This window comes from Pochonia chlamydosporia, chromosome 2, assembly GCF_001653235.2.
Source record: "Pochonia chlamydosporia 170 chromosome 2, whole genome shotgun sequence".
In the NCBI taxonomy this organism is placed as follows: domain Eukaryota; kingdom Fungi; phylum Ascomycota; class Sordariomycetes; order Hypocreales; family Clavicipitaceae; genus Pochonia; species Pochonia chlamydosporia.
The window spans coordinates 2,988,817-3,124,013 of NC_035791.1; the positions used below are offsets into that span (position 1 = coordinate 2,988,817).

Genomic DNA, 135,197 nt, shown 5'->3' on the forward strand with positions numbered 1-135,197 from the left:
AAATAGAGAGCCTAGTTGAAAGCCATGTCCTGGCCTAGTTGAACCCCGTGTTTGACAGCCAGCTGATATGAACAGGGGCTGGGGTTGGGGGACTCGACCAACCAGCCCGCCTCACCAGAGCACACAGACCAGCGGCCGTCCTCCAGTCTCCTGTGAGGTTGAGACTGAAGCTAGTCAGTCCAGTCCAGATGTCCTTACCCAGCTCGCCCACACCAGACTGCTCAAGTGGACGACCACATTGCTCGTCATTGCCTCCATGCGTCGGGTGCTCCATCCGTCAGCCATTTGATCCATCACCGTGTCTCTTCCTACTCTTTCATCTTGTCGACCTCAGGCGCATGTCATTTCTGCGCGCGCGCGGGTTGACAGCTGCCGTTTTCCGTCTTTGTCCATTTACCTCCCTGTTGGACACTTTGGACAACTTGATCTCGAATTTGTTGGGCGTTGCCTTGCCGCGGCGCAATGCGAGCTGAGCTCTCCAGTCCCCCATTGCACGCCATTCAGTTCCGACTTGTCTAGGCAGACCCTTGGCGCCTGGTAGCTCGATCCATGTCCACTGGAGCCGTCCATCCCTTCAAAGCACTACCTAGGTAGTTGACCACACCAGACCAGACCACTTGGGACTCGTCAAGGCGTCACCTCCACCGACAACCGGGGCGACCAGACGGCATCTGCATCTTTGGTTCTTCATCTCGTTCTACCTTTGTTGCACTGCGTTTTTGTTCGCCCTCCTAGCCTCTACTTTATTTCTTTCATTCTTCCTACTCTGCCGTACTTGTTTGTATTTTCCTTTCTCTTTATTATGCTGTAAGTCACCTCGCATTTCGTCGCTTTGTTGTGCTGGCTGGCTGGCTGTCCACCCTGTGCGGGACGCGTCGTTCCTAACATGGAGAGCTATCAGGCAAGCCCCTCTTCATACAAGTATCTACACTTTCACGTCCTTTGATCCAACTCCCAACGTTCGACTCGGCTGCACACCGCTCGAATATCTGCGATTTAATTAGCCATACCACCCGATCGGTCCTTCCCGCCTTGTTTCAAGTGCGAGATATTGAAAAGCGAATTCCAGCCGTCGTATCCTCTTCCTCCTTTCTGCTTGAACCACCAACTCTTCCTCCAATATCGAACGGCGAAGCTGTAAGCGGGCTCGGGACCAACCATCCCTCTCGTCGGAAAGACCGAAGCAGTCATGGTATCGGACGAACATTACGATTTGTGCCTGCCTATCTTGCAGGACACCACCTTGGAAGATGAGGACAAGACAGATAGACTGGAGGAGCTCCTAAAAAAGGAGACCAACCTGACAGGCTCCTCCCTGGACAATGTTATTCTCGATGCAATGTGGAGGTTTCGAGAAGGGGGAGGCTCGTCAGCTTCTCCTCCGCCTATACGATCGTCCATCTTGCGACGACCGTCTCCAGCGTCATGGCGTGGTTCTCCGACACCATTGTCCGGCTCTCCAAGACTTGCCGTGAGCCCCCTTGCTCCTCCGGGCTTCATTCCTTCGACTTTCCAAAGAGCCAAGTCGTCCACCGCGTCTCCCTTCTCGTCACCCCGAGCATCCCCACGTCTGGCCCTGGCGACGCCAGTTGTCATCCCCCACAGTCCGAACCTGAACGCGTACGAATTCGCGAGCGACTCGACCCCGGCAACCGAGATTCTGGGAGATTACCAGTCCGAGAATGTGGAATGGTTGGTGAACGACGACACTGCAAGCGTGTCATCTTCCGTGGGCACATCTAGCATCCTGAATGCCGCCGCCCCCGAGTTTTCGTCCATGTCGTCACAACAGCTTGATATGTCTCCCTACGATATGCTACGATCGATATTGGGCCAAACCAGAACGGACGAGGAAATCGAGGCAGCGCTGGCTTCGCACGGCTACGATTTGAGTGCCACAATTGCATCCATTATGGAAAGCCAGAGTCAAGACGGCGGCATGCCCCCCAACAGCTTGGATGAACCTAAGAGTGTTTTGATTGGCAAATCGATTTCCTCGGATGGTCGCCCAGTAACGCCGAACAACCAATCCAAAGCTGGTGTAATTTGCAAGTTTTACATGTCCACGGGCCAGTGCCTACGAGCCGACTGTCGATTCAGTCACGACTTGAGCAACCACCTTTGCAAGTAAGTAGATTTCCTAAGATGTGACATGGTACGCTCTAACTGTAGTTACAGATACTGGATTATGGGCAATTGTCTCGCTGGCGACACTTGCGTATTTTCTCATGACCCCTCAAGGTTTATGAACAAACTATCTCTGGATGAGCCTGGGAGTGCAGGGCGAGGGCAGGGTAACATTTCTCTTCAAGATTTAAATACCTTTCCTGCACTGCAGCAAGGAAGTTCAGAGAACTTGAACAATTTTGGTGGCGCTGGTGCCAGCCTGATAGCCGCTGGCTTAAATCCCCCTCAGGGGCCAAGAAACTTCCACGGCTCTGAGAGTCCGCGTCTGCGCTCGAGACCTGGTAGTCGGCACCAGGCCAAGGATATGACTTCCCCAGCTCCAGCTATTGATGACAACGAGGCTTTCCCATCTCTCGGCTCCGCGTCGGCGAAACAGGGCAAGAAGCATCATGGTAAACGAGGCGGCCATGGACACCATAAGGACATTATTCCAAGCTCCCTGGCGGATATTGTCAAAATGACCCCTTCGCCCACTCCAGGATCACCACGACTTGAGTCTAGGAGGCTCGGCAACGGCAACTCTGCTGCCAACAGGCATGGTGAAAATAGTGCGGCAGCCCAGGCCATAACGAGTCCGAAGCACATCCCGTGGTTAGAGACCGGGGATAGGGCAAATAAGGCGTATCTCAAGGCTCGCCAGGAGGCCATCAAGCACGGTGGCCTCCGCAATAAATTTCTGCAGAGGTAGGGCTCACCGGTCAAGACAAAATAATATGCTGCTGTAGCAGGATTCTAACTTGAACGACAGTGCGGCTCAAGCTTGGAATCGAAATGATGCCAGAGCAGCCAAGGCTCTTAGCCTCCGTGGCCAAAGCGAAAACGACCTAATGCGAAAAGCACATAGAGAGGCAGCACGGGAACTTTACGAACATCGCAATAAAAACATGAGCAACGCAGCTGAAATTTACGTAGATCTCCACGGGCTTCACCCAGAGGAAGCGGTAGAGTACTTAGAGAAGATCCTCATGGATAATAGCAAAGAATCGCGGCCCGTGTACGCCATCACTGGCACGGGGCATCACAGCAAGAACGGTAAAGACAAGGTTGGCAGGGCGATCCGCAATTTCCTCAACGAATGGCGGTACGCATATCGCGAGTTCTCTGTTCCGGGCGATAGAAACAGCATGGGTGGCATTCTTGGCATTGACGCTCGTAGCTGGGACAAGACCCTTGCGAGGGAAGGGGCATCGGGGCCGGACGAGAAGGAAGAGGTTGATATCCTGAGTCAAGGTGTAGAGATTGGCGATGGCAAAGTCCGGCTGTTGGTGAGAGACCCTCCAAAGGGACCTAGTGGTCGGCGGTGACGAAATGGAGCCAAAGCACGTAAAAGACAAAATCTACAAACCAATGGACATGTGGCCGATGTAGGGCCGTTATCTTGCTCTGCGGCCTGACGTGAATGTGCAATGTTTTTCTTGGGTTATATCCAGTTCCACTTGGCTGTTCTATTATATTAGAGATTAGTTGGCAACTCTTACACAGCAGACTGCGACCGGCACTCCTGTTTCAGCTTTTCATCCTCATTATGATGCGGCGGAATGGCATTGTAAAATAGAGCCAACAATACGGACGCAGCAGCCGGACCAAACCACCATATCCATTGATCTAACACGCACGATTAGCATACCATACCAAAACCAGAGGCTATTAGAAAAGGAGGTGCTCCTACAAGACATGTCCTTCCTCACTATCCCAGCAGCAAAACATCTCGCAGGATTCATCTGCGCGCCTCCATAGCCCTCCGCAATACCACTACTCGCAAACGTCAAAAGACCGAGCGAAGCACCAACTAACAAGGGCCCGAGCCTTGGTCCAAAGAACACGGCCTGTCGGGGGTCGAGGCCCACTCCGTACGCCAGATAGAGAATGGCAAAGGAGGCGAATGTTTCGTTGAGGAAGACTTGTCCGGGGGTGGTTATGGCGGGCGAGAAGAAGCAGCCTCCGCCGTGGATGCTATCACGGTAAGTGTATGAAGGGAGAAGCGGATGGGAAGGACATACGCGGCCGCTTTTTCTTGGCCCCAAACACCGGTTAGGACGCCGCCTGCTAATGATGCCCCTAGCGTTTGTGCGCAAAGATACAAAACACCTAGTTTGTTAGTTGGGGGTGTTTTAAGTGTGTGAGAGAATGTTTGACGAGGGATGGGAATACCTCTTGACACGGGACATATACCGGCTAGCACGGCGGAAAAGGTAATCATGGGATTCATGTGTCCTCCTGAGGCGGGACTAGTGGCGTAGATGAAGATGGAGAGGAGGACGACGTTGGATATTCCGATGTAGGCGCCTAGTTGGGGGGTGTTGTAGCTGAATAGCGTGGCGGCTGTGAGGAGAGAGACGTATACGAGGCATGAAGTGGCGACTGCTTCGACGACCTGGACGTGTTAGATTAGATAGTACAGAGGACTGAGGAAGATTTACGGCAGCTTTCCAGATAGAAGGGTTGGTCCACCCGCCGAGGAAGTATTCCCGGTCTTTGTACCATGGTATGGTGCGGCGGACAGTTGGGCGGACGAGCGGCGCGAAGGAGCCGTCGAAGGAGGCGACGCTCATGCCTTTGTCGATGGGGGGCTTTTCGTGGATGCCATCTTGGGTTTGGGGGGGGATTGTTGAGGCGGGAGGCTGTGATTTACTCATTGTGGGAGGGGATTGATGCCATTTTGAGGCGGGATGGGAGATGGGAGTTGGGATATAAGTGAGGTTTTGAGGTGTGGAGGCTGGAGCTTGATGTGGATGAGTCGGAAGTATGTGCCGGATTTGAGATCCCTTGATGACGGACATGGATGGGTGGACATGGAGGATATTAGTGGGGCTTAGTAACGCTGTGTAAGCGCGTGTAAGCCGGACTGGACGGGGAGGTGGTGTTATTCTTGATTGGTGTGGGTATTGGCGAGATAGGGTTTGTAAGTTGTTGATGAGCGGGAGTGGTTAATTTGATGATGTTTTGATGTTCGTTGATCAATGCGATGGGCGATGGTATGGATTTTTGTGTTGGTTGATGCTGCTGTGGTGTGACTTGGCCGGTCATTTGCGTCCATGTCGCTATCCGTCAATGGCTGTATTTATTTATTCCTTATTTGGGTGATTTCCACTTGAAATTCTAGAATGGGTATCAGATGAAAGAAGCCAGCTATCTACGCACTGCCACGATCTGTAATGCAAGCCCACGACCTGATTTGACCTCAGATATTTACTGGCATCAGGTAAAACCACCTTCAAACAGACGCTTTATTTAGCTGCATTATTTGAGCTCTCTTTGCCATATTCTTATCACGGGTCATTGTTGAAAAGAACAGATACTACACTGGAGAAGAATGACGGAAATGGCAGGGCTGGGGAAAGCTGTAGCTTTTATGTCCAAGACTAGGTCAGTATTGGGTTCACTTTGCCTTTGCTGTATTTGGTTTGTTAAAGCGTATAGTTTGATTGGTATATACACCTAGGTCTTCTTGTAGCTAGGCTAGGCTGCAAACTTGATATGGTCCAGAAATGGACGTCTGGTGTCTGGTGACTGGACTTGTCTAGGCAGGAAATATACCAAGTAATATGTTTTACATTTGTGGGAGTAAGGGTTCCATGCACAACCTCACAATGGACAAGCCCTACCATCTAATGTAGTCTTAGTTGTGACGGACTTGAAAATGCAGGCCCCATTTCCGCTCCATCGAAAACAGAATGGCAATGTGCTTCAATTAATTGACTGTGGACAAAAGGAGTGCCACGCTAGGAAGCGTGATCAAGCTACTCACCTCGGTACCAACATCATCCATGGTGGTCTACCAGCATGTCCGCATCACACCCTAACATTTGTTACCAGCCCGACCTTCTCTCCTGAGTGACTAGAGGATTCGAGACACCTGGCGAGATGAACTGATACCAAGGTGAAGGAAGCACAAATACGTCTCACTCAGCTTCCCCAGTCAATTACCCGTGTTCATCTCAAACTTTCCGCTCTGCCCAGCTTGTAATAACGCCTTCAATCGTCGGCTCATATTCCTTCAACATGACGTTGTCCCCATCAAGAAACGTGTTGGCCTGTACAAAGACAAGTGAAGGTGGCTTATTCGCAAGGACAGTCTCTCGCCAGTCGATGTACTCCCCTTCCACAGCTGATAACTTCTCGTAATACGTTCGACAGCCTTCAACGTCTGCTGTGCATCGAAACATATGCAAGTGTAAAAGCATCTTTTCCAAGGCGGGCTTCCCATGTGTCTGAATCTTAGAACGATCCACGCGAACTGTCAGACTATGTTTGGGCTTATTGTGCGTGATGGTCATGACGCCGCCACCGTCAAGAAGCAGGCACTTTAGCATGGCAAAGTGAGCCTATCTCATGGTCAGCACGTTAATCTCAACGTGGATGCACATGGTACCACTAATACTTACCCGACTGTGTGCCTGGCCCCATTTCTGGAGGTATATGTGTTAGAATACTATTGTCTTTCTTGATTGGAATATAACTTACTGCACTTTGCACATTATAGTTGGAGAGACCACGCAAACCGTCAACTCCCAACTGAAGATACAAATTATACGTCACTACCCGGCCACGTCAGTACTATTCTTTCTCCTAGACGGGGACCTACTAACAGTCAGTGGCACAAATGTCGGACGTTTCCGTGAAGCCAAGCATTTCAAGAAGCTCCGGGTCATCCATTAAATACGCTCCAACGAGTTCGGCTCTACACTCGTCAACCGTAGTTGCCAGGTCCCCAAACTGACCAGTCCAAGTCTGACCAGGCTTGTACCAGCTTGATATGGGATTTCCGGTGAGAGGGTTAACAGGGGGATTCTTAACATCAAAGTTGAAAGTTCCGTCAACACTTTCAACCATCATTCTCCCTGTGCCATGGCCAAAGAGTTCATGGAGCACAACCCACCAGTAGTAAGCCGGGAATTTGCGCTTCTTAAACTGTTTAGCCTCGGAATCTTCAATGAATGGATACTGCTCCGCTTGGCTCTCAACTGCCATCCTATTAGCAATGATGACATTTTTGAATCCATCCTCTTGCCGAATATCATTGTACTATACTTGACTGTTAGTCCACGCAAGAGTCAATCATACCACGCGTAAGAACTCACATTTGGCAAATTGATTCCCGGAAATATGATGCTTGAGCAATATGCGAGAGCTACAGACTCTTAGTTGTAGCCCACGATGCGGGTGTCTTAGCCACTCACCGTGAATGCTCGAAAAGTCGGGCGGCTCAAATAGACTCTTCTCAAATGGACCTTTTCCATCATTTTCTGGTGTAGCCCAAGGCAGCCGCCGGATGAACTTTGCCGAGTTGTCAACTAGTTTGGCCAGAAGCCTAGTCTCTGAGTCATCAGCAATGGCCACGACAGCTTCAAACTCTGCTCGAATTCCGAGTGGATCGCGATATGGTTCAACGAAGCCGAAGATGTTTTCTACCCTAGGAGCTTTGTCTTGAACCCATAGCCGCTGGGACTGGCGGTATGTGTCCAGACTGCCAGTCCGGAAACTCTCACCGTAGGCACGAAGGACTTCTTTTTGCAGATCGTTGGCTGAGTGTTTGGACGCTTCCGTCAACTCGTCGCAAACACGTTGGAGGTTGGATGAGTGATCTCCTTTTAAAAGTGTCACATGCCCTTCGCGATTCGGGAGAGAGAATTGCGTCAAGTCTCCGTGTTCAACTGACGCAATGAGGACCTCAAATCCAGTACCATCTTCAGACTTCTGAAGCCTGGTATTCTCAGGAAATATACGGTTTTGCTCAAGAATCGTGGACACCATGAGTGCGTCAGATTCACTCATCGTATTTCCAGGATAGTAGCTGCTTTGAGCAGTCTCGCTTGGAAAACCAAGGTTGAACGGTGGTCTGACTGCGATGGACTTGGATATTTCCTTATACAAGTCCCCCAACACTGATGATCTGTCTGCCAACTTCTTGAGAACTGTATCGTTCACTGCAGGGATAAACTTTTGATCACCGGAGCCCTGTAGTCATCAGCACTGCATGGAGAGCTACTAATCTGAGTCATTATCACGCACATAGTAGTTGCCGATGTTGGAGAGAAAGGTAGCCGCGTAGGTCAGGAAGTGCTGGACATCATCTCCCGAAACGTCTGGTCCAATGAGCGAATGCCAGTTGCCAGAACATGTGCGATGGAGTTCGATGATGAAATCGAAGATTGAACATGATTCCGGAGAAACTTGTCGGAGAATGACCCTTGTTCCAAGCCATGCAGCTCTAGAATTGACGATGAGCGAGTAATTCAGGCTGGAGTGAGGTTGGTGCTTACCGAGCCATGTGATGTGCATATCGTTTCTCTCTGTCCGTGAGGCGGTTAAACTGTGTCTCGATGCCGAGCTGAAAGACTTGGACTTGATGCACCGCCATTGTGAGTAGAGTACTGCGAATATTCGAGAGTTGTATGTAGGTTGCGAGATTCAGATATGCATATCCGGAGCTTCAATGTTCCCCGCCGAAGCACATACGATGCAGTTCACCATTTGAGGACTGGAGCTCGAACCAACTCATGTCCCTTTTGTCCCTTTTGCCCACATGCATATGCATATGCATAACTGTCAGCCCGGAGCATAAAACATAGCATGTCAACATATCCATCAAAAAGTTATTACGATATTACAATGCTCCCTGGATCTTGGTTTACTTTTCTCGCAAAAACCTGCGGGTATCCTAAAACGACAAGCTACATCCAGTCTCTCACAGTTGTAATAGATACTACAGGACTGCAATCAACTATCAGGCCTCAGCCTCGACAAACAAGTCAGTCCTCTACAGTCATGTCCACGTCGAACTCCTCCATATCAGCTGTCCCATGTTCAGCAGCTTCCTTCAACCCCATTCTTTTCATTATAAGCTTCGCAATATCATTCTTTTCCCGCTTTCCAGGCTCAAAGTAATCCAGTGCTCGACGACCATTCTTGTCCTTAATGTTGGGATCCGCGCCACAATCAAGCAGTAAAGTTACCATGTTCTCATAAGTCCACGGGAGCGTCAGTTCTGCTGCTTTGCGAGCAGCTACATGCAGCGGTGTACGTTTCCCTTCGCCATACAGCGCGTTTACATCGGCGCCATGGTCAAGGAGACACTCAGCCGTCCAAAGCTCATGATTCTCGACTGCATAGTGCAGAGGTGACATGCCATTCTGTTGGCTCACGATAGCCCCTCGTTTAAGCAGTAGATTGGTAATAATAGACAATCCCTTTTTGATTGCGTAGTGCAGAGGTGGCAAGCCATGCGGTTGGTTGATATCGGCGCCGTAGTCGAGGAGCAGAGCGACCATGTAGTCATCGTTCATGCTAATCGCGTCGTGTAGTGGTGGCGTGCAGTTTGTTCCGTTTTTATCGGCTCCATGATTGAGAAGAATGGTAGCTATGGCAGTATTTTTTTGGCTAATTGCGAAGCGAAGAGGTGGCTTCTCGCAATACTGTTCATTTATATCCGCCCCATGTTCGAGCAGCAAGGCAGCCATCCGGGCATAATTCTCCTTACATGCGTAGTGTAGAGGAGGTATGTCTTCAGGTAGGCTAATAGGTGGAATGCCTTTGTAGGTTTCCAAGATATGCCGAGCAACTCCCATGTTGTCGTACAAGACGGCTTTGGTGAAGATGAACTCGTCAATCGACATGCTGGCAGTGTCGACTGGGATCTTTGCGCCGTGATTGATCAACAGTTGAATGAGTTCGGGTTTGAGGTTGCTTTTGACAGCTGCTTCTAGCATGCCTTCGAGAGGGATTTCCACAGAGGTTTCCTCAGCAGTGTTTTTAAACATTTCTTCAGAAGTGCCCTGGGACAAACCTTCAGGCTTTCCCGTAGTATCTTTCATGCGTGTCTGAATCTGCTGCACATTGTTCATGGAAGGCGGCTTCTTCAACCGCCTTGAGACAGTCAGTTGTGAAGAACCTGCAACCTCAACACCACACTCAAGTAGCCACTCAACCATCTCTGTGTGCCCCCTAGCAACAGCTGCTTGAAGCGGCGTTACATCATCGTGAGGGTGAGATATAAGACTGTGAGGACTTCGACTTTGGTTGTATAGCTCCTTTGCAAACTCCATATCTCCATTCGCAAACACACACCAAGCCAGAGGCACGTTCCCCATAACCTCCACAAATCTCCTATCCTTGAGTAGCATTTTCAGGATCTTTACGTTATAATACTCATCCAAATCGTACAGCAATGTCCTCTGGAGATATGATTGCCAACGTTGATACCGTTCATCCTTCATATGCGTTGTGCCGCCGCTATGCAGGAGATCCAAAAAGAATCGAATCACGTCCTCCCGTCGACACCGTATACCGTATGAAAGGCCGTGAAACACCTGACACATATCCCGACTGTTCGACTTGGGCCGAAATTTCTTCTCCCCGTGCTTCCCGCAAAGCAATTCTCGCAATAGTTCCAAATCTCCACCTAGCAGGTTATCCACGGCATGATTGAGGCTCCAGCCAGTCCAGCCAGCACCACTGCTCATGAGAAATCTCCCAATGTCAGACCTTTTGGTATGGTCCAGGCATGACTTGTTGTAGGCGTACGTCTCCCTAACATTGGCCCGGAGTCCAACCAGCATCCTGACAAGAGGATAGTTTCCTGTCTGACAGGCGTTAACTAGCGCTTCATCTTTCACTGCCTGGTTTTGGTAGTAGCCCCTTTTTGACAGCCAGTCCGCGGTAAGCGCATTTTTAACGAAGGCCTCAAGTGGAGGTCTGTCCCGATCCCTCCTCTGAACAAGGACATCGACTTTTCGGAGAAGCAATTCCCGTGGAGGCTGTTCTGCCAAATGACCACTCCGGACCTCCGGCTGGCTTTCCGATACGGACGAGATAACGCTTCGGATGCCAGCTTTGAGCCACCCACATAAGCTACGAGAAGCCGAGTGGTCCTCCCGTATAATCGGCCTCTCTGTGGAAGTGTTGACCAGACTGTCGAGTTTCGCAGAGCCTACAATCTTGGCATATTCGAGCTCTACCGCTCTGTCAGCCACCGCGGCCAGAGTTTCGGCATCTCCCGTATCGATGTTCGCATCTTCGTCTAATAGAATACGGAACACATCCTGACCCCGACGGCTCTCGGCAGCCCAAGTCAACGGGACCCTTTTACAAGAATATCTCGAATATTTGTTGACATCAGCTCCCTTACGCAGCAGGATGTTGGTCAGATCCACGTTGTTAAACCGGGCAGCGAATTCCAGCCAGGTGGCCCACCAGTGCTCCTTTCCGCACAGGTCCTCGTTTACATCCCTGACGCTTTCGAGAAGCGTTTCCATAGTTTCCTTCTTTAATTTACCAGATGCCACTTCCTTGGCGATGTGGTACCATATAAAGTTGGCTGACGCCAACTTGCTTCGGAAACTTGGCCGTTTCAGCAGCTCCAGAACAATCTCATCATTTCCCCCCTTTACAGCATAACTCAGTGTTCCTTGATCGTCGTAACGCTCAAAACAATCAAGTTCTTCGATAAAGCTAGCTCCTCCGTCTAGAAGCAGCCTAACGAGATCCAAGTTTCCTGTGAGACACGCATACATCAGGGGCGTGAACCTTGGGTTGTCTACCTCCCTGGCTGAAGGGTTCGCATCGAGTTGGAGAAGCCTTTGGACGACTTTGAGCCTTTGGTTTTTTATGGCCATTATGAGCAGAGAAGGATCCTCCCCTTTGAAATCGCCGATATTGATGTCGGGAATCAGGAGAAACATTACGGTTGCTTCCTCGTCGCCGTTCTCGATCGTCAGGTTCAGAACATTCTTTCCGTCTTGGTCGACACCTCCCCACGTCGTCCATTCTTCAGCAATGAGCTGCATAACGTTCAACTCGTCGGTTAATCCTTGATTATTGCCGCCTTGATATTTAATCGACTCTTGGACAATATTTCTGACGAGCTCGGAAATGCCAGTTGCTGGAGATAATTTTGCCGCCAAAGTGAAGTGATGAAGTCGGAGTGCTTCGGGGTTCTCTTTAAGCACGGAAGCCATTTGTGCATAAGATTTTTCTCTAATGGCGTGGTTGATTACGTATTCGGCTTCCAAGGTAGGTGAGGTCTGGAGAATATAGTCTTTTTGCGTTGGTATCGCCGCTGGGTCTGACCAGGGTCCGTCTATGGGGGTCTGTTCCATCGCCATTTCGAATACAATGGCACAGAGAGCTATTGTCCCCGTTACTGCTTCTTGTTGCCTGTCGAGGGGGTGAAATATTTCCGGGTCCGTACAAGTCTCGAGTAAAGTCTAGTCTGGCATTTTACAGCAATTAAGGGTGAATCACGGTATTAGTACTGGGCTACGTGATGGGTAGGGTCAGGTGTTATGGGACTGAACAAACGGTACGTGTGTGCTAAACCATTGTCGAGCAACAAAGGAAGCCCGCTGCTCACGCAGCAAAGATGATATAATTACAATCTGTTGGAGCCTTAGTCCAAGTAAGAGGAGCGACACGATTCATTGCTATTTCTTGCAGCATCTTCAAGAGTGTGGCTTTGTGTGACATTAAGGTATGTCCAGAGTGTGGTCTGATGATGAGCACCGCCGATTCAAGTCTTTAACCGCAATCTTCCTTTGTTGGTGTTGTATATTCTTAACCTCCCAAAAAGATTGCATTTTCTGGTTCCCACGTCTTATTCTCCGGAATGCGTGTTTTGATGGGCATGAGTGCCTTCAAATGCTCATACGTACGTATGTACAAATGTATGTAGTCCAAAATTTGCCTGATTTGGCACCTGCTTCCATTTGGCGCCGGCAGCAGCCGAACCGAACCGTTGAGTGGATCCAACTGCCGGCTGCCGGCCCTGCGACTACGCAGATTGGCTGCGAGTCAGGGACGGTCTGCGTTTAATGTTGATTGATAACATTCGGATTATGTCGATGGCATGCCGGTAAAGTGCTTTGTCCAAAATTTGTCGCTGAAGACGGACGGCATGGTGTTTGCCGGGTTGGGCTCATTTGCCGGTGGAAATAAATAACGCCTCATGATTCTGGACGCGTTCATGCAACGTCCCCATTGTCCCCCGGCCACGGCTGCAGAGACTGACAATGCGTCATTGAGACAAAAATATTCCAAGTACCCAAGCCGAGTCAACTCTGTCTCAACAAATCAGTGCTAGCCATGATGATAGAACTTTGTGAAGGGAGTCGTTTGCGATATCGATACCTGTTCAAATATATTCCGGCGTACCCTTGGGACCTGCTGCGAGTGTGTGATCCAAGCTTGGAAAATATATTACCGAAATATGACGCCAAAAATACGCCCTGACACTGAGATAGCTTTCTACGATACATACGTCACTGATATATGATGTGTGCCTCGGTTATTAGCGCTTTGACCTTGTGTCTTCCGTATGCAAAAGATTAGGCGGGATGGCATCTCGGGGGTATCTGCCGCGAGCGAGCGGCCATGCAATGCGGCCAGGCAAAGGCACTGAGTGTCACGCAATATACGGTTATATGTGGTGATTGGTCAGTACAGTACCTTATTTACATACAGTATATATCTGTATGGAAAATAGTTCCCGTCGAGATTTCCACGTTGTTTTGCCTGAAGTAGCATGTATCCAACGTTAAACAATGCAGCCCATGACGTAAACATTTAAAGATGCTAAACTACTTAATATAAAGAGAAATGTCGAAATGTTTAAAGACACCTAGGCAGGGTCCATTCGGCTGTTCTAAACAATGACACGGACAGAGTAGAAGATTAAAAAAAAAAGACAAAGCGATTCTTAGAACGAAACGAAAAGGTGAGGTTGCACTCATTAGCAGCGGATGAAATTAACAAATGAGTTACTCCAAGGGTTGTAGTTCCTTGTTTCGTTTGTATCATCTCGCCCTTTGTGACTTTTGGCCATGCTTGCAGCGGGCAGAATACCAGTCACAAGAGTTTTGACAGGTTGCACACATGCAGAATACAGACAGAATCTAGGCGCAAAGATGACGATGCGATGGTCAAATGTGGCGGTGGCGCGCAAATTGAATCTTGGGGCTCATCGTCTCGGCACGTCATGGATATATTCCTCCGAACAATCTGTGTCAATTCGAGCCCACGCTTTCGCCCTGCCTCGTTGCCACGCGTCATTTCATCGCATTATGTGCACCGCGTCCATTTCCATCCTCACCACCTCTACTCCTTACATCACATGGACTACTGAAAATCAGACCCTCAGACTCGACGCAAAGCATAATTCGTGACCCCTGTTTTTGTCCCTGTTCCTGAACCTTTTGCCATACCAAACGGCCCCGTTGACCCACAACCCGACATCACCGAGCATCCGAGCATTGCACATCTGATCCACCGGACATCGACTCAAACCGCAACCTCCCTCCTAACATCTGTCTTGACGTCGACACGACAAACAACCATGAAACGATAGCCGCCTCAACCAGATCCTCGACCTACAACCTACAAACTTTCACCACCGCACATCTTCCTCCATCTCTACATCCCTCATATCCTCCGCCTCGACCTCAACACCAAACCCAACGTCCACAAAACCGCCATCATGCCCACGGGCTACTCGGCGGCCAACGAGCCGCGGCGCACATCCCCCCTATCATCAACACCCTCATCATCAACAACATCCCCCTCGCCCGTCCGCTGGTCCCGCCGCAGCTCGCGCCGCCTCTCCGACGCCATAACACGCACCCGCTCCTCTGGCCCGCGCGCCCTCCTCCGCCGATCCTGGGAGACATACCAAGAATGGAGCCAATGGCTCATCCAGTACTACCTCAGCCTGTCGCCTCTGTACCGCGCGCTCGCCATCCTCGCCTGCGTCCTCGGCTGGACCCTCATCATCCTCACGCTCATCTACTCGCACCGCTTCTTCGGGTGGCTCACCCCCATCGCGAAATCCTGGCGCCAGCTCCCCGGCGGCTGGCTCATCGTCTTCGCCCTCATCTTCGTGACGGCCTTTCCCCCCGTCATCGGCTACTCCACCGCCAATACCATTGCCGGCCTGGTCTACGGCTTTCCCAACGGGTGGCCCATCGTCGCCGTCGCATGCACCCTCGGCAGTCTCTGCGCGTTCCTCGCTAGTCGCACCGTGCTGAGCAAATATGTCGACAGGATGGTGGGTAAGGACCACCGCTTCGTGGCTCTGGGCCAGGTCCTCCGCCGTGATGGCATCTTGTACCTCACTGCTATTCGCTTCTGTCCGCTGCCGTTTAGTCTGAGCAATGGGTTCTTGGCCACTATTCCAAGCATAACGCCATTGTCGTTTGCTATTTCCACAGCTCTTTCAACGTATGTGCTCTTTTGACCTCTTATCCACCGTATCAGCTAACTCGGATCATAGCCCCAAGCTCCTCATACACGTCTTTATTGGCAGCCGCCTCGCCATCCTCGCCGAAGAAGGTGACAAAATGACCGCCGGCGACAAAGCCATCAACTACATTGGCATGGCTGTCGGTGGCGCCATCGGTTTGGCAGTTGGCCTCGCAATCTACCGCCGCACCATGGCCCGCGCCGCAGAACTCGCACGCGAAGAGGGTCGAGATATTGACGCCGCTGAGCAAGGGGACGGCGGCTACGACGATACCGATACGACGCTCCTGGATCCCGAGGACGCTGCTGCCATCATGGACGATGACGCCTTGTCGCTTTGGGATACCCAGGGAAACGGCTGGGACGAGTACAACGACGACGATGACAATGATCATAAGAAGCATACGAGGAACAAGAGCACCAGCTCAATTAGAGCTTGAACTTGGCCCCCAACAAAAACGTGGTGTGAATAAGAACGAAACAGCTACATTATCTTTTGGGTCTTGTTATACATTAGACGGCCGGGTGTTTTGGTATTGCTGGGGAATGCAGCGACTTTTTCTTTCTTTCTTTTTGGTTCAAGCGAGTCTACTATGGGCTGTGCCATCAACATGACAACCTTGGGTGTAATATTATATATTATCCGAATGTACTTTGCTTCGGATTTACTACCATCATAGAAGGCTCCATTGAGCAGAGGCGTCTAGGTTACAAAAATATAGATAATGCGGTATCATGAAAACCAAAATGCGCCGCCGATAGCCCTTCGTTAATTCCAGCCTTGAAGCAAAATCGTACAGGAGATTCCTGCAACTCCATAATTCATTCTCAATATTCATAGTTCGTTTCCTTGAGCATAATTCAAAACGCCGACGCTTGCATGAAAAGGAAACGCGTAGTACAAAGACGCAATGTAAATGCAAAAACTCGCCGGCAGAAAAGTAAAAATGCAGCTTGAAAGTATGAGACACCTTCACTGAGGTCCTCGATAGCGGTTCATAAATTCAATAGCCTGTTCCATTGGATATCCAATGAAGACTGGCCCAGTGAAGATCATTTGTGGTCCTCCACTGCCCTCGGCATGTGTTGCGTCTGGGTTTATAAAGGTTGGTTTGAGTGGAGGGGATGCGGATGTGGCCGGTGCCTCTTTCAAACTGGTAAAAGGCGTATCCTCAAAGCCGCGTGTCGGTTGAGGAGACTTGACCTCAGGCTTTGGGGTGGACGGCGGTGGCCCTGCAAAGCCTGCAGAAAACTTTGTATGATCAAAGGGGCATTTGCCTGCTCCACTGGTAGCAGCTGGTTCATCGCCTTGTGTGGAGCCTGGCATCCGCACAGGGGCCGGAGGCGGTGATAGAGGATGGTCATCTCTGTGGTTCGAAGTTTCGTAGATGGGTACAGATATACCCCAAGGCCGGCTGGGTGATTCTCCAACACGAACTTCTTTCAGAGGTCGATCGAAATGGCTCTGCCGATCTTCGTCAAGCGGCGCCAATACCTCATTGGCATCGGATTCTCCTCCGCCACTCACAGCCTGTGCCCAGGTTTCCACTCGACCGTTGGAATCTCCATCTCCTTGGCCCTGTTGCTGCAGCTGTTCCTCGGATTCTGGAAGCATCGGTTGATGTAGATGGCTAAGCCCTTCAATCATGCTCACAATATTGCCGTATTTGGAGTCCAGCTTTCTGATTTGTGTCTCATTGCGCTGGTATCGACGCAAACAGACCTCGTGGCTACGTGGAAGCTCATGTTTGTGGGTTTCCACGTAATGTGCAATCTCCTCGGGAGAGTGCTTGTCCATGAAACGAATTGGGCATTTGGAGGAGGCGGCGCCATTGGGGGCAGGTTGTGAGGTTGCCTCCTCAAACATGGCCGCACATATGGGGTCTGCAGAACTGTGAGGTGTGTGATCGACACTCTGTCTGCTCTCGCCATCATTTGTGCCACCGACTGACGCCTCCTTGGAGAAGGGGCATTGCAAATTACCCTTCTTCCCTTCTACAGTAAAGTCCTGTTCCAACGCTGTGGACATGGATGTCTGGTCTTGTGATGTGTGGGACAGAGTCTCTCTGCTAGAGCCAGTCGTCTTGCTTGAAGAGCTCAGTGAGACCAGTTTGCTAGCCATCCGCCGCCCGTCACGAATGATGACTGCGATTTGGTGTAGCGGCTGCGGTGTGGAGCGTCGTTGAGGTAGGGGAACGGGTGTGGTATCGTCGACAGAGGTATGTGGTGGAAGCTGTAGCTTGGCCAGCGTTTCCGCTATTTCTGGAGTTCCTGCTGCATACTTGTCCGCCAAGTACTGAAACTAGACGCGTGGCATGTCAGTACGCGAACTGTGACGCTGAAAAAAACGCCGGGTCTAGTTGTGAGAAGGGGATTTTTTGGGGAAACATCGAGAATGGTCAGAGTAAAATGGTGTCGGTCTCCGCAGTCAGACTTTTAGCCAGCTGCTCTTGATCTAGAGCTAATGATATCTCATCATGTTGATTCGACGATGTGTGTACTACCGGTCGTTCCGGTGTCGGTGATGCAGGGGAAATAGCTTGTTGAAGCTACAGAAGTGGGCAAATTTTGGTGGCGATAGGGCAAAAGCTCGGCTCCGGGTTCGGGATGGAAGGTAAAAAAACAATGCAACGTCAAAGTCAGCTTACCTGTTCGTGTGCAAACCGTAACTTGTGCTCGAGGACGGTCTTTCGATCAGCCAGGATCTGGACCTCGTCGGCAAGAGCGTTGAAAGCGTCCGCCAGAGAGTGAGTAAGATGAAGTTGGTCCATGCCCACGGCGAGAGGGTTGGAGGTGAAGAAAAGAGAAGGAGGAAAAACGAGCGATGGAACAGAAGGGCTTTGGGCTTGTTGGTTCCCTGGCCGAGGGTCGATGGAAGGAATCTAACTGGCTGCGGAGAGCGGAAGTGGGCTGTTTGGTGGGGGCTGCCTGTTGTTTAGTGGCTTCAGTGGCTGTAGAGCCAGGCCAGGCTTGGACTTCAGGGTTCCACGCTTGATTCGTCAGCAGCTCGGCTCGAATCTCGTAGCATTCAAAGGGACAACCCCAGTTCTGTCAAGATTGCTGGAAGTAATGGTAAAGAAGAAACCAGACAGCATGCGATCGGATGGATGCCATGGGACTGATGCGCAGCTGTCTGCATCCGCATTTCGAATGCCAGACATGTATGTGCCCATGGACGGAAGTGGAACGATCGCACACGTCTTCGCCTTTGTCATTCTGCCTTTCGGCTCGGATTCGGAGCTCATCGGAGAGCACCAGACATGAAAGTCCAGGGTAACGAAGGAACATTGAACATCAAATACCAGACTCTGTATGACGAACTGGACAGGACATTCAACCATGGCTGTCTCCAACCACGATTAAATAAGTAGCATTCACTCCATCCTAACCGTCACCAAATCGTGTTGTTCAACTCAATACGTAACCGTTTGTGTGATGTAATTTACCCTCAGGACCCCACTACCATCTATCTGTGAGAAACAAACTGTCAAACAGAATGAATGGCATGCATGTCACGAACCCCGAGTTCCACAGCTGCAACCAAATCACTACTTTGCCATTTCAAGAAGGACAAAAGACATATCCCAGTCAGTGCCTTACACGTAACCCACAACTCACAGTTCGTGATCCCAGTTCCAATGTCTACTAAATCACCCATCGACTGGTAAACCGGCTTGCGCAGGCAATCCAATTACGAAATGTCATGAAAACGAAATCCAGACATCCAGAGCCGCACAAATCGGCCAGCATTTCCCATCTCAATTCCCCACTCATCTTTAGCCCATGGGTTACACCGGCATAGGTGACTCTCCCGTCCTGCTTGGTTGGTCACAATGTAATCACATCACAAGTTCCTCTCACAACAGACATCTTTTGGCGGTGACCGATATCGTTTGTCACACACATTGTTCCTCCCCCTTCCTATATCTACCCCCCGCAACTCCATGGAAATAAACCAATCTCATACCATTAATTAATCCCATCATTTTCCCTTCAACCTTGTAAGTAGAAAATCCCCCGCTCCCCTCCTCCATCAGACCATCAACATCGCCAACAACTCACCTTGCTTACCCCACGATGCAGATCCACCTCACACTCTCACCTCACCCATCCGCCATCTCAACACAACCAGAAACCAAAACACACACCATGGGACCAGCCATTGTAGACATCCAACCAGCCAAGCTGCTCAGCAGCAAAGACCACCTTCTCCCCGGCCAACTCAAGATCACAACCTTCTTCTTCCAAGTGCCCCTCGACTATGAGAACCCCTCCGCGGGGTCCATCCAACTCTACGCCAGACGAGTCACAAAGCACGAGTCCCCCATCTTCCCACCAGACGAGGAAGATGCCCAGAAGAACATCAAGCCCTACATGATCTACCTAGAAGGCGGCCCTGGGTTCGGTAATCGCGGCCCGGCAGATCACCCCGTCACGAGGGCCGCCATTCCCCGTGGCTACCAAGTCCTATACATCGACCACCGGGGCACTGGCCTCAGCACACCTGTTTCGACAGCCATGCTCGCCAAGGTTGGTGATGCGGACGCCCAGGCCAGATACCTGCGTCTGATGCGTCAGGACAACACCGTCCGGGACTGCGAGGCCGTTCGAAAGCTCCTGACGGCAGGCTGGCCTGAACAAAAGACCCAATGGTCTACATTTGGCCAATCCTACGGCGGATTCATCACCCTGTCGTATCTGTCCATGCATCCAGAAGGTGTGCGAGAGTCATTTCTAACAGGCGGTCTCGCACCGGTTGGAAAGACGGCCGAGCAGGTCTACGACGCGACGTTCCGCAAGACCTCTGAACGCAACGAGCAGTACTTTGCCAAGTTTTCCGAGGATGCTGACGTCCTGCGCCAAATCGCAAATTACATCGAGAGCCAGGGCGGCAAAATCCCCCTACCCGCGGGCGGATTCCTAACCCTCCCACGTCTTCTGACCATCGGCATTGCGTTTGGTGGCCACGGTGGTTTCGATAATGTTCACAACATGCTCACTGCGTTGAAGACGTCTCTGGACCAGTTTGGCTTCTTTTCTCGCGCTGCTCTTGCACCCTTCGAGACGATTACCCCGTTCGACACGAATATCATTTATGCTATTCTTCATGAGGCCATTTACTGCGATGGCCCGCAACCGTCCAACTGGGCGGCTAATCGTGTTGGTAGAGCTCGCAGTGGTCCCTTTTCGTGGCTCAACCCGGACTTTAGTGTGGCACAGTCAACAGAACCGCTTTACTTTAGCGGCGAGATGATTTTCCCCTTCCACTTCGATACATACCCCGAGTTGATACCCCTTCGAGAAGTTGCGGAGAAGTTGGCGGCGTACAGAGACTGGCCGGCCTTGTACGACCAGGACCGTCTGCGTAGTAACAACGTTCCCCTGTATGCGGCTTCCTATGTGGAGGATATGTATGTTGAGTATCACCTGGCGAGGGATACGTCCAATATGGTCAAGGGGAGCAAGGTGTTTGAGACGAATGTCATGTATCATAATGCTGTGAGGGCCAAGGCCGACGAGGTGATGCACCAGCTTTTCAGCTTGAGAGACGATGTATTGGATTAGACCGCTCCAAGGGAATGACGAGACTAGGGGGATCATGATGGACCAAAATTCGAAGATTGTAGACCCCCGATGGTATACCAAAAACCCGCTAAATGCACACTCTCATGGTCCAAGTCTACTTGCGTCTGACGCTGTGTATGCCCCCAACATTGTAATGTAAATAGTCAAATCTCATCCATCTCGGCTTGCATTTGTATATCTGCGCCATGTCAGTACATAGTAAACCAAGTTGGTGACGCAGTACGCACTCCAAAGTCTATTAGCAGCTGAACAAATGATGTTTGCTTTGGCTAGCATCTTGTCTTCCATTAACTCATCGTTTTGGCCTTTGATACGCAATTTATTGGGTTGTGCCTAGACTTGTCAACGCCCATACTTCTGCCTATCATGACTTATCATTGCTTCCGCATACGCACCTGCATTAGTATTGGTACCAAGTCTTTCGGATCCGCGTTTGCGAGAGCCGCTATACTTCGGTATCCATTTTCAAAGAATACTCTTCTAATGCGGGGGTTAGATGTGTAATAAAAAGTTTGACCGTTGGACCTACGCTGTGCGACTCTTGACAAATGGAACCTTTGAGAGTGCCAAGAGCTCGGCTCTGGCTCCCGCCATCAAACGATCCGAAAAATGGTCCAACGCTGCTGCCATTGGTCTGTATTGGCATCAGTAAAATGAAAGACTTGTTGAAGGGGTGTAATGGTTGCATACCCCCATCCCATGTGCTCGCAAAACTTGACCATGCCGGCTGCAAAGCCCTGACAAGTCTGTGATAACGCTTGTACTGAGCCCCGAGGCATATCATATTTGCGAGCAACAGCGTGAATAGGAACTTCGTTGCAGATATCGCGTAGTTGCATAGCCAAGTAGAAACGGCGATAGACACGTGCAATTTGCTTCTCCTCGGTGGTTGTCTCCTTCAAACTTGCTCCTTGGGCACTGCTACCAGTCAGCCGCAGAATGGGATCCAGAGTATGGTGAATTTACTTACAGACGAAGAACCGATGTAGGCTTGATTCCGAGAAAGTGAAGGACCCGCAAGCCACTTTCATCCAGACCCTCCATTTCATTCCGGAATACCTGCCAATTGACCGAGGTACCGAAATCTTGGACTGGTGTAAACACGTAGAGTATGTGCATCTCGCCATCCATTACAAATGCCCGCAAGGCTTTGACGAGTTCCTTGTGAATGAAAACGCCATCGTCTGGGTCGATTGCCGATGCTACTATAGCCTTTCCCAATTGCGTCGGTGTGTAGTTTGAAAACAGATCGGATTCAATTAGACCCATAGTTTGAAGCTCATCAAGGCTGGAGTCTATGCTGTCGTGGATTAAGTCTGACGACTGGGACTTACGCAGCAGAGATTTAGAAAAGTAGTCCTCTATGGATTCACGACTGGTAGCTAGGCGGACCGCGACGACCTCCAGCAAAGCTCTTTCCTTAAAGTTAGTCATCTGGCAATATCCATGGTGTAATCAATTGAAGAGCTCACCGTTGAATGCGCCTATTCTTAATACTGAGGCAACTCGAAACTTTGGGAATATCTGCATGCATAAGCTCCAGAACATGGTCCAGATCAGGTTCTCGGCAACACAGATACGTCTCCCCGACTGGAGTTTTACCCTGCCGTCCGGCTCTTCCTCGCATCTGTCTCAACATTGCTGGGCCAATATATTCCCGCCCCAGTTTTACATTGTGCAGGATTACCCTCCGAGCAGGTCTGACAGCGGTTAGAATAAGTAGTCCAAGGTATGTACAAATGTTTTCTTACAAATTAATTCCAGCAGCAAGACTGCAGGTTGCTACACATACTAGGATCGTGCCGGCATCGTACGCAGAAGCGATGAGATCTCTCTCTTCGCTAGTTAGACCTGCCTACGCCCAGTTAGATATGCTTTTAAAAGAAATGCCCGAATGAGCTCACATCTAAGGAAGCTTATTAGCAGATAGAAAAACTCAGCAACGATGCAAGAGAGACCCACGATGAAATGCCACACCATACAGAACAGTCTCCTCAAGTACGGGATCTATTCCAGTGCTTAAGCTGCGCAAATCCCCCAGCAAGCTTATACGCTTATCAAAGATATCAGTAGCAAGTGTGTTCGGTTGGGGCATGACCCGGCTGATCCAGCGAGCATCAGACTCGCACAGTCCCCGACTACCGGCAAAGACGAGCACTCCATAACCCATACTCGCAGTTTCGTGTGCCAGAGATACCACTGCATTTAAGACCGGATCTTTGAATTCTTTATGCGCGGAGGCGTCGATCCGTCGGATAGGCACTGTCTTTCCGCCAGTTACATCCTGGCTACTGAGTTGCGATGGAGTATGCCCCAGTCCATCATTTGGACCAGCTAGAAAGATCTTGCCGTCGTAAACAAGATGCTCTTCTATCGGTACTGGTCTATATCGTGTCTCGTAAGTATGGGCGCCAAGCCACGTAGCAAGTAAGTTTAAGTTCTATGGCAGTCAGTACCTGGTGAACTTGTTAGTATCTGGTTCAACTCACAGGAAGGGTTGCGCTCATTCCAATTAGCTGCACCTGTTGTCCAAGGCACATCAGCTTTGTGGCAATAAGCTCGAGAATATAACCTCGATGGTCATCATCTATCATGTGAAGCTCATCCAGGACTACGCAGCGAAGCTTGCATATAGAACCATCCTCAATTGCGGTATTGATTAGAGCATTTGCCTGGTTGAAACGTCAGTGATACATTGATATGTACGTTCCCACACTGCCAACCTTCTCTAGTGTGCAAACACCAATATCAAAGTCATCCCAAGTGGCCCGTAGTTTCCCGCCACCAAAAAAGCCGACTACGCGAATGGTGCCATGATCTGCTCGACGGCGCCAAGGTCCATTCGCTGCATCTTGTAGCATTGAGTCGTCCAGAATTTTCACATCTTGAGCGATCTTCCGCAGCCAGCCTACTTTTTCCTGCACAAGGGCGACGTATGGAAGAACGAGGAGAGCCTTCGTGCCAGGTTCGCCGATTATTCGCTTTAACATAAGCACTGAGTCACTATCAGCTACGTGGAACATTCAGCGTAGTGTAAACAAGCCTTCTTACAATCGGCCACCAGGGATTTACCACCACCTGTAGGAGCACAATATACAAGGTTTCTCTCGCCATTGAGGAGGCCAGGGCCTTTTAGGCAGTTTTTTTGCCAGGGATAGATGTGATTTATGCCAAGCAAAGCAAAATTGGAAACAATTTGGCCAGAGAGACCATAGGTCGGATGGGAAAGGTCTAACTCGGGATCCCGAGATGACAAGGGTGTTGCGGAAATCAACCGTCTTTGTGAATACTCCGTCGTCGTTGCATGATTGCCCCTAAGATGTATTATTTTACTTGCCGAGAGTCGGCTTGGAGCCAAGGGAAGGTCGATGGCTTTTTGGAAATAGACTGTGGAATGCGAAGTGGAATTAGCAGCCGAAGTGGTCGCGAGTGGTTGCGGCTTGACAAGGCCACCATTGCTGGACCACGCCCTCTTTTGGCCAGCAACAGATTGTGGAGCAACGGGCTTTTGTTGTTGTTCTTGAGCAGTTTGCAGGCTGGTCTTATGCAACAAGCCCTGCATGCTCTTCATGGTGAGTGCAAAATATTTGACAGGGGAGAGACTGGCGGTGCATGGTTAGCCGCAACATGAGTGACAGTGAGAACGCGAGAATTTTTGGTGCACGAATGGAAACATTTAGCAAAGAGGCTTCATCGCATTTATGCCAAGCGAAAAGAAAAAATGGTCAAAAGTGAAAACGCAAAAGAAGTTTGAAAGCACGCAAGTGAAATGAAACAGGAGTAATTCGTCGGCGTTGCTTCATAAATAGAACCACCTTGGCTTTTGCACCGATATTTATCACGTCTGGTCCGTCGTTGCACCATCAAGCGTGTCGGATGGCAAGCACCCACATACGCGCCGTCACGTGGAAATTGACAGAGCAAGCATGAGGATGGGCATGCAGTCCAAACAAGGAAACAGCAAAACGGATTAACGGAAAGACGCAGACGCAGGCAGACAGACGCAGACAGCTGCAGAGCCACTTAAACGCGGGGCGTTCCTGAGTCCTGACACCTGCTGACACCTTGGGCCTGGGTTTTGCCTAGACCAGACGCGGACGCCAATGGTGCACCACACCGGACACCAACCAGATTGCCAGACTTGATGTTGCCAGACCAGACATGGACCAGACATGGACCAGACCCATTGAACCGACACCCAGCAGCAGACGCCAGATTACTCTTGCACACGCCCCTGGCTCTCTGGCCCCTCCTCCGAGTCCTCCCTCCAGTCAACACCTGGTACGGCCCAAATGTCCATTCCCTTCCCTTCCCTTCCCTTCCCAGCCCGCGGCGTCTGGCGCACGCTGCCATCAGTGATCCCGATTCACAGGGCTTGTCATTGGGACTGCCCCGCGATCCGTCATTGGCCAGCTTGCACAAACCCTGCGCCATTCCCTTTTGACAACAAGGCCACCAGTGATTGGCGAAACTACATGTAAAGATACTCTGCATTATCCGATGCCCACCCGCTCTGCCTACCCTCCATGTCTTGCAAAAAAAAAAAGTTGGCTGCGCGTCCATGTCCGTCATGTCTCGTTCCTTGACTTGACCTCGATCTGTGCCTTATGACCGAATAATACGGTGTAGCGATCCATCGGCTTCCATGTCTGGATAACTGTCATGTTACACTTCAGGTTGCAGCTCCGTTTCTGCAATTCTGGCCACAAGTCAATTTTCTGCCTGATTTTCCACTTCATGTGTCTGTCTGCGTGAACAACTGTGCGGCACACAACCCCCCAGTGCCTTCCTCTGATCGCGACCGTCCACCATTTACATACCAATCTCTTTGTGGTTGGTGTTGGGCTGCACGCTGTCCCGCCTTCACCATGTAGGACGATTTATCGTTCATCCTGGCATTACACGAATGCGTTTTTGTGATCTGGGGCTGAATCACTCACATGCAGTCTTCGACCAGGGGCCCTCCACTCGCTCAATGAGAGAAGGTTGGCAGGCAATCAACTGGACTGGAGTCATTAGACTGCCCCTACCACCCACGTCTGGCCCCTACGTGACCGTCTTTGATTGAATTCAAAGTCCCTGGGACGTAGAGGCTACGGCTTGGCATCTAGGATCTCGTAGGGACCCGGTCGTCTGTTGGCCCCTTAATTATGGACTGTTGGCTGCGACACTGGAAGATGGTGTCGCAACTCGTCGGGCGCAACTACTCTCCGCATGCCTTGACGAATTTGGCCAAGGTTGCAATTAGAAGGTATTTCTTTGCAGTTGCGCTATGTCAAAATTTTGCCCCTGATGCGTTCTGCCAAACAAAGGCTCGAAATACGCTAGTGTTGCGGCGGCTAATCGGGAATATCGCCAGTTGTTGGTAATAAAGCCATTTGACCCAGTTCGGCCTGCGCTATGCAACTCTCGCCCTACAGATCCCGCCAGTCATTTTTGCTGACGCGCTTCCTTCGAACCGCCGTCTCCCAGAAACTTTGTTCGCTCGCAGCCTCGGGACTATTTCAGGATATGCTCCTGGGGAGGGACGACTTTAGTCACGAGCCGTCCGGAGATTCGATCCAACTGACGTTGTTTTCCATGTCGTGGTCATTAGTTTGGGTGGCGCCTTGCCTCGCGCCATGCCCCACGACCCCCGGCAGTACCGCCCGGTTGGACTCGGGTGGCCATATTAATCTGTCAAGTGCTTGGTTGGGGTTATGTGTTGTTGGTCTGGTAGTACTGTATGGCCAACTGGTGTCGTCCTGCACACTGAAGCGGGCGGGTTGCTCTTTCCATGTCCTGGTCCTGTCAGGACGACCGCATCTGTTGCCCTGCATTCGCATTCGAGCAGCAATAAAACTTTCAAATGTTGGAATTCATCTCCCGTCACAGACATGTTTCCACCCACTTGAGCATCCGTCTACTTAAGTACTTTATCTGTGTGCGCTATTCAGTGCCCAGTCAGGCCAGTTGAATCCCTTATCCGTCTTCTCTCGGCCACGTCCCGTCGCTTCCGTTTCTTCACACATGGTGACATGGGCCAGAAATACCATGCCCTTCGTCATTGCCCCCCTCAGCCTACGAAGTCCAGCATGCCGACAATGCTATGCCCTCCCTCGCCGTCCGAACCTGGGTGACCCATTCATTCTTATTATTAGTTCTGCCCCGTAGCATTTATCAATTTTGCAGTGTCTGACCTACTCGCCCGGGATTCTGCGACGACACCCAGCGGCCAACGATTGTTCCACAGACAAACAGCCCCATGAAAACATTGCCGTGAAACGGTGTGCTTGTGCTATCCATGCCGTCGTCAGCAAACTAGTGAACATCTATCACCATCACATTGTGGAAAGTTTCGTGCGAGGACTTTAGACATTTTGCTACTGGGCGACTGGGTACTGTACCTGGCCACACTTGTTCAAGATGCATAAGCTTGAGAGCTTAGATGGGTGGATGTGAATCTTGACCTTTCTCTCTTGTCACTTCATTCTCTCCCCCAGAGCGGAACGGGAGGCGAGTGTCAACTGTGTCCATCATTTTGATTCAGCGACGAGACGGGACTGCGCCTTTCTGGGTCGACTTTGTCACCCAAGACACGGGCAAGTGTTCACCCTCTGCCCAGTTGACGTGTGTGGACTCCTTGGCGCTTGGCATGCCTGTGCTGTCTTCGACCCCAAATCTGTTGTCGCAGCATATGAACCAGATCGCCAGGTATTGTATCATATTGAGAGCTGTTTGGGCACGGTGGCAACTCCCGAATAGCGACGCCATTGATGGCTCTGTGACCCTAAATCAACAGATCATTTTTGACCTGACTTGCAGGCACTACAGGGCAGCCCATCTCCCTTACCAAATTGTGCATTTCGTGCATAGCCATGTGGCGGAAGAGACAATGAGGGCCATCGGGCTAACTGCCAAGGGCAATCGTGGCTGAATAGAGTTGGCGTAGAACGCACTCGTCTCGTCTCGTCTTGTCTGCTTGACAACCCGCTTGGTTGCTGCCCGCAGATCTGCTGAGTCTGGATTCTGGCTGGAATTGCCCCTTTCGCTTTCTTGTCGAAGCCATCCATACCATACTCTATTGCGAGCGTATGGGAAACAGATGGCTAGGCACCTCAACCTGCCATGCGCCGTACTCCGTACCTTGTCCACAGTGACGGGGGTGTCGAAATGGAATTTGCTCATCTCATAAGGTAAGAGAGGCACGGACAAATGAGGCCCGAAACACCAACACAGAATCACCTTGTGTGGCGAGGCCCGACAGCCACGCCAACCCTCCCAACTCTACCTGCTAGGTAGCTAAGTAGTTACTCGGTGCAAATAATGGGTCTACGTTGCTGCCTCCTTCGTGACCATGACTGTTCGGGATGTGACTCGCACATCCGTGTTCTTGTTGGCCTGTCCCTGAAGCGTTACGTCGCGAATTTGCACAATTGGTCTGCCTATGTCGTTTTTGACCTGAAGGGAGCATCGCGAACCTGGTTGTTTAGAATACCACATCACAATACGGAATACATGCGAGGTCGTAGCGCACACAGCATCGCTATGGTCAAGTACAGTGGTTGCCTGACTGAGTAGCAAGGTCAAGAAGAATTCTACGGTCGACAAAGCCGACCGTAGACCAATAATCAAGGACGTTATTACTACTCCTGTGATAATGTCCAGCCATCAGTTACAGACATCGATGCAAGAGAGCAAGGACCCCGGCTTTTGGCCACAAGGCGACAGCCGGATGGTGAGAAACTGAAGTGCCCAATACTAGGGGAATAGGGAATACCCTCTGCATCGTCGCTCCGAAGACTTCTAGCCTTTCGTATTCTCTCGTGGCAATCCCTCGTGCCCAGAGGCAAAACGAGGTTATTCAGTCGAACACGCCTGCCAAACCGTGGCCGAACAAGGTGGGCGCTGATGAACGCCTCGCAAAACCTGGGTTGAGATCCGTCCATTCATCAATGGTGTGAGACCCGGCGGGCCTGCGTGGAGACTAAGGTAACACTTGATGGCCGGGGGGGTGTAATGTATATATAAAGTATAGAATATCAGTGTCGAGCATGGTGCCCACCGACCATTGCTGGCTGCGCCTTCGCCCTGCGCTAGCAATTACCTCATGGCTACCCATGCCGCTAGTGCCGTCCGACCCATGCTCTGGTACCAGAGTGGACGTATCGAAGCCAAACCAGGGCCGCCGCCTCGGGGGTGCCAGGACGTTTCTTTCTTCTCCCGGCGCCTGGGGACCAGACCTCTCTTCTCTTTCAACCTTGTCTCCCACTCCATTCGCCGTGATTTCGAGGTGATTCTGTCTCGTCAAGGCCATTTTCTCTTCATCTTTTGTTTCTGGAAAGGCTGGCGTTGCTCGGGATAAAGTTTCTGACGCCTCGATTTCACCTGCTCTTTGCTCCTTCGCCACGTCTACTTAATCACATACACCACCTCTCATTCTTCACATACATACAACTGGCGAGGGCATGCCTTCACACGAAATTCGCCTCATCTCACTGCCGCGCAAATGATCTGTTGGTGCCATGGCCCAACAAAATGTGAGTTTCTGGCGTCTGCCTGAACACCTCCTGTAATCCCTTCATGATTTATACGTCTCTTGGATTTTGTCGAGTTTGCATTTTTCCCGCGATGCTCTTACATCGCGTGGGTTTCTCATACGTCACCTCACCTCATCTGAGCACCACACTTCTAACCACACAATTTATCTGCGCAGGACTCAAAGGTCACAAATGCGGACGCGCATTCTGCGCCCGATTCTGTGAACGCCCCGTCAAATTCCGATCCTTCATCAAAGGACTCGGGAGCTGATATGGCGGCGGGCTATGGGACGCGCTCTCGCAATAGAGGGGGCAACACCCGCATTAACTATGCCGAGGACAAGGACATCGATATGGATGTCTACGACTACTACGACAGGAAGGATCAAGACGCATCTAAGAAATCGTCGCGAAAATCAGACGTTGCCTCAAATGGCGACGGTGCGACACGGGCACTGGGCTCGCGACGGGCTGCGGTAGAAGAAGCCAAAGCAGTCGGTGCATCAAGTCAAAATGGCTCCAAGAACACAGCATCAAGTGGTGTTGGTGGTGTTGGTGCTGGGGCTGGTGGTGCATCTCAAGGCGCGCTGGCATCTGGCGCGGTGCCGGGCTCACGGAAACGCAAAGCCGCGGCGACGCCTGCAGTCTCAACCAGAAAAGCAGGACAGACTGGTCAACTCGATGGCACGTCTTGGCCAGATACCAACATGCTGACTTTTGAAAACTGCAACCACCGCCCGGACGCAAATGGGCGCATGGTGGCTGACGATGGAACAGTGTTGGAACCAAATGGTGAGTGCTTCACAGACTGACAGACACACATAATATAAGGTGGGAGTGGACAAAAAAAGGCAGCGAGAAGTGACTGAGCGAGTTTGGCTCTCTCACTCATTCTCACACCAGAAACACACAGAAACACACACACACACACACATTTCACTTCGAGTTGGGCAGTTGCACCAATTCTGCCAATTGCACCAAGCGGCGCGGCCGGGCTCCACTCATTTCGGGAGGACAAGGCAAAAGACGCAGGCAAGGCAATTTCAGCAGCATGCCGGCTAACCAAGAGTCGCAGATCATGTGTACCTCGTCTGTGAGCCACCAGGGGAACCGTATTACTTGGGACGCATCATGGAATTTCTACATACAAAGAGCGAGACGTCAAAACGGGTCGACTCGGTGCGCATTAATTGGTTCTACCGACCAAAGGACATTGGCCGCAAGAACACGGATACGCGATTGCTCTTTGCGACTATGCATTCCGACGTCAGCCCATTGACTGCCCTGCGTGGAAAGTGCCAGATCCTGCATCGCGTGGAAATCGACAACCTGGAAGCCTATCGCCGGAAACCCGACAACTTTTGGTACGAAAAGCTCTATGACCGATACATCCAGAAGAACTACGACCTCATCCCGACGTCGACTATTGTCAACGTGCCTGAAAGGGTCAAGAAAGTGCTGGATGAGCGCTGGAAGTTTGTGCTGGTGGAGCAAGGGCGTGGCAAGGAGCTCACTAGCGCCGTTAAGCTCTGCAAGAGATGCAGCGGCTATTGTGCAAGGTACGTACCACCACCCATTTGCTGGTCAAGGTATCTGGCCTGTTGTCAACATCAATTCCAAACCAAACCAAACGTCGTTTTATACGCTCTTCTTCATAAGCCCAAAGTTGGGGCGGCACAGAGTCTGGCGTCTGGACACGGCTTGCGTTTTATTTTTTTTTACCCTTCCTTTACCGACAAACTGTGCAAGTATGGGATGGGCCTTTTTTTCTTGCGTGCAGTTTCCCTTCTTGCCTGTTTCTCCCTCCTTCTTTCCTTCCACCTTCGTGTCCAGATACGTCTGGGCGGCTGGCTGGCTCACCCCCACCCACACCCACTTTGAGAACCTTGCATCCATGCTTCCTTCCCAAACTTCCTCTCTCTGTGTCTCAACCTCGCACCCATACAGCCACCTCGTCCCCGACGCCACCACTCAACGACATGTGCCGCCATCCATTGCCCGCAAGCTGCCCATTGTCGATTGTCCCCTCCCTAGCCTCCATTACATCTGCGTACCTGCCGGTATTTGTGCAAGCCGCCGAATCCTAAAAGTCACAGATGAATGATGCTGGACATGATGCCATTTTCAAACCTAATTTTTTTTTTTTGCTTTGATGCATTCATCACTATTCTATTTGTCTCATACTGACGCTTGTCAATTTCTTCAGTAATGACTCGGTTGATTGTGCAGTGTGTCAGAATACGTACCACATGAACTGTGTCAAGCCACCCCTGCTGAAAAAGCCATCCCGAGGCTTCGCATGGTCCTGTGCTGCCTGCAGCCGAGCACAAGAGCGCAAGCTGGAGGCTCGCAATACCCCCAATGGCACTGATGCTAATGGAGACTTTGACGACGATGATGCTCTGGATGACGACGACGACGAGATCCCTGGTATCATCACTGACCGCACAACACCAGTGGACAGCGAAGAGCATCACCATGGCACGGCAGAGCAGATTTACCAAGCCAGTCTTTGGCCGTGGCGGTATCTGGGCATGCACTGCAAGCCTGAGGATGCTCTCGATTATGATGACCGAATCCATCCTCGGGCAAGCACACGAATTGGACCCCGGCACCAAGCTAACGTAAGTGCATGGCCTGGCCGCCCAGTCGAGTATGTCAAACCCTTAGAAACAAGAAAGGGTAGAGGAGCCCCGAAATTGTCCAAAGAAGCTCAAGTCGCCCAGGAGGCTGAGAAGGCACTGCGAACCAAACGACCCAAGTGGGTGCAGGATGAACCACCTGGCTACCAAGTTCGTGGAGAAGACTTGGATGAGAATGATCCAGCCGCTACTTCCACGCGCCTTTGGGTACCTCCACCTCCGGATACTATCAGCGACGACGACATTAAGGGGTATATGACCAAGGCGCAAGCAATGACGAAGAAGTTCAATATCCCAGAGAATTCTACGAATCTCCAAGATATCGCACTGGAGACATTATACCGCCATAAGTATGACCCTGTTGATGCTATGAAAGCTCTGCCAGACACGAAGCGGGACTTGTTCAAGGAACCGACTTTGACACCCACCGAGCAACGGAAATTTGAGGAGGGAGTCGCCAAGTACGGCTCCGAGTTACACTCGGTAATGAAACATGTGAAAACAATGACACCTGGTGAAGTAGTACGGTACTACTACACCTGGAAAAAGACCGAGCGAGGCAAACAAATCTGGGGCTCCTACTCTGGTCGTAAGGGCAAGCGACTGGCCAAGAAGGAAGAAACTGCTGCTTCGAAGGCGGCAGACGATGTGGCGGACGCGGACGATGACTCGGCGTTTGACACTGAAAAAGCTGTCGTCCAGAAGAGGGGCTTCATCTGCCTGTTTTGTGAGACACCAGACTCCCGACAATGGCGACGAGCACCCGCCAGCCAAGGACCACTTAGCGAAACTGGAGGCAAGGCAGCCACCAAGGACAAGATCAATCAGACAGTCGTGGCTTTATGCAGACGGTGTGCTGAGCTGTGGCGCCGGTATGCTGTTCGGTATGAGCCCCCCGAGGAATTGATCAAGAAGGCCGGTCAATCTGGAGCCAAGATTTGGAAGAAGAAGCAGGAAGAGGAGCTTCTCAAAGAGATACAGATTGCAGAAGACATGGGCCTGATGACTCCTTATCGCGGATCTACACCAGCTGCCTCCTCCAACGGACTAGAGCCGCCTAGAAAGAAATTGAAAGGTGCACCAGAGAGAGACACCGATGCGGTGGTCTCGGATGCGGGAAGCAACACCACAGTCTCAAAGAAGAAGGACAAGACGGCGGACACGACGCCCATTCCCGATATGCCAAAGCCGCGATTACTCCCTTGTGCTATTTGCGACCAGATGGAGCCCCTCGGTGACCAACATGTATCTTGTAAGGAATGCCGCCTGACGGTGCATCGCAACTGCTACGGCATTTTGGACAGCCGAGTCCAAGGAAAATGGATATGTGACATGTGCTCAAATGACAAGAGCCCACAAGTCTCAATTGTAAGTTCCACATCGTCGTGTTCCTCGGCTGTTCGCAACGAACTCGAACTGTAAAGTGACTAACCAGGTATACTTTCAGCAATACAAATGTGTCTTGTGCCCTGTTGAGTACACCGAGCAAGATTTCATCGAGCAGCCCAAGCTCACGCACCACAAGAAAAAGATGTCTGAGAAGGATCGCGAGCGCGAGAGAGTGGAGGTCCAACAGGCCAGGAAAGCTGCTGAATTTTACCGCAAGAGACAAGAAGATCTCAATCGGCCAGTCAACCCTCGAGAGCCACTCAAGCGAACGGCGGATAACAACTGGGTTCATGTCACTTGCGCCGTATGGACACCCGAGGTCAAGTTTGGCAATGCAAAGGCTTTGGAGCCATCGGAAGGCATCCCGTCGATCCCGCGCAGCAGATATGACGAAGTTTGCCAGGCTTGCAATCAACAAGGAGGTGCCTGCGTATCCTGCCACCAATGTCGCATACCTTGTGAGTAGCAAGCGATGGTCTGAATGGGACGAATGGATGATGAAGCTAACTTGGATTACAGATCATGTAGAGTGTGCTCGTCAGCAGGGCCATCTACTTGCATTTGACATTTCGCCTGTGAAAAGTAGTCGTCGCGATCAGTTCAACATTGTAACGGTCAATGGAGAGAGCGGAACCATGTCGGCTGTGCTTTGGTGCAGAGATCACATTCCCACCAAGACCATAGCGCACAAGATGTATGATGTGGTGCCCGAGTCGGGACTGACCACGATGCAGCTTTATGCCCAGAACTATAAGCAGGCAGACCTAGCCCTGACTGGCACTGTCCGAAAGGCGAACCTAATGATGACTGCCGCTAAAATGTCTGGCCTGCCCTTGGTACCAGCTGCTCGGCGGACGTCTACGACTACAGCGCCGACTACGGCTTCGACAACAGCCGTCGCGACTCCGAATGGTGCATCGAATCATAGCCGCAATGGAGGAGAATCAACAGAAGCAGCGACCAATGCCCGACAACCTGGCGAGAAGGTGTGCATTACGTGCGGCATTGATGTCACGCCTAGGTGGTGGCCAATTGACAATACACAGGAGCGTCAGCTCACGAATGGACACCACGGCGCTATTGGATTTGAAGCGCAGAAGTTTGTGGAACAGCGCAAGTTTCAGTGTCACAAGTGCAAAAAGAACCCCAAGACTCCAAAGACGTTTGTACCGCACCCATCGCCACCTCCACCGGTGGCAGAGCCTCCCCGACAGCATTTGTCTGGACCACATGGCCAAACAGCGGCACCGCCATCCATGCGAAGTCCCCCGAGGGCAGCGGCTGCGGATTATCGAGCAGCACCTCTGCGTCCTGAAATCCATTCATTGCTACACCATCCAGCATCACACGCTCCTCCCCCTCCTGGTCCACCAGCATCTCATGGACCTCCTCCCATGGGCGGTCCTCCTCCACACTCACAGGCACACTCTCTCGGTCCGCGACCTGCGCCAGTATCTCATGGCTACCCACAGGTACCACCACCACGGCCAACGTACAGCGACTGGGGAAGTCAACACGGCTCTCCTCCTCGCCACATCAATGGAGGGCCTCCTCCACCGCTGCATAGCACTGCACCGCCCCCAGCGCCGGGCCTTACGGCGCTTCGGCCTCCATCTATGTCAGGACCGCCTGCGGTAGCCCCAATCTCGGTTCCGCATCACCATGCTCACGGATCACCGATATATGGAAGCGCGTTGCCCCCCTCACCCCGACGGCTGAACGGAACGGCAGCACCTCTGGCTTATGTGCCTCCATATGGCAGCGCCGCTGCTCCGGCGCACGCATCAGCACCGCGGCATAGTGCCTCTCCAGGCCTGAGTAATGGGGTGTTACCTCCTAGGTCGGAAGCCTTTTCGCATGGGCTACATCCGCAACGGCCCTCGTATGCCAGCGGCTCGCATGGCAGCCCGCCCCTGGCTCGAAGTGGCCTCCCTCCACCTGGGGGACCAGCACCGCCTCCTGCCCATGAGCCAACCCATTCAGCAGGCGGACTGGGACATCGACCTCCGGACAACAGGCCAGCTAGCGGTGCAAGCGCAAGTCCATCGCTACGAAACTTGCTTTCGTAAGCCTTGGTTGGAGTTATACCCATAATTCGAGCTCCAGATAAAGGAGGAGACGATGTGGCGTTTTCTTCTTAATTATTTTTTCTTACTGTCTTTTATAGTGTTTTGTCAAAGTTTGTTGTAAAGCAAAGCGACGGGGTGGAAACAAAACGGGGACTGGATGTATTCACAAGGCGTTATTTTTTCGGGGGGAAATGGGCACAAGCGGCTTGTGCAACAGAGCCCATACATCAGGCGTTAAAACGGGAGAGTGTTTCTTGGATTAAGATGGAGTGGTGGGCGGCGGAGATGAAAGGTAGATTCGTTACTTGTATATTATGTCAAGGCAGGGTACATGGGGTGCGGTGCTGTGAACACTGGCGGCTGGGTGCCTACTCTTAGATTCCAGCGGATTTAGACTCGTAAACCCCTGAGTGACGGAAGAGCAGCCGCGGAACAGAGAAGTGGAGAAATAGGTCAAAAGAGTTACTATGAGTTTTCAATGCGTAATGTGAAGCATGAGTCCCAAGATGAAGTAGTGAGTGGCGCTGCTGGAGGTTTAACTCTGGTAGCATGTGATTATGACCATTGGCTGGACATATCCAAAGCTCTCTACAGCGTGGGGCGTGGTGTGCTTACACTGATCAGACTTACGCGAAAGTTCTAGAATATCTATGTAGAATTATACCGTAATCTATATCCTTTTGTGTTACTCCGTAGTTGGTTGTTAGTTCTGGCTGAGTTGGTTGACTTGTGCCGTTCGACTAGACATATCCCAGGGTTAGGGTCACACCAGGTCCGCCAATGAACGTGAACTTGAACCTGCCTGCCCCTCGAATCAAGTACAAGTGCCAAATGCAGCAGCTGGTGTCACCGTGTTCCTCGTCAGCTTTGTCTCCACACGTCAACGTTTCCGTCTGCCAAGACACTCGCCGCACATGCAACCCCATCTGAGGTGAGCTGTCGCAACACGAAACACGCAACTCTCAACCTCTTTCCTGTGCATCACCAGAATCTCACATCACATTCCGGCACATGGAGCTGACGTCGTGCAGACAGCATCCTGTCCTTTGAACGCACCCATCGCACACGCTAGCTTCAGACAAAAGGCAATTACTGACGACATTGGGCCTACGGTAGCTTCGGCACCTTTTTTGCCGCTTTTCGACTGAAAGCTTGGCGATAGCTCCTGACACAGCCACCATTGCTGTAATCCTGCTCGACGACAAAACGACGACTCAATTCTCCTTGTTTACGCTCGCTCCCAGAGGGGCGTGACTGTGTATTCTCACCATGGCGCAATTCTTTCTTGATTTGTTCTATTCCTTTGGGAACTGTCTGAATTGCTTCCCGGGGTCGCCTACATTGAAGATTAACAGCCGGAGCTTCAAGATTCTCCGCCTTCTAGGCGAGGTATGCTTGTCCACCAACCCATCTATCCTCTGGTGAAGCCGACACCCCAGAAGTCAGCATGCTAACACAATTCCATAGGGCGGCTTCTCATACGTCTACCTCGTCGAAGACACCAACTCCCACCAGCTCTTCGCCCTCAAAAAGATCCGATGCCCCTTTGGCGCCGAATCCGTCCAACAAGCCATGCGCGAGGTCGACGCCTACCGACTCTTCGCGCACATTCCCACAATCATATCATCCGTCGATCACTCCGTCGCCACGGAAAGGGGCGCCGACGAATCCACAAAGACGGTCTACGTCCTGCTGCCGTACTACCGCCGCGGCAACCTCCAGGACATGATTAACGCAAATCTCGTCAACCACGGGAGCTTTCCAGAGCGACACCTCATGACGCTCTTCCTGGGCGTGTGCAAAGCCCTCCGCTCCATGCATGAATACCAAGCACCGCCCACGGAGCGCATGGAGATGGGCAACGAGGAAGACGGGCCGAGCAACCACGGTCCCGGCAGCAAGATGGGCACGAGGGGCAAACGAACCGAACAAGACGAGGAGCAAGATCAGGAACGGCCGCTCATGGAATCGGAAAACCAAGTCGCAACAGGTGGGAAAACACAGTCCTACGCCCACCGCGACATCAAGCCCGGCAACATCATGATTGACGACTCGGGCTCAACCCCCATCCTCATGGACCTTGGATCCGTGGCACCGTCCCCCATCCCCGTAACATCGCAATCCATCGCACTACAGATCCAAGACACCGCCGCCGAACACTCCACCATGCCGTACCGCGCCCCAGAGCTCTTCGACGTCCACACCGGCACCGTCATCGACACCAAAACTGACATATGGTCCCTCGGCTGCACTCTCTACGCCTGCCTCGTCGGAAAATCACCCTTCGAGATGCGCTCCGACGAAACAGGCGGCACTCTGAGCCTGTGCGTCCTCGGTGGTGACTGGCGCTTCCCCGACGAGACGCCCGGCGGCGCAAAGCGCGTCAATAGCATTAGCCAGGCCAAGGCGCGTGCTGCATCCGGTGATCACTCTGCGAGCGCCAATGGAGGCGAGGGCTCAAATCCCACTATTAGTGAACCCATTCGAGAGATTGTAAGGCGGTGTCTCAAGGTCGAACCCGCGGAGAGACCGGATATAAGTGAACTGATTACCATGGTGGAGGGTGTGATTGAAGGTCTCCCTGATGATGGGGGCTACAACTCGCATTGAGAACTTGGATAGCAGTTGGACTGATGACACGGGTAATTTAGTATTGGGGACTCGCAAATTTTCGAATTTGTAGACAAAGTGTATGATGGAACTGTGGATTTTTGCACAGCACATGATGGATTTTCTTTCTTGGGCATTGGCGTTATTAGGTCACGAAATGTAGATGTTTTCTAGCAGAGCGAAAGTCTTGCTCCTTGAACAAATGAAATCAACTGTCTGTCTGTAGGCGCTGAGAAGATGAAATTTACGCATCCCGAATACCGATGCCATTTGTAGGCTAAATCGAGTTTGCATTGACATGACTATAAAACCAAAATCCTCAATGTCTCCACGCACTCCCGTTTCACTGAAATCCCCAAATTGTAGCCTTCATCGCATACCCAACATGACTCTGATGCTGGCATCAGGACATACACACTCGAGCTCGTTAGTATCCTACAGCTGGAGCTTGTATGTAGCCACCTCAAACGGTCTCAACTTGATGTCAAACCCACCCTCACCCAGTTCCACCTCCTCCAACTCATCCTCAAGGATGCTTGCCTTGCTCACTCGCTTGACGTTGTACGATGTCTTAATGGTGCCTCTGCTATGGCCGCCCAAAGATTCATACACACGCAAAATGATGCTTTGGCCCTTGTTCACTCGCAGACCTTCACGAAGGCTCACATCGTTGTCGTCATGACCACGCTTGACAGTGTCGAGAATCAGAGACGAAGACTCTTCTCGGTTAATCAACTTGATTGGCGCTGCTGATAGGCTCTGGATGGTCGTTTGTGGTGCAGACAGCAACTTCAGTGGGTTGTTGAATGCGTAGGCCGCCTTGACTGTCTGAGAAGACAAGGCTCCCTTGTGAGGGAAAATGGCCCAGCGGATGCTGTGGTGTCCCATATCAGCGTTCTCATCAGGGGCCTTGGGAGCTCGGAGGAGTGACAGTCGCATGGTCTTGCCGGCAGTGGCAAAACCGTACTTGCTGTCGTTGAGAATAGAAACACCATAGTTGTGCTCAGAGAGATCAGCAAACTTGTGGCAGCAAACCTCAAACTTGGCCATATCCCAGCTGGTGTTGTAGTGCGTCGGCCTCTTGGTGATGCTGTATGCTGTCTCATACGAAGCCTCGGTATTAACAACATTGACAGGGAACTCAACCTTGAGGAACTTGGAGTTTTCATGCCAATCAACTTCTGCAGAGCACTCCACTTGAGACTGCTGTCCCTTCAAAGCCGCCGAAAGGGAGATGTACGCTTTCATGGAGCTCTTATCGCTAATCTTGATATCAGTGACCAAGGTTACGCGGTGAGGCTTGTTCTCATGAATCCTTGTCTCGCCATACTGCAGCTCTCTGCGGGTGTCAAGGTGGTAGACCTCTACATCCCATGCCTCCCAGAATAGAGGAATGTCATCAAACATAACAAACTTGTTCGCCTTGCCACCTTGTTCAATGACTTCGCGATCATTTGCAAGATCGTACAACGATGTGACGCACCCATTGTCCACGACTAGCCGGAGCTGATCATTCTGCAGCACATAGACATTGCCATTCGACGTCACGCTCACCGCAGGCTTGTCCTCCTGGACTTTGAAGCTGCGAACTGGGAGCATCTGGGCATCTCCACAAGCAACACCGACCTCCGTCTCAGATATTTCGACAATTTCCTTACGATGCCAGGGAAGAGTGTTGACAACAACAGACTCATGGACAGAACTTGATAGTGTAGAGGACACACCATAGGAGTCGTACAGGTCTCTGAGCAACTTTTCGCCAGTCTTGAAGACTTCAGCGTAAAACTAAACCATGTGTCAGTATGTGCACGATGTGCTTATGCAGCCTGCGAATTAGGACTGGAATTCTCAAGTTCTCTCACCTTGTCGGATTCATCATAGCACATTCCAATGGAACTGCCGGGAAGACAGTCATGGAACTGGCAAAGCAACACATTCTCCCACATACTGTCAATCTCCTTTGTGGGATACTTGTAGGACGAGTTTTCAATGGATGCAATTGTTGCAAGCTGTTCAATGTCTCTCAGCAAGACCTCAGCCTTGCGGTTAAACATTTTGTTGTTGGCCTGAGTGGTATAGGTACCTCGGTGAAGCTCAAAGTAGAGCTCTCCGTACCAGGTAGGGAAGTCCTTGGCCTTGGGTGCCAGGCGCTCAAAGAAGTCATCAACGCTGAGACCAAGCTTGAGCTTGGGGATGCCTCCGATAGTGTTGCTGATACCTGCGCAACGTCGCAACTTCTCAAAGTGCTGCCAAGTTGGGCCACCACCACCGTCACCTTTTCCGAACACGAGCAACGACGAACTGTCAACTCGCATCGTCTTGTGCTTGCTAATACTGCGACGCAAGTCGCCAAAGTCGGCTTCTGCCGTGTAAGTCTCGGATGGGGGCATGTGACACATGACTTGGCTTCCGTCTGGGCTCACCCACATAAATGTGGTATGAGGGAAGTTGTTGATGTTGTTCCAGCTTAGTTTCTGGGTCATGAAACGGTCCATGCCAGCCAGTCGGCAGAGCTGAGGAAGTTGGCTCGAATATCCAAAAGTGTCTGGTAGCCAGAAAGTACGGCATCGAGAGCCGAACTCGGCTTCGTAGAATCGTTGGCCATAGAAAAATTGACGAACTAGAGACTCTCCACTGGGCATATTCGTGTCATGCTCAACCCAGCTACCGCCAATGGGATGGAACTGTCCCTCGTTGACCTTTCGCTTGACGCGCTCGAATGCAGCCGGGTATAGTTGCTTCAGCCACTTGTATTGCTGAGCTTGAGAACAGGCAAAATGTGCCTCGGGGTATCGGTCCATCAAATCGCACTGGCTGGACCACGATCTGGCAACTTTACGCTTTGTTTCCGCAAAGGGCCATAGCCAGCAACTGTCAATATGGCAGTGACCAATGCCGAACACGACGGGTTCCTTGCCCTTTTCGTAGACCGTGTGGGAGTCGACATCAGGGCCAATAATCTCCTTGGCAATTTCTCGGCACTTTAGGATGGACTCTTGGTTATTGACTTGGAACGTGTCAATAATCCTCATGGCCACGGAAAGGGCGTGATTCTGCTCGGCAGAATCTTCTGGTAGCTCGCGAGCAGCGTCTCCGAGCTCCCACATGTCAAAATAGAGCTTCCGAGCTTGCACGTTGACTGCTGCGATGTTGGCCTTGCTCAAACCGTAGTACCTGTTTTCATCGGGGGGAGCAATGCTGCTTTTCCCGTTAGGGGCATTTCCAAACATGCCATTGCAAGCCATTTCGATGTAAATAACGTGCTCCTTGCCGTCTCTGAAAGACTCAGGAAGATTCCACTCAATGCGTTCGCCACCGCCGGTGAGGCCCTGGAGGGGCATACCGTCTTCGGTCCAAACGAGACCCTCGTTGTTGGCATCCCATTCCAGAATGAGAAGCTCTTCGTGCAGGATCTCTTTTGGGACAGTCAAATGAACGCGGAACCAGTGTGTGGTCCACGAGGGGCCAAATGCTGCACCGGTGTGGGTTTCCTTGAATTCGTGTGAAGTGGCTTCATCAAAGGTTGGCCTATCTTGACCAGGGGCACTCCAGACATGGATCTTGACATGAGGTTTGCCTGAAAACCTCGCATTATACAAGTTGCTATTGATTGCTGTTATAAGCTATGTGCACCAGACTTGGGGGGACATTCAGTCATGGGGAAAGTGCATAGTACTTACGCTAACAAATTCACCTTCTCATACTGATTAGACTTGTAGAAGGGTTCAATTCGGTCTTTGAGAATGCTGGTCTTGGGAACGCCCACTGGTCTGTGAGCGAGAATTGGGTAGGAGACCTTGCTCCTCATATCTCCACCACCACCCATGTTATGAGCTTCGATTCCAATTCCTGTCGCAGGAGGGGCGGAGCGATTGGAAAGCCGCCGTAGCCTTCCAGGTTGAGGATGAGGTTGTAAGAGATCCGGCGAAGGAATATGGCGAGGACAATCGGCGGATGGAGGCAAGATATGGCCAGAGATGTTGTCGTAGGAGCTGGTGTCGAGAGTAAATCAGCAGCTGACCAGGGCAAATGATGAACCAATTGGTCACGGCTTGGAGTTGATCAGGCTGAAGTCGGAAGAGCAAAGTAGCAATCAATGTCTTGCAGTGGTATCGCGTACACCGAAAGACAATAAAGTGAAGGAACACAGCAAGAGAACAGAAACAAGTAAAACAGAAAAAAGGTGTAGCGGAAGGCTGGTAGTGTTCTTCTGGTATTGGTGGGCTGATGACGGTTGATGTAACCGACAAAGTGTGGGGGAAGGCAAGCAGATGGGGAAGCTCGGGGGAGCTTGGGAGCTGCTCAGGTGCCAGAGTGGATAAAGTGACATGGAAGCATGGGACACTTGTACCAGACTGTATGGAGAGGAGAGGGGAGGGGACAAGAGGGGCAACACAACATTCAAAGACATCCGGCGCAGGGGCAGGTCAAGCCTGGTTGGATCGCATGTATTGTTCTGGTGCGCCGGGGAATTTGAACCCTGTGTTCCTCAAGACTTGACACAAGGATCAGATAGTCCTGTCTGGTGCTCTTTGCACCATGCCCCCCTAGTTTCGGCTTTGGGGTGAGAGATGGCGGTGATATGTGCTGTGGTGGGCCAGTGAGTGGTGGGCCAGCCTGGCCTCTGAAGGGACCTTGAGTCTGGAGAATGGAGACCAGACTTGTGGACCACTGTGGCGTGCGGGGAGATCTCTGTCTCTGAACGTCAGAGAAACGAGATGGAAGGACAAACCTCATGGTGAATGATAATGATAGCGTTAACACTGTTGGTTATTAAATGTTTTATTATTTTTTATCCGTTCGAGGAAATTTAGGATATGCACTGATTCGAGTTCCGCAGTGATGAACTTCGAGAGCTATTGTATCGGAGAATTGGAAATCGTAGGCTTCGGGGAGCGATGCACCGACTTCGAACAATCGACCAGGGGCCTGGTATCAGGATTCAGGATGAGTGACGGCGTCAATGAGATGCGTGGGGGTTTAATCGTAAGACGGATGATCAAAGGCAAGATTAAAGACAAGCTAGGAAAAGAGAGGTCAAAGGTTCCTGGACAAATTCTTCGAAGTTGCGGTGCCAAGCAAGTAAATATGAGGATGACCTAGAACGGCACAGACAGGTGATGCGATGCAGCTACTGAAACTGTTGGGAGGATGTATTTCAATGTCCAGGTCTGGTCAGGTCAAGCAAGATGCAGTCACGCAGAAGGTGGTTCGAGTCGGCCCGCAGCGTCCAAATCGTCAACTGGTCGTCTAGAGACGGTAAAGCACTTGACACATCGAATGGGTCTTCGTAAAACGTTATTCCTGTCACGCAGGCAGGAGCAGACATTCGATATTCGCTTGGCGGCTCCAATTGGTGATGCTTCCCTGTTTGTTCCCGTCTCACACTCTCACAACAAGCAAGACCCTGCAACAGGTGAGCAGGTAGGTGCCAGGCATCCGGGCCGTGAATGTGGCCGATGGCGAGTGATTCGGTTTGTAGACGATGCCGCAATGGCTAGGGAGTTTTGAATGGGATATTGTCGTCGTGATGACATTCGCCAAGATTCTCGACTCGTCTCGTAAAGTACCCGGTTGCACAACTTCAAGCATCCAATGTCACCCAAATGTTGTACCTGCTGTCTTTGGGAAGGATTGTGGCGCGGATTGGCCAGCAGCTGACCGCCTTTGATGTCTGGTACCCAGGTGAGTACCTAGGTACCCATACGCGGCCACAACTCCAGAGCCGGTGGCCGGAGTCATTTGTTCTCTGTGACTGCGTTTTAAGTTTGCACGATGCTACTATACTCATTAATATATCGGCAAGACATAATTGCAAACGGCCCCCATGTACCTGAAGACTTGGCAGTCAACTGGTCTGGTGTACTTGCGTTTTGGCGCGCACAGGACACTCGGGGCTATACCAGGTCCTTCAGGAAATCAACTACGCCAGACTTGACTTCAGTGGACAACGTGCGGCCCAGGGATCATGCAATGCCTCCATGCGACCAGATACTTCACGTACTTAGCATTAGCACGCGTGTTGTCCTCCCGTGCTCGAGTAGTTTTTATGGCCTCATTTATTCCGGCAATACACCATACTAGCCCACTTCTCACTGTGCTTTATGGGCTGGTGCCAAATGTCGTCTCGTCCAGTTCGCTGGTCATCACTTGCACCAAGCTCTTTCCCCTTGGGACAATCAATTGACATGTGCAGCAGTGCAAACACACAGACGTAGGAATCCAACAAAAGGATTTCCAGACCGTTCGATCAGAATTATTAATAGAAGTAAATTCCAGGCTAAATATTAGACTGATAATGAACTCTTTTCCCTTTATTCAGCGAATTGTAGCAATCGACTAAAGTAGCGAATAGCGCAGCAGGCTGACGGCTTCACTCATGTCAACTCTGGTCTGGTTGACCCCCGCAACTTCAGCTGCCACCAGACTCGAACAAGAGCTTACTTAGCACCTACAGTGCCTACCTCAGGTACCAGACTCCACCAGACAACAAACTCCAGCTTTGGCTAGCATCCGGAGCTCTTGGAGCATCAGCAACAAACGTCTAGGGGAACACAACCTCCATGTTCCCCTTACGCCGCCTTCATGGTGTTTACCTGCGTAAGAGCCATGGAATTGGATGCGTGATACATCGCGGCGGGCTGCGTTCTTTGCTGGCAGCCAGCCAAGACTTGTCCTCCTGCCGCACGACCTGTCAAATTCAACATCGCGGCGCCAAGACCAAGACTACCATCAAACTGTCCGACTTGCCACAAGGTCCGATAAAGTCTGAAGCTAAACCCATCCAAGAGGAGGAAAATGAGCCCAGTTATCCTACGGTGGTGCTTCAGGCTCGCCGTAACATGCGCAAGTTCCAGAATTGCGTTCTTCTCACCCGCGTTGGCGGTTTCTACGAATTGTATTTCGAGCATGCCGATGAGTATGCTCCTCTGCTGAACATCAAGCTGGCATCAAAGAAGACAAGTGCTGGACCTGTACCCATGGTGAGACTAGCCAAAAAGCATCATCCAATTCCTTTAACAAACTAGATCGCTGATATCACTACTAGGCAGGTTTCCCCTTCTTCCAATTGGACCGCTTTCTGAAGATTTTGGTCCAAGACTTGAATCGCTATGTGGCTATAGCTGAGGAATTCCCCAACGACGCCGCAGATAAAGTCAAGTCTGGCGGGTTGTTGCATGACAGGAGAGTCGCTCGCATTATTACCCCTGGCACACTTATTGACGAAAACTTCATTGACCCGTATGCGAACAATTATGTCCTGGCCATTCATGTGTGTGAGAGAAAAGAGGCACCAAAAGCTCCACCTGCGATGATCGAAGACCACGGAATCCGTGTGTCACCGACAGCGACTCCGCTGCCTCTTGGTCTGGCATGGATGGACTTGTCAACTGGTCATTTCTTCACTCAGTCCTCAGACCTGGCATCCTTGCCGTCAATTTTGTCTCGCATTGGCCCGCGAGAAGTGGTGTTGGATCAAAGCATCGAGTCACAGAAGGATCACGACATCTTTTCCATTCTAGCCGAGGACAGGCATCTGATAACGTATTCGCCACAAGGCAGCCTGACAGATGTGCGAGACTGGACGCCATTACTAGAATCGCAAGTACCAGAGAATGTCAGGCAAGCCTTCACGAGTGAGGAGGTACTTGCTGGTAGCCTTGTTTTAAATTATGTCAAGGAACGACTACAAGGGATGACCATGAAGCTTTTACCGCCACTGCGGCACGAGAGCATGGAAGTCATGAATATTGACAAAAATAGTTCTCGTGCCTTGGAAATCAAGCAGACTATTCGGGACGGCTTCTTACGCGGGAGTCTACTGCATGCCATTCGACGGACCGTTACCAAGAGCGGAGCAAGACTCTTAGACGAGTGGCTTAGCTCGCCTTCTACATCCCTTAAGGTGATCAACAGGAGACAAAATTTGGTTGCAAAGTTCATTGCTGCGGAGGATCTTCGTGACTCCATCATCACACTTCTTCGTCGAAGCCACGATTCCCAACGCCTGGTTCAAAAATTCTCTTTGGGAAGAGGAGATGCTGACGACCTTTTGGCCCTTGCAAACACCATACGAGCCACAGAAGACATCGTCACTTTGCTCCACGAAGCAGCAGCGTCAGGCACTCATACCACGGAGAATGAGTGTCTCTCGGCACTTCTCTCCCGCATCGACCTAACCCAACCACTCAAACTGGCCAGTACGATCAAAGATGCCATTGACGAAGAAGGAATCATCCACCAACATGAAGTAGAAGATTCTGAAGCAAGTCAGATGCTTGCCCTCGCGCAGGATATCGTGGCTACCGAAGGATCACAAGAAGACGCTTCCTCCTTACCCAAGGGCAAGAAAAAGCGACCAACTTCCATCAAGGAGTTCTACGGAGAAGACAACGAGGCATGGATCATGAAACCCGGTGCCAGTGCCGACTTGAAGAAGCTTCACACACAACTCTCATCCCTATTTGAAGAAAAGATTCATCTGAGCGAGACATTACGCGAGGAACTTGGTGCTTCTAGTCTCACACTACGCTGGAGTCCAGGTCTAGGACACATTGCTCACATAAAGGGCAAGGATACAAAGAAGCTCACCCATATCAGAGCCTTATCATCTAGTCGCTCAACCCGCTCGTTCCACCTACCAAAGTGGACGGCTTTGGGACAACGCCTAGACCAAACCCGCTTCCATATCCGTCGCGAAGAGCAGCGCGTATTCCAATGCCTTCGCGAACAAGTCGTCCTGAATCTCGTCAAGCTGCGTCGCAATGCTGCTGTTCTCGACGAACTCGACATTACCACATCCTTTGCCAAGCTAGCCATTGAGCAGAACCTCGTCCGTCCCAAGCTCAACAACACTCGGACACACACCATAATCGGCGGCCGTCATCCCACCGTCGAGGGTGGCCTAGTTGAGCAAGGCAGGAGTTTTGTGGAAAACGACTGCCTTGTGGGGACGCAAACAGACGGACTGCTCTGGCTGATTACGGGCCCCAACATGGCAGGGAAGAGTACATTTTTGCGTCAAAACGCACTTATTACTATTCTCGCCCAAATAGGCTGCTACGTGCCCGCTTCATACGCAGAGCTGGGCATTGTAGACGCCATATTCAGCCGTGTCGGCTCAGCAGATGATTTGTACCGTGACCAGAGCACTTTTATGGTGGAGATGTTGGAAACAGCTCAGATCTTGAAGCAGGCCACGCCTCGATCATTTGTCATAATGGACGAGATTGGTCGGGGAACAACACCTGAAGACGGTGCCGCCGTCTCATATGCCTGCCTGCACCATCTAGTGACGGTGAACCAGTGTCGAACATTGTTCGCAACTCATTTCCATGACGTTGCTGATTTGGCGGCTGCAGATGGACTGTGCACGGTCGATGGTGGTCCGGTGCACTTATACTGTACGGACGTGGAAGAAGATGATCAAGGAGGATTTGTATATGTTCACAAGCTACGAAAAGGGATAAATCGGCATAGTCATGCGTTGAAGGTAGCTAAGCTGGCAGGCTTGCCAGAGCGAGCCATTGACACTGCGAAGCAAGTCCTCACGGTCAAGGGGCATGTCTGATGTCTACGCACGGGTCCGGGACTAATCGACGGGTGTGTACGAAGTAGGTGTACGATAAGGAACAGTTGGATATCGATGTACTATTAGACTTTTTGATGTTAGCCAATACAGTCCCATAAAGCATGTAGAACGAGACAAAAGTATAGGCAAGGATAGGTAGTCATAGAGTGTTGATACGTGTGTCATCAAGAGATTCAGGGTTAAAAAGCTCATGAAGTTGTTTCTTAATCATCCAAGCGGGCATTCATGATCCAGAAAAAAAATGCAACTAACCTTTTCCATATTTTGCACAGTAAAACGTCCAAAAATCACGTTTCACATAATCAATTGGGTCGTCATATTCAGGCATAGCTTTCATTACGTGTCGTGTGTCCAGAGGACAAGCCAGATATCCTGGCTGACCATGATGCGACCTATATACCGTATGCGTAAAAGGCATGTATCGTGAAACCAACCGAAATTCTGAAAGCCAGCCCAACGCCGTCCTTTCATTTTGGAGTTTAGTCGCTAAAACGTACGTTAGTCCAAGTTCACAGTTCAATAATAAAAGGAGTCGCAAATCCACGTACAAGAGACCGCCGAAGCCCTCCTCGTCCTCCTCCTCAGACTCATCCTTCTTCTCCTCCTCAGCAGGAGCAGCGGCAGCACCACCAGAAGCAGCGGCAGCGGCAGGGGCAGCAGCAGCGTAGGCATCAGGGTTGGCGATGCGGTCCTTGAGCTCCTCAATCTCAGGCCAGCTGAAGTCGGTCTCGACGGCAACAGCAAGGACGTTCTTGTAGGAGTTGACGACGGAGTGCATGACCGAGGGCATGGTGGGGAAGTTGACGGCCAGGGAGATGGTGGCAATGGTGGTGATGGCCTTGGACAGGGTGCCGAGGAGCTGCTCCTCGCCAATGTCGAGAATCTCGGGGGGGAAGGCCTGGCCCTGATCGTAGACCTGCTCGATTCCCAGACCGTAGGTGAAGGGAGAGATGTTCATCATGTTGAGCAGGGTGGCCTCGGAGGGACCGACCTTGTTGCCGGACTCGATGAGCTTGAGGTCCGTGGTGATTTCAATGGTACCACGGGCAATCTTGGTAGGGACACCGAGGGCCTGGAAGAAGGAGGTCTTGCCGGGTTCCATGCCAGTGTTTCCGGCGGGGATGTACACATCGACGGGGGCGACGGCACCAGCACGAGCGGGAGCGGCGACTCGGTTGGCCAGGAGCTTGTCACGGATGTCCTTGAGGTCACCGTTGGTGAAGACGAAGCCGACGTTTCCGCGGACGAAGGGCAGGAGACGCTCATACTCGGGGGTGTCGTTGATGAAGGTCTTGAGGGCACGGCGAACCTACAAAGTTGGACACATTAGTTTTGGGGGCATTTTTCTTTGGAATATTTTGCAATTGGCAAAAAGCTGTATAAACCTTTGCCATTTTTAATAGATATGGTACGTACCATGGTGTTCTTGCCCATCAAGACGACAGCATCCTTGCGGAGAGAGTGTCGGACCTCGTGCATCTGCTGAGAAGAGACATTGTCGATGGCGACGACGAATACGGACCTGTACTCTTCGAGCAAGCCCTTGAGCTTGTCGAAGTAGCCAGCCTTGTTTCCAGTCTTGCCCCCCATATCTTCTTATTTATGAAGGCAGGTTTTTTCAGGGCAAGGGTATATAATTTTAGGGTGAGGTGATGGTATGCGTGATGGTGTTGTCGCAAACCAAGTCCAGAGACCCAGCCGAAATTTCGGATTTTGTTTCGCTCGTCGCCAAAATGTGTGCCTTTGCTGGGCCACGGCCCGTTACTACTTAGGGCACAGCCGAGCTAAACTGGATTGAGCAGAAGTGGGTCTTGGAATTTCAAAGCCATATCACGTGTTACTGCGAACTTCCCGACCCATCTCCTAGCGAATGGCCAATCAGTGCAAGAACTGGTTAGAAGCAAAAAAGTGACATGTGCAATGTATCTTTTTTTTTTCTGACTTTGGCTACCAGTATCAGTCTTATATGAAGCATACATTCATAACTTCTTGTCGCAAATTCAGTAAAACTGCACTACGATCCGACCCATTGGGTCAATTACCTCTCACAAACATTTCAAAATGAGTCTCACAGCCATCCCGTATAACCGGGCGCAAACCACCGGCAACATCCTCTTCGCCACTCGCGGCGGCAAGATTCACTCATTCAACCTCTCAGACCACCAACACATATCAACATGGCAACACCCCGATGTAGAAAAGTACAAAAGCAACAGCGATTCAAATCAAGAGCCGCAAAATGAGATTCCTCAAACAACGGAACCGGAAAATATCTCTGCCACGGAAGAAAGTGAGCCACCGGCCAAGAGACAAAAGACCGCGGAAGGCGATTTAAACGAAGAGGCAGCAGTTGCGGAACCCGCAGGGCAAGGGAATGCCCAAAATAAAGGTAAAGGTGGAAAGGGAAAGACAAAGGTCAAGAATGACAACCACGGCGATAGATCACGAATGGGGAGAGTGGTAGACCGCCCGCTCATCACACTCATGACTTGCACCGATGATGGGAATCACTTGATTGCAGTATCGGGACATGACAAGACTGTCTGGGTATTTGAACACGATGGCGAAGGCCAACTTACTCAACTCAGCCAAAGGTGCGTGATGATCTAAAATGACAATCTCACATCACATACTAACACGACCCAGAGCCATGCCCAAGCGACCCAGCGACATCACCACCGGTCCAGGCTCGCAAATCATCATTGCCGATAAATTCGGCGACGTCTACTCCATCCCACTCCTCATGACGCCCCTATCACCATCAGCCCTTGCTCTTCGCACCTCAACACCCAAACAGTCAACCACCGAACCAGCCGCCAACACATTCACCGTCCACTCCAAGCGCAATCTAGCAGCCCTAGAGCACCAGCGCAAGCAGCTCGAGCAGGAAAAATCCAAGGGCGGCAAATCGAAATCCGAAGAACCCAGCTTCGAATCAAACCTATTACTTGGTCATGTCTCCATGTTGACGTCTCTTCTAGTCACAGAGACCCAAGGACGCAAGTACATCCTCACAGCCGACAGGGACGAGCACATCCGCGTATCACGCTATATCCCACAAGCCCACATCATCGAGGGCTTCTGTCTCGGCCACACAGAATTCATAAGTGACATGACTATCCCGCTGGGCACAGAGGATATTCTCGTTTCTGGAGGCGGAGACGAAGAGCTATTCGTCTGGAATTGGAAGGAGGGGAGAATCCTCTCCAAGACAAATCTCTTGTCTTTGGTACAGGAGATTGCACCACAGGCAGGCAAGGTTGCTGTATCGGCGTTGACATCGCTGGTGTATCCTGAGGATGAAGGGCTGACATATGTTCTTGCAATTTGTGAAGAGTACGTTTCATATCAGTAACTGTGGATTCAATGTGGAAAATACTAACTGAATCTAGCGTAAAAGCCATCTTCACCTGGCAACTCACAACAGAAAATGAGCTCAAAAATCCAGGCATCATCCAACTTCCTTGCAATCCACTCCACATCACCATCGCCTCCAGCACCAGCGAGTCGATTCCCAAGCTCATCGTGGCCATGGACCCGGGCCAGAATGCAAACGTCAAGAGTTTGCACGCATATACACTTGCACGCACTGAAAACCGATTGTCCTCTGATGTAGAAATCCCTATCCATGGACAGAGCAGTGACGGCCCAGAGATGCAAGTTTCTGAAAGCGAAATTCGCAACATGTTTTATTCGGTTGAAAACTTGCGCAAGCAGGGAGGCGGAGGCGAGGAAGGGGGAGCAGACTCTGTTGCAGAAGGCACAGGAGAGGTAGACGCTAGTCCTGCGCCAGAGGCACAATGATGTATTTAAATGTAAAACAACGAATATTCGGGAATATTCTTGGATATTCAAACAATCAGAAAAAAATATCAAAATTCAATGTTACGCATAGTCTAGGTCTGCAACTACCAAAGCTCGTTGAATCATCTATATCCTCTAAACGCCAACCAACCAGATCAAATGCTCAAGGCCTTCTCCAACAAATAATGGCGACGAAGAGCGCAATCTTCCTTTCCCCATCACATCCCCCCTTTCATGCTTCGTATTTCCCGTAAATGCGTGGGTCCACGACTGTCCATTATGCCTCTTCTTTGGTTGTGGTATCGATGAGATTGCAAGAAACGAAGCGCTGTGTGATTCAAAGAGAGCCACATGCCGCTGTGCTGGTAGTATGTAACCCATGTATGCCATCAGCAATGCCCTCCATCTCGGCCTTCCTGTCCAAAAACAGGCGTCATGTCATGTTGAGTGAGGGCGCTGTTAACGACAGCTTTTGTGTAATCAAAACGTCGCCAGAAATTCATCTACATCAATGTTTACTGTGATGCACACTGGACGCGCTCAGCACCAGGATGTCCGTCCTCATCATCATCTTCCATGCCAGGGCTGCTAAAGACTCGGCTTTGTGAGTGGCTATCAATTTCTTCCAGATCGGCGGGCTCGGTCATAGCCTCGCTGGGAGGCACGTTCTGGACAGAAGGTTGAGGTAGGATTCTTTGAAGCTGGGCGAAAGCAGCCTCATCTTCAGTCCAGTTCTTTTCGGGGAACTTGACGTTGAAGTGGATGTACAGGTTACCCATGTCGTGGAGACGGTGCGAGGGCATACCTTGACCACGGACCATCTTGACGGAATCTGGAGGATGAAAGTCAGTATAAGGAATCTTTGGAAAAGCATAATAATTTGAAGTGCATGTCAAGACTTACCAGGAGCGATAGCTTCGCCAGGTAAGATATCAATCGCCAGCCAGCGATCGTCGAGATGCTCGACGTAGATGGTACCACCAGCCAAGGCAGTTACCAACTCAATATCGCATTTGTAGAGCAGGTCATCTTCCTTGCGCGTGAATCGCGCATGAGGCTTCTGTTCGATTTCGAAAACAACATCGCCGGCCTGAACTCCAGGAGCCTGGTCACCCTCGCCTCGGAATTCGACCTTGGTGCCGCTTCGCACACCGCGATCAACGTGAACGTGCAGGACCTTTCTGTCGACAATGGTCTTCTTACCATTGCACTGCTTGCAACGATCCTTCTCCTTGATGATTTCACCTTCACCGTTACAGTCTGGGCAGACGGTCTGGAAGCGCTGGATCATGGGACCCATCTGGCGCATCATGGTCTTCATACCGTGGCCATCACAGCCATTACACTTGTTCACAGCACCTTTCTTGCCGCCAAGGCCATCGCACTTGGGGCAGATGATGGATCTTTGCAAAGCAAGCTTGGAGACCTTTCCTCGGTAAATGTCCTCGAGCGAAACCTTGTGAGTGTGATGAATGGTGCGCGCCTTGGGAGGGCCACGGCTGGCACCGCCGCCGCCAAACATGCCTCCCATGCCACCGAAACCACCGCCTCCGAAGAACTGGGCGAAGAGATCCTCGGCGGGCATGCCGCTGCCGCCGCCGGCACCATTGAGACCCTCCTTACCATACTGGTCGTAAATTGATCGTTTCTGGGAGTCGCTCAGAATTTCGTAGGCCTCAGTGGCAGCCTTAAATCTGGCTTCTGCTTCGGCGTTGCCTGGGTTCTTGTCTGTGCTGATTGTTAGCGTGTGGTTCGTGCAGTGGTATGGAAATCAGTGTTCCTTTGCAACATACCGGGATGATTTTGCAAAGCGGTCTTTCGGTAGGCTTTCTTAATCTCGGCATCTGATGCAGTGCGCTCGATCTGGTACAAACCGTCAGTGCATGTGTTCAAAGGACAGCAAGGACATATTATGTGTCTTGACATACCCCGAGGATCACGTAGTAGTCTTCGCTGGACATGATGGCGACCTGGTTTGTGACTGGAAAGGTGTGGAAAGAAATAAATCAAATCCGGGACGTCGACAGCGGAGCGAGGAAATGTTCAAGTCTCGATCCGTGAGGAAGTCGTGCAGGCTGTTTTTGGAGTCTGGAGTGGGCGAGAGCAAGTATTAGTCAACTGAACAGAACCCAACAGAAGAAGGCGTCTGACGCTCGAGGCGGCAAAGGCGGGAAACAAGGCTCGAGTCAGAGCGCTAGGGTGCTGAACCTCGAAGCACGATTGAACTTTGTCTGCAGTTCGGTATCGCACTGAAAGTATCCAGAGCCAGCGACTGGGCAAGCAGTAGCAGAATGACGACGTACCCTGTGATGGACCAAGTACAAGCCGGGGGGATGAAGGGTTGAAGCTTGAGTTGGCGGGGCGCCTATTTGAGAATTTTGCCAGAAGAAACAGACGTCAGGGCGGCTTGGCCAAATGCTCGGCAACAATTATGTTTTTTTTTTCTCTTTTGGTTCGGATCCGGAGCGACGAAAGAGAGGTGATTAGAGTCGAAGCCTGTTAGCTCGTTCAACCCTGGACAGAAATGCGTACGGGGTAAGAAGCGAGATTGCAGCAAAGAACTGAGTTTGATGTCTGCGAAAATGGTTCCTGGACCTTGGGAGGATAAAAAACAGCAACCGTCGAACTCAGTCCCTCTTGAAGCGGAACACAGTGCAGGGGTCCGCCCCAAGGCTGTGCGCCTCATGGAAGTCTATCGAAGAAAGTCGAGCATGTGGCGGTGCTGATAATGCAAGACCTGCACTTGAAATGCAATAACCCCAGCTAATGGTCGCGCCGTGACGATAAAGATGGCCTAGCTGCAATGGCCTGCCTTAGATTGGACATGAAAATTTATTTTAATTGTTTTCTAAACTACCTTTGACTTTTTGTGATAGTTTTGCAAATGTTTGACTTGCGGCGCAGAAGAAGTCCGAAGTCGCATGCTAACATGCTCAGCCTCGTGTTTCGCTTCCGCTCCATCAGCGACGTCAGGCTCAAGAGCCAGATTTCGTTCGATGTCTGTTGGTCCATGCGACCTCCATGTCTTGACAATGCGCCTGAGCCTCGGGCTATTATTAGCGCCTTTGCCATGGTCCACTCCAACTAGAAACTTTTTTCTGGGTCCAGTCGGGCCTCGCGAGTCGGATTCACACCTCGAAGCCATGTTCAATGACCGAGTCCAACATTACCACTGAAATTTAAAATGTCTTGCTCTACGAAATGTCCTCCTGGGCGTAACTGGTCCGGCTGTTCCAAGACTCGCATCCGTATCCCGTGTGTTGCGCGAATGCGTTCTTTGAGTTACCTTGCATCATATTAGTCTCTCCGCCATTGGCATGAGACAAACACCAACCACAGTATACGCTGGACACTTTAATAGTGGGGTTTAGAATCTTATCTTATACATCTGTTCGTTATTACAAAACTTCATATCTATGCCCAACAACATGCAAGGGCTCTCCATCATTAACAAAGAAGGGGGGTATGGTGGTATCAATAAGAATGTCCGGTCCAAACAATGCTCCATGCAGCGATATACACACTTGTAGGGCGATAACATCACGCCGTTGTACTCCAAAACGCATATGCATCTTCTTCATCAAATGTGTTCATCTCGAAGGAGCCTAAAAGGCATCCTCAAATGGACAATCAACGCTGTCATGACCATCTCGCTCGCATACTGCGCACCACTTCTCGGGATCAACAACACCACTATCCTTGCCCGCCACGGGCCCAGATTCCATTGGGTTCGGGAGAATCTTGATTGTAGGCGTAGCGGGAACAGCTGCTCTGGGTTTTACAGGCGAAAGAGGTGCCGGATGGGCGTCTTCCACACCAAGGGAGCTATGTGGTTTCAGGCCCTCGCGGACCACATCCTTGCCAGTCTTCATATCACTGTTGGTCTTAGCGCCTTCTGGACCAAACATGTTCGTGCAGGTCAGAATATCGTGTCCACTGGTCTCGCAAATCTCGCACCAGAGAGTGCTATTCTCTGTGGCTGTTGAATAGGCATCACTCTCATGCATCGTATCCAGTGTGTTACCTCGCTTATGGATGGCTTCTCTCTTATGGTTTGATTCGGGAGACCGAGGTTCGTGAGTTCGCACAGGAATGACTGTGTCTCGAGAGTCTCTGAGAGACGAGCGATGGCCCGGGGCTTTCTGGGCTGCGAGACTGCCTCCCCGAAGACCTTCAAGTTCTTGTTCAAGCTCCTCTTCCCTCATGCTCTTCTTGTCAAGTAGCGACTGTAGCTCAGTGACCTGCCTCTCTAGGTTTTCACGAGCAATCTTGCCGTCGTCGCCTCCCATCATGAAAGGCCCAGACCGCTGGGTAGGTGTTCGTTCTTCTCCATCACCGATAGAGTCTCGGCTAAGAGAGTGAATAATGGCCTTTAGTCCTCTGATCTCATCTTCTTTCTGTTCCAGTTCCTTTGACAGAGCGCTGTTGTCTGTATGAGACCCGCTGCCGGATCCAGGTTTTTCCCGCTCTCGACGCAATTCCGTCTTGGTCCTCTCTACTTCGCCTCTCAGGAATTCGGCCTCCCCACGTGCTTCAGCTTCACCACGGCGAGCGTCCTCTAAGCCTTCTTCAAGCTCTTGGACAAGTTCTTCGAGCTGCCTCAGCTGGCTGGCGACTGAGTCGACATCGACATTCCTAGCCTCCAGCTCGCGGACCTCGCCCATGAGCTCTTCGATGCGCTTCTCATACACCCGTTCGGTTTCAGTGCTGGCCATCTCTAATGTATCGATAGTGCTCCGAAAATCAGCTCGGTGAGCATCAAACTCCGAAGTGAGCATGGCGATCTTGTCATTCTTCTCCCGCAACATAGCTCGCAGTTGGGCAGAGTCCTTGTCGTCAATGCTATTTCTTCTCGCCTTCAAGCCATCAGTGTTTTCAATGAGGCCTTGGAGTTCAACGAGACTGCTCTCCATCTCGGCCAAGGCCGTGGCTTGGTCCTTCAATTGTCTGTCCCGGTCCTCAAGCTGAGATCGAAGACGTTCCAATTCCTCCTCGTTTGCTGCATTCGCTCGGGATGCTGGACGCCTCAAGTTCATAACCGACACAGAACCACTAAGCCCGGTTGGCCTAACACGCTGCGGGCTCCCAGGCAGCGACGGCGTCGACTCCTCATCGAACCCCGAAGCAGAGCCCAGGGCAGAAGCACTGCGAGGCCCAATACTTGGCTTTCGGTCGAGACGGGATGGCTTTTTGTTCGGATCACCAGCTGTGCCACGCACACTCTGCGTAAATCGATTGTTATTCGTAGGGCTGCCGTATCTTGCTGGGGGCCGGGGAGCTGGCGTGCCGATGGGAGGACGAGGTCCAGGAGTCATTTGAGTCCGGCGTACGGGAGAATCCGGTCTTGGAAGCGATGTTCTCGGTGGTCGTTTGCTTTGTGGACTTGATGCTCTAACACCTGGTCCGATAGAAGCACTGAACTTGGGCAAGCCAGGGGGTGTGTAGTTTGTTCCGTTCAATCCGCCATTAACACTCGCAGTCGGAGTCATTGGGAATGAGCTGGTAGGAGATCCCCGCCGGGACGCCTTTGTCACTGGGACAAATATGCCCGCGCCTGGTGTTGAGGTGGTGAAGTAGGATACACTGTTGCATAAGGACAACAGGTTAGCATTTGTAACCCAGATACACGCGATAACGGCTTAATGAGGTTGCGATGACAAAAGTACAACATACCCATCCACATCGCCATTGTTCTTGCCTCTTGCAGCAAAGTCATGGTGAAGCTCAATACCCGCGAAAGACCCTTTCTTCCCCTGAACAGTGCCGACAAAACGAACTGTGCCGGACATTCCACCAGGAACATCAACATCGTCCCCGACAAGGAGTTCCTCGGCCGACTGCCGGCCAGGCGTCGCGGGAACCATGGTTGGCGAGGTGTCGCTCAATACAGTGTCGAGGGCGTAACTCTCACTGACATCAGGGATACTTGCCAGCGAACTAGGGGTAAGGGCTGCAAGCGAAGTCTTTCGCGATAGGCCCAGGGGTAGCAGCTTAGACTGCGCAGCGAAGACGGCATTCAAGTTGGGAGTTGAAGCATACGACGAAGGCCCACGCAGTCGGGGTAATGACGGTCGGGAGCGCAAAGTTCTGGCCGACGTGGTTGTTGTGGTTGTGGTGGAAGCCATCGCGACAGAGGCTGGCCAGATCGGGTCAAGATAGCCACCCCTAATAAGGCTGGCCCCAGGGTCGACTGGGCAGGTACACCGTAACGGTCGGTGGGTTGCGCCTGCCGGTAAGTGGCAGTTGCGTTTTCCCTGTGCTCCGTACACCGTTCGCCGTGCTGCTTACCAGACCAAACCCTGCCCGCTTTTGCCCGCGCGAACCAGACCAGTTGTGACCAAGCCAGAGCAAGCCAGACTTTGTTTGGTTTGTTTACACCCAAAACCCCACGTTGGGTCCTGCACACCGGGCAACTAGAGCAAAGGAACGCTGAGCAAACCAAACCAAAGCCGAGTCGCCCCTCCCGAACTGTGGGCGAACTAGTACCGCAGATTGGGGAACGACCAAACGGCCGAAAAGGGGCAATCGTGTGTTGACTTCCAGTCCGAGGCGTTCGACCACACGGGTATCAGCGATCATGCAAGATGTGGGCTGGCAATTAAAGGAAATGAAGGAACGAAGGTAGAATGTTGGAGGAAAGAGAAAAAAAAGGTCGGCGGGCTGACAGGGAGATGAATCTTAAACAAAATAAAAACAAAAAAGAAAAGGCCTGGCCGGGTAGATTTATGAGAGCACAGATGCCTGCACAGCGTGATAAAAGAAAGCAACTAGGCTCAATAGACTGCCGCCAGCTGGCAGCAGTGCTTAGCCAGGTGCCAAATCCACTAATAACAGCCGACAATTGCCTTGACAGCTGTTTACACTTGACCCAGCTAGCCGGCTCGGGGCACGAATAACAGCTCGCCGCTCCGACGTCAAAGACAACAAAAGGAAAATTGTCCTGCAGTTCAATGTCGAGCACGACGTCGTCACGGCACATGCACCTCGCGTCTCTTTGCTATAGGTTCATGTCAGCTTGTTGCCCCGTTGACATGCTGCCGACACCGCCTCCGAACCATCCCCAGCTGCACGAGCCTGCAGAGGTCCGCATCTAGTAAAGCTGAGAGAGCGTTCTGAGGGCTGCAATGTGACGCCACCACTCGGACTTGTTTGTGATGGTGCTGCTTTTTGCGGTGTCTGGTCTGTTTGTGGGGGTTCAACGTTTGCTCTGGGCGATTTGCTTACCTCTGGGTAAGTGACCAAGGTCGTGTCGTGACTCGTGAGGCGTTGAATGAGCGAATGCAAATGTCAAAGGATGACGATTTGATGCCAAGAGGGGCGACCAAATTAAATCCAGAGAATGAGCTGCCAGTTCCATCATCCCATCGATAGAGTTGCGGGCTCTCTCTCTTTTATGGCCAAGCCGTTTCACCAGGCCGTTTTGGCTGAATGCATTTGACATCCTTCGTGACCCTGTCAGCATTGCTTCACAATGGTCTTATTAGGTCTATCGGGGTCTGCCCGCCTTGCATCCGCTTCCCAGACATACATAGATTGCCCCAATTGGCCATGAGGATGGGCAATCTGTCCTGTACAGGGTTTCATGATGCGGTGTCGAGATGAGATGGCCCTTGTTGACTCCGGTGGACATTTGCGCATTTGCTGTCACGACTAGTAAGATGGCCCCTCGTGCAAGGTACAGGTCAGATACTTTAAGTACCGAGGGAGGGACATAGAGGACACAGCCAATACACATTGAGGCGTGTGCTTCATTGATTGAGAGCCAAAGCTACACGACATGATGCACCGCCGCCGTTTGTTTTCTCAAACTGGATAGTTGATTTTGTAATTACTGCCAAAACCTATTTGTATTGTTTTGTATGGTGGTTACTCACCATTACCCTTGGTCATCGTCCAGGGAGCGAGACATGCCAATAAGACGTAAAGGGTTCGGTCTCCAGGAGGTCAAACATGATCTAACCGCCATGAAACCCTGCGACTTCATGAGGCTCCCCCATTACGCAGTTTTCCCTTCCAGGGCAGAAAATGCTTCGCGACATCTCCGGCCGGTTCATTTCCCAGGCTCCAATGTGACATTTGACTATTGCCTACCCAGATGACCCAGTCCGCACAATGACACCAGCAGTCATTCAATGGTGTTCTGAGCTCGCGGAGCTGCTAAGAGCCCGCCGTACACAGCATCCGCAAGTGAGGTGCGCGCGAGCCTCCAGTGGCCTGATTGGAGTAAACACTTGTGACACGATAGCTTGTTCTGCTGGGCGATGCCGCCAGCTGGTGGTTATGCCTCCTCTCGAGTCGCCGTCGTAATGTATTCTGTTATGTCGGCGATTCATGGTCCCTCTCTATGATATCTTCTCTTCCTAGCGGCCTTGTGCCATCATTGAGAACCATTGCTTCGCGGTGTTGGCGTCGTAGTCGTTGCTCCTCTATTGAAGTCTCCCGCATTGGTCGTCGAACCCGATTCCCGGGACTACTCTCTCTTACAACTTCCTCCTCAATCTCCATTATGATGTCTGGAAGCTCTCGTATCCGCCGCCTCGAGTTGTCTTTGTCGATTAAACCTGCCCGTTCTAAAGCCTTCAAGCCTCTCTTGGAGTGCTTGATGCGGTCAATGATTTCCACAAGTCTATTGTCCTTGAGGTCCACATATGCCTTGAAGTTACGTCGACGGGCATCCGGATCAGCCCCCCATTTTTGTTTTGCTAGCCACTTTTCCACGAATTTGGCTTTGATGAGTGCATTTGTCCCATATTTTGTAAGCAGCTCATGAATGAACATAAGACAAAATCTTTCCGCCATATCACGCAGATAATATTCGTCCCAGTGATTATTAGTTAAGTCCGGAAGTTCGGTGTCTCCAAGGCTTAGTTCCAGCGATCGTACTAATGCAGAGTATGCCTTGTCGTTGTTCAGTTGAGCTAAGCCATCAAGGCCTGTTATTATTAGCTTGATGTATGGGCAAAATAACCAATGATTTCATCCATACCCATAGTCTGTCCAGTAAGCAAAGCCAGAGCTCGAAGGCATCGCATGCGCTCTTCGTATGCTGGTCGAGTTATGCCATAGAGCAACGACGTCAAGGTGTCAGGGTCGTTGATTGCTCGATCACATAATATCTTTGTGGCAACCTCCCTGATGGAATAGTTCGGATGCGTTAAAAGCTTTTCTAGAGTATCGAGCTGAAGCGAATCTTCCGTCTCCTGAGTGATGTATTGGGTTTTAGGCTCTTTTGGAGGGATCTCGTTGTCATCGCGGATAATGGTCAAAACCGTGGTAATGGTGCTGACCACGCCAAAAGCTGCGAGGCCAATGCTGACCAGAAGCACCCTCTCATCGCGAGAAAACGACCAGAGAGCTTCTTTCCAGCCCATGGCGGCTATTTCTGTGTCAATATTTGCTATTTCATACCTGTGGTGCGTGTTTATTCCCTTGGATATGCCAATGTAACGGGCATGCAGATGGGTCGCACACTCGCAGCTGTTCGTCACTACATCTTGTAATGTCAATTCTGCCGGCTAACACCGCCCAGATCTTCATCTTCATTTGGACTAGGGTCTAGTGCATGGTTAGCGCCTGCCCCAAACCGGCGTTGTGGACGGCCGGCCCCACGCTTTATCGATAGCGATGTGAAGTCAAAAAATTTCCCACCCAAATGCGACGAATGCATGCTCACTTTCCCCAACAGCACCCGAGGTGAGTCGGTGTTGGCGAGATACAACTTCAAACATGGCAGGTTCACAGCTCAAGCGCCTCAAGGCGTCCTTGAGAGAACAAGGCATAACTGGACCTCAGCAGTCAAAAAAACAGCGGCGCAAGAATGCTGAGGAGGGAAAAGCTCGGAACGACAAGAGACTACAGCGTGGCGTGGTTTTGGAAGGCATCCGCGAGCAGTTCAACCCGTTTGATTTGAAACATGCTGCTCGAGGTCCGAAATTCGAGGTGACAACCAACCGAGTCGCTACGGGAGATGCAGCTAAAGGAATTCGAGGACGGCCCGGCGTTGCGAGGGCCGTTGGTGAAGAAAGGGTGCGTTCGATCTCTACAGTCTGTCCCGGGAGCTTGGTCTAACAATGACGGTATATATAGAGACGCGAAACCCTCTTGGTTGATATGCAGCGACGAAACAAGGTCGGGGGTATCCTCGACAGACGATTTGGTGAAAACGATCCCACCATGGCGCCAGAAGACAAAATGCTCGAACGGTTCGCCAGAGAAAAGCAACGGAGTCACAAAAAGAGTTCAATGTTTGATCTAGAAGATGATGTCCCCCTAGAGGGGGGCCTCACCCACGGAGGAAAGGCTTTGGAATTTGATGACGACGAACCGGTGGACGATTTCCAGGAAGACGATCTTGACATGGACTACGACAGTGATGGGTCCGTGAGAGAGGCACAGAGACTGAAGCGACTTCGGTCCATGGCATCAGCCGAAAATAATGAAGACGATGAGGAAGATGAGCCGCAAAGAAAAAAGACTAAGAAGGAGGTTATGGAGGAGCTCATCGCAAAATCGAAGATGCACAAGTATGAGCGACAAGCTGCCAAAGAAGTTGACGATGACGTGCGTGCGGAGCTCGACAAAGAACTGCAAAGTATTCAAATGCTGCTCACTTCAACCAAGGGCTCACGGCGTGAGAATGGTGCCGATACTTCACACATTTCTTCAATCGCTGGTGTGGACAGAAATGCCTTCGACAGGAACTTTGATCTTGAAGTCAAGAAGCTGGCCCAAGACAAGCGTGCTCAGCCCACAGACCGCACCAAAACTGAAGAAGAAAAGGCGGAAGCAGAGTCCAGGAGATTAAAGGAGCTCGAGGACAAGCGTCAGCGACGAATGAGAGGAGAGGATGTGACAGATAGCGAAGCCGAATCAGACGCCGACAATGACAAGTCCAACGGAGCGGGCGAGATGGAAGTTGACGATGAAGAGGATGATTTTGGGTTGGGTAGCGGTATCCGCACGCGCCCAACTGCTACAGAGTTGGGCTTTGATGACGAAGATGACTTCATCATTGACGACGACCTTGTTGCCAGTGGTTCGGATTTGGAACCTATTGACAGCGACGAGGAGTCTGGAGAAGACGATGAGGACACTTCACAGCAGGACGAAGAGGAAGACGAGGAAGACGAGTTCACCAAGGGCTTGCTGAACGAAGAAGAAGCAAGAAATCCCATTTTTCGGGTTGTCGACTCTGATGCAAAAGCGGCTGTCGCCCAAAAGTCTGACGACCAAGGACTGCCGTTCACCTTTCCTTGCCCCCAGTCTTGCGAAGAATTTGAGGCCATTACTCAATCGTATCCTCGCAAATCCTTGCCAACTATCGTTCAACGAATTCGAGCTCTTCATCACCCTAAGCTAGACAGCAAAAACAAGGAGAGGCTCGGCAACTTTGCCATTGCCCTCATCGACTTTGTGGCCCTGCCATGGGATGAAACATCGTCTCCGCCATTCTCGGTATTAGAGAGCCTGATCCGTCATATCCACTCTCTTTCCAAGATGTTCCCGACAGAAGTTGGCAGAAGATTTCGCCATCACATCTCGCAGATTGGTGAAGAACGACCCTTGGCTCTGCAACCATCAGACCTTGTCGTGTTAACCGCTGTGGGCACCACATTTCCCACGTCGGATCATTTCCACCAAGTAGTGACGCCAGCCATGCTCACCATGGGCCGGTTCTTGGGTCAGAAAGTCCCACAAAAGCTATCTGATTATGCAACTGGCACATATCTCACCATTTTGTCTCTGCAATATCAGCAGTTATCTAAGAGATTTGTTCCCGAGGTTGCAAACTTTTGCTTGAACACGCTGTGTGCTCTGTCACCAGCAGGGCCAACAAAGCAGCTTGGGAGCTTCCCTCGGCACGAACCCCCGGCCGGCATAAGAGCTCGTAAATTGGGCGAAGCTGCCGTTAGAAAGTTGACCTTTTCGGATTGCTCTGCTGTCAACCATGAAGATGGTTCTGTGAAGGCCGCAATCTTGGCCACTGTTCTAGATGTCCTAGATGCTGCTGCTGAGCTATGGACTGGCAAGGAAGCGTTCATAGAGACATTCAGCCAAGTGGTCAGGGTACTCAAGCACGTCACTAGCAAATCGTGCCGTTCTCAGCTACCCTCTCGGATCATTGACAGAGCAGAGAAGCTCACAGCTAAAATGGAGCGCATGCTCAGCCTTGCGCAGATATCACGCCGGCCCTTGGAACTGCACCACCATCGGCCGCTGGCAATCAAGACGTACATACCCAAGTTTGAAGAGACGTTCGATCCCGATAAGCACTACGATCCTGACCGTGAGCGGGCTGAGTTGGCCAAGTTGAAGAAAGAGCACAAGAAGGAACGCAAGGGAGCAATGAGGGAGCTGAGGAAGGATGCCAACTTCATGGCCAGAGAGAAGCTCCGAATCAAGAAGGCCAAGGACGAGGCTTACGAGAAGAAGTTCAAGAGGATCGTATCGGAGATTCAAAGCGAGGAAGGCAAAGAGGCCAATTTGTACGAGAGAGAAAAGTCAGCGAGAAAGCGTGCCAGGAACAGGTAGATGGCTCGGTTAAATTAGAACTTTGGATATGTCCTACACGTATATTGGTCGAGTGCAGCAATGTTTAGCCACTACCCTGAATGTGAGGTGGAAGAATTTGTAGAAAATGCAATGTTGGCCGTCTAAAGTATCGCAGTAACGTAATGAGGAGTCTGAATAATTTTCTAGATTCCTTTCAATTTTAGCAAGCCGACAAGTATGAGGATGGTGTCTTGGTGGTTACACTCACACGATTCTTCTGACATGTGAGTTGTTAGTCTACTGTTGTCTCCAGCAAGCAGAGTGGACCCATCACTGAGAGGCTGCCTCAGACTTCACTCAATCCACAACACCAGCACATCTCACATCAGGACAAGCACAAATCGAATTTCAACCGCGACCGACAATCTCAAATCACATTGATTTAAATACCACCACACGGGAGCAAGTTCTGCCGTAACTACTTGAGCGCTTTACTACCCCTGCATGAAAGATAGCTTGCACAATGCCGCCTTCCAACGGCACAGGTGCCACAGCACCAGATGATGACGCAGAAGACGACTACATGAACATGACATTTGAGGACCCCACGCCAAAGACAGAATCATCTCTACAACGGACCCAACGCCTAAAAAAGGAGTCCCTCGCAAGAGGGAAAATAAAATCCAAAGCAGAACGCGCCGAAGAAGAAGCTGCAGCAAGGGAAAAGGCTCTATCAACATCCATGCTCGAAGCGCCAGGCGCAAAGAAGAGCAAAGGCCTAGCCATGATGGCAAAGATGGGCTTCACAGGAGGAGGACTAGGTAAAAAGACAGACGACGGCGAGGGCTCCACCAGAACTGAGCCGATAAAGGTCAACATCAAAGAGGACCGAGGGGGAATCGGCATGGAGAGTGAGAAGAAAAGAAAACTTCAAGAGGCGATGGAAGAACGGGGCGTTAAAACCGTCAAAATTGACCCGGATGAGTATAGGGAGAGGGTGAGAAAGGAGCGCGAGGACGAGAGGCTCGAGAAGCAGTTTTATGCTGCGCAGCGGGTGGCGGAGCGGATGGATGAGGAGCGGGAAGATGAGGAGGATGCTGTGGAGAAACAAAAAGACATTTCCTCGCGACCACTTAAGTCGATACCGGTGTTGTATCGGGGTCTTGTTCGTCATAGGGAAGAAAAGGAGCGGGATAGGCGGATGCGGTATGACCTTGAGCAGTCACTCTCTCGGTTGCCGACGTATGATGATGAGGACGAAGATGAGGATGATAAGAAGGCGTTGGGGAAGAAGAAGACTACTTATGTTACTTCCGAGGATTTGGATGAGGAAGATGAGGAGTTGGATAAATTTAATGCGCTGGAGCCAGCAGAACGGCTGGGGATGTTGGTGCAGCACTTGCGGGAAGAATATTGGTATTGCTTCTGGTGTAAGATGAAGTATGAGAGTAAAGAGATGGATGGCTGTCCTGGTATTTCTGAAGAAGATCATGATTAATTAGATTCATAACGTATTATGGCTACTTCACACGAATACATGTGCTGATTACTCTTCAACAGTTCGCTCGCTCACGTCAACAGTCTTGTTCACGGGCTGCAACTCAACGTCCCTCCCAGGATAACTAGGAGGCGGCACAGCCAAAGAATCCATCCTCACGTACGCTGCCTTCGGGATATGTTTCTGCGCATCAACCTCTCGACATCCAATCGTGAACAACGCAAAGTGAAAGACACTACACTCGTTAGAACCAAGTAACCAATCCAGCAAGCAAGGGACGTACATATCTATCGCCGCTACCAAAACGGCAGCAGTAACAACCTTTCTGTTTATCTTTTTCCTCATGGTACTCTCCTGCCAGTAGTATCCGTCCTTCATGAAGCCGGTTATGGCGGTTGCGATACCCATGCCAAGCCACAGGACGAGATCGCATCCCACAATGGCACCGGGTGTGATGCCGTTACGATCGTGGCGTACAAAGAGGCATATCGTCTCGGAGAAACTCCAGCATAGGCCGCAGATTACCTGAGATAGTTAGTTAAGGTTGTCGGTGGATGGAAGGATTGGTTCGAACCCCAGGACCCATGATGAGGAGTGGCATGTCGACATCATTGAGATGTAGGGCGATGAGAAGGCCTAGAACTACTGTGCCGAGTATTACTGATGTGATTCGAAGGGATAACTTGGTAATATATGTTTTCTTTGAGGACCTGTATGGCGGTCGTATGTAGAGAATGGTGTTATCCGGCGAATTGGTAGCCATTGTGGCAGTGGATTGTTGGTGGATTACACACGAAGGGGGAAGGAAATGTGAGAAGGTATTTGAGAAATAGGCGCTGCTGTTGGTCTTGTTTAAGGTTTATCAGCCTTTGGGGTTGGCTGTGCTTTCGTATTCAATGCTAATACGAAACGTCTGGTACTCCGGTTTGGGTGACATTGCCCACCCACTTTGGGTGCCGGCCTCTTGATGTCCATGTCGGCACCAACAACCTACGTCTGTACCGAGTAGAGTGAACTATCGTATTGTATTAGCGCATACGGAGTAGTATAACAAAGCGATCGGGCAACCACAGTAAAAACTTGTTTCTTCCCAGCCACAGTGACCTCTTCGTTATGGTGACTCCAGAGAGTCAAGTTGAAGCGCCAAGACCAGCTGAACAGCAAATGTGCCAGCAGCCCCGGTTTCTACTACAAGAAGCCTAGGTTCTCGTGTTTGGGTAATATGCCTAAATGGTAACCTTATTTGGGGGGGATGTTTCAAAAACTGCTTGTGTGTGAGGTTGCGAATGAGTGCCCGTCTTGCGGTAACTGGTGGCTAGTGTTACTGGGACCCTGGGAAGAGTTGGTACGCTTGTGAAAGAAATCTTTTATTATCGACAGCTACTGAGATCCTTGTTCTACTTCTAGAGAACCCTTGTACTGATGTTCTTTGCGAACTTGCTCATCGACCAGTATGTCATCCTAATCCCAGTATCTGCTTGGGACTGCTTTTCGTCGTCTCTGCTTTCCGTCGTCCCTGCTTTCCACGATGCCAAGTTAAGTTTGCAAATTTTCGATCTGCCCCTTCCAGATCTTATACCTTTGCCTTGTTAATGCCCCTTTCCCTGCCTGTGACGTGCTACTCTCCGCAAAGAAACTGCTACACGAGCTTTACAAATCAATTCTCTTCGCTCAAACCGCTCTCCTTCTTCCGTGCCAGTTACATAAAGCGCTGGGCACTGCAACACGCGAACGAAATATTCGGCACGTTCAATTATATCATTGCGATCCGATACCGTGCCCTCGTCATCGATATGTGACGCACTCGCCGGTATTTCATTGCCATGAGAGGCGGCCATATCCTCGCTGTTATCAGATACCGTGAACTTTACATTATTGTTTGATTTTGGCTTCATATTTTCAACTTCGTAAGGAATCGATCCAAAGTCGCTGCCAGATTCCGGAGAACCTACCACAATGGTTGACACAGCATCCACACTGTTGTCATCGGAAGTTTTCAATTCATTTTTGCCATGGTTTGTCCCAATATGCGACGTGGTCTCCATCGTATTGCCGTCGAAAGGCATGGTCTCATTGTCGGGAAATGGGCGAAACGAAGCGGGTTTTAACTCATAAATGGCTCGAGAAGTCATGAAACCTTTCGTGAGTTGGATCGCAGATTGAAATATTCCAGTCATACCGTCCTGTAAAGAGCTTTCCGGATCAGTTTTGAATGGCTGCAGCTGTTCGCAGACCCAATCCATGTGACAACGTATTCGCTCGTCGTTCAGCCCGAGCTCAGTGTATATAACATCTGTCACCTTTGATTTTACTAGCCCTAGAGCCCGTAAAGCATTTGGTTTGTTTTGGTGTACTCCTGTTGCTTTGAATTAGAGACAGATGTTTTCCACAGAACATACCACACATACCTTTGACATCGCGATAACATGCCGTAAAAGCTGGCATAAATTTCTCGCCCCAAATATTGGTCTCTCCGCGAAAGAAACCCACCAATACACTCCATATGAACCTCTCGAGAAGTGGCACTTGAAGCTCCGACTTTTCTCTGCATAGTTTGATCAGTCGAGCCATTCCCAGAACTTGTGTTCCAATTTCTTTGGGATGTGTTTTGAGATTCAAAACCACGAATCTGTGGATTTGGTACTGCAGCAGCTTCCAGTTCTGAAGAGTAGAAGTTGTAGAAACCTGGTTTTCGTTCGCATTCTTCTGTTCCGCCTCTTCTAGTGCAAGGACGGCCTGCTGTCGAACCTCGTCAGTGTCACGCTTGAACTTCTCGAGGTCGTGCTTCAATTTATCATTTTCAGCTCGCAGGGTTGCCTTTTCCGCTGTTAGAGAAGCTATATCCGCTAACCTTCTCGTACCCTTCTCTTCCATGTCTACCAGTGCCTTCTGATACTTGATCAGCTCGTGTTCTAAGCTCGTAATCAGCACCTCCGCCCTCTCGACTCGCTCTTCAGACGTTTGCATATTTTCCAATATGGATCCAAGAAGCTCTTTAACTTCTTCCGATTTTTTCGGCCGCTTTGGAATAGCGTCATCGTATTCAGACCGTTGGAATGGTCTCTTCTTCCCTGCAGTTCCTAAGCTACTGGCTGACATAGCCTTGGCTGTCTGTGTAGATTCTGTGTCGGAAGCTGCACCCCTTTCTCCACGCTCATTTGAAAGTCCTTTGGACAAGTCGATTGCGTTAGAATCTGTGCTTTTGTGAAGCGTCAGTTTCTTGCGTCTGGCTGCAGGCTGTGCTGCGCTGCCGGACTCTAGTGCGTCCTTCTTACGCGGATGCCTCTTTCTTTTGGGCATTGTCATGTCTGGTCCCCAATCTTTATCGCTGTCGCTATCCTTTTTTCTGACAGTACGGGGTGTTGAGGAAAGAATTGGCATGTTGACGATGAATGGACGACTAAATGGCGTTCCGAAGCCAGTAAGACTGGGATCAACAATGTAGAAGGAGTGCCAGATGAAAGTCAAGAAATGTGAGATGGGGCGGAACAGAAACATGAACTGATACTTAAATACTTAGGTACTCAGCAGGTCCTCTAAGCGAAATGTGGAAAGTGAGGAGTAAGTGAACTGAAAGTGAGCTGAACGAAATGTGCAACTCACTTTCACCAGCAACCCGATTTGTGTCCTATCTCGCTAAGACCTACCGCGTCTCGAACAATATGATTGAAAGGTGATCTTCAAAGGCGTAAGCAAAAGCATGTTAACAGAAAGTGAACAAACGAAGGTGCATAACTCACATTGGCCGTCAACCTGATTCGTTTGATACGTCGAGAAGCATTTTGCAACCGCAACCACATCTTGAACCAAGTCACATTTCTATATTTCTTCTTCGCTCTCGCAAATTCTTCTACCTGACTCTTCTCCTATCTGCAAAACTAATGTCCAAGCCGTGAACAGAAACTGGCACCCAAGCATCTACCAGAAACATGGCCAACCCGAGCTGCATTGTAGTGGGAATAGACTACGGGACAACGTATGACACTCCAACTACTGCGTTATTAGCAAAAGATTTGTTCTGTGCTGACGACCTCTAGGTACTCTGGGGTTGCCTTTGCTCGATCAGGCGAACCAGATCGCGTTCATTTTGTATCAAACTGGAACACTACAAACTTCCTTGAATGCACGAAGCAAAAAGTCCCAAGCGCTATTTACTATACTGATGGAGACAAGACTCCGATTTGGGGCTACGAAGCAACTTCTGGGCATAGTCTCCGATGGCTAAAATTATTACTGCTTGACGAAAAAGATATGCCACCTCATCTGAAGGACTCAAGATATATTCGCACAGCGACAAGATTGCTCGAAAAAAAAGGAAAGCATGTCACAGAGGCTATTGCTGACTACCTTCGAGAGCTGTGGAAGCACACTCTTGTTGCTATCAAAAAGGCTTTTGGAGAGAGGTTAGTAGCACTGTCGACCTTTAAATTGGTAGTCACGCTGCCAGCAATCTGGCAGCCTTATGCCCAGATGCGAATGGAGCAAGCAATTATCATGGCTGGGTTGTTGGAGAAACGCGCGGCAGGAGAAAGCACACTCAGTTTCTTACCCGAGCCGGAAGCGGCTGCCCTGGCTTGCTTTGCGAAGATGAGCAACAGACCAGATATAAAGGTACGGGTTGACTGTAGAATACAACAGAGAGATGTTTTCCTATTGGAAGCGTGCTAACTTTACAAGAAACATGATGACTTTGTGGTTTGCGATGCAGGTGGTGGAACAGTGGTACGCCGTTCAAAAACATACCCTTGCCTTCTAGGCTGACCAAGGATAGGACATCATCACCTACAAAATTGCCAAGACTAGCCCCGTGACAGTCCGAGAAAGTGTGCCAGGAGATGGTAAGTGGCTTGCGATGCCTTCAATATTGTTTGAACTGGACTAATTTCCCCCAAGGTAGACTTTGCGGTGCTGTACGGCTAGACGAAGCGTTCGAATCTCTCTTGGCACAAAAATTGCCCAAAGACGTCCGGAAGGCTTTAACACCGGCTGAGATGAAAAGAGTTCTCGACATCAATTGGGAAAATGGGATCAAGCTTGACTTTACTAACTCTGACAAGTCGTACCCGGTTCAAATTCCATTTTCGATGAGTCTAGCTTCGATTCGATGCCCCAAAGATGTAACCTTAAAAAGGTGAGATTCTGGGATTTTTGGTTCAAAGTCCAGGACCTCGTGGTGGAGATAGACCAAACTCATGTGTATCTAGGTATGACATATGGCCTGTTTTTCAGGATGTCCTAGATGAAGTCTCCCAACTGGTCTTGGACCAAATTCGACGAGCAGTTACTCGCTACCGGAAGGCCCCAAAGGTACGCACCAAATTTGCATCCCCCGTGAGTCGTGGTTGCTAATTCGTCTTGTACCAGTGTGTCCTCCTGGTTGGCGGCTTTGGCAAATCTCGTATCCTCTTCGACTACCTTAAGCAACAAATAAAAGTGGCATACTCTGGCGTTGAAGTAATCCAGGAAGAAGGCGCGGATCCGTAAGTTCCTTGTATGCGGATTTAGGTTGGAGAAGCACGGCTGACCTATGGACCTTGTGAAGATGGACCGCAGTCTGTCACGGAGCAGTCATCAAGGGACTTACAAAGCCACAATCTCTCACATCTAGTCAAGCCAAACTGGTAGACTCCAGATTTTCTCGCCACAACATAGGTACTCTCGTCAACATCATTCCATTCGACGCAGACTGGCATGATGAAATGGATAAGGAGTGGTGTCCAGTCCAAAGACTGTATCAAGCAGCGGACCAAATCGAGTGGCTTATCCTGAAGGTACGCACATATCTGAACTCAATATCGTGTGACTACTAACAGAGCCCTAGGATGAGGTTATCAAAGATAATGAGCCCAAAGGATTCGAATTTTTCCAACCTCTAAATGAGGAGCCTCGACAAATTGTGAACGACTTGGTCTACTCTCCAGCTTCGGAGGCGCCAGGCCGATGCGATAATAGTGTCAAACTGCTGTGTACTGTGCGGTGGTCATCAGTTCCCAACTACGAGTCATTACCAATAGCTACGACCGATGACGGATTCGAATTTCGAGAGTTGCGCTACGAGATCAAGTTTGTAACTCATGGAGTGTCACAAGATTTTCAAGTATTTCATAACGGCAGGATGGTTGCAGCCAAAAGTGTGGATGTCGACTTTTCTGACAGCGGAAAATTGGTCAGACGAGAATGAGGAAACGGTTTGCAATGCTGTTTAGTTCAGTGAACTATTTGTACTGAAATTTGGGTCATTTAGCTTATCGATTTTTACGATGAAGACATCAGCCAGTAAAGGAGACTTAGAATCAAGTGATTTTAGGGGTTGGAGGTTGGGCCTTAAGGGTTGGAGATGGTACCTTGAGTTGATGGTATTCAAACATACATGTTGCTTTTCCTCCTAGGAGATTGAAGAAATAGTCATAAGTTCTGGAAGGGTGTATGTATTCATTGCTTTTCCCTATGTCGCTTCCCATGTGTGGGACATACTGCCCTCTGGTTTATGATAAATTAAAACTGCCACAATAACGCTGTCGAAATGTCTACAGAAGTAGATATCTCCTTGGCAGACATCGCGGCTAAGTCTAATATCCCCAAAGAAACTGGGCTATCCGGTTGCAATGATACCATCTGTTGTTTCCATGTCTCGCGTTGTCTCCTACAGTGGTAACAGCCACCGTGGGTCGCAGCTCAGCCGTGGTCAAATGAGGAGATTGGAGGTACCGCGAAAGGTAGCTCAGCTGGGGCAGTAGAGGACAAATTGTCTAGTACGTAGTTTCAAGCTGGAGTGCCAGGGCTGTGGTCAAAGTTGACGCTCTGCGTTGCTAGAAAACGAAATATTAATTGATGTCAAGGATCTTGGATTTTTGAATTTTAAAGTGAATGCGCGGTGATCCGGGACATGCATGTGCACTCTAAATGTCGTCTTGGCAGGAGCGACCCTGAAAAGGCAGGCGATATGCCCCTGTCCCACATTCCCTGACTGCCCCTGTTAAGCCACCTGGCCTTGTGTTGTGTTACTTGACTAGACGGCAGCCAACTAGAGCCCTCAACTTTTTTGGACCACGTCGACTTCGTGCATCCTACAAAACTTTCTGCGACCCTTCATGCCATAATTGCCGGCGGTGCGTGCCGTTTCTCGCCCGTTATGAAGATCGCCTATCTCTCCATTGGGCTTCTGTCCCTTCTGACGCCGCTTGCGGCTGCTTGGAGTAAAGAAGGTAAGAGTAGATGCGATTCTTGACGCTCTCTCGATTGCTGTCGCAGTCAGCGTCGCAGTGCGGCTAGAGGTCGCCATCTGTCCTTTGCAGCAATTGCTAATTCGCCCCTGCTAGACCGTGAGATCTTCCGAATCCGCGATGAGATCTCTGCCCACGAGGCTGATCCCGCCGCAACCTTTTACGATATTCTTGGCGTCCCTCACAGTGCGTCGTTCGAGGACATCAACAAGGCCCATCGAAAGAAGACAGTTGCTCTGCACCCCGACAAGGTCGCACAGCGATTGAGGGCAGAGCGCGTGAAGCAAGCTGGTGGAAAGGGAAAGAAGAGCTCTGTCAAGCCTCCCACCTCTGCGGAGATTAAAGCTGCTGTCAAGCTTGCATCCGAGCGCCAGACCCGACTCAGTCTGATCGCCAACATCCTGAAAGGCCCCTCGAGAGACCGCTACGACCATTTCCTTGCCAATGGGTTCCCCCTGTGGAAAGGCACCGACTACTACTACAACCGGTACCGCCCTGGACTGGGGACCGTTATGGTTGGCCTGTTCATTGTCGGTGGAGGTGCTATTCACTACCTGATCCTGTATATGAGCTGGAAGCGGCAGCGCGAATTTATCGAGCGCTATGTTAAATTTGCGAGGGACACTGCCTGGGGCGGAAATCTTGGTATTCCCAATGTCGAGCCTCAAGCACCCGCTACGCCTCCCGATGAGGATACCCCTCCACCAGTGCCTCAGAACCGCAGAGAACGCCGTATGCAGGAAAAGGAGGCCAAGAAAGAAGGCGGCCGTGGACGCACTAAGAAGGCTACTAAGAAGACCCCTAGTGCTTCTCGTGATGCTTCAACTGGCCCTACTGGTGCTCGCAAGAGAGTTGTTGCTGAGAATGGCAAGATCCTCGTGGTTGATTCGTTGGGAGACGTCTACTTGGAGGAGGAAGATGAGGAAGGCAATGTCAATGAATACCTCCTTGATGTAAGTGCTCTCACCACGCATTTGTATGGCCATATCCAGGTTAAACAAACTAACAATGCACACAGCCCAACCAGCTTCTGGAACCTACCTTCAAGGACACTGCTGTTGTGCGCCTTCCCATTCATATCTTCAACTTGACTCTTGGCCGCTTCACCGGAAACAAGGAGGCTCCTCTCGATTCTCCTAGTGGCGAGATCGACGAGGTAGTCGATGCATCTCAGCGAACCCCCAGCAACGAATCTGTCGGCGACGACTTTGAACTTTTGGACAAGAGCACCGACTCTCTCGGCAAAGCGAAATCGTCCGCCATGGAGAAGAGCGGCAAGTCTGGCAAGCGCAAGAACAAGAAGCGATGAGCCAGTATTTCATATTACCATGGTACGGGTTGTAGGGCAATAGCGCATGTTGCGTTACTTGGTTGCACTTTTTGGACATGGAGAATAAAAACAAATGGCATCACAAGGGATGCGAGGAATTTATGCAGGCGAACAATGCCCAGGCGGATTATATAGATGACCCAAAACACGAATAGATGAGATTGTGGTTGATGCGGAGCGTCGTGGTTTGTTCCTGCATCGGCATTGGTCAATTGGGAAGCTAATATTTTCTCGTCGCATGCGCCAGCTCCCCTTTTGTCTTTATCGAAACCTTGACGAAATCAGATGTCAATGGCGCAGTGGGGACGCCCAAGTGAGCATGTGCGCATTTATTGAAGTCAATTCTCGTCATACTCTAATCCTCCATCATTTCTAGCTCTCAATTCTTCCCTTTGCTCTCGTCGCCTGTGTATAATCCTGTGTGCCGTGTGAGCAACTCACCTCGACGGCAATATGCTCAGAAACAGAGTCATTGTAACCAACCACGAGCCGTCCAACCCGCCCATCTCACCGACCACAAAACCCTCCTCAACAATCCAAGATAAACTCGCTCCCGCCGGCAAATCCATCCTCCTCTCCATCTCCCAAATCCCCGAGTGGTACAGCGAAAACCCGTACATCCACACTGGCTACCGTCCCGTGTTTGCCGCCGTAACACCCTGCTTCACCAGCTGGTGCTACCTCCACAACCAGAGCTTCAACATCTACACGCATCTCGTACCGGGAATATTCGCCCTCGTCGCCAATGCGACGCTGTTTCAGTACTTTTCTGTGTGGTACCCTGATGCCACGGCGCTTGATAGATTCGTGTTCCACGTATATCTGACTGCTGTGTCTGTGTGCTTTGGCGTGTCCGCGGCGTACCATACCCTGCTGTGTCACTCGCGGGAGTGTGCGGATCTTTGGGTGCGATTGGATTATGTTAGTATCTCGGTGTTGATACTGGGGTCGTTTGTGCCGGGGTTGTATATGGGGTTTTACTGTGAGATGGGTTTGCTGGGTGTGTATCTTGGGATGGTGAGTGCTCCTGCGTGACGTCTGGTATGTCATCCGTGGAGGACACAGCAACTGACAATTAGGATAGATCTTTTCCATGGGCCTACTCAACGTATATCTGTCCATGAACGACCGGTACGGATCAAAGAACTGGCTGACGTCTCGACTCCTGCCATTTCTGGGGATGGGCTTCTCAGCAGTCATACCGATTGTTCACGCGGCGCTCCTTTTCCCATATGAACAGCTGCAGAAACAGTCTGGTTTGCATTACTATTACATGGAGGGGGTGTTTATGCTCATTGGCGTGGGCTTCCTCGCGGTAAGTTTATCCCCGTCACACTGCGACGTTGTGGATGTTGGGGAAGTCGATCGGATACTGATTATATGTTAGACGAGGTTTCCGGAGTGCTGGCTTCCGGGTACGTTTGATTATATTGGCGCGTCGCATCAAATCTTTCATTGCTTTGTGGTTATGGGGACGGTGAGCCATTTTGGGGGTATCATGTCCGGGTATGATTGGAATTATAGAAATAGGAGGTGCGGGTTGCATGCTTAGGGGTGAAGTATGTGGATTTAGACAAATTCTGTGGTGTTTGATATACGGCGTTGTTTTGCTATAGACAAGAGTGATGCGGTTTGGCATCGGGTGCATTGGCTGGAGGGTTGGATTGCACATTTCTTATATCTGATACGTTTGGCTGTTTGGATAGCAAAAGCATGATTTAGAGCTACTCCGTAAATGAAGCATGGAAGTTTCATAATAATCTTCTAGAAAATGTCAGGACAAAGGTATGGCCTTTAAATTTTGCTGACGTGTAAGTGGATGCGAGGCAGCATTCAATCTTGAGCAACGTCTTTGCATCATCACCAATTATTACTTTTCGTCTCTAACGACTGGGAATGGCCGTCCCCATTTTGACGGCATATAATCTCGTTTCAGTGAATCCTACAGAAAAAATACTCGATGATGCCGCCCAATTCTTGGCTCCTGTTCTCAGCGCTTGTACGATTGACTGGACTGGTCCTATCTAGTCTGGTCCTATTCCATTCAATGTTAGTTGTTCCACGCCAGTCGACGTGGAGCCCAGTGCCACTTCCAGGGCTGTGGATCAACTAGTTCGGGCGCTTACACAGTGGACAGCTCGAGCTCTCAGCCCAATCAGAGCCCAGAGGCTGGTGGCGTCTCCAGAGCTTCAACCACTAAGAAGCTTCAACGATGCGCCGAGGAAGTCATGGCAAGAAAGTTGGTCAAAGCTGGACCCTGTTCTATCATTGCACAACAATGTCCTTGTCGAATGCTGCCATCCATCATGAACCATGGCCGCCTCAAATCCCGTTGCCGCCCAGTCCCCTGCCCTTGGATGGAGCCTCTTTGGCGCTGCTGTCGAGCTTCCCATCCAGTCACCATCCACAGGAGGCCGCTGCACAGAAGTGGCCTTGACCACAGCCGGGGGTCTTGCGTAGGCTCGGGAGGTCGTGCATCATGGTCTGGCTCGGATGACTTGGCTGGAGGCGGAGCTTTCAATGGTGGGATGCGAAGCATGAAGAAGAGATGAGAGAGGGGACCAGTTGACGTGTTGACCTTTGTTTCCGTGAAAGATCCAAGATGGTCATGGTCCCCATCGTTTCAGCTTATTCGTCTCTCCCCTTGCCCTCCTGCGAACAAAACTTGCCTTCTCTACCCGCTGCATCTTCTTCGTGCTTGGAAGCCTTTCTCTTTTTTTTTTCTTGACTTATATTAAATACAGTTGCTCCTACTGCAGGCGGCCGCATCGAAGGCGGCCCGTTTCTGCGACCCAAGTCCATCCACATCGAAGTCGAGACATCCCGCTCGTTTGAAGTGCCTGACCCGTTGGAGAACCGACCCCGCCCCCAAGTTTCTTATCGACAGCTCCGAACATCCAACAGCTTATTAGGCAGGCAGCTCAATAATTTTGAGACCGCGGCAACACATTTCCCCTTGCGAATCTTGCTTTTCTTGGCTGTTACAAGCTAAAGGACGCATACCCGGCCGCTTCGGTTGGCCTCCGAATCCCAAAAATAGTTGAGCATTGGTTGCTCTTTTGTCGCAGCTTGGCTCTCTGCGCCATCGTTTGAGGGATTGCGCCAGACTTTGTGTGAGGCGACTTGCCCACGTCTTAGTACAAGATGGAGAGAAGTCGCGGAATACCCGACCAGGAGATGTTCCTGAGCAAACCCGCTCCAGGAGACGGTGGTGATAGTCCTACTGTTGAGCCTTTGCGCATTTTCAAACCAAAGAGTCCTGAACCAGCCGGCCGCAGCTCTGCATCTCCTGCGAACCGTCCTTCGTTCCCTCTTCCTCCTGGTGCATCAAGCTCTGCAGCACCGCTTCCCTTTCCAGACGACGACGAGGTGCGCAGGCCAACTCCGCCGAAGCCATACGGTTCAGCTTACAACGACACGACACCTCGTCTGGACACGAGCCCTGTCGACAAGAGGCCCGGCTTGGCTGAGAGGCGGGGTGCTTCTCCCAAGGTTATCAACTCACCTTCAAGCCCCGAGGCTGACCAAGGACTTTTTGCACGACCTTTGAAAGAACAAGCCCGTCCCATACCGGCTGGTACAAACTATCCAAATTATCAAAAGACATACTATCCGCCTCCAGGCGCCTCAACGACGGCTGGCTCGTCTAGCAATGCCTCTTCCGGCTTACAGCCTCCTAATGGAGACCAATCCAACATGGGCAACCAAGGTGTAAATCGATTCGCATCTACAGCCTCAAACTCAACCACCCGAGCTAGCCGTGGCTCGCCACCCCCTCCCGAGACTCCCATCGTCGAGCCTGGAAATATACCAGGCGGCGGCATCGAAGCTCGTTACGCCGCCTCTGGTATTTCCGGTACTGCCACACTCACCAGCCTACAAGCTCATCAAGCCCAGAGCGCTGCTGCTGCGCAGAGATTAGCCCATTATGGAAATCAACCTCCTCCCCAACGTCCTTGGACTCCCACCGAGTCACCAGATCAAGCTCCTTCGGGACCTCCAACAGTGTACCAAGGCTCCAACCCTGTCTCCAGCCCAGAGCAACGGCCAGGAGCCGTCTCGGCACCTCCACAGCAAGCTCAAGCGCTGAATCCCGACCAGCAACAGAATGCTCCCGTACAAGTCAGCGTTTTGGAGCAAGACTTCCAACGTCTTAGTACCAAGACTCCTCCTCCGGCCTACTCAAGTGTCAACCCCAACGGTGGGTCAGCATATCCAAAGGACAAGCAGCGACCCCAGCAGCAGGGCGCTACTCCTGGAACCACTGCTACTACTGCTGCCGCCGCTTCTGCTGCTACAACCGCGCGACCTAACACAACTCCTCCAACGGCTACCGCTGCTGTATCGCCGCCGACTAAAGCAGCGGCGCTGGCCACCAATGCAGGGGCAACTACTGCTGCCGCGACTGCCGGCTTGGTTTCGCCTGCTCTCCAACATCCTGGACATCCCGCCTTCGCGAACGATCCCAGACCGGAGCAAAACGGACAGCCACTTCAGTCTGCGACTCCTAGCATATCTCTTCAAACTCAGACACCTGCGTCCCCTCCCCCATTGCCAGAGGGCTGGATTGCTCATTTGGATCAAAACTCTGGGCAATACTACTACATTCACCTCGCGACTCAAGCCACGCAATGGGAGTTTCCCAAGGGACCGAATCCCATCCAGCATGAACAGACGCCGCTTTCACCAACAACTTCTACGTATGGGAATCCCTTGACATCTCCAATGTTCGGCAAGCAGTCCATGGCTTCACCCATGTTCCCTCCGCATACGCCGGGCTATGCTGAAAGCATTATGAGTGTGGCTTCCCAGACTCCTACCGCTGCAGGATTCACTGGTCCTCCTCCAAGCTCAGGAGTCGACATGTACAGAATCCAGCCAACGAATGGAGTCTATTTCGGCCCGTATTTGCGATATGTCAATATGGATGTTGAGAATGGAGTTTGGCGCGGCAGCATTCTCATCGTTACCGATGCGCCTCAGCCGCCAACAATCCATCTTCATCTCAGCGTAGACCTCTCACCGAACCCGAGGCAGCTCGAACCACGAAACATTTACACACATCAGAGATGGGCTTTTTACAAGTATGATCTCGATTTGCAAATGAGCGAATCTGGTACAGAACGATGGACGTACGCTGTGACCTCGCACCTGGGCTGTACAAGATACGAGTTTGTGGTGGCAGGTCGACACGAAACTGCCTGGCGCTTCATCGCACACTCTGGTAATGATTTTGCTGCTGGTACTTCCCAGAACGAACGAGCGCGCCTTGGGGGCGTTGGCTTTATGTGGAAGGACGTTTTACAGAAGAACGTAGACTGCGGTGGGTTCCATGTCCAACTTGGGCTTGGAGATCAAATCTATGGCGACAGGTTGTGGAGAGAAGTTCCGTTGCTGAAGCAATGGTTGGCAATGAGCGGCAGAGATAACAAAAAGAATGTCCAGTGGACGGCACGTCATGAGGAAGATGTTGCGCATGCATACTTCCACTTCTATACCAGCCACTTTGACCAGCCCTTTATGAGGGAAGCGTTTGCTCAGATACCACATGTTTTGCAAATTAACGATCACGACATGTAAGTATAACCGATTGATCTTGTCTTGCAGCCTGTGACTAACGACACCTTATAGTTTCGACGGATATGGCTCATATCCCGACTATATGCAATCGTCGGCCATGTTCAAAAACATTGGCCGTATTGCGACAGAAATGTATCTCCTATTTCAACACCATACGACGACCGAGATTATGCGAAATGTCAGCACCGATCATGACATCTTCACAATTACCGGCACGGGCTGGCACTTTGTCAAGTTCCTTGGCCCTGCAATGGCGGTGGTCGGACCAGACTGTCGGTCCGAGAGAACACAAGCCCGAGTCATGGCCGGGCCAACCTACCAGGGCATATTCCCCAAAGTTGCAACTTTACCTCCCAGCGTGCAGCATGTGATATGGATGGTTTCCGTGCCCGTTGTATATCCAAGGTTGGACGGAGTGGAGAGCTTAGCCAATACGGTTGCCGCCGGCAAAAAGTCTGTCAACACAACGTACAATATTCTCGGCAAGGTCACAAGCTCGGTTGCTGGCGTTGTAGGTGGTAAGGAGGTTGTCTCGCAGGGATTTTCGCAAGTCAAGAAAGCGGTTGGCAAAACCGGTCTCATGGGCAACGTGTTGAATCAGTTTGGTGAATTGGACATTCAAGAGGTTTTGAAAGATATGTGGACGCACGAGACCAAAGACTTGGAACGAACTTACTTTATTCGTACCCTACAAGGCATTGCTCAGCAGAAAGGCATCCGAATGACCTTTTTGTCAGGTGGTAAGTTGAAATTCCTGAAAACGGAACCCAGCAATGAGCTGACAAGCTAACAATAATCAGACGTCGCAGCTTCTGGCGCGGGCTTGGTCCACGACCCGACACACCCCGCCGACCACAAGACAATGTACCAGATTATTTCATCACCAATCGTCAGTGCTCCGCAAGGGGGCTACATTTTGAAGCTTCTGCACAACCAAAAGACACTTTATGTGCCCAAGAATGGGCAAAAGTCAACGCATGAGGTATCCGATACCAAGGAAGACATGATGGAGATTTTCCACACGGATGCCAGCGGTGCCACCCGTGAGATGAAGAAGTTGATGGGCCGAAGGAACTACGTGACGTTTGTGGCTTACGATCAAGACGCAGCCAGTCAAGTCCCGTTTAGCCCGAATCCCAGCATCAGCAGCAGTCAACAGGGGCTGTCAAAGCTCAGTCTGGCCGTGGACTTTGTTGTCCAAGGTGACGGGGCGTACACGGCGACAACCAAGTACGGACCGGTGATAATTCCTCATCTCGAGTTTGGGAGGTAATTGTGTCCAGTCGTCCGTGGAAGGGAAGGCAAAATGCAGTGCTGGGGATACGATAGGATGATGATTTGAGATATTATACCATACCTCTCTGTTTTATATGCCACCTGATGTAAAGGGGTTTTTGGATATATGACATTCTTTAGTTTAGCCGGCATGGCGTCGATTTAGCGTTGAATTCACTAGACTGTTTATCGACAGACTTTGAGTATTATTGGCATGTGTAATTCAGTCCCATCTAGCATGAGAAAGATGAAAGATGATGATTCAAATCTTGCGTCCACCGAGTCACTCAGCAAGCCAACCATGCCAGCCAGATCCAACATGGAGACACATTCAAATCTTCGCAGCCCCCGAGCGTACCTACAAACCAAAAGTCTCCTTCAAGATCCGAATAGTATCTTCAGGCGACTTGACCGCATGCCCAATCGTCCTAGGATCAGAGTAAATCTCCCAATCATTCCCCCCCTCAAAAGCCTTGTCCCCAAAAAAGTGAATATCCTTATACTCAATACCGCCCGGCTTCTTAGCCTCCTCCTCCAAATGCTTCAAGCAATACGTCTTATCCCACCCCCTCGGAAACACATCAAACGAAATCTGCCCCCCAATCGAATACGTCAAATCCACATCCGGAAACTTCTCCTTCAACGCCTGCACAAACGCCTTCCTCACGCCCGCACCCTTGTCAAACGCCTCAAAGTCATTCCTCTCTTTGGTGCTGGCGTTCCTCCCCACGGGCGAGACGTTAATCATGCCGTTCCGGAACTCGACAAACGTGCCGCGCTTGACGGGGATGTCTAGGTCCGCCACGTAGTGCAGGATAAAGTTGACGAGCTTCTTGTACTTGTCCTCGCCGATCCACTGGATGAAGCTGTTGGAGGGGAGCTCCTGGCCGAGCTTGTAGGCTGTTAGGCCGTTCTCCGCGAAGCAGAAGTCGAAGAGGGTGGTGACGGGGACGTTGCCGGCGGGTTTGCCGATTTGTTCTTGTTGTTTGTTGAGGTCGGAGCCGCCGACGAAGCCGATGGCGCATTTTTGGCGGAGGGCGGCGAGGATGGAGAGGATTTCGGGGGATGCGTCCTGTCTGGATGTTGGTTTTTGTGATGGGGAGAGGAGGGGAGGACTTACTAGGCGGGCGGGGGTGAGGGTGCCGTCTACGTCGAAGAGGCAGATTGTGTTTTTGAGGGGCCGTTCCTCGAGGGGAGGGTAGCTGGTGGTGCTCATGGTGGTGGTTTTGGGGTGAGGGCTTCGTTTTCGAAGGAATGGGAATGAATATAGATGGTTGAGGCGGTATGCTGGATTGGGGATCTTGAACGTGGGGTTGAAGTTGCTGTCTGGTAGCTTCAATGTTGAGTGAGCTGAGGGCGGGGCAAAGCTAGCTCAAGGTCCCTTTGGCAGTGAGGGGCGGTCAGAACTCAGAAGTGGACTAACGAATGTTTGGCAACAACAAAAGTTTAGACCGAGTGAGAAAGGATGCAATTGACACCAATTGATTCCAGTTGAGCTCAATTGAGCCCCAAATCCATCTTGGTATTCAATTCCTTTTTATACTTGTTGCACGAGGTATCCCTAAAGACAGTTGTTCTCTTTTCACAAATTGCAGAATGCGTCACCATTAAAGGACAGCTTACATCAAATTTGAAAGTTGACGCTATCTTCTGTTCCTGGCGGCTGCGATACCCGCTGTCGTTTCGTCTCCGTAATTAAATTTGTATCCGGCACCACTTTCCCTTGCCCTGAGTGCATAGTTGGCATGGTTTGGTGACGCAACTCTGATGACTCTTTTTTAAAATTACCAAGGATCGGACACGTTTGCAACTTTTGTCCCAAGAACATTGGAACCAAACATTGCGGGGCGCTGTTGCAACCCTGCTCGGTGATTTCGGATGCTTCCGAGGCAAATGGACCAAGGTCATCAAGAAAGGCTATATTATTGCCTCTACTTTGTCTAAATACCCAATAGTCCAAGCAAATGCATCAAGTACGCCAATGTATGCTGCTTCTCTCCAGGTTGCCTATCGACGTGCAATTTCTGCACAACAGAAGCAATACCAATCATCCATCCATCATATCGAAATCCTCCAAGACACATGCATAGAGACGAATGTAACAGAGCAAATGAATGTTGAACGCTATGCAACCAAGTCTTCATCCCCCCAAATTCAAAATTCACGATTCCTGCCACACCCCAGTCACTTCCACAACCACGTTGGCAATCGTGCTCAATGTCCACAGTGCAATCAAGCCCCATCCGATCTTGCGGCTCAGTATCCATTTGTTCAATGGCACGATGATCAAGAGTAGTACCAATATTATGAGAAGCGTGACAGCGGAGATCATGAGCGTCGGTCCAACTTCCACACTATATGGACCATATTGAATAGGTCGATCTGGATGCTTCGCGTGCTTCTTGTTTGCATTTTGTACCATCATGAGCACGCCGCCGATACCAATCCCCAGCAAGATATTTAACATTGGGCCTCCAAAGCAGGCAGATCTGGTCAACACTTTGTCAGCAACAATACCAAGTGAATGCAGCCCATACCGAGATAAACTTACAGTGCCATCACTGGATAACCCAGTCGCGCCACCGTTATGTCAGCTACCAAATCACCCACACTGTTGCCAGCGGCGAATATAGTCAGGCCGAGTAACGCCTCTGATATGTTCAAAACGACCCCGAACGTCTTCAAGACACCAACCACCTCCCCGGCAATTGTCGAAATCCACGCGATGCTAATGATAAACCCAAGAAAGCAGAGGAGGAAGTGATATTTGGGTCGCTTGTGGTCTGAGGTAAACAAGAAAAGAAAAGCAAGAAGGATAAGTGACGCAAGAAGGGTATATAATATCATCTTCACTAGTGTTCTCCCCGGGTCCGAAAACTCTTCGGCCATGTTCGCCCATAGAATCATCACGGCAAAAAGAGGCCCTGTAAAAAGTTGCACACAAACAAGCCACCGATTCCACGTCGAGGGTTCGTCATTCGCGTTGCTAATCGATGGCATGTCGGACAGTGGCTTTGCCACGGCATGTGCATTTGTTGTGTCGCCCTGTGAGGCTACTGCGGTATCGTCGTTTTCAAGAGTGATGAGCAACTGCGGGGAGGAAACCTCAACAGACGCACGGCTGTTTCTACGGCTTCGCGTGTATCTTCTGTATCGCTCCCATTCTCCTTCTGGCTCGATCTGCTGCGGCTCGACCGAAACTGGCGGCGCCGTGTGGCCAAGGTCGCGGCGACTAGAATCATCCAGGATAGTCAAGTCGTCCACCGAGCTTTCGTTCGTCTCAGACTCCACAACTGGAAGTGTAACTACAAGTAAAAAGATGCTCGGTACTGATATGGTGCTCAGGAATTTGTCCCAAATGGTCTTCTCACCCCATGCCTGCAATGTCGGAAACAACGTGGCAAGAACAACATGAGGTGGTGGAAGAAGAGAGTATGGCCACCACCGTACAGGCCGTCGAGGGACCACCACTGTCTCCGACATATCTGGAAAGTGGCCATCTCGATGCGGCGCCACCGGCGGTGGTAGCATGAATTCCGTCCTCTCTAAATGCGGGTTAGGCGATACAGCCATCGGCGAGGGTGAGTCGGTGTAACGAGGGAACGGCGACGCTGGAGACGATCCTTCGCTATGGCTACTGCGCCTGCTGGGTATAACCAGGCGCAGAGCATCAGGTTGTTTTCCATGCCCGTGGCCGCCTTCAGCCGCCTTCGCAGTGTCGATCGTGCCAGAAGGGCCAACAGGAGGTGGTGCCAGGCTTCCACCAACAACGTATGGTGTAGAAGTGGTTGTAGCATGAGCTGAGGCAGCCTGCCCAGGAATCCCTAGATTGCTATCCGTGTCGCTGGAGCTCTCTACATCCTCCAATGTAGGAAGGGGCGCCGACGCTACCGCCGTCGCGCCGTATGAAAACGCTCTCTCACGGGGGCCAACTCCAGGGGTTGACACAGTTTCCCACAGACCTGAATCGGGTACCACACTGGTCGTGCCTCTCCTTTCTCGGCCAGTGACATGATAGTCTGAGTAGCTTCTTCCGGGGATATGTGACAGCTGCAGATTACTCTCTCGCTGCAGCTGCGCCAAGGCGGATCGGAATTCCAGCGCCCCAACCAAACTGGGACGTATCGGATTCAACTGAGTCGACCTATTTTTTCCTGTTCGTAGAACACGCATGCTCCGCGACACTTCGGCGGCCACCATTCGTTCATGATCTTGGTCGCTGGCGTCTTCATTCGAGCCTTCTGCAGCACTATCCTGGTCTTGGTTTTCGAATTCGACCCTTGGCCCTCGTTCAAGAGCCGATATGTCCGTCGTTGCCGAAGCACTATGAGAGTCGTCCCTGACATCGTCATGAGGGGTTTCGGGTTCATCGCGGTACGGCTCTCCGGCAAGCTCATCACCTGAGTGTCCAACCATACTGTAGAAATGGCTTCGTGCCTCGCCTTCTCGGCGTAACCGTCGTTTCCTCCTAGTCGAATACCAATGACAGCCGACCACTGTCACCACATATATGATGTAATAGCCAACCATGACCCAGCATTCCCAGAACCGTAAATGCCCATCGGCTAAGAAGATCATTGCAAATGCCACTGCCACGATGAAGAAGCAGATATCCCTTGCATATGTCTTTCTGTCTACGCGGAATTCGCGCACGAGAGCCATGGAGCCGGCAACCACACCGGTGATAAAGCAAGCCGCACCGATGAGCTCGCCAACAGCCATGCCGGGACTGTTGGAGCTCATGGCGGCGAATGTGCTGAATACGTCGGGAGAGCCATTGCCAAAGGCCAAAAAGGTGACTCCTGCGAGACTTTCACTGAGACCAAGAATGGTGGCGATTGTGCTCAAATTGACGCTGAAGAAGTCACTGGCGGCAATACCGATTGTGGTAAACAGCAGCCCAAGCCAAATGATAAGAAGACTGAAACCAATCGGCCTGATACCATTAAAGGAACAGAAGTACCACTCGAGATATGGTACCAGCCCAGCGTCCTCGTCCAGGCAATATTTCTTCACAAACGCACATTGATCCGTGGCAGAATGTACGTCGCCGCACACAGGTTCCTTCTCTCGTCGAAAAAGAGCGCCCTGAGGTGCGTCATGGTGCTGTTCGTGTCTCCCATAGCGATGATTCTGCAGCAACACCGAGTAGGCCGTCAAGACACTTAGAAACACAATGGTGGTGACGAACGGGCGGGAGCGCAAACGGCCCCTTCTGAATTTGGCTGTCGGCATTTTAGTATTGTCTTCATATCGCAGACGACGTCTATGTCATTGATGTCGCAAGTCCAAAGGATTAGTATAGTACCACGGGAGAATGTGGAGAGGGGAAAAGTCGATCTACAGAGGCATCGCAAATGAATGACGATATCAGCTGGGAAAGAGGTCCGGAAGCTTGGGGTCCAGTAAGTACTAAGTAGTTCCATGCAAGAGCGGTACCTTAAACCAGAGGGTTGGGATGCAATTGGCCTGAGCCAACGGCAGGAAGGAAGGTGCTCTGGGAGGCCCCCCGAGGCCAGTGGGCCAGTGGTGTGATTGGACCGAGCAGGCAACGCAGCGGGGGAGATTGATACGTATTGGCACCTAGACCACCTGAAGTGGGCAGTTGACCTTCAAATGTTGGAAATTGGGAATGTATCTGCCCACATGCATCAAATAGAGAGAGTACAAGTTCTGGACAGATATGGAGACCAGCCCAGTCTGGTCTCGTAACACCAGAACCTGGGAAGGCAGGTACAGTACGCGTGCAACTTGGCGACAGTTCATCATCTGCAGTCTGGTTGGTTTCTTCAGTTTCAAGGTTGACGACCACCACACTTGATCGATCCTGGTCCGTAGTGCAACGCCGCATTCTGTCACCTTGCCACCTCAATCAGCATCGCACAGGTTTTTGGCTAACAGACAACGCCATGCACCTTCCCAAGTCGTTCAGCTCCTCCGCATCCTCAAATAGCTTCTCCATCTTGCCGATATCTCGCATGACTTGGTTTGTAAGTATTTAAAGCCTTCTGATAATAGGACGCCGGTTGAACCAGAAGAACAGAACAGACCAGGAAGTAACATTGAGTGGCCGCTATCATGTTTCGGACAAAGAGACCAACCACTCTGTCTGTCAACCACTAGGAGCAAAGGCCATGTATAATGGCAAAGTCGTCGTCAGCGTGATCTGAATGGATTTGCAAGCCCACTCTCTTCCAACATCCGAGGGGGAGAGAGACTTGGCCACCGAACCAAGCCAAGGAAGTCCTAGAGTTCTGCGGCAGCCTCTATCTAGAACCATTCGCTTGGTGCTGAAACATGAACATTATTATGCCGCGAATGTATGATTTCAAGGCAGCAGGAGCCAACCCGCCTGGCTCAAGTACACACCATTCTTATGCCACCACCATTGACCATAATACTCTGTGGATCCGCCTTTCGTGGCACCGTAGCTACGTTCCGACCTTGTTCTTCAGAGCTGCATGCATCTATCTCCAGGATCTTCTAACTCGTTTGTTGTTGTGTGTGGCAACATATCAGTCAGTGCTCCGTCAGTGTTGGGAAGGCATTTGCGCTGCCTTGATGTTAGGTCACAATGGTGCGGCAGGTGATCCGACATGTAGTACGCATGAGGCGCTGTGAGCGTGAAGCTTCCAGCTCGCTTTGAAATCTGGGGGACAAATCGTAGTCGCTGTTCCTGCAGCTAAGCCGAAATGGAAATACAATATTGCATCACAAAGCCCGATAAGTCACTGAACTAGGATACAGCCAAACCCGCTCAGCGGCATTGTTGGAGCAGGTCTCGGCGCACCAGACACAACTTTGAGAATGAGGCACCATGCAGGCTTGAAACCGTTGCCCGCGTTGGCAACATGGCGGAACGATCAAGTTGGGCTTGTCGAATCACGTGCCGCCACCAGCGCCCCCTGTGGGTCGTGCGCAGACGCTGAGCGAATGATGGCCCAGATCCACGGGCCAAAACAAGGACAACGGCGGGCATCCATTTGTGTACAAGCAGCCGATTAGGCATTTTGTTTACTTTGGCTCAGCTGCACGAACCAGGACGCGACACAAGCCATTATCAAGCATACCTCTGCATTTCACCACACAACAACACCAGGAAATGCCTCGGGTTGCTCAAGTTCCTCGCGCCAGAGGCGTCAAATCGACGTCTGATTCTATGTCAGCGTCGCCCTTCAAATCCCCCGTAAAGTAAGCTCCCCCCGCCGCGTGTTTCTGCGAAACCACGTCGCTCCCGTGACGAAACAAGCACCCTTGTGATGCAATTCTGTGCTTGCGCTGGCATCGACAACCCATTTTTCTTACACGGATTCGTTGATTTAGGATCCCTTTAAACGACGATGCGCACGAGAGAGGACAACGAATGCATTCACGAAAGGCTCTACACGAAAAACAGATCAATGAGATCAAAGCAGCGGCGACGCCACGCAAAACCAGTCTGAGGCTGGATGACATTGAAAATGCGTCGCCAGGCTCTGCCCTCGGCACCCCTCGAGGGGGCCGGGTAGGCGAGATCACCGAAGAGGTCATGGTCGGAGGCGTGTCGGTGACGCCTATCAAACGAGTCCCAATTCTGGCCAACTTTGAAGAGTGGATGAAGATGGCAACAGACAACAAAATCAACGCCACCAACTCGTGGAATTTCGCGCTAATCGACTACTTTCACGACATGTCCTTGCTGAAAGAGGGAGATGGTGTCAATTTCCAGAAAGCCAGTTGTACCTTGGACGGATGTGTCAAGATTTACACAAACAGAGTCGACAGTGTGGCTACTGAAACCGGCAAACTGCTGAGTGGTCTGGCTGATAGCAGTAACAAGAAGAAGGGGCGCGATGGGGAGGATGCGGAGGGCGATGAGAGCGAAGATGAGTTGGATGAGGATGGAAATCCCAAGAAAAAACCCAAGAAAAAGGTAAAGGCGACTTGCCCGCTCCCGCCATCAATCTCAAGGTAATGATGGAATCAGTCACTGACGCACACAATAATTAGACACAAAGATCATCAGAGGCCACACTAGCGCCATCCTTCAGCGCGCTGCAACTGAAAAAGTTTGAGCTTGAGTTCACTGTCGATCCTCTTTTCAAAAAGGCTTCAGCGGATTTCGATGAAGGTGGTGCCAAGGGTTTGCTGCTCAACCATCTCATGATTGACGCCCAGGGTCGGATTGTTTTCGATAGCAGCGACGACTCGGGTGATGTTGCGCCAGTTGACAAGAACGAAGATGATGAGATGGAAGGCGGAGACACAGATGCTGACGAAGCCGATATTACGGCTCAGCTCGAAGAGAGACCAGTAGAAGAGGTTCCAGAAGAAGATGAAGAGCCGACAGTGGAGATTGATCTCGCGTCCCTTGGTCAGAGATTTCTGCCGCCCTTGAACCAACTTGACGAGCTCGACGTGTGCCCGTCTCTCAAGAACTTTGATCTCGGAGACCCTTCAGGTTCGATGGATATCCCCTTCCTAAGAGCTCCGGAGGACTGGAGAGAGCAAGACAAGAATCATGCAGTAGGGGATCATTCTGGCATGCTTATCGACGATGATGCTCCTATCGGATTTGACGATGACGACCTCGGCCTTGGCAGCTTTGACATTGGTGGCGATGTTGCTTTCGGTGAGGGTGGTGAGGCCTGGGCTCGTGATGCAGCTCTTGCGCCCCAAATGCGGATATACGACGGAGGAATGGGCGAGGATGGTGCTGATGGCGATGGCTTCGACGATAATGGCGAATACATTGTTTCCATGGTTAAACCTCAAAATGCTGATAAGATGCATGAGGATATCCTTGGCTTCTTTGATCAAGCCCTGCAGAAGAACTGGAGCAGCGCCGAGCATTGGCGAATCCGCAAAATCAAGGATGCCAACAAGCCAACCAGCGAGACGAAGAAGCGCAAGGAGAAGGAACCATTTGAAATTGACTTTGCATCCCCGCTTGAATCAACCGTCGCAGATATAATCCACACGCAGGCCTCCAGCAATTCAGCCATCAGCATGCCAAAGAAGGACTGGAAGTCCAAGTCCAGGAATCTCCTTCCAGATGATAAGCATTTCAGCTCCAAGTCACTTCTGAGCCTCTTCCTCAAGCCAAAGGCTCGACTATCAAAACGCAGAATCATGGGTGGTGGTTTTGGCCCTCACATGGGCTATGGTCAAGACCAACAGGACGACAATCAACAGATCGAGATGGACGAGGCTTTCTGGGCGAAGCAAAAAGGCCCTGAGGACACCGTGCTTCCCGAAGGCGACTACGATGCCAATTTCTTCCAAGACGACGGCTTGCCTTTCCCTGGCGGTGATGACGCTGATGATGATGATCTCGAGTTTGCCGATGCTCGCGAACACTTGTCGCCTGACGGGGATCCAGGCATGACGGAAGCTGGGGGCATGACTGCCTTGCTGGGAGGAGAGACATTCACGAATGCGGCTTTTGGCCATACCCTCGTGACGTCAACGAGAAGAATACGGCCAGAATACGTCAATTATGCTCGAAAAGCCACAAAGGTTGATGTGCGGCGCTTAATGACAGAAATATGGAAAGGCATGGCCTTTGACCATCTCAATGTAAGTTTTAGTCCTGTTTCAGCAGCCCGGTCACGTCACGTCCTCTTTTACCTCTTTTACCTCTTTTACCTCTTTTACCTCTTTTACCTCTTTTACCTCTTTTACCTCTTTTACCCCTCAGTTGCTAACAACCCTACGCAGGACTCGCCCAAGGAGAGACTATCCATGGCAGCTGTCCCCGAATCAGAGGAGAAACCAGTGCCTTCAGAAAACGACCCAACGCTCAACTTTACCGAAGTCATGAATGGCTTAAAATCAGTGTACCCCAAGACAGCCATGAAGGATATCTCAACTTCATACTGCTTTATATCCCTACTACACTTGGCAAATGAAAAGGGTTTGGTGATTGATAAATCAGAAAACTTGGAAGAACTGAAGATCCGCAAGGATTGGACGGCCAAGGTAACTGAGGGAGGGGAGTAGCACGGGATGTCGGTCCAGTGATAAATAATGAGGCAATGTGTATGAATTGGATGGATGGCATGGCTTAAATGTATATATATTTGCAATTGTTGCGTGGATATAGATGCAATATTGAATACGATGGGCTTTCTGCGATAGGGTGGTGGTTGTTTACAGAGGCGTTGGTCGGTGGGTAGCACGTTCAGGCCCAATGCGTTGGGGTAGTACAAGATATCATTGCTTTGGCATACGGGTAGAATCAGAGGCATGAATTAAATCCTAATTGACTGCACCGTCCGACTAAAGTTGTGCTGCAAAGTAACGTTATCAGGGGCGTCGCGGTACGTGAGAAATGTTTATTTGTAGACGCAGCCCATGGCAGAAGTCAGTTGTGCAAAAAGCACCAAATATCTGCAAGCCCCAGTCCAAAAGTCCAATTTGGTGCTCTAGCGCACATCAGCGGGTACGCAAATCAACAAGAAAAAAAAACCCAACGACTACCAAACCTCTCCTGTCTCCGCCTTCCCATCTCCCACCGTAACAGACGCTCGCTCCCTTGCAACATCAAAAGCGTACGTTGGAATCTCACATCCCGCCCACACTCTACAGCTCTCGCCCCAATCCCACCCCCCAGCCTGTGACGCAATCTCAGACCTGGAGCACCAGGGCAAGGCCTCACGAAACATGGGAATCTGCTCGAAATCCCATCTCCCCTCCATGGGAAACTTGTCCATTTGACCCCCCGAGTCCGGAGCATCGCCTCCGGTTCCACTTCGCCGGGGTCTCTGATTGGCTATACACCCCTCTTCGTGCATTTGGCCCCGCTTCCTTGGCCATTGCACATCCCAAGAGGAGAGGGTATTCGAGGGACCCTGACCTGCTTTTTTGTTGGCAGTCGCTTGGGTTGGGTTTCTTGGGATCTGCGATGGGAAATGCGATTTTGCTCCCTTCTGCTCTTTACACATTTGCGTCATTTTTTTGTTTCGATCGTTTGTTGCAGCTTTTTTATCACGTCTGCTCTACCAACCCATGGGTTCAATCGTCGCAATGAGAGTCGCACCTACCAAGGTTGTTATCGGCGTGAGAACCACGGCTGTCCTTGGCTGTATCCCCCTCGAATATGTGACTTGAGCACCTCGAGTCTACGAAATTCTGTGCCACCCATTACCACTCATCACTCCTATTAACAATAAAGAATCACGTTGGATCTGTCTGTGGACATTTCCTACTTCGCAAAAATGGAATTATTCCAGTAGCATTAAGCAATGTTCGTCAAATTTTACCAGCCTGTTTGCTTTGGCTAACATGTACAGTTTGGCTCCGTCCCTTCCAAGCACAGCTCACCTCACGGCCACCAGACTCACTCTCTTCCTCCATGCGTCCTTTGCTCATCTTATGGTCTATCGGGCTCTCAATGATATATCCCTCCTCCTGCCACGATTATCCAGCTACACCTTCGTTTCCTGGACAAAGGGTAACCTTTCCCGAGCATGCGTCTCCCCGCCAAAGAAAAACATAGATTGAAATCCACAAACACCACGTCAGCCCCAACGCCGGTCACAATTTGTCCAAATAAACCACCGCCATTCGGTCCATTTATCGACCCAAGTCAAAGACAAAACAAAAAAAAAATCCAAACAAAAAGGCTACTGGTCGTTCATTTTCGTGACATAGCTTTCGCCTTTGAACATCCGAGGGGTATCGCCAATATTCTCCAAAACAACTTGTGAACCAAAAAACACAAACACCCAAGGAAAATTGAGGCTTTCAACTGTCGACAACGCATTCTCGCATTGTGTTCATGTCAAATTGTAGCCTCGGCATATGCTACCAGCCCTGCAGCGACTTGCCTTTGTTTCAAGTCGCCAAGCCACCAGCGTAGTGGCGGTTGGGCACTATCTTCGACCACCACGTCCCACAATCTCGCCCGCTCTCAGCAGGGCATCCATACCGTTTAAACTGTCTTTCGTTCTGCGGGGTTCCCTCTGAACGGGGGCCGTCTCATCAGTTGTCATCACCACATCTCCCTCACTTGATTGTTCAACTTTCATGTGGTGAAATGGTGAGGAGTCAGATTGAAAGCCTTACAGACCAGTTAGTCACATTACCCGATATATGGATGAATTTGAGTTCACATACCATAACCGCTTGGACCCTGAGCAAAGCCTATTGGCGGCTGTTGGGATTTTAACGTACCATTGGTACTGGCTAGAACTGGGCTAGTCTGCTGTTCAAGGGCTGGAGAACCAACCGAGGTGCGATCTGAGAGTAAAGCGTGGATCGGTAGTGGTCCGTCTCCCAGTGGCCGACCAAAGCTTCCGACAGAACTACCCGATGTATTGGTGCCATTCGATGAGGGCTCGTGCCGTAATGCAGGAGTCCGCCCCCCAGATAAAATGGAGGCACCATCAAGTGATGTCCGCGTGGAGCTATTGGCTGGCCGACTAGCATAGGAAAGCCCTTCCGCACTTGTTGGGTGAACAATTGCCTTTTGTCTGGAGTCGAACATATCAGAAAGAGAGGGCAGGTGATGCGTTGATTCGGCTCGAGGCTTTCCTCGGATTACGGATTGGTGACGGGAATGTGGATGGGGTTCGATTGGGCTTCCGCTATCGAAATGCATCGTTCTTGGAGATGGACCAGCATCATCGTACGAATTATGTGCCGATATGGGAGTCGGTGCAGCAGAGGAATGTTGAGATCCAGCAATTGAGGCCGTGGAGTCCACACGTTCTCTTCGTGTTGGTGGCGGCTCGCTTCCTTGAAGTCGCTCGCTGCTGCTGCCACTTGCGCTTGAGTTGGTTGTGTTTGGTGTTGCGCTGCTGCTCGTGCTACCATGACGCAGCCTGGCAGGCTCAACCTTGGCTCTCTTTGAAGCATCCTGTCCTGATCCTCAAAGTCAGTTGTTTGTTCCATCAAAAACTTGGGACTATACAAGAGCACAAATGCCCCTTCTTTCCGCTCCTTCGACCAGTGGCTTAAGACAGACTCACCTTTGTACTGCTTGGCTTGTCTCTCTTTGAAGTCATGAAGATACTGGGCATACTTGCGGTATTCCGATGTCTTCTTGTATTCCGCTAGCTCCCGGTGGTATTTCTCCTTGGCGGCATTGGCTTGACTCTCATAGATGTCTTTCTCAGCTGGCTGAAGGCTTTGCCAGTTTTCCCCTACCAACTTGGCAATCTCCGTGAAGGTGAGATTTTGGCTCTTGAGGTCTTCCCTCATTTCTATAACAGAATTACACGATTAGTTCTGTACACCAGGGTGCAAAACTTTGCCATTGGGAAAGACTCACTATTCGAGAACAAGACATAAGCAGAAGGAGGTCGCTCAGGAGCATTTTCGTCCGGCTAAAGCCCACGTTAGTCTAAGTCATGTGAACCATGATGGATTACTGACCTTAGGGTGGCGTCGATATTTTCTCTTCGTGACACCATTAGTCTCTGAACTCCCATCCGTTCGAGCCGAATCTCGCCTCAGTCCATCCTGCTTCGACTCGTCCAAACTCTGCTTGGCCGACGAGCTCAAGGACACACTTGGTGCAATACCCCTCGCATTTGCAATACGCCGTTGCAATTTCTGTAACACGAATCGTCAGCAGCCTGTCAAGAATCAGAAGCTACATCCGAGGCATGATCTTACCCTTCGGTGCCCCAACTTTACACCCAAGGCATCTCTATCGGCAGCTGTCAGCAAACACTCGATGTATTCTCTTTGCGCTAACGTTGCGTTGGCACCTACAGGTCCGATTCTTGGATATCAAGAATAGTGTCCCAGGCATCAAAGCCTTGGTCGATAAATGCATCGAGATATTGGGCCAGGCCCAAGTCTGCGAAAACTCGTTCCAGTTCTTGAGTCATACAGTCTGATTTTTAGGGTGCAGCCAAAATACGATTCTGTCCAAAATACGATGCAAAGTTTGAGTTTATGTTGCGAAATGGCCAAGTGGTCGACATCTAAACATATGCTGTGAAGTTTAGAGTGGGCTGGTCCAAAGGACTCGATTATCTCGATGGGCGATAGGTTGTCGGGGGCGAAATGTGGCAAAACGGATGGTTGTGAGCTATCAGAGGGCTCTGATGAAAGTCGAAACACTTGTCAAAGTATGCGGAAGGTACAAGTGGCGAGTTAGGCTGCGGTGGAGTTGAAGCCAATGCGCTCCGAGTCGAGATGCGTTATTCGATGCACCAAATCCCGATCAACAATGGAATAAGTCTCAACTTGAGAGAGAGATAGACACAGCAAGATGAGTGGTCGTGGTCGGGGTCAGACGAAGGTTATGCACATCAACTAGACCTTCCACGCGTTGAGGGGGATCGAAACTTGCGGGCAGACGGAGACGGGATCGAGATATCGAGGTGGCACAAGTGATCTGATGGAGATGGCGAGGGTAGCGAGAGACGGTTCTGTCGAGGATGGATGACTGGATAATAATGGCCACTGCAAGTTGGAAAAGGTCTGGTGGGCTAATGCGTTGAAGAGGTGGGCAATGATACAAACAATGACGATGAGGAGGGACGGCGCAGGAATTGTGCTCCTGATCGATTGCTTCGCTGGGTCAGCGGTGCTGGGGCGGCTGGCTGGTGGGCAAGGGCTGGCTGCCCAGTTCTGGCAAATGACGACAGTACGGCGCTGGTGAGGGTACGGAGTTGACACCGGCGGCTGGTTGCTTTTGCAGCAGCCTGGGATTTTATTTGTTTCTGGTGCAGGCGCCGGTTTTGGATATGACGGTCTCGAAGGCGTCCGCGACGTTCTTTTTTCGAGACGATTGTGCGCAAAGCGTAAGTCGACCGAAGTTATTGGAATTGCCAGTTGTGAACGAAACGGTCGTTGGAATCGATGAGGAGAGGTCTGTCGAGAAGAGAGCACTATTAAGCCTCAGCAAGTGCTTCAACAAAGCCGACAGACACTACGTTCAAGAAAACGGTGCCATGATAACCAAGGCAAACAGAGCCTAGCCCAGTGGAAGATGGTCAAAGTGGAGAGCCAGAGGAACGGAGGAACGAATGCTCAGACTTGGATGCGATCATGGATGGGGATGGGCTGGATGACCCCTGGGTGGGTGTGTGGCTATAACAGGTACATGGGTTGTACTTGTGTATGTTGGGCCACACCAGGCAGGTCTCGCATGTTCCTCTTGCATGGCCGGACAGACACCAGCAACCTAGGTGGCCATTCTTACCAGAACTACGACTTTGGGCCGTTGTGTTGGAGAAGCTGATGATGGGATCCGGGTAGTCTGGTCCTTCTGAAGCTCTACGCCAGGCCGTGACGACTTACACTTGACTTGTTGACTTGACACATTGCTCCCAGATCTGCTGTCCCCGCCTTGTCAACTTACAACTGGAATCAAACAGAGTCTGTCCAGTACAACAGCGCCACTGCTTCACGTCTAGCCATTTCTGCGATATTCGCGAGCCATCGAAATGGGATGCCTCTACGTCGCTGTCTGTCCCAAATCGCAGTGCCTCCTCGTATTAGCTGGTAGTGAGACCGTACTTGGTATCCGCCTCGTTTCTGACCGACAGGCATGTCACGCATGGTCTTGAAGTACTATACATTAAATACGTAGTCTGTATTTCCAGGGCTCTCGCAAGCAAGAAAGGTGTGCCGATCTCAGTTTGGGTGGGAGCTTGAGCCAAAACTCGGCTGTACCTACAGTAGCAGCTTTCGGACGGTTAGGGCTCAACTCAACCGAATCCAAAAAAAAAAAAAAAAAAAAAAGTCCAGACACAAGCACAGACAGTCTTGAAGTTTGCAAGGAACATTGAGGCAGAGAAGGGATGTCAAGGTTGGTATGGTCGAGTTGGCGGTTAGATTGACGCGACCCTTGCAACTCGTGGCAAGCGGCAATCGGGAGTGCAATGGCAATCGCCATAAGACCAAAAAGACCGGAAGCCTGAATTACTTATTATCCATCAAGTGCTTTTTCGCACCATACTCCGTACATAAGCCATTTATCGCCAAGCTGCTCCATAGACCAACCCAAACGCCAAACGCCAAACGCCATGGCGGACAAGCGGAGTCCGGGAATGGCGGCCGGCAGAGCCTAACAAGCCCGGAGACCAAGAGTGCAAGGCAAAGTTCAGCAGAATGGAGTATTGCTTGACAGATTAAAGGATTGAATGATATTCTCACCCAGGACGAGGCCCGGCAAGGCTAAGTTGGGCTGAGGGAAGGTACATAAGCTCACATGCCGGTGACCGTTGGGACATGATGTAATTACATCTAGACTAAGCGGGCCTTGGAGCGTTCTAAAAGTCGCCAATGACGCAAAAGACGGCTGCGATCCCTGCAAATGTCACAACTTGATGCCTCAACCGCCATGTTCGACTTGATGGGAAAGGCAAAGAGAGAAATACAGGGTGAGTGCCTAAATCGCCTGGTTTATCTGCAGCGTCAGGAGAATACTGCGTCTTGCATCGTACTGCAACCACCACACTGAACCGTTATGATGTTCCTGATTCTGGTTCATGCTGCGAACAAGCCGTCTGCCTCAAGCCAACGATACTACATGACACAAACGCCATTTCACTAGCCCTGCGGTCTTCCAGCTTCCAGATGAAAGAATGGAGTTGGCGCCCATAATAATAAATTAGTACACACATACTCTTCCTTTTTCCTGGTTTCACGAACCCTCCTCTGCAGGAGTAAATTCCGGTGTGCATCCCTGGCTACGATACAACTGAGCAGCCATGCCAGGGAAGGTCGCATGCTTTTTTTTTTTTCACTAATCTTCCGGATGGGATGGATATGCAATGACGCAAACAGAGCGGTATGGACCTTGGAGGCCCCATTCTACTAATCAGCCGATTCGCGTCCCAGAGTATTATACTACCCCAGCTGTCGGGGGCCAACTGCCTAGGTAAGGTGTAGGTGTAAGTGACGTGCTCTGACCATGGGATAGGACAGGGACCAGCGTAAGACCCGAACCAGGTGTGTCACGACTTTGGTAATAATAAGACTCTATATTAGTATCATATTTGGAGAGAGTGAGAATCTGACGAAAGGTACCAACCAGACACAACACCAACTTACACCGTCCATGTTGTTCAGCGGTGTCAATGTCCCGTACAGCCGAGTCGCTGGAGCTGCTATATTCAATCCAGAGGGTTGCCAGCAATGCAAATAGTCAGACCAGCCAGGAACGGCGCAAGCATACCAAATTACTACCCAGTCGCCTCGACCGCAGAAGCAGAAAGTGCGATTACCGGTCAAGTATCCGATCATGTTCCTGGGAATCGTGATCCGGTCGACGTGATCTGCATGGGGGTTCGGATAATGCAAAGGTGGGTAAATTAGAGTTTCCTTAGGAGCCGTAGGAGTGAGTACTTGGGAAGAACCTAGAGTACAGCTCCAGTAAAAGGGCAGAGAGACTTCAAGGACTCAACGCCCAACAGCCCTGCGAGCTCCTAGTGATGCGGAAGCGACTTCAGATTGGTTTCCGTTGTTGGTACTGTCTAGATTAGTCGTGACGATTTAGCGGGCCTGTTCGCCGTGGCTGTTAGTGACACACGGGGGAAAGTCTGCTAAGCAAACACCAGACAGCTACCGGACGGTACCGGGACCATACCATGCCTGTCATCCAGCACTGTCACTGTAATGTTGGTTGAAAAGAGTGGTTGAGTGGTTCAGTCTGGTGTGTCTGGATTTAGGAGAAATCTCGATCCCAAAGAGCACAGAGCACAGAGCACAAAGCCATGATTCGGGATTGGTTCGGCAACGGCCACACAATCTTCCGCAGTCTATCGACCAAGCGACCCCTTGCCCTTCATGGTCTCTCATGGGGTCCCAAAGATGGAAAATACAACCAATAGCATCCGCTTGACGCACTCCAAAGCGTACGCCCCTGGCGTGAATTTTCCTGACCTGACCCAAGGCATTGGCTCCAGAACGACAACCGCGAGAATCGACGTTTACACTGATGATCGTAAAAATGGAATCTCCAAATAGGCAGCCCGTGGCCAAATGCCAACCACCCCTTGCGCAGCCACCGCGTTGGAAAAGTCGGGCATTGGTAAGGGGACCCACGGAACACGACAGCCATTGAGTTCTTGGTTGATGCGACTTTTGCAGAGCAGCACCCAGTTCTGTACAGCGAAACAATCGAATCAGGCCCTAATTAAGAATGGATGGGGGATGGATGGAGATGGGCGATTGATGATGGGATGGTTCATCGGGGTCCTTGCCCAGAACTACCAAATGTCAGTCGCACGTTCCCCGCCAGCTTCACCTTTAGCATCACAATGCCATTTCAAGATGATGTCGATGATCCGCTGATGCCATGGTAAGGGCGAAGACTGGGGCCCGCCATCTCCAGGCATGACATATTGCCAGAGAAGGAAGAGTTATCGATCGTCACCATCTCTTGGTTTACGCGCCGACTTTGCATAACACCACCTGCTTTGTATCAATCAGCTCTTGTTAGTCCGTACACCATGCCATCATCGAAGGAAGCATTGTCATTTTGTGCAGTTCCAACCCCAAAAAAAAAGCCGCATGTTGCAAGACCTTGACATTAAGCATCGTGGTGGTAAGCTAAAGTTGACTGACTGTGGGGTGTAACAGGCCACTCACTCTCTTCTGGCCTGGCTATGTCATTCCAATTGCACGTTCCCTGAGGACCTGGCTCATTAACCTGAGCCAAATCAGCGGAATGAAATTTGGTCTCCTCCTTCGAATTGGTGCGCTGCGTTGGTCTTTTTCTCGCAGTCCAGAAGTCATTTTGCTTCATCGGGGTGGTTGTGACTGTGTGGATGTATATTGACATCCTTGGCTTGTTTTAAATTTGAGGATGCCAACAATCATGAGTTGACGAGAGACATTCGGGGATGCAATCCAGGATCACGACTCTTCAAGTTGACGCCACTGCAAAACACAAAACATGCTTACCCGCGAGCTAGGATGGATGGCTTTCATGTCGAACGGCTCGTTCTCTTTCAACCTGGAGCGTTGATCCACACTTGAAGCTGTGGATAGCAACAGATGATGCAGCCATCATGGAACACGGAGTGTGGTGTCTGTCGTGGGAATGGTTGAAATGGGTTCTCCAAGGGCGTTCGGGGAGAGAGGGAGGGGCGTTTCGCCCTGGTCGGGCCACATCCTCATCATGGGGACGGTTTGGACGGGCTTGGGCAATGGGATTGTGAGTCCACTGACCAGAGATATTGGGATGCAGGTTTGGAATCTCGATCCCCATCCAGCCAGTCCAGATGCTCGTACGAAACGGAGATCGCAGCAAGACGGCACTAGAAACAGCCATCGCAGAAAATAAACGGAATCCCAAAGCATCACCGTTGGATCAGCATATTGGGTGCTTTGTGTGGCATGGATGATCATTCGATCTAATACCTGTGCCAGGTTGCCAAAGTCGAGCACTGCACTTGCAAACAAACAAGGACACGGCCAAGTCAAAATACGCCAGGTTGACTGAGGTTCCCAAAAACACCAAATACATAGTCATACGGACGCAAAAATGGAACGCGGGTCTCGTCCGTTGACGGCCCAACTGTGACAGACGGTGACGGTGTGGCTGTCCTATCCGAAGCGTTGGAAGACAGTCCTGAGGTCCTCCTTGGCGGCAGTCTGTGCTCCAGCCATCCGCATGTTGTTTGGAAATCTCGATTCACTCACTGATGGGCAATTTTGTCCTTTTCCCACCCGCGAGGAATCCAGAATGCGCATTTCACGCCGCTTTCCCCTTCCAAGACCAGCCGTGTTCGCCACTCGGCCAATTTTTCACTTTTTTGGTCACCTCTCAAGTCATTTCTTTGATCCTTCTTTCAATCCGGGAGCCTGTCCGGTCTAGCTGCAGGTGCAGGCCAGACCTGGAGCAGCCCAGACTCTTCGGCAACCAAAAACCAACGATGTGGTTAGCAAAAAGCAGGCCTCCTCTGGCCTCGTCCACCAGACGCATTGCTCCAGGCCAGGTCGAGTTTGTCGGGACCACTGTGTTGACCATGCAATCCCGGCAACAGCGAGATTCTAGACCCGTCAGAGGGGCGTAGCGTTAGACATGTGTCGTCGAGTGACTGGGGCGGTACATGGACTCTCCCACTTTCGATGAGTCTGGTCCTCTTTTTTTCTTTCCAGTCATTGAATGAAAGCCCCCATTAGTTCCACAGCTCCAAGTTCCTGAGGCCTATCCTTGGCGTTGAAGTGCCGCTTTGGAAAAACAAAAAGTCGACATGAATACCCTACAGCCATTCATCTTGCATGAGGCTGAATAGCTTAGGCTTGTTCCCGAGAGGGGAAATGGCCTGATTTTGGTCTCTCTTTTGCGCCTACAAACCTGCGCTTGCATGGATGGAGGGTGCATGGCCGGCAACGCTCTCAGGAATTGCTTTTTCACTTTCCCATTTCTCCGGTCAAGAAATACCCTGAAAACCGGGGGCATGTGAGAATATGTGATTCTGCGTGGTATTTCCGCCAGTTGCAGTACTCCAACAAAGCCTCTGCTGGAAAATGTGCAGTAGCCTTTCAATGTCTCCGAGTCCGATCTGACCCCATGGCCAGCACTAGTCATGCTCTCTATACCGACTGTCTGACTATGTATGCACCATGTCGGTTAACGAGTCAAGGTATCGGAATATAGTTTGGAGGTAGCAACAGTCGGCTGCAACGTCTTGACGCTAAAAGACGGGTATCATGGCTGGCTGACGGGAGACACACAAAAAAAGAAAGCACGTGGAATGGAATATTCCGTCACAAAGTGGCGGCCATGAATCACGATACCATGTGTAGGGTAGCCTCACCGGTGCCGGACGCCGAGCGCCCCCCAAAACAAGAAAAAGTTACCAGTCATGTACAACATTCTGTGCCTCAAATGCAGTGACATCCTGCATGCCCCGATTCAAGCCTCAACGGGCCGTGCATTCCGGGAATCTATTCCGCGTTGCCCCGGCCCGATATGATTGTAAAACAGGGCCGGCAGCCACGTCTAAGCTGGCTGAATTTGTGTACTTGCATGGCTTGATATGATGAGAGGTCGTGGAACGTGTGAATATGATATTAGCAGATGTTTACCAGTAGGGCAAGCATCCAAAGTAGCTCATGTTTAGTAATAGCATAGGGTAGGTGTTTGAATCATAAACTTCGGAATATGATCTTGCTAGCCATCTATATGTGATACTCTACTATATGTCCATGCCAATATGGAACATATTCCATCTCTTCTTCCACAGCACACGATCAATACCATCAATAATACAAACTATACCGAAATGATACCCACTAACACCAATCATCATTTCATCCAACTCACTTCCTACAAAGGCAGCTTGAATAACATATAAAGAAGCAACCGCCGTAATCCACAAACAACAAGTCACGTGAACTCACCACAAAGAACGACAACAACCGACTTGTAAATACAACAAACAAACCGCCACAACACCACACAGCCATGCCCGCAAACAAGGAACAACCCTCGAAAGAGGAGCCCGGAAAGCCAGACCTAGCAGAGGTATGTATCCCCTGCGAGAAACACGACAACAAGAGCTAATGAAGAATAGGCATACCGTGAGATAACAAAGTCACTCATCCTATTGCCTCTCCCGCGTTAGAATCACGACTAACTTGTCGCAGGGGCGAACAGGCCGCCACGGCACTGGAAGCGAATCTGACGAATCTGGAGTCTAAGCTTGATGCTATGCTTGCGGCGTTGGAGGCGAAGACGGAGGAAGCGGAGGGGAAGAATGGCTCTCGGGATTGAGATGCCCGTTTGAAACATTAGAGATACACACAACGCATCATTAACATCACCATCATAAATTTGATATCCTGTCACACATTGCACTCCTCACCACCTAGATAATACGTTATGTGAACAAGGAAAAGCGCCCCACGCGCTACTTTCAATATTCGCTAAATAGAAAGCCACAGCTTATCCATCACCCTCATCATGTAAAAGTGTAATATGAAACCCCATTCATCGCCTGACTGACCGCCTCAACAGGCAACTCCATCGTCTCAGTCTCACCAGGTACAAAATAATATAACAAAACAAAACCCATGTTTCGCTATGCCATTTTAAACCCCATGTTTCCTAGCATCAAGATTCTCTGACGTAGGAAAAAGAAACGGGGAATGTTGATATAAAGTCTCTTCTTACGCGATGCCCTCCGTTTCCTTCTGCAGTGATGTAACCCTTTTCCATCCATTGCAAAAAAAGTAAAAAATCAACGTGGCCAACTATGGTTTCAGCCGACTATGTGACCCATTCCAAAAAAAAAAAAAACAAAAACCAAATTCAGTAATTCGACCGATTTAAACTGGTTGCAAATGAGAAGAGCGAAAACAGCCAAAAAAAAAAAAAACAACAGAAAAAAACCATCGACAGCGAGACCTATCCCCGAAGCGTCATTATGTAAAATACAAGTTAAAAAATAATAATGGAGAAGCATGAGTTCGCAGTAGCAACATTCTTTTCGTCTTTTCGTGCCAAATGAAAATCATAGAAAAGGAATTTCCTTGCTGTCTGTGCCCCAAGTATAGCAGCAATGCCAGGCCCAGCAAATAGGGAGGGATGCCGATGCCGATGATGAAAAATTGTCGTAAACCGGCCTAGGGGAAATCATCACCCAGGGCCTTGGTGATATATACATGCACACATCAAAAGAAGTCAAAAGTCTTCGTCGGCGCAGATAGTACCGTTGAGACCTGTACCACGGCCAAAAGTCCACACGACTAACCAGAGATGCTTCGCATGTCAGAGAGATCACGTCGCTGCCTAGACCAAGGATCTTCCTCTTCTGCGGAGACGATTGATGGAGTCTCTCCTTCTTGGCTAGCCATTGATTCTCGTGTGGTCATCGATCGGTTCTCCAAGGCCGGACGGAGCAGGCCCTGATCACCCACTGCCTTGCTGTTCCTTGATTTTGCATCGGCTTGAATCGCCAGCTCTCTCTCCCGGTTCTTTTCTAACAACGGGCCACCCAGCGTGGCACATTTCAAAATCGTTTGGATGAGGTGATTTTGTTGCAGTGGTTTGGCGAGATACTCATCCATTTGCGCTTGGATACACTTCTCACGATCACCCATCATGGCATGCGCCGTCAGAGCGATAATGGGGGTTCTGTGTGTGCCCATACCTCGTTCGTAGTCACGAATCTTGCCGGTAGCCTCGAATCCTCCCTGCAAGTCCACGTGTTAGTCAAAGGAAAACACTCGCATTGGGTCAGATGCAAAGAGTAGTCAACTTACCATGATGGGCATCTGGACATCCATAAGGATCACGTCAAACTTCTTCTCCTTCACAGCCTCGACAGCTTCCCACCCGTTGCCCACAACGGTGACTACATGATGATACTTCTCAAGAATCTTGACGGCTAATCGCTGGTTCACGGTGTTGTCCTCGGCAAGCAAAATATCCAGTGACTTGGTATTATCAGCCAGCGATGGAGTTGCCCTGTTCTCAAGTGCGGGTACCATGCCATTGCCGAGATCGACCAGCGTGCATGGTGTAGTCATGTACGAGGTGATGCCGAGGTCCAGGCAAGACTTGAGGCTAACATGGACAACAGGGGCCAACAGGACAATGGGCAAGTACTTGAAGTCATCGACTGCCCTCAGTCTCCTGGCTGTGTCAATGGAGTCGACGAGGATGGCATCATATGGCAACGCGCCGCCAGCCTTGAGTCTGGTGAGGGCAGAGCTCTTCTCAGAATCAACCACGACGGGGTGTAATCCGATCTGTTCCAGCATGTCCTTGATATCCGCACCAGAGCTCGACTGAGCCTTATCAACAAAGAGCACTTGGTGGCCACGGTACGGCTTGAGCTGCTTAAGAGTGCCTTCCGTGTCATCGACCGCGAGCCTGACTCTGCAAGTAAAGTGAAACTGACTGCCTTTGCCCGCTTCACTCAGCACCCAGAGGTCACCTCCCATCAGGTTCACCAGGCGTTTTGAGATGGAGAGGCCGAGACCTGTGCCGCCAAACTTGCGAGTCATGGATCCATCTGCTTGCTGGAATGTATCGAAAATGAGGTTCAACTTGTCCTTGGCTATGCCGATGCCAGTATCCTCAACGACAAATTCAATGGCGTACTCCCCCAGGCCGACCTCGTGCTGATTGGCCCTTTCCTTGATGGTAAGACTAACTTCACCATGTTCCGTGAACTTAATCGCGTTACCCACAAGGTTAAGAATAATCTGCCTAAGACGGAACGAGTCTCCGATCACATGGTCAGGAACGGAGCTGTCCACCTTGTAAGTAAGGTCCAAAAACTTCTCATTTGCCTTGACGGCTAGGGTCTTGAGGGCATTGAAAACAGTTCCTCGCAACGTATACGGGATCTCTTCAACCACCATTCGCCTAGCCTCAATCTTGGAAAGATCCAAGATGTCGTCGATAATCGTTAACAAACTATTGGCAAGGTTGTTGACGATGTTGAGCATCTCGCGTTGGTACTGAGTCAAGTCGGTGTCCAGGGTCAACTGGGTCATGCCAATAATACCGTTCATGGGCGTTCGAATTTCGTGCGACATATTTGCCAAGAATTCCGACTTGGTCTTGTTTGCCAGTTCGGCAGCCTCCCTTGCCTGTGTGTTTCTTTGAATACTGTCTCGCAGGTTTGATATCATCTGATTGATCTTTCGCTTGAGCTCGTCCATTTCACCTGACGCCTCGACGTCGACAAGTTTGGTGAAGTCTCCGTCAGTAGCCAGGTTCGTGATATCGGAGAAGGCTCGCACTTGTGTCGTCAAATTGCTAGCCATTGTGTTCACATCTGTTGTGATCTCCTTCCATCGTCCATTTAAGCCGGCGACATCTGCTTGGGCACCCATCTTTCCGTCTACACCGACATCCTTTGCAACTCGTTGCACCTCGTAGCAGAAACTCGACAGTCGTGACACCATGTTGTTAATGGTCTCCTTTAGAACTTGTATTTCGCCATTGGCCTCCACATCAATGGTTTGACTCATATCGCCGTTTGCAATAGCTTGCGTGACAGCAGAGATGCTTCTTACTTGAAGTGTAAGATTTGACGCCATGGTGTTGACATTTTCGGTGAGGTCTTTCCATTTACCCTCAACGTTGGCGACTTGTGCTTGGCCTCCCAGCGTACCATCCGTGCCGACTTCTCGAGCCACCTTGCTCACTTCCACAGCAAAGGTTCCAAGCCGGTCCACCATCTGATTGATGGTGTTCTTTAGCTCCAGAATCTCACCCTTGACCTCAACCCCAATCTTCTTAGTCAGGTCACCTTTAGCGACAGCGGTGGTAACCTTTGCAATTTCTCGCACTTGCGTAGTCAAGTTCATGGCCATGCCATTGACGTTTTCTGTCAGGTCTCTCCAGGTTCCTTCAACATCGTGAACGGTGGCTTGGCCACCAAGCCGTCCCTCAGTACCGACTTCTCGCGCAATCTTGGTAACTTCCCTTGCAAATTGTGACAGTTGGTCCACCATGGAGTTGATTGTAGACTTTAGTTCAAAAATTTCTCCCCTGCAGTCGGCCTGCACCTTCTGAGTGAGGTCTCCCTTGGCGACAGCCGTGGTGACCTTGATAATGTCTCGCACTTGGGTCGTCAAATTGTTGGCCATGGCATTGACGTTGACTGTCAAATCGTTCCACATGCCCTGCACTCCCCCTACATCTGCTTGACCGCCGAGAATACCTTCAGTTCCGACATCTCTGGCGACTCGCGTCACTTCGGACGCAAAAGTTCGTAATTGATCCACCATGGTATTGATAGTTTGCTGAAGCTGGAGAATTTCACCTCTAGCTGGTCGTTCAATTTTCTTGGTCAAGTCGCCGTGTGCAACAGCCGTTGTAACAGAGGCAATTTCGCGCACTGCATGAGGTTTGCGGGTTAGTTTCCAGAGGCCGGTCAAGTTTTACAAATTTGGGCCATGAAAGCGCCATGAGAAAACAAAAGGCATGTATGGCGTACCTTGATCAGTGAGATTTTGAGCCATTACGTTCACTACAGACCAAGTCCAAATAGTTAGTTTAGAAGATAAAAACAAAAAGGAACGAAGCAAATCCAAGATTGGGGTTGTGTGATATATACCGTTATCTGTCAATTCTTTCCATGTTCCATCAACGCCCCCGATGCGGGCTTGGCCACCGAGTAGACCTTCGGTACCGACTTCACGGGCTACTCGAGATACTTCGCTAGCAAAGATTTGTAACTGATCCATCATTGCATTAATAGTTCGCTTGAAAGTTGTAATTTCGGGGTCCATTTCGACGGTGTTCATGCGGACTTTCATGGTCAGGTCGCCGCGGGCGACAGCGGTGACGATTTCACCAATCTCTCGGAGGGCCTTTTGGAATGCCTCGTTGGCCTTTTGGTGTTTCCACAGCTCCCGTTCAAGGGTGGCTACACGCTCTTGCTCAAGCATTGCAAGAGCACGCTCCTGTAGCTCCTTTTGCTCGAGAAGCTGGGCGTTGACGCCAGCAAGCTCCTGTCGTTGGCTATCGAGGAGCTTGGACTGGTCGTCCACATGTTCTCGCAGTCCTTCCAGGGCTTCCTTGGTCAGCTGGCGAGGCAAAAGTTTCGGACAATCCAAGCTACCTTGATGGGCGTGGGCCAATTTCGTCTTGCTCGAAACTGCCCCTCGATTGCCCGCGGGCGATGAGCCTGCATCCTCACCAAAGAGGGAGTCGTTGACTTCATTTGGTGTTTCAGGGAAGACGGCCGTGGCCGACGCACTTGCTCTGTTCTCAAGCTGTCCCACTCGGATAGTGAGTTTCTGGAGTTCAACCTCAAGAGCTCGTTTTGCAGCGGTCTCGGGACCAGGAAGGGTAATTCGGGACCCAATGTTGGCAGATATCGAGGAAGACGGCTTGGGGTCGGCGGCGAGCGAGGACACAACCTCAGCTACCGCCACCAACATGGAGTCGTCAACCATGTCGGCCAAGTTGATATGACTGCGGCGTCGGCAGTCAGGCGGTGGAAGGGGCACCGTCTATCGAGAGGGATGTATAAAGAGTAGCGGCGACAGTCGAGTCGCGGCGAGACACAGGGAAACTGCGTCTCGACGGGAAATGGCTGGCCAAGGAGAAGAGGCAGGAAAATAGAAAGAACGAAGAAAAGCAATAAATCGTAGGGAGGATCGTTGTTGGCGAAATTCGCTTCGACAAATATATCTCAAGGGCTGACTATCAGATGATCTACTGGCTGACCAGCATCATTCACAAAACGCTCGAATGGGGGGTTTAACTGGTCCAGAGAGACGAGAATGAGGGAACTTCTCTCTCTTCGTCCTTCTCGAAGTCGATAGTCGGTCGTCGTGGGGCGGCACAATGCTGCGGACTGTGAGACGCAACTTGACGCCTTGAATTCAAATGCAAAAGGGGTGGAAGCCGGATGAAAACGACGACCAGAGGAGACAACAAAATCCTACTCTGACCTGGCACTGCGCTCGACAAAGCGGTCACCAAAGATGTGAACGGCACGCAGCGACGACAGAGATGAGGCTGGAGTAGGAAAAGGTGTAGGATTGCACACACAGGGCGATGGACGAACAGGAGAGGGAGAGACGCGCGAGAGAGGTGGAGGCACCAACGGTTTAGCCAGACCAGGGCCAGGATAAGAGGAGACCAGACAGGATTGGGTTGGAGCTGGTGTGGTCCGGTGCTAAGTTGGGGGGGGCAGGGAATTGACATTGAAGCGACCACTTGAGCAGTTGACCAGACGGACGGGGCTGCGACACCCCAATACTGCAAGATTGTCAACTCAATTCAATATCTCACTGGGTATCTACCTCATAGTACTCCGTCCTCCATGTCCGTACCAGACATATCTTCGCTGACCAAGCTTGACTTTACCAGGCCAGGCTGCAGAGGATCGCACTGCACCGCACGAGACCACATCGTACCGCACCGCACTGCACAGAAATGTACAACACCACACCGGCCGGTGAGAGCGTCTGAACTTGGACGTGGAGCTGGGGTGGTATGGTCTGGTGGCAGCCCTGGGCGGGACATCCAGTCCATTAATCTTGTCACAATTTCGTCACGGGAGGCACTAAGCAACTGCACTCGGGCGGGACATGGTCATTGTATCCGATGCTCTGTGCAATGTTCGTCGTGCATCAAAAAGGGGACGACGACAATGGACTGACAGAAGTTGATTTGACCTATCGACCAGTTGACAGGTCGACGTCTGTCTCGGGGCTGCGCTTCACCATTTCCGCAGCCAACAACAGCGACTTGTATGGAGTATTCGTCCCCTTGTCATCTGTGTCCAACCTTGGGGACTCCTTGGTCCGTCCGCCATCAGTCACCCATTATCAATATTTATCTTGGCGGTCTGTTCAACCCAAGATCTGATCCGTACATACTCCGGAGAAACAATGCAGTTGCCGTGTCCAAAACTCAAATGGTATTCCGCCTTTTCCCTGACCCTGACGACTGTGGTGCTCCCGCCCGTATCTTCTTCATTGCATGTCTGGCGCCGCTTGGCAATTTGCGGAACTGTGGGCTACATCACCGGCGGGGACACTTGGCTCCATAGGGGACCAGCCAGGCGGCAGGCGCTTTGATGGAGATTGGATTGTAGCACAGGAATTCGACGTGATGCCTCGCATTTGATTCCATCGTGGACGGAGCGCAGGAGACATTTATCGTTGCGAAGAGGCAGCCGAGGATGTCCCTTGCCACGTCCTCGTTTCGTCAAGAACATCACCTCGTCCAAAGGATATCCTGGCTGAATCTCACGGGCGGTCAACCGGGAACAGCCTCTCGAGCCTGCCCTCTTGGAGGAAGCAAATCCAGTCCTCTTTGGGTCACCTCAGAGGACACAGGAGCGCCAAATGGGAGGAATGGGCAAGGGGTTCCACCCATCCAACTGCCTTCTGGGGAGACATGACGAGCCTTTGAGAGCCATCCCGTGGAGACGAAATGGAACCTTCAGCCAACCGTCTGGTGGGTGACAAGAGACGAACCAGGGCCAATACGAACTGATCGATCGGTCTTCCCTGTGCGGAATTAGCGTCAGCCCCCTGGTGGGCTTGTGGCCCGGATAAGCCCCCCATGAGGGCTGAGTAGTGTGGAAAAGACGAACGAATGCTTCTCTGGTTGGTGTCTGGCCTGTTGGGAGTTGAGCAGATGGAGCGAGGTTTCAGAGGCAAGAGGCGAGGGAAGGGGACATCGGAACCTAGAAGGTAGCGTGGCACGCATATTCTCAAGGTTCCATGTCTTTTCGCGCACACTCACTCCTGACATGGCCCGGCACGAGTCTGATCCTAGGTTCTACTTGAGGACAGACCAGATATCTGGACCAATGTTGAGTGGCCAAGGACTTTGAAACTTACCGGATGACGGCCGGTGCAAAATGGTTTGGCCACTCACTCACCCTTGGCTCCTTCCCTTTTCTGCCACGCAAGGCATTGGATTCTGACCAAACAAATAGACGACGGAAAGAGTCTGGCCAATCCACCAGACGAAACCACACTTCATACATTTCATTTTCGATACACTGCAACAGCACTTATTATCTTGACGCATACTCCGTACTCCGTACTCTGTACATGATTCTATGTAGCATTTTGAGACCATTGCTCCGTGCCCTTGGTGGCCATTCATCTTGGGGCACACACGAGCTGGCGGTCTATGTCGTCACATGCTCTTCAATGTCGAGGAATGCCGCACCTATCGGTCGAGCGACTCTGAAGCACCCATGCTCTGCTCAACTCTGTTCCCAGACTGTCCCTGGCGTGCTTTATTCGCACAAACCACTCAGACCCCGGGCGAATATCTGCCAGCCGGAGACAAACCTAATACCTCATGATTCACATACAAGAGCAACCCACACTGCCCGTTCTCCGAGATGTAGCCGCTTGATCTCGACGTGCAACACCCTTCTTCCCACGACCCACGCGGTTGCTCGCCAAGGAAGAAAGAAAGGAGGTACGGAGTAACTAACACAGCTCTTGTTGGGTCGCCTCAGCCTCCCACGTCGAGGTCTCCATTGCTGCTGCTGAACGGCGGCGCCATCATCCCGCGTGGCGCCTGACCTATTGCGACTGAGAGCACTGGCATGTCTCCACGACAATCCAGCACCCTGAAGGCAACACGTTTTCCAACCCAGCCAGTGATCACATCAAAATCACACCACGGTGGTTTTTTTTTCACTTCTCGCGCCGTAGCCACTGGCTAACCCGACTCGGAAGAGTGGCTGGCTCTGAATTGTGGAGATGCCAAAGACAAGAACCCCATGAAAAAGGGACCCGTCTGTTGCAGCATGTCGGGAACAGGCGATGAATTGCACTCTGTGTTGATTAAGCTCTCCACTTGGCCAGAGGATTTGAGCCCCAAGCGGCGATGAAGGTCCTGCCAAGAACAGCTCTTTGTCATTCACACGCGACTCTCGGGAGACTCTTGCAGTCAAGTGTTTGGGAGCGTCCGTCTTGCAACAGCGACGGCCAATCGTGCTGAACTCCACGATGCATCTGGAGCCTGCCAGGCCATGATGGCAAGTCAGTAGTGTCACTCTTGCAGCAAATGCAACTCGCTCATGGGGTTTGGCCAGCCGCCTTATGAGCCGGGCTCCCATGTCAGTGAGCGGCGAAATGTGCAGCGGGCCGGTTGTACATGGTCGGTCCATCTCGCTATCTCGCCATCCAAACGAGCTGACCTGTTGCAACCTCAAGTCTTCTGGACAAGCAATCGAGGTGTGATGCTTGATGCTTGATGTTTGATGATTGAATCGTTTACGGAGTGCTCCGTAGTCATCGGAGCACACATCACGTCATTGAGCGTTGTATTGACCAGAATCGCTGGCTTGAGACAGACTCATGGCGTTTCGTTGCCCCTTTCGCCAAAAACGCCACAACACCACACACCTACACTGTGAACAAAACTGTCAGATATTCACAGTCGCTGATTCGCACCGTCCTGCTCCTGCGTTGGGCGATTGGAAGGTCAGCACCACTGGTGCATTTCAATGGCTGGGGATGGTTCTAGACCCTACTGAGGCGCCGCTGGTCATGGCAAGGTGCGAACGCAATTATCCATGTCGACATGAAGCTCACAGCCAACAAAGCACATCTCCTGCCAGGCATGGATGAGGAGGGCACGGGCCAGCCTGGCAGGCCAACATGTTGGAAATCGTGGGATGGGAAGGGGAATGAGTGCTGTCCCCTTGTTGACGTCGGCACTTACTTGGCTGGTCTGTGAGCTTGATGAGAACCGAATTGTGGGAGCCCAGAGCAATATTGTCCTGTGCTTGTTGGCTTGTTGTTGGTGGCAGCTTGTCGCACAAAATTTACCCCACACCGTGGCTTGCCTGCCAGATCTACACCAAGTTTCAGCTTTGCGATCCATGCGCCCTGGAAAGGATATGAAAGGATCGTATTAGTGCAATTCGGCTTTGTCTCTGGGATCTTGGAGAATGCAAATGCAATATTGTGCCCCTGTTGCTGCTTCGTCCTTGCCAGCCAGCCAGCCAGCCAGCCGAAAGTATCGGTCTGAAGTGCTAGCTGGATAATTGTGGGGGAGGTGCAAAGACCAAAGACCAAGGGCTCATAAAGTCAAAAGGACTGGACCCTCAAACAACTCCAACGATGAGCCCAACTGGCCCGTTTTGCAGCCGCCTACGTCACTTTCCGCCAAGCCAAGCCCAACGATTTGATTCGCCGGACAGCCAGATTGGTCAGATGGGTGGCGGGGCTCGCAACTGGCTCAAGCTGACATTTGCTCTTTGTCTCGTGTTGCATCTCGTTTTGGAGAACCAAACTCGACATTGTGCCCACGCGGACTTGATAGCAATCAATGCTCCTCGTTCTGCTTCATGCATGGCAATGAACACATCACAGAAGAACACCGACCAATGACGCTGCATTAAGTCGCGCAACTTTCGCAGGCTTGGGCAGTCCCTCCTGGCGGCCCTTACCTCGGCATGGCAGGGGAAATAAATAATTTAAGTGTGTTGGGACAAACCTTCGGAATAGTGGCTTTTCAGGGACCGACCAGAACACCAGGTACACCACCACTTCATGCCGCCACCAAGGGGGTTTATTAATGTCAACTAGTACCGTCTGGTTTTGGATCACATATCATAATTTCAGGGTTGGAAATGCACCAGCACTTTTTCACCACAGCAATACTGTACCACTCGGAAAAATGGAAGAATATCGGACCCTCTTACTAACGAGTCAGATACTGCGCACATGCTGGTCAATGCACAGTGTACAGCGAATATGTTCCGCCGGTGTCTTGGATTCTGAATGCTACCTTGAGGCGCTGATTTGATGCTGGCTGCGGTGGAGAGACTTGGGTTACGAGGCGGTCAATCATCTACATTTGATTCATGGGAGCCCTCGAGCTCTGCAATAACTGGGCGGGAAGTGATGTAAATGGCATCCTACACCGTATGCGCCTCAATACCAGCACTCTGGATCTCTGCTCCACTGGAAGAACCAAGTAGTTTTATTAGTTGTGCAAGGAGACTTTGTGGTGGCGCACCCAAAGCCCATGATAGCCACTCATCCATACATAGCCTGCACCCATCGGAGTCAATCAATGTCGATCACAACGTGGTTTCGGGAATACCTGGTACAAGGGTCCTTATCGACTGATTTGGATGTTTTCTTGGATGCAGGTGAAATGAACCATGTAAGGCGTTTCAATGATTCACGAAGGCCGTCACGGACAGTATGGCCTTGTCCAGTTGGCAAAAGTGTAGGGAATGCTGTTGAAGTCAAGGCAACGCATACCTATCCATGATGGCATCTTAGTATTCTCTTCAAAGGCTTACCACCACAACATTTTCATTCAAAAGAACTAAGCTCTGTGATAATAATTTAGCATGCGAAGCTCGAACAATATGTTTCGTCGTGTGGTGTTGGAATCTCTTCAACTGCCTGCCTGCCAGCTGGCAAGGCTCGCTTCAGTCTTGTGGCAGCTGGCAAGTGGTGAATAAAACAGGTGAACAATGGCAACCAAACACTTAACCTTCTTCACACTCATCATCATTTCCATCCTCATAAGAGGTGCTCTTGAGTGTGGTGGCACTACGAGACATCCTTTGCTTTGGATTATCGCTGGATTATCGCCGTCAACTCTGACTTACACCTTATCACATCAACTAATAGAATCGAGTGTTCCGAGAACTATCAAGTTTCAGAATCTTGAAGATGGAGTTCCCCCAGTTCACGAGTCTTTGCACTGAGATCAGGCAATTGATATGGGCGATCAGTCTTCCCACTGACGACGAAGTAGAGCCCCAGGTCTGCATGCCTGGCTACCCGTGCTACACGTACAAATTCCCAGGCAGAAGCAATACGGAGGGCAATACCAGCTTATCTGTACACTTGCCGTTCCCGGTGGCCATGTACATATGCCATGAATCCAGGAAGTTTGTGCTGAACTCCAAACTCAGTGGCATCTATTTTAGGTACGATGCATCCGATAAGTTGCGTCTTCCATGCCGTCGGTTTCGCCCTGACATTGACACTCTATATTGGACTTGTTTGCACCCATTGAGTGAGTTAATTCCCTCGGAAGAATACGCAGTTTTGAACGAAGTTCGATCTCTGGCAGTCGCAGGTACCGTTGCGTTCACGAAGCACTGGCGCTATTTATCCGAATTCCCCAGCCTGGAACGTCATTGCATGGTTGTCCCAACCCCGAGACGCTGGGGCAGAGAGACTAGCATCTTTCCCCCGTGCTACCCCGTCAAGCTCAGAAATTTGGACGATGAAGACAAAACTCAGTGGGAATGCTCTTTCATGGCTCATAGCCAATTATCCCGGCTCACGGACCCCGGTACACCATCCTTGAGGACACCGATGCATACTTGGCTTGCAAAGTCTGCCCGTACATACCGGATTATGTCCTACGGATGGCTTTCGAGCTTCGAGAGGCTTAGGGGATATAATCACTTGAAAGTCTCTGTCGGCATGTTCGCTCCTGCTAAAGTCCGTGTTAAGCCTAAGCATCGGCGGCCGAATCATGTTGTTCCATCATAATTGTGGAGGTACACCTTCGTTGAAGGCAACATGACGGGAGTTTATATCCAGCAATCCATTATCTCTGGTTCCCATTACCGACACAGAAACTTCCTCCAGCCAGCCTTCGAATTCCAGAACAACACAAAACCAACTCTCTAGGACCTCCAAATCGACACTCGACAGTATATACTACCAAGCCCCCAACCTGTCAACAACCCAAACATCATCAAAATCGGAAATAAAACCACCAAAAGAAACGACATCACCATCACCATCTAAACGGTGGAGCACAAACCACTCATCTCGTTTCACCCACACACAAAACCACCAAACCTAGTCCTCCCGCCGCCGATCCCAACCCTCTCATTAAAACAAACGCGCTATCACCCGCCTAGCTCACTAAATTGATCGCCCGGCAATACATGGACCCCAATTACATCATCGGGAATAGGAAACGACTATTGGAATTTGCTAAGAATGATTGTATTTTGTTTTATTTCCTGGACGGCAAGGCTAATCTCCTTGCGACGGGATGTCCAAGTTGGATATCCCATGTGGATATCGAGATAGGAGGATGGTGACATCAGGGGTCCTACGGAATAGTTGGCGGCAAATTTAGCGGGACTCGGATCGCCGGTTGGCTGCCTCTTAGCTTTCAATTTGATAGATAATCACTGCTTCTGCGTGGGTGACACTGAGGAAATTAAGGCGCCAAGTATCGTGTGAATGGTAGCTTTATTAAAATAGGAAGCAGAAATACAGAAGAAATGAGCGTACCATTCGATAATCACTAATCAACGCTATCGCTGTTTCAATATCAAACATTACATGCCTGTGATTCTCCTCCACAACCCACGGCATCATAACCTCTTTTCTCGTATCAAAATATCGCTCATGCACATAGGGTATCCGATGCGTTGTTCCAAATCAACTTTGTGAACCCCAGACATTCGTGCCAGGGTAGAAGAACCTGACAAAAAGAAAGGTATACAGAAACAGATAAAAGAAAATTTGCACCATCAAGTCATCACCATTGGGAAGAAAGGTCTACCTCCTGGGTAGGTTGTTTCGCCCAAATTGCGCTCCACCAAATGCTCCCCCTGTCTGCCATCCTTGATTGACGCTGTTCTTCACTATAAGTGCAGCTGCAGCAGTTGCCGCTTGGCGTTCTCTTTGACGATGCCGTTCCTTCAGATACTGGGCTGCCTCAGGCCTCATTCTGAGAATACGTAAAATCATGTCGTCGCTTGGATCGGCCTGTGCCTCACGTCGCTTAGCCTCCTTAGCCTTTCGCATTGTGCCCAGGTTACGACTCATCATGATGCTCTTGCCACGGCGAATGGTGCCCATGCTGGCGAATGCACCCGCGCCTCCGAATGATGCGCCGAAGCTGGCTGGAGCTGACATGCGGTTTTGCTGAGGCGCCTGCTGAACTAGGGCCTGCTGTGCTCGTTGCGCCGTTGCGGCGGCCATGCGTTCCGATTCCCTTATCAAGTTGTTACTGTCCTCAAAGTAAAAGAAGTTCAGTGATGCGAGCTCGTGCCACTTAGGCGATTTGAGCACCTGGGCCGGCACACCTAGCTGCTCTCCAGACTCTTCATCCTTGGCGTTGAAGAAGGTGAAGAGCATTTCTAGCCAGTGATACACAACATCCAACTCTTTTCTTGTCAACGACTTTTTGGTCGATGGTTTGTCGGATAAGGGGGGAACTAGCAAGTTTTCTATTGTCATGAGCACTTCCTTCCACAGTCTCGTCATTACAGCTATCATGGTTGCGTCGGTCAAGGTCTGCTTCATTATCGCAAAATTCTCGTCAAAATACGTAAAGAGACGAGTTAATGCGCCTTCAATCTGGCTGGGTGTTGCTGTGACCATAGTCGACGTTCGCTTCTTCCACAGACTAGTCACTGAAGCACCGATTCCGCCAGTGCCCAACAGACTTCGTAGAGTCTCTTGAGACAACGTATCATTAATTTGTTGTGTGAGCTGCAGGAAAAAAAAAAAAAGAAGCGTTAGCGGGAAAATTATCATCGACAATTGGGAATAGTATCTTCACTCACTTTGTCTGTAATCTTGCGAACCATGTCCCTTTCCGTTCTCTTCAGATGACGGAAAGCCTTTCCGAAGTGGAACTCGATATCATCTCGCTCCCCTTCCATGCTGACTCTAATGAGGAGACGGCCTTGAGAATCCAAGTCTAGCCAAAACTCTCGGGGAAGATAATCGCCAAAGTGCACTGGATCCAACTTAAGTGATGTGCGCCCAACGTAATCGTGATCACCGAAAGTATCATAGTCCCAGATCGTGGCAATAACATTCACTGGTCCTTGAACCGTGATGTCAAACGACTCGTCCCAACGGGGGTTGAGGTTCCTGTAAATGATTCGACTTTTGTGAAGCCGCTTCTGATATTCGTCACCAAAGACAACGTACGGGTCGCTGAATCCATTGGGATCACAGGCCTTGAGGTCTTCTGCTTCCACAATCTTAATCGTGAAAGTGTACTTGCTTGGTTTGCGAACCTTCTTCTTTGGGCCATCGATTTTCTCAAGAAGAGCTGCACAGGCTTCTGAGTTCATGCTCTTTTCCAGCTTGTCCAGCTCTTGCATGGCAAATTCAATGTTGTTTAACTTGACAAAGGACTGCATAAATGTTGTGAGCATCAACTTCAGTGCCGCGAAATCTTAGGCTGGGCGGGTTACATACCTCGGGATAAAATTGAAAGGGTTCAACCTTCTCCTTGTTGCTCCAAGCATCCTTCGCGTACTGCATCCACTTCTCCTGGGCTGTTCTGTTCTGGGCTGCAAGTTCTTCTGCTGATGGACGATCCATTTCTTTCGCAAATTTTTGTTCGACAATCTCACAGTACTGGCCAATACCCGTCGCAATGCTTCGCGCGAGAGCTGTCATAAATCGAGCGTGATGTTCGTCATTGTCCCATCCTAAAGCAAACACTTGATCCACGGTTTGGTTCAAAAGCATGAAAAGATCAATCACGGACACGCTATGCCGTTCCGAATCCAGAGGGATGTCTTCTGGACTGTGAGATCGAACTTGAAACTTGTCTTGCTTAATCGCTTGTTCGACAAAATTTGCCATCGTTTCATCAGCAGTGCGTATCCAGCGCCATACAAACTCCACCAGGAGATCCTCAATATTAAACTCAAACGGCACATCGCCAAGGGACTCGAGATGGATGCGGCGAATGGCGACCAATTCCTTGTACAACTCAAAGCCGTCTTCCATAAGAATCTCTACACCAGCGTCCTCGGCGCCCCTCATAATTGTGTCAATGATGGCACCAGCGTCCTTCTCGAAGCTGGGAAAAACTTCTTGGACAAGGATCGATAGCGGATTCACACCCATGATCTCCAAGTTATTTTTATATCGCTTGCGGATCCGGGTGCAAAGTTTAGTCACCGACTTGCCCAGCTGTATTACATGGGCAAAGTTCCAGTCTTCTTTGTGAGCCGGGATCTCTTTTTCCATGTAGTCACGATATACATCCGCAGCTTTTTGACAGAGGCCTTGGGCAAGATGTTCAGAAAACTGAGCAACAGAATTGGAACGTGGAGAAAAGGTTGGATCGCTGCCAATGTGGTTTTCGAGAAGGAACATGACGGCGGCGATGTTGGGAGGCTTCGAGTCGTAACACTGCTCCATGAGATCATAGAGTTCTCTCAACAACGCATCGTGTAAGCTGTGGAAAGTTTGTTGGTAGACTGCAAAGTCATGAATAGTCCACCGACTGGGGTCAATCTCGTTCAGTGGTGTCGCGTAGTGCGATATATGTGGTGGCTTTCTGAGCTCGGGCATGGGAGCCTTGACGAAGTCAAATATGGTGTCCAATTCTTCGGGAACAATTTCCTGGTCTAGAAACTTGCGAGCAGCAACTTCCAGGAGGCAAATAAGACGTGAAAATTGTGGTACTCGCCAGCGAACACACAACTCAGTCAATAGTTCCATGGACTGCTTAGACAGAGGCTTGTACTCTAATGCAGGATCTGCGTGCAGCTGATCAAACGTGACGGCATGTTGTAAAATGTACTTGTAAAACTCTCTTGGTTCAGGAGGGATAAAGGTGTATATCGTTTCCTCAACGGTCCGTATACTGCTTGGCTCATTACCAATGGACAAATTTGCTAGACTGATGGATGGATCAAAGGCGAATGTTGCGCCGTCCTGAGCGGATATGGCGCGACTGAGGTCGGCATATGCCTGATCGTTACCATACATGGACTGTGGTCGACTGGGCAAAGGCTTTTCAAAACTCCCTGACGAGGTCTTGGCTAGTTCTGGCTTGGCAGTCAAGATGTCGAGCATCATTTGCGACAGATGAGGCGCTTCGGACTTCTTCCACTCCAGAAAAGCATCCTCGACGTCGAAATCCAGGCTTCTCAAGGTACCAGCCGAGTTTGTATTGAGGCGATGTTGATACGATTTTAAATCTTTCAAAGCCGCCTCTTCAGTCCAAATCTGGCGGTGGTCATTAATTTCCGACTGCACCTCGGAGAGGCTCATTCCAAAGATGCCTGCTACCACCTGCACCATTGGCATGTCCTTGACCTCGTAGCTGAGTGGTACCACAACCTCGATGGTTTTGCCCTTGCCATCTTGACCGCTATCCACCAGGTTTTGGTCGTTCGTCAGCAGCTTCTTTTCCAGGGAGACCAACCTCGATACCAAGTCAGCGCGGTCTCGGTCATGCCCGTGGTCTCGCAGGGTAGTTGTAGCAAGCCTCACAAACATTGCGAGATGGCGGTCCGGAAGAAGCTTCCAGGAATCATCCTCTGGTGCCTTGCCTTTTTGAGCTGCCTTGGTAGCGGAAGAATAAAACATCAAGACCAGAGGCTCAAACTTCCTCTCCTTTTCGAGAGTTTTGCGAAAGTTCTTCTCGGAGAAGGCTGTGTATGCCTCAGCAAAGCTGCGCTTTAGAGCGGCATCCCCAAAGCCAGAGAGGGTTTCGCTGCCTCTCAGCACTCCGCCAACACGATCAAGGAGCTGTGTTGGAAAGCCGCTTGGCAATTTCAGGCTCGTAGTGCTTCCTGCAATGTATTCTTGAACAAGCTGGCCGACACTGGAGTGAGATCGAGCGGGCGGCTTTGGTGCGGGGACATATTGCTTTCGTTTTGCCCGTGGTTGCAGCAGATAATGTAGAAAAGCGGTGCGAAGGGCGAAACTTCGGGCTTCTTCGTGTTCGACGACAAACTGCTGGGTGCGTGCTGCGGCACGAGAAGAGGCTCTGTTTCTGGCTATATCCCTGCTGCTGCTCTTGACGCGGCGACTGGGGGTAAACGAGTGTCGTGAGGAGGTCGACATGTTGGCGATGGGTTGTGACGTCGTTGGTATTCGAGCTCAAACAGTGACTTGATGCCCAACGCAATCAATGCGTGATGCCCAGGTTCATGGCCAGCAAAACCACATGCGATGGCACGCAGAGGACACAAAATGTGTGGCCAGAATTGCGGAAGCTTTAAAGAAAACGTACGAGGAGTAGAGTAGGCAAATGGTACGACGTAAAAGAGCTGGAGTTTCAGCGAATCGGTCTCAGGTAGATGGGCAGTGGTCAGTCGCAGGCGTTTGTCTGTGGTTCTCGGACGGAGGTGGCTAGAGTGGCATGGATGGAGCAGGAGCTGTCACGGCGCAGTTCTGGGATGGAAGCACAAAGCAGGAGGTCCGTTCGTGGTGAATGTTGCGGTTCGGTGTTAGAGTGAACAGGCGAGAGACGAGCCGAGGGCATAAACAGGCGAGGTGAGGGCACGATTGCAGCAAGACGCACCTCCGCCACATCAATCTCGTGTGTTGACTTGGCCTCAGTTGCAGGTGAGTAGACAAGTCAAGTCGAGCTGAGCTGGCTGGTGGCGCTGGTCCCGCAGGTGGGTTGGTGAGTTGGAAGGGCGACATGGACTGGACCCGACGTCATCCACGGCGCCTTGAAGCGTCAACCCAAAAGTCAAGTGCTCATGAAGTTGCAGCCGACAGGTCCCAGGTCCATGTCTGGTATCCTTCTGGTCCATCTAGCGTCTGGTCTGGTGCATGTGGGCGTCTGGCTGGGCCCTGTAACAGCACCCCAGCGAGCAAAGTTCAGCGTATTCAAGCCTGGCGCCGTTCATTCGACAGTGGAGTCTAGTCTCCATGTGGCGGGGTCCAAAAAAAGCACCAACTAAAACTTGACTCTGGCTGGTCCAATCCTGCAACTGGCCTGAATTCAGGGGTCAATCATTGTGAAACAGCGTGTCAAGGTGCTGCCCCGGTCTGCCACCTCCGCCTAATCTGGCTAGTAAGGTCTTGACTTTCAGCCACATCACCTTCGCGAATCTCCAAACAAGTCGAACGAACCGTGGACATGGCAGCACATCATTGACTCGTTTCCCCATCAAATGTTGATTGTTTCCATGCGTTTCATGAACTCTAAATTTATAGTCTCAGAACTCTAGCCAAGCGCTCTTCGACTCACCAGGGGAACGCAATGCTTTGGACGCTCTCCCGTCGCATGTGATATTTCGCCTACTTTGCCAAAAACAAGCCGTCTCCCTTTCCTCTCGGTGCATCCATCCATCCAATGCTACAGTTCGATCCCTGCCCAACTTGCAGGGCCTGATTGAATGGTCTCCAGCGTTTGCCGCCCGATGCGTCACTTGGGTTAGCACAACTTAGAGAACAGAGTGTAACCCTCGAGCAAAGCTCGCATCAAATCCTGGACTTCTTGGACGAGTTATTCTTTGTGCTCGCAGAGTTTTGGCAAAAGACCACATTGTATTCCGTATAGGGAATAGCTGCATGTGGTCGATATCTAACCAACCAGCCCAAGCATTTGATCAATTCGCCGTCTACAACGACGTCGTCGTTTGCCTCCGTGTCATTGAACAGGGCACCAGATCTTGCACAAAACGGAATCAGCTCACAGGGTGCACTGGTTCAATCACCAGCTCAGGAGTCAAAATTGTCACAGGAACACCAGGCACTTTTACACGATGCCTCGGCATGCCGTGACCAGAGGCTATGGATCGAGTGCTAGACTGCGTTCTGCAGCCTTGCAAAAAGTCCTGTCATCTATCTGCCGGAAATGGCTGCGCCAACGAGACTGGTGACGGAACAATACCCAGACTGCTCGTGACTAGGGGATACGAGGCAATAATAAGGACCCAGCCGTTAGTGTGTACTGTATGTTCACAGCCGTGAAACCCAACAATAGCAAAGTCTGCCACCAATGAATCCCATCTTTATCCAAAACGGACCTGAAATTCCATCCGGCCGCTTGTGTTGTCGTTGTCTAATGACAGCAGCCGAAAAGCTATTGCTCTGGCATCTTGAATTTGAAAGTGTTCGCTTCTGTGCCGGAAAAAGAAACGAGCAACACTCAGATTGCGCCACCCGGAAATGACGTTGTATGTGCCTCCAGGACGCAATTTACGATGGTTGAGATTGACTCACGAACCTCCATGTGACTAAGACTGGTGCTGAGGCTCTTCAATTTGATGTTATGTTATGTGCTTGTTGCCTGAAATAGGTGACATGGAAGGTTTGGTAGCCTAGCAGGCATCAAATTCGTTCCGACTCTATGAACGTGTGACCCATACAAGAGGCTACATGTATACAAGGCGAAATGCAATGACTTCGCATCGCTATTTACATTTACTAAATTATACATATGTAGTGAGAGAACAGCGACAAAACTCAGCATCTGGACACGCATGCATGGGTCAACTGGTGCATGTGGGTTGAAGCCTGCTTAGGAAGCCGCATGTGCCGTTCCTGCATCGCCGTTTGTGCCACCCTGACTTGAACAGTCGAGGACAATTGGTCTGCTTCACCTCCCGCCACACACATCGTCATCTTCAGCAAACCAGACTGGATACAGTCAATTACGCATGTGCTCAGGCGCAGCTGTCAACGTGACGGGCTGAACTTGGGAAGGTAGCCATCAATGTCAACTGACGTATTTGCCCACGACTGCGCACACACAAAGATATCAAATGGCTGCACAAATTCACAAAGGTCAACTGGTGCATTAGCGTAGTTTACATGTATGCTAATGTCCAGTCTCAAATTGTCGAGGCTTTGGGGTGTGGACTCTGGTGTCAATTGGCTTTAGGGGCTGTAGTGACCCTTTGGCCGCTGGAAAGACTGATGTCAAGCTCAAGTGCTGTCATGTCACCAGCTGCCCAGACCTGTCTCACCATGTCAATGGACATTGAGTTCGGATGGTTGCTTTAATGTTGTGTGTGCAACCAGCGTTTGCAGCTTGACTTTGAGCTACCAGACCCCGATGGAGCACCAAGTAATAATAGTAATAAATCTGGCCTTCCGTCGTCTTGGCTGGCCAGCACTTTCGGTCCATAACCTTTTGCCCCCCAACTATTAGAACAGGATAAAAGTTCACAAGAACTGAGCACTTGAGGTCTTTGTGTCAAGTTCAAGATCCATAAAAGCCACCAGCGCCTCCTGCAGAAGCCGTGTGTCATCGAGCGCCAACCAGGAGCAGGGCAGACCCAACTTCCAGCCAACGTAGGCTTAGCTTAGCCTGCCGACCCTTCACATTCTCCATTTCGAACTTGAGCAGACAGCCCTTTGGGGGGCCTTTGAGTCGAGTCTGAGGTGTGAGCACTCATCAGTACAGCCAATCGCCACCAGCACCAGATCAGAGCAGTTGACCTGTTTACCCGACCCTGACCAGACCAGACTTGACGTGTGGTTTTGTCTACTCCGTGGCGAAGCCAAACCAAACCAAACAAGAACTGGTCGACGACCAAGGCAGCAGATCTACATATGTATTTGATGCGTTGCATCCATCCTCCCACTTATTGCTACGCTCATCTATGTTGGCGGCTTTTGACGACTTGAATTTGCGCCCATTCGCTTCCAACCCCCCAAAAATCATCTCCCCATCCTCATGCAGCCATTCTTGTTCAAACCGTCTTCTTGCATCCTTCTTCACCAGGCCCAGCTCCTTTTCATGCTACGACCGCCAGTCCCCTGACAGTCTCTTCTTATTAATTTTATGCGCATACTGCACGACGGCTCCCACAATATACTCGACATACACTGCGACCATCGCCGTACTTAATTTTAAGTCTGCTTCTCTCTCCTCGCCCTGAACCGCCGACATCTGAAGCAAACGTCTGGGTGTGCTTGAGTACAAGTGTCTGGTACCGGCCAACTTTAGAACATTTGAACTCCAGTCTCGAGTACCCACCACGACCACAACCACCAAATGACGACCACTGGCTGAGCTCCTCCGCCTGCAATTCGCCCCGCGCTGACCTGCCTGCCTCACTTGACTTGACCTCAAGCAACAGGTGCTTCTGCTCTGTGAACCGCTCCCTCGCTGGAGTCGTCGACTTCAACTCCTCAACGCAACTCCCTGCTTGTACCATCTCGCCGCTCGACGCCCTCGAATGCCGTTGATCCTCCTTCGGTATGGGCAACATCACAAGCAGGCCCGACGACGGGCCCGCTCTGTATCTTAGAGATCAGAATAGATGTTCGTTCTGCCCCTACCAACTCTCTCCCGCTCCGAATGCCGACATTGCCATTCTCCTCCTTGTTGGTCTTTTACTGACTCTTCGCCGATTGCAGTGAGCATATCCTCGCTCGTCGTTACCAATTCACGGAAGCGCACTTCCATCAATATCGTTCCAAATGCATTTCCAGCGAGCAGAATAGCAGCCAGTCGTCTGTCTGGTGACATATCCCCTATAGAATATGTACAGGTATGCTCGGCCATTCTCGACAACTCTCAGGCGGGAGCGGGCTACATTTGTCACCATCTCTCAGCTTTGTTACCCTTAAACCGTCACCTCCCCTAACTTCTGAATTACCAGGACCCCGAAGTGTCGAATAACTCCAGCAACCCACCAAACTTCCTTCTTAAACTCAACGGCGATGACGAACTCGTCTTCACATTCACATTTGTTATTCGCCAGTCGCAAGCACCCGCTACCGGAGATTCTACGTCAACGGTCGTAGACACCAACATCTCAGGCTTAACCTTCGTTTGCGCCTCAACCCCCCGAGAGGTTTCGAACCTCGTCACCCGCGAGTTCCACGCCGATCCAAACCTTCACAAGAACGCCAATGTAGAATTAGTGGGCGATTACAGCACTGGGGGCAGCCCATCTGTATCTTTTGAATGGACCTGGAAGTGGAAGCCCCCTAAATCCCTTGAGGACAAGGGCGGCGGTTGGAGGAACTGCTGCAGCGTAAGATCGAGCCATTACCATGACGACTTGATTGTGACCGTATCCGCTGACCTGATTTGATGTTCAAGTTTGTCGAATACGATCCTCGAGCGCATCGTTTAGATACTCTAGCGAGCTTCTCCTACTTTGTTGCCAGTTCGTACCCCAAACGAGCTCCGTTGCCACGACAAGCTGAAAAGAGCCATAACTCTAACTCTGTTTTCTAGGTCCAAGCTTGCCTCTCAGCCATCCCAGTTCTCCTTCACCGCAATTTCTATTGGGTTCGCCGCCCAAGATTCGAGTTGCGTCGACACAGTCGGTCGAGTCTCGGCTGACTGGACTCGAAGTCGAAGAGCCCGCCTCTCCCCTTCTTGGACCAAATGAGAGCTTATCGCAGACGAACACGAACCAGACGCAAGAGCCAGTCAAAGTTGACGTTCCGTGCCCTAGATATGACGACGATGTCACTGTAAGTGACGACGGCCCCGTATTTCGAGCAACTTTGAAAGCTTTGGAGCAAAAGACTGGCAATATGCGAGTCCAGATGAAGAAGGTTCTCAAGCGAGCAGAGCATGCACACTTGCAACAAATTGAAGCCAATGACGCTTTTGTCTCCTTCATGGATGCACTGCGTGAAGCTTCTGCCACAAATGCCAATGCCTTCCAGCCAGCTTTGGAACACTATTTTGATAAAATTGCACGCGAGGTCGTCGCCTATCAACGCCAGAACACGGCGAACCTACAAAAAATCATTATAGAGCCATTGAACAAGCTATATCAACTCGACATCAAGCAGGCAGAGTATAAAAAAAGGGACTTCGAGGAAGAAAGCAAAGATTATTACGCGTACGTATCTCGGTATCTGGGCCAACGACAAGATACAGTCAAGGCGAAGAAACTTGCCGACAGCGACTCAAAATACCAAAACAAGCGACGGAATTTCGAACTGAAGAGATTCGACTACTCCAACTTCGTCCAGGACCTTCATGGAGGACGCAAGGAACAAGAAGTCCTGTCTCACTTGACCAAGTATGCAGACGCACAAACAAAAGGCTACTTGGCCACGGCGAAGAAGATTGAGGATTTCCTTCCCGAGCTGTCAGCCTTGTCCACCGAAGTTCAAGAGGCAGACAAAGAGTACCAGTATCGACGTCGAGAGCGAGAGGAGAAACGGCGACAGCTGGAGAAGTCAAACACTCCATACCTGGAACCAGAGCAAGCCAGCCTCAACAGCTCCGCTCCGCTGACGTCGAGTTCGAACGGTAATGCCGGGAATACTTCCGACAGCGAACTTGGTCGTGCGGATAGCACGGGCTCGCAGATTAAGAATGCGATTGCCATCGGAGCTGGTGGGCAGGGAACCGTTCCCCAAGGTGTCGAATTATCGCGATCACCTGGAAGTCAGGGGCAATCGTCCTTGTCCAGCTCCACACAGGGAGCCAAGTTCAAGGGCTTCCGAGATCTGGAGGAGCGAGAAACTGCACAGACGGCGGTGAGTCAGCGAAAAGAAGGTCTACTGTGGTCACTCAACCGTCCCGGTGGCCATGTTGACCCACGAAACTTGAACAAACAAGGATGGCACAAGTAAGTTTCTCACTTTTCTACAAGTGCTCGCAGGGAGAAGGGCCTTGACATACCCCTGATTTTACCCTGAGGCTAACGGTACCCAGATTCTGGATTGTTTTGGATCAAGGGAAGCTGTCAGAATACAGCAACTGGAAGCAAAAGCTGGATCTGCACATGGACCCTATCGATTTGCGAATGGCTTCCGTCCGCGAAGCGCGTAACGCGGAACGCCGGTTTTGCTTTGAAGTTATAACGCCCAACTACAAGCGTGTTTACCAGGCAACATCTGAAGAAGACATGAACAGCTGGATTTTGTCCATTAATAACGCGCTGCAAAGTGCAATGGAAGGCCGTGGGGTCCCAGAGCGATCATCACCATCCAAGACACCTGGAGATTCGTCGCTTAAGAGGGATATCGGATCTATCTTGACCGGCAAGACCCAATCGCTGGGGCACGGCGCTCACTCACACCACCATTCCTCCTCGAATGCAGGAATTCCGCAGCGCAGAATAACAGTCGGCGCCAGACCTGGTGTGATTCGCACAACAAGCTCAGGGTACGACGAGAATCCAGATAAACTGTTGCAAATGGTCCGCAACGCGGATCAGGGCAATTGTTGGTGCGCGGACTGCGGTTCCGGATCCAAGGTGGAATGGGTCTCGATCAACCTAGGTATAATTCTATGTATCGAATGCAGCGGCATCCACCGCTCTCTGGGTACGCATATCAGCAAAGTGCGGTCACTTACACTTGACATCAAGTCCTTCACAATCGATATTGTCGAAGTTCTGTTGCTCATTGGAAATCGTGTATCGAACATGATTTGGGAGGCCAAGTTGGATCCGTCTACGAAACCAAATTCGCAAGCGACTCGAGAGCAACGATTGAGGTTTATCACTGCCAAATATGTGGACCGGGCCTACGTTGAGCCAATCTCGACAACTCTGTCAAGATATGCGACGCCAGACGAGACGTTACTGGCAGCAATCAAGAAGAACGAGATCCAGCAAGTCCTGTACGCCCTGGCACTGAAAGCGAACCCCAATGTTGTGGACAAGATGCGGGGAACTCATGCAATTTGGCTGGCGCTGGCGGCGGCAGATCCAGCATCGCCGTCGCCAACACCGAGCGTAAACGCTTCTGAGGCAGAGGTCAAAGCTGTACCCTTCCCCGTGGCTGAACTGCTTACACAGAACGGCGCACAGATTCCAGGGTCGCTGCCAGCGTTTCCACTCGGTCGATATGCTCAGCAGTATTACGAACAAAAATTGGGCAAAGGCACCAATTCAGGACACGATGTTTTGGGCTCGCTGCCTCTTCACCTGAGCTCAAGCGATAGGCCGCAACGAGAGAGGGAGGCGCGGCTGCAGAAACGCGTGAGTGCTGGCGGGCGACTAGCAAAGTCTCCCATACCCGAAAAATAGGAACACAGATTTTGGGATCGATGGGCAAGCTTTGCTTTGTGCTATCACGTACATGACTTGTCTCGGCTGCGCAAGCTGTAGATGGCTAGCAACGAGACAAGATGCTATTATGTGTGAACGACGTTGGTCTTTTCTTTTTCTTTCGTTTGACACGGACGGAGGTAATTGTCCTTTGTTGTTGTTGTTGTTTGCCATTGGCGCGTCAAGCACGAGGGTTCAAGTTCTACATGGAAACTTCTGGGCAGGTGAATTTACGTACTGGGCGTTTGGTAGGCAGACGTCGCTACGAGCGGCATTTGGCTTTTAGAGCACATTCGACCACAAGCACACATGAGGAAGGAATCACAGATGGGGGAAGCGGTTTGCTCGGTATTGTATTGACCAAGTGGCCAAAATTCATATTAATAGCTTTAGGTTGCGGCGAAGGACCTCGGGAAACATTGGAAACCAGCCGACGTTTGAAGGGATGTGTAGGTACTAAGGAGACGTAGTTCTTAATGGTAATGAGCCAGAAGAGTCAAATCTGGTCGCCCTCTATGTGTGGCTGTGTTGACTTTATGGTGTCTGACAACTGTCTGTATTACTTGCGATTCTGACGCTGTGAGGTGGGAGTAAAATTGTGCCAAAAAAGCCACTGGGCAAGATGGAGATATTTGGTTGAAGCATATCCTCAAATCCTCAAAGGGCCGGGCCGCTGTGGCGCCTCGTTCTGTGTGAGTGGAAGGATGACTCGAGCGACATCATGGAGTCGAGTTGAGTCCCGTCTCGTGACTAGGCTGTCACTTCGTTGTGGCACGTCTAGAACAAGTGTGACTGGATGCCATGGCCAACGGCGAGTGACGAGTTCGCTCATGGTGGCTGGGCAGATTAGGGTTATTGCCCATGTCACGATGTTTGTTGGACGTTGCGTGTTGTTGGCTGTCGATGGATGGTGATGGTACAGGGAAGGCATGGGATTGGATGGGGCTACAAAGCACAAAACCCTTTAGACATGATTCACACAAGCTGTAAATTACTTTGCCGTTTAAGTTGTCTTTACCACGAGGTACCTTGAAAATCTATGATTTGGGCTGGGGAATCCGTGTCAAGGTCATCTGGTGAGTAGGCTACTTGACGTAGATAGGGCAGGTGACCTTTGTTGGAGCAGAATGGTGGTCATTCGGCGTCGTGTAACCAGCACCAACGATGGTGCACACAGCATGAGCTGCACGAGGGTATCCAGTTATGCTAACTTCTTTTCTCTTTTTGGCCACAAAATTGAATTTTGTCGATACAGGACTGGAGGTAATGGAATTTCACGGAGAGAGAGCTGTGTTGCCGTGAATGATTGGACTGGGTGGTCGTTGAAACGAAACCGACCGGTTGGCGGGTTTGCAGGTTGGCGGTTTGTGGGGGTTGCTGCCTTGGCTAGTGGCTGGTGAACTGGGAGAGAAACCAAAGGCTATGAACTCTTGACCACCCACCCACCATTTGACAAAACCAGAGCAGACTGTTTGTCGGTTGACGGATGTGCCGACAGTGAGAGGTGCAAGGACATGGATCTTGGTTGTCGAGAGGTGTGGTTGTGATGACCCACTGCCGACAGCGAGCATGCAGCTGAGGAGATGGAGATGGAGAGATGGAGGCTCTGCTCTGGTCTTTGTTGCTGCTGCGCCCCGAGTGACATGGACTATGGAGTAGACCAGACTCATTTGATTCTCCCACCGAGTCGCCTGGTGTAAATATGTCAAGTGCCAGGAACATGAGGAGGCGCAAACTGACCCAAGTGACGTCTGGTCTGGTCTGGTCTGGTCTGGTCTGGCAGTCAGGGTGGACTAGCTTCGCCTCGTACCTGATGGATGGAAATGATTCGAAATCGAAGGCCCTTGTCCATCCTTTCCATGGTTCACGGCAAGCTCCCCAATGAACATTGAAGTGCACCTCGGAGTGCAAGTCAAGTGCTGAGCAAGCTCTCCACTGGGCTGAGTGCCATTCCCATTTCCATCAAATGCTCAAATGCTCCAAGCCCAGCTTTCCCCAGGCTAGGTCAAGCAGGCTCCCGCTCCATCCCATCCATCCACTTCACTTTACCTCCATGTCACTTCACTTGACTCCCATCCCATCCCATTCCATCCATCCAACAAGTGCCCACCCTCCATCACCAATTTTACTTTCCTCCAGGCACCCTCGTCCATTCTTCCGCGGTTCATAATCGTGAATTCCCCCAACATCACCTTTTTGACCATACAACACCTCAAAACCCTTGATTGCCTTCTTTTGCACATTTCCAGGCCGCCGAGGACATGGCACCTCGCAACGAAAAGAGCCAATTGAAGCGCCAGCGCGTGAGTCTCCCTGCCTATCCTGCACCAGTTTGCGCACGCTTCCTCATGTTTCATCCGCATTCGCTCACCAACACACTTTTTTAATACAGGGTTCTCTGCCTGATGACGCGACGGAGTCCAAGAAACCTCGTAGATCAGATCGACTATCGTCGCAAATCGCTGGGGCCGCCGGCCACGACAAGACCCCCATCTCTAACAAGCAACATCTTCCATCACCAGTCACCCACTTCACCGCCGAGGACTCTAGTGATGTCTACAAGGAGGCTACTCCTACTCCCTCTGCAGGCAAGCTTGATGAAGTGACGCCGCGGAAAACAGACGAAGCTTGGCCACAGTCTCAGGCTTTGTCATCACCACCACAGGATACGCAGCCGTTGAGTCAGTTTGTCGACCGACACCCTGCGCTTTCTGACGATGTAGAAGATGAGGTGAAGGAAGGTGTTTGGGGATATTTGGTGCCGCTGGACCCTAAGTACGGCGATAAGCCGTTGGTACTGAAGAGACGAAATGCCTGCCCTCTGCCCGACACCGTACAGGCTGCTGTTAATGGGGAGACCACACCGTTGAATAACAACAAAGCTGGCCCTATTAGAGCTGAAGAAGCTTATGAGCGCTCAAAGGTCAAGGGCGTTGCGTCGGGTGGTTATTTAATAGGTCGACATCCTGAATGTGGTACGTGTTGGACCATGACAGAGACGATTACAAAGCCAGTGTGACTAACTGTTGGTGTGTTTCGGTTGTAGATGTCGTGGTCAACGAAGGCGTCGTTTCAAACCGCCACTGTCTACTATTTACAGAAAACAACGGCACAGACACCGTCGCCATCGTGGAGGACCTTTCCAGCAACGGCACCTATGTGAACGAGGCTATTGTTGGTCGTAATCAACGTCGCGAACTGGAGGACCAAGATGAGATTGCGGTCCACGGCAAAGCTAGGTTCGTGTTTAGGTATCCCCAGAGCCGGCACACCAGCGCCTTTTTGCAACAGTACACATTATTAGAGAAGCTCGGCAAGGGCCATTTCGCCGAAGTGTACTTGTGCATAGAAAAGTCCACTGGCCAACGTTATGCCGTCAAGATCTTCACCAAGCCCCCGGGCATGGAAGACAAATCCAAGACTGAAGGTCTTCAACAAGAAATTGGTGTCTTGATGGGAGTCAGCCATCCGAATGTGTTGTGCCTCAAAGATACGTTCAACGAGCGTGACCGCGTCTATCTTGTTCTGGAGTTGGCCTCCGAGGGCGAGCTCTTCAACTTCATTGTAATGAAGCAGAAGCTTACTGAGGACGAGACGAGGAAGTTGTTCCTGCAACTCTTCCAGGGCATCAAATATCTGGTATGTACAACTGGTTCATTCATCATCATGACGACGTGAGCCTTGCTGACAATCCGAATAGCATGAACGCAATATCGTGCACCGAGATATCAAACCAGAGAATATTTTACTAACTGACAAGAACTTGCACGTCAAGTTGGCCGATTTTGGCCTCGCCAAGATTATTGGCGAAGAGTCCTTCACCACCACTCTCTGTGGAACACCTAGCTATGTCGCGCCTGAAATTCTTGCCGATTCTAAGCAACGCAAGTACACCAAGGCTGTCGATATTTGGTCACTTGGTGTTGTGCTGTACATCTGCCTTTGCGGCTTCCCTCCATTCTCCGACGAGCTCTACTCCCGCGATTTCCCTTTCACTCTGTCACAACAGATTCGAAGTGGGCGATTTGACTACCCTTCCCCTTACTGGGATTCTGTTGGAGACCCAGCTCGTAAGTCAACCTTTACTTTTTGAGCCTGCATTTGTTGCTGCATTTGTTCCATAGATGGTTTTTCGCTGACAAATGACAGTTGATCTCATCGACTCCATGCTGGTGGTTGACCCTGAGCGCAGGTTCACTGTGGATCAGTGCCTGGCTCACCCCTGGATGACTCAGAGCGGCCCTGCTGTAAATGACAGCACAGGAGGTCTTGTGGGAGGCATTGCTGGTCTCGAGGTCAACCGTCGTGCCCCGGTTCGTGAGAGAACCTTGCTTGCAGCACTGAATTCAGTTCAGGTTACTGCTCAGGTCGCAGTTGGCGATGACAGATCGCCGGTAAAGGTGTTTTCTAAGAATCATCATCGAATCACGAATGCGTCAAAAGAGAAGGCACCAGATCATCATCGAGGGGCCGGAGAATTCATGGAGATGGGAGGTAAAGGAGACCAACAGCTTTTTGGCGACGACAGCGCAAGCATTTACACAACGGGTGCACCAGCAACCAAGGCTGGACAGAAGGGCAAGGCTCATGGTCGATAAACGAGCCTGAATCGAAACGCGATTGATTTACTGAGAGGTTGGACAGTCCCAATCTCTCCTATTCCGCTCCCTCTTGGACAGACTTGTTTGGATCTCTTTTTTTTTTTTGTAGGCATTGCGCGATACACGGTTTGTTTTTACATGAGCATGTACATAGAGTCGCCGGCGCAAAGGGTTGTTGAGATAAGGTCTTTCATGTCTCTGTTGGCTACTGAATAATCTGAGTTCAAACGAAATAGGCACGGTGTTGTAAGGACTATTGAGGCGTCTAACTGCTTTGGTGGGATGCTTAGAATAGGAATGCTCATCCTACAACATGTGAGCCTAAAAGTTGGAATGAAAAATGATTGATTAGTACGGCATGAAATCTACGTTGACCTGCGTTTTGAGCTAGTTGCAGTTCCCTCGTCCTAGTACTACCCGTCTTTAGACATTGCAATACATCAAAGTGAAGCATTCGGCACAATTCATTGTCTCACGGCTTACAAAGCTTCGCACGTGCCAGGTCACATGTGGGGCTAAGCGAGGGCGGTGACTTCTAGCTCCCACACATTGAGAGCGGCAGAAAAATCGGCGGGGTGTGTGGAAGACTGTGAAGGACTCGACTCTCAGGCAAAGCCCCACCACAGGGCTATTCAGGCGTCGACCCTGCCAACCGTGCCAACGGACGCTCAACATCACATTTTCCGCTCGTCGAGTTCCACCCCCTCCTTCCCTATTGTCTGTAGACGTCGTGCCTGCGATCGCGAGACCGCCCTCTTCCCGTCTCTCGCGTCAGTGGTCCTTTCTCTCCGTCGTTCAACGTCCGAGGAGAGTTTGAACCTTTTTGCTTGTTTTCTTTCAAGCGAATCGATCGACGACAGCCAGACCGAGCCATCCCACCCACACCCCTCTTCGCGCGAGGCGAAGCCGAAAAATTTCACGATGACCGCCACCAAGAACAATGGGCAGCCGCAGCTGCTCTTCGTCGATGGAACCTTTGAGGAGCTAGCCAGGGAAATGGCTGAATACCTTAAGGCCGAGGAAGCTGCCCAGCTGCTGAGCAAGGATAAGGTGTCAAAGGAGGATGTTTTGGCCAAGTTGGTTGCTGCTTCAGCCGGTCTCAGCACCGTCCCCGAGAAGGAATATACCGCCGCTTCGAACCTCATGATCCACCTCGTTTTGCAGTCGGCCGACTCCAAGAAGTATTTGCAGACACTGTGCGCCAACCTCGCCAAGGTCCCTGTCAATTCGTCCATCCACGGCCCCGGATTGTCGCTGAATGCCCTGACGACCGTTTTCAACCTGCTCGCCCCGGAGGATGGTATCCGCGCACGCATCTTCCTCGAGATCATCAAGTTCCTGAGGGCACACGGCATGTTTGACAGCTTGCGGCTGTATCTGGACAAGCTGGGCGACTGGCTCGAGTCATGGGATGCTAGCGAGGAGATTGAGCGCATGATTTACGAAAACGTTGCCGAGGCGGCTCTGGAGGCTGGCGAGGAGTCCATCAGCTACGACTTTATCCTCAAGGCGCTGCGGACGTTTGACGCCGACGAAAAGGACGAGATTACCTCTGAGGAGGCGCAAAGATTATCCCTGCGCGCCGTCAAGATGGCCATTCTGTCCAACACCTACTTCCTCTTCCATGACCTTCGTGTCATCCCTAGCGTGCAGGCCCTCAGCGACTCGCACCCCGTATACTCCCAGCTCCTCGACATCTTTGCCGAGCAAGACCTCGAGGACTACAACGACTTCAACGAGGAGCACGAAGGCTGGGTGGAGCAGCAGAAGCTCGACCACGAGAAGCTCCATCGCAAGATGCGCCTGCTCACGTTTGCCAGCCTCGCAGCCGCCACGCCCAGCCGCGAAATCGAGTACGCTAAGATCGCCAAGGCTCTGCAGATTCCCCAGGAGCACGTTGAGATGTGGGCTATTGACGTGATTCGCGCCGGCCTGGTGGAGGGCAAGCTCTCCCAGCAGCGCGGCATGTTCCTCGTGCACAAGGTCACGTACCGCGTGTTCGGACAGAAGCAGTACCAGGAGCTATCCACCCGCGTGGACCACTGGCGCACTACGCTCCAAAACGTTTTGGGCGTCCTGCGTCAAGAGCAAGCCAACGCCAAGACTCAGAAGGAGCGTGAGATTCAAGAACTGGAGCGCAAACTGAACAATGCAGGAATATCCGGTGGTCAGGGCGGTGGCAACCGACGACAACAGAACCAGCAACGCGAGAGGACTGACAATGACGACTAAACGATATCCCCATTTACACCAAACCCAACTGAATTAAAAGGAAAAGCCAACCAAAGATTAACAACATCTTCTTGCGGGGCCGGTTCAAGAAAAAAGTGATGAACAAGGTCACTGGTGACCGAGAATGGATCTCATGACGGGAGCAAAAAAGCAGGCATGGGGGACGTGGTGGTATCTTATACCAATGAAATAACTGTGTTAATAACGTCAAGTCGTTTGGGGACACAATAGCCTGACGATAACAAGACATGTGCAACGGGGAAACATTTTTATTTTTTTTG

The 135,197-nt window shown here is 50.9% G+C and overlaps 38 protein-coding genes across 38 annotated transcripts; 20 read left to right on the forward strand and 18 right to left on the reverse strand.

The window, feature by feature from the left end:
- Positions 1 to 1,189: 1,189 nt before the first annotated feature.
- VFPPC_03011 (CCCH zinc finger and SMR domain-containing protein) lies at positions 1,190 to 3,491 on the forward strand (the record flags this gene model as incomplete). Its single annotated transcript, XM_018282570.1, has 3 exons — positions 1,190 to 2,127; positions 2,179 to 2,871; positions 2,936 to 3,491. 3 exons carry the CDS (start codon positions 1,190 to 1,192, stop codon positions 3,489 to 3,491), a joined length of 2,187 nt encoding a protein of 728 aa, XP_018147099.1.
- Positions 3,492 to 3,661: 170 nt separating this feature from the next.
- Positions 3,662 to 4,823, reverse strand: VFPPC_03012 (aquaporin-like protein; the record flags this gene model as incomplete). The annotated part of the gene is made up of 5 exons (XM_018282571.1): positions 3,662 to 3,792; positions 3,857 to 4,140; positions 4,188 to 4,275; positions 4,339 to 4,561; positions 4,608 to 4,823. 5 exons carry the CDS (start codon positions 4,821 to 4,823, stop codon positions 3,662 to 3,664), a joined length of 942 nt encoding a protein of 313 aa, XP_018147100.1.
- Positions 4,824 to 6,125: 1,302 nt separating this feature from the next.
- Positions 6,126 to 8,548, reverse strand: VFPPC_13377 (dipeptidyl peptidase III; the record flags this gene model as incomplete). The annotated part of the gene is made up of 8 exons (XM_018291154.1): positions 6,126 to 6,512; positions 6,573 to 6,596; positions 6,652 to 6,725; positions 6,777 to 7,212; positions 7,269 to 7,318; positions 7,368 to 8,145; positions 8,200 to 8,398; positions 8,451 to 8,548. The coding sequence occupies 8 exons, from the start codon at positions 8,546 to 8,548 to the stop codon at positions 6,126 to 6,128; spliced, it is 2,046 nt and encodes a 681-aa protein (XP_018147101.1).
- Positions 8,549 to 8,939: 391 nt separating this feature from the next.
- On the reverse strand, positions 8,940 to 12,290 carry VFPPC_03013 (ankyrin repeats (3 copies) domain-containing protein; the record flags this gene model as incomplete). Its single annotated transcript, XM_018282572.1, has 1 exon — positions 8,940 to 12,290. The coding sequence occupies one exon, from the start codon at positions 12,288 to 12,290 to the stop codon at positions 8,940 to 8,942; it is 3,351 nt and encodes a 1,116-aa protein (XP_018147102.1).
- Positions 12,291 to 14,656: 2,366 nt separating this feature from the next.
- VFPPC_13378 (TLG2-vesicle protein) lies at positions 14,657 to 15,857 on the forward strand (the record flags this gene model as incomplete). Its single annotated transcript, XM_018291155.1, has 2 exons — positions 14,657 to 15,396; positions 15,449 to 15,857. The coding sequence occupies 2 exons, from the start codon at positions 14,657 to 14,659 to the stop codon at positions 15,855 to 15,857; spliced, it is 1,149 nt and encodes a 382-aa protein (XP_018147103.1).
- Positions 15,858 to 16,390: 533 nt separating this feature from the next.
- Positions 16,391 to 18,188, reverse strand: VFPPC_13379 (hypothetical protein; the record flags this gene model as incomplete). The annotated part of the gene is made up of 2 exons (XM_018291156.1): positions 16,391 to 17,719; positions 18,066 to 18,188. 2 exons carry the CDS (start codon positions 18,186 to 18,188, stop codon positions 16,391 to 16,393), a joined length of 1,452 nt encoding a protein of 483 aa, XP_018147104.1.
- A 1,378-nt stretch (positions 18,189 to 19,566) lies between these two features.
- On the forward strand, positions 19,567 to 20,982 carry VFPPC_03014 (proline iminopeptidase; the record flags this gene model as incomplete). The annotated part of the gene is made up of 1 exon (XM_018282573.1): positions 19,567 to 20,982. The coding sequence occupies one exon, from the start codon at positions 19,567 to 19,569 to the stop codon at positions 20,980 to 20,982; it is 1,416 nt and encodes a 471-aa protein (XP_018147105.1).
- Positions 20,983 to 21,146: 164 nt separating this feature from the next.
- On the reverse strand, positions 21,147 to 24,574 carry VFPPC_15595 (DNA-directed DNA polymerase theta; the record flags this gene model as incomplete). The annotated part of the gene is made up of 12 exons (XM_018293348.1): positions 21,147 to 21,181; positions 21,231 to 21,336; positions 21,399 to 21,483; positions 21,533 to 21,637; positions 21,694 to 21,921; positions 21,974 to 22,417; positions 22,476 to 22,703; positions 22,755 to 22,858; positions 23,006 to 23,443; positions 23,493 to 23,675; positions 23,727 to 23,998; positions 24,055 to 24,574. The coding sequence occupies 12 exons, from the start codon at positions 24,572 to 24,574 to the stop codon at positions 21,147 to 21,149; spliced, it is 2,748 nt and encodes a 915-aa protein (XP_018147106.1).
- A 4,933-nt stretch (positions 24,575 to 29,507) lies between these two features.
- On the forward strand, positions 29,508 to 35,622 carry VFPPC_03018 (PHD finger and BAH domain-containing protein (Snt2); the record flags this gene model as incomplete). Its single annotated transcript, XM_022428305.1, has 6 exons — positions 29,508 to 29,522; positions 29,699 to 30,314; positions 30,598 to 31,081; positions 31,729 to 33,532; positions 33,612 to 34,011; positions 34,073 to 35,622. The coding sequence occupies 6 exons, from the start codon at positions 29,508 to 29,510 to the stop codon at positions 35,620 to 35,622; spliced, it is 4,869 nt and encodes a 1,622-aa protein (XP_022284585.1).
- A 1,269-nt stretch (positions 35,623 to 36,891) lies between these two features.
- VFPPC_03019 (serine/threonine protein kinase) lies at positions 36,892 to 38,232 on the forward strand (the record flags this gene model as incomplete). The annotated part of the gene is made up of 2 exons (XM_018282575.1): positions 36,892 to 37,011; positions 37,090 to 38,232. The coding sequence occupies 2 exons, from the start codon at positions 36,892 to 36,894 to the stop codon at positions 38,230 to 38,232; spliced, it is 1,263 nt and encodes a 420-aa protein (XP_018147109.1).
- Positions 38,233 to 38,667: 435 nt separating this feature from the next.
- On the reverse strand, positions 38,668 to 42,058 carry VFPPC_03020 (alpha-mannosidase; the record flags this gene model as incomplete). Its single annotated transcript, XM_018282576.1, has 3 exons — positions 38,668 to 40,017; positions 40,095 to 41,835; positions 41,913 to 42,058. 3 exons carry the CDS (start codon positions 42,056 to 42,058, stop codon positions 38,668 to 38,670), a joined length of 3,237 nt encoding a protein of 1,078 aa, XP_018147110.1.
- A 2,737-nt stretch (positions 42,059 to 44,795) lies between these two features.
- Positions 44,796 to 47,803, forward strand: VFPPC_03023 (DNA mismatch repair protein Msh1; the record flags this gene model as incomplete). The annotated part of the gene is made up of 2 exons (XM_018282578.1): positions 44,796 to 45,215; positions 45,281 to 47,803. The coding sequence occupies 2 exons, from the start codon at positions 44,796 to 44,798 to the stop codon at positions 47,801 to 47,803; spliced, it is 2,943 nt and encodes a 980-aa protein (XP_018147112.1).
- A 500-nt stretch (positions 47,804 to 48,303) lies between these two features.
- On the reverse strand, positions 48,304 to 49,414 carry VFPPC_03024 (60S acidic ribosomal protein P0; the record flags this gene model as incomplete). Its single annotated transcript, XM_018282579.1, has 3 exons — positions 48,304 to 48,310; positions 48,373 to 49,133; positions 49,241 to 49,414. 3 exons carry the CDS (start codon positions 49,412 to 49,414, stop codon positions 48,304 to 48,306), a joined length of 942 nt encoding a protein of 313 aa, XP_018147113.1.
- Positions 49,415 to 49,885: 471 nt separating this feature from the next.
- On the forward strand, positions 49,886 to 51,628 carry VFPPC_03025 (tRNA methyltransferase; the record flags this gene model as incomplete). Its single annotated transcript, XM_018282580.1, has 3 exons — positions 49,886 to 50,418; positions 50,471 to 51,160; positions 51,217 to 51,628. 3 exons carry the CDS (start codon positions 49,886 to 49,888, stop codon positions 51,626 to 51,628), a joined length of 1,635 nt encoding a protein of 544 aa, XP_018147114.1.
- Positions 51,629 to 52,143: 515 nt separating this feature from the next.
- VFPPC_03026 (chaperone DnaJ) lies at positions 52,144 to 53,589 on the reverse strand (the record flags this gene model as incomplete). The annotated part of the gene is made up of 4 exons (XM_018282581.1): positions 52,144 to 52,460; positions 52,532 to 53,356; positions 53,422 to 53,491; positions 53,557 to 53,589. 4 exons carry the CDS (start codon positions 53,587 to 53,589, stop codon positions 52,144 to 52,146), a joined length of 1,245 nt encoding a protein of 414 aa, XP_018147115.1.
- A 1,644-nt stretch (positions 53,590 to 55,233) lies between these two features.
- On the reverse strand, positions 55,234 to 57,753 carry VFPPC_03028 (CAP-Gly domain-containing protein; the record flags this gene model as incomplete). Its single annotated transcript, XM_018282583.1, has 2 exons — positions 55,234 to 57,211; positions 57,302 to 57,753. 2 exons carry the CDS (start codon positions 57,751 to 57,753, stop codon positions 55,234 to 55,236), a joined length of 2,430 nt encoding a protein of 809 aa, XP_018147117.1.
- A 2,191-nt stretch (positions 57,754 to 59,944) lies between these two features.
- Positions 59,945 to 60,999, reverse strand: VFPPC_03029 (cytoskeleton-associated protein; the record flags this gene model as incomplete). Its single annotated transcript, XM_018282584.1, has 2 exons — positions 59,945 to 60,561; positions 60,615 to 60,999. The coding sequence occupies 2 exons, from the start codon at positions 60,997 to 60,999 to the stop codon at positions 59,945 to 59,947; spliced, it is 1,002 nt and encodes a 333-aa protein (XP_018147118.1).
- Positions 61,000 to 61,354: 355 nt separating this feature from the next.
- VFPPC_03030 (rRNA maturation protein) lies at positions 61,355 to 64,159 on the forward strand (the record flags this gene model as incomplete). Its single annotated transcript, XM_018282585.1, has 2 exons — positions 61,355 to 61,654; positions 61,715 to 64,159. 2 exons carry the CDS (start codon positions 61,355 to 61,357, stop codon positions 64,157 to 64,159), a joined length of 2,745 nt encoding a protein of 914 aa, XP_018147119.1.
- A 484-nt stretch (positions 64,160 to 64,643) lies between these two features.
- VFPPC_03031 (G-patch domain-containing protein) lies at positions 64,644 to 65,618 on the forward strand (the record flags this gene model as incomplete). The annotated part of the gene is made up of 1 exon (XM_018282586.1): positions 64,644 to 65,618. One exon carries the CDS (start codon positions 64,644 to 64,646, stop codon positions 65,616 to 65,618), a length of 975 nt encoding a protein of 324 aa, XP_018147120.1.
- A 48-nt stretch (positions 65,619 to 65,666) lies between these two features.
- On the reverse strand, positions 65,667 to 66,381 carry VFPPC_13380 (hypothetical protein; the record flags this gene model as incomplete). The annotated part of the gene is made up of 3 exons (XM_018291157.1): positions 65,667 to 65,853; positions 65,902 to 66,143; positions 66,193 to 66,381. 3 exons carry the CDS (start codon positions 66,379 to 66,381, stop codon positions 65,667 to 65,669), a joined length of 618 nt encoding a protein of 205 aa, XP_018147121.1.
- Positions 66,382 to 67,207: 826 nt separating this feature from the next.
- VFPPC_13381 (hypothetical protein) lies at positions 67,208 to 68,999 on the reverse strand (the record flags this gene model as incomplete). Its single annotated transcript, XM_018291158.2, has 2 exons — positions 67,208 to 67,974; positions 68,027 to 68,999. The coding sequence occupies 2 exons, from the start codon at positions 68,997 to 68,999 to the stop codon at positions 67,208 to 67,210; spliced, it is 1,740 nt and encodes a 579-aa protein (XP_018147122.2).
- Positions 69,000 to 69,547: 548 nt separating this feature from the next.
- On the forward strand, positions 69,548 to 71,799 carry VFPPC_15597 (actin-like ATPase domain-containing protein; the record flags this gene model as incomplete). The annotated part of the gene is made up of 9 exons (XM_018293350.1): positions 69,548 to 69,594; positions 69,656 to 70,229; positions 70,296 to 70,340; positions 70,390 to 70,456; positions 70,512 to 70,749; positions 70,823 to 70,925; positions 70,983 to 71,098; positions 71,161 to 71,389; positions 71,440 to 71,799. 9 exons carry the CDS (start codon positions 69,548 to 69,550, stop codon positions 71,797 to 71,799), a joined length of 1,779 nt encoding a protein of 592 aa, XP_018147123.1.
- Positions 71,800 to 72,750: 951 nt separating this feature from the next.
- VFPPC_03034 (DnaJ domain-containing protein) lies at positions 72,751 to 74,150 on the forward strand (the record flags this gene model as incomplete). Its single annotated transcript, XM_018282587.1, has 3 exons — positions 72,751 to 72,823; positions 72,938 to 73,794; positions 73,860 to 74,150. The coding sequence occupies 3 exons, from the start codon at positions 72,751 to 72,753 to the stop codon at positions 74,148 to 74,150; spliced, it is 1,221 nt and encodes a 406-aa protein (XP_018147124.1).
- A 3,165-nt stretch (positions 74,151 to 77,315) lies between these two features.
- Positions 77,316 to 81,024, forward strand: VFPPC_03036 (WW domain-containing protein; the record flags this gene model as incomplete). Its single annotated transcript, XM_018282589.1, has 3 exons — positions 77,316 to 79,747; positions 79,803 to 80,491; positions 80,552 to 81,024. 3 exons carry the CDS (start codon positions 77,316 to 77,318, stop codon positions 81,022 to 81,024), a joined length of 3,594 nt encoding a protein of 1,197 aa, XP_018147126.1.
- Positions 81,025 to 81,384: 360 nt separating this feature from the next.
- Positions 81,385 to 82,242, reverse strand: VFPPC_13382 (phosphomannomutase; the record flags this gene model as incomplete). Its single annotated transcript, XM_018291159.1, has 1 exon — positions 81,385 to 82,242. The coding sequence occupies one exon, from the start codon at positions 82,240 to 82,242 to the stop codon at positions 81,385 to 81,387; it is 858 nt and encodes a 285-aa protein (XP_018147127.1).
- Positions 82,243 to 83,187: 945 nt separating this feature from the next.
- On the reverse strand, positions 83,188 to 86,261 carry VFPPC_03037 (sodium/calcium exchanger protein; the record flags this gene model as incomplete). Its single annotated transcript, XM_018282590.1, has 2 exons — positions 83,188 to 83,515; positions 83,578 to 86,261. 2 exons carry the CDS (start codon positions 86,259 to 86,261, stop codon positions 83,188 to 83,190), a joined length of 3,012 nt encoding a protein of 1,003 aa, XP_018147128.1.
- Positions 86,262 to 87,323: 1,062 nt separating this feature from the next.
- VFPPC_17544 (hypothetical protein) lies at positions 87,324 to 87,647 on the forward strand (the record flags this gene model as incomplete). The annotated part of the gene is made up of 1 exon (XM_022429244.1): positions 87,324 to 87,647. The coding sequence occupies one exon, from the start codon at positions 87,324 to 87,326 to the stop codon at positions 87,645 to 87,647; it is 324 nt and encodes a 107-aa protein (XP_022285729.1).
- A 481-nt stretch (positions 87,648 to 88,128) lies between these two features.
- Positions 88,129 to 91,007, forward strand: VFPPC_03038 (condensin complex component cnd2; the record flags this gene model as incomplete). Its single annotated transcript, XM_018282591.1, has 3 exons — positions 88,129 to 88,217; positions 88,350 to 88,938; positions 89,016 to 91,007. 3 exons carry the CDS (start codon positions 88,129 to 88,131, stop codon positions 91,005 to 91,007), a joined length of 2,670 nt encoding a protein of 889 aa, XP_018147129.1.
- Positions 91,008 to 92,881: 1,874 nt separating this feature from the next.
- VFPPC_03039 (high mobility group, superfamily) lies at positions 92,882 to 94,846 on the reverse strand (the record flags this gene model as incomplete). Its single annotated transcript, XM_022428306.1, has 7 exons — positions 92,882 to 93,069; positions 93,126 to 93,872; positions 93,980 to 94,213; positions 94,282 to 94,336; positions 94,386 to 94,565; positions 94,629 to 94,662; positions 94,728 to 94,846. The coding sequence occupies 7 exons, from the start codon at positions 94,844 to 94,846 to the stop codon at positions 92,882 to 92,884; spliced, it is 1,557 nt and encodes a 518-aa protein (XP_022284586.1).
- A 4,108-nt stretch (positions 94,847 to 98,954) lies between these two features.
- Positions 98,955 to 99,266, forward strand: VFPPC_17543 (hypothetical protein; the record flags this gene model as incomplete). The annotated part of the gene is made up of 1 exon (XM_022429243.1): positions 98,955 to 99,266. One exon carries the CDS (start codon positions 98,955 to 98,957, stop codon positions 99,264 to 99,266), a length of 312 nt encoding a protein of 103 aa, XP_022285730.1.
- Positions 99,267 to 99,885: 619 nt separating this feature from the next.
- VFPPC_15598 (hypothetical protein) lies at positions 99,886 to 100,248 on the reverse strand (the record flags this gene model as incomplete). Its single annotated transcript, XM_018293351.1, has 1 exon — positions 99,886 to 100,248. One exon carries the CDS (start codon positions 100,246 to 100,248, stop codon positions 99,886 to 99,888), a length of 363 nt encoding a protein of 120 aa, XP_018147131.1.
- A 373-nt stretch (positions 100,249 to 100,621) lies between these two features.
- VFPPC_15599 (hypothetical protein) lies at positions 100,622 to 100,993 on the forward strand (the record flags this gene model as incomplete). Its single annotated transcript, XM_018293352.1, has 1 exon — positions 100,622 to 100,993. The coding sequence occupies one exon, from the start codon at positions 100,622 to 100,624 to the stop codon at positions 100,991 to 100,993; it is 372 nt and encodes a 123-aa protein (XP_018147132.1).
- A 2,680-nt stretch (positions 100,994 to 103,673) lies between these two features.
- On the reverse strand, positions 103,674 to 107,846 carry VFPPC_03040 (two-component osmosensing histidine kinase (Bos1); the record flags this gene model as incomplete). Its single annotated transcript, XM_018282593.1, has 4 exons — positions 103,674 to 104,120; positions 104,190 to 106,783; positions 106,883 to 106,915; positions 107,003 to 107,846. 4 exons carry the CDS (start codon positions 107,844 to 107,846, stop codon positions 103,674 to 103,676), a joined length of 3,918 nt encoding a protein of 1,305 aa, XP_018147133.1.
- Positions 107,847 to 108,721: 875 nt separating this feature from the next.
- On the forward strand, positions 108,722 to 109,060 carry VFPPC_15600 (hypothetical protein; the record flags this gene model as incomplete). The annotated part of the gene is made up of 1 exon (XM_022428973.1): positions 108,722 to 109,060. One exon carries the CDS (start codon positions 108,722 to 108,724, stop codon positions 109,058 to 109,060), a length of 339 nt encoding a protein of 112 aa, XP_022284587.1.
- Positions 109,061 to 115,937: 6,877 nt separating this feature from the next.
- On the reverse strand, positions 115,938 to 120,209 carry VFPPC_03043 (C2 domain-containing protein; the record flags this gene model as incomplete). The annotated part of the gene is made up of 3 exons (XM_022428307.1): positions 115,938 to 116,876; positions 116,951 to 117,532; positions 117,597 to 120,209. The coding sequence occupies 3 exons, from the start codon at positions 120,207 to 120,209 to the stop codon at positions 115,938 to 115,940; spliced, it is 4,134 nt and encodes a 1,377-aa protein (XP_022284588.1).
- A 4,101-nt stretch (positions 120,210 to 124,310) lies between these two features.
- VFPPC_03044 (ARF GTPase activator) lies at positions 124,311 to 128,062 on the forward strand (the record flags this gene model as incomplete). Its single annotated transcript, XM_018282595.1, has 6 exons — positions 124,311 to 124,374; positions 124,470 to 124,603; positions 124,715 to 125,092; positions 125,161 to 125,227; positions 125,299 to 126,655; positions 126,742 to 128,062. 6 exons carry the CDS (start codon positions 124,311 to 124,313, stop codon positions 128,060 to 128,062), a joined length of 3,321 nt encoding a protein of 1,106 aa, XP_018147136.1.
- Positions 128,063 to 130,344: 2,282 nt separating this feature from the next.
- On the forward strand, positions 130,345 to 132,681 carry VFPPC_03045 (CAMK protein kinase; the record flags this gene model as incomplete). Its single annotated transcript, XM_018282596.1, has 5 exons — positions 130,345 to 130,386; positions 130,476 to 131,058; positions 131,130 to 131,722; positions 131,784 to 132,153; positions 132,233 to 132,681. 5 exons carry the CDS (start codon positions 130,345 to 130,347, stop codon positions 132,679 to 132,681), a joined length of 2,037 nt encoding a protein of 678 aa, XP_018147137.1.
- A 924-nt stretch (positions 132,682 to 133,605) lies between these two features.
- Positions 133,606 to 134,916, forward strand: VFPPC_15601 (eukaryotic translation initiation factor 3 subunit M; the record flags this gene model as incomplete). Its single annotated transcript, XM_018293354.1, has 1 exon — positions 133,606 to 134,916. One exon carries the CDS (start codon positions 133,606 to 133,608, stop codon positions 134,914 to 134,916), a length of 1,311 nt encoding a protein of 436 aa, XP_018147138.1.
- Positions 134,917 to 135,197: the final 281 nt, after the last annotated feature.